The sequence below is a fragment of the Panthera uncia genome (assembly GCF_023721935.1).
Source record: "Panthera uncia isolate 11264 chromosome A1 unlocalized genomic scaffold, Puncia_PCG_1.0 HiC_scaffold_17, whole genome shotgun sequence".
In the NCBI taxonomy this organism is placed as follows: domain Eukaryota; kingdom Metazoa; phylum Chordata; class Mammalia; order Carnivora; family Felidae; genus Panthera; species Panthera uncia.
The window spans coordinates 74,025,936-74,170,114 of NW_026057577.1; positions in this window are offsets into that span (position 1 = coordinate 74,025,936).

The following is a 144,179-nucleotide window of genomic DNA, read 5'->3' on the forward strand; positions in this document are numbered from 1 at the left end:
CAGGCTCTGAGCAGTCAGCACAGAGCCTGACGCGGGGCTTGAATCCATGGACCGCGAGATGATGACCTGAGCCGTAGTCGGATGCTTAACGACTGAGCCGCCCAGGCGCCCCTAAGCTACTTGATATTAATGGAGATTACTAAACTATTCTAAGATAAAACATTTCTTTAGGGAAAAAAGACAAACATACCAACATAGCTTTTGGATAATACAACCTTTCTCTAACAGTTTCCTTTTAATTGGAGGCAAACCTAGTAAAGATTGATTAGCTCTGGGAATGTTTGATATTGATGCTTTACTTCAGGGTTACACATCATGTATTTTGTGGAATATGTATGAATAATAATTGATGACCTAGAAAGAAAAATGTATTTTAATTTATATTTTTCTTTTACGTATACTTTTGCTAATAATCCTATAGGGTTTATCATATTCTTTTCATGTATTAATTTGCTACCAATCTCATGGCTGTGATGATGTACTCATTTTCTCTCAGCATTTTCAAGCTAAGCAAATTCCAAGGTCATTCAAAATAAGGTTCAGTGAATTTGGGATCATTGGGGCATAGTTTTAATACTTTTTGATTAGTATGAGTGATCTGCTATAAAAGGATACTATGAGATATGAATTGGAAGGATAGAAGATCAAAGTCAAGGGGGATCAATAATGTGGCTTTATAATGGTCCAGGCAAGAGACAGCAATGACCTAATTTTCTTCCAGGGTGGACCATAGTTAGTCATAATCCTAGGTGTGGAAATGTGCTTCCTAATATTGTCTGTCTTTTGAAAGTACATCTTACCTTTGCCAGAAAAATTATTGCATAATGAATCTGTAAACAAAAATAGAAAAACAAAGCCACAAAAATAAGCAAACTACAGAGTTCTTTGTTGTAGATTTTAGGTTAACCCCCTTCTAACCTCTGTTAAGTTTAAATTGTATAAAGAAATTCTATATGCATGGGTTTAAAAGTAGGAAAACATAGCTTGGTTGCATTTTTATCCATTTTAAACTAGCTTAATTTTAAAAATGACACTAGCACCCACATGTATGTAAACTATGTCAGAAAATGACTTGTATATACTTTCAGTATTTTTCTAGTATGTATGATTTATGTAATGACTATTTTATTTTAATGAAAGAATGATCTTAATCACATAACAGTATTCAGATTTCACCTTAAATTTTGTTTATCCCCCTTGGATCTCCTCTGTGGAATGCTTCCTTTACAGCAGGCTCCTATCAACCTTTCCTTCCATGTGTTCAGCCTACTTTGCTCAGGTGAATTAGGCATATGTGTATCTGCCAGCTAAATAATATAATTACACAGAGCTAGTGTTTTATTATTCTCCTTATGTTTGCAAATTGGAAGTTTCTTGCATATCTAAAGACCACGGTGGGGGAGAGTTATTTTAAGACTGCCTATGTCCTTGTTCCCTCTTGCCATTGGATTTGGGTATAGGTCAATGAAGTAAATGAATGAGGAAAAAAATACACAATATCATGTGAAACTCTCTTCTCCTTCCTACACTCTGTGGAAATATTTTGATACTGAAATAGTAGAATAATTCAAATTCCCTTGATACATATTATTCATTACCATTATTTTATGATTAGCAATTATAAAAGAAACGATATTGATCATTTTATGCTAGAATAATTAAATATGTTAAAATACCTGCTCAAGTCTGAAATCTGAATTTGAAAGTTAAAATAAGGAAGAAATTAAAAAAAATCATTAATTGATTTTTTTACTCTCTTGTTTCTGTATTTAAAGACTTTTAGTTTCTTTCTTTCTTTCTTTCTTTCTTTCTTTCTTTCTTTCTTTCTAAGATTTCTTTCTTTCTTTCTAAGATTTCTTTCTTTCTTTCTTTCTTTCTTTCTTTCTTTCTTTCTAAGATTTAAATTTTAATTTCAGTATAGTTAACAAACAGTGTTATATTAGTTTCAGGTGTATAATATAGTGAAATCCCCAATACCTATTTCACCCATCCACTCCACCTACCTCCCCTTTGGTAACCATCAGTTTGTTCTCTATAGTTAAGAGTTTGTTTCTTGGTTTGTCTCTCTTTTTTTCCCCTTTGTTTGTTTTGTTTTCTAACTTCCACATGTGAATGAAATCATATGGCATTTGTCTTCTCTAACTAATTTACCTTGGTTAGCATTGTACTCTAGCTCCATCCATGTTGTTGCAATTGGCAGGATTTCATTCTTTTTATGACTGAATAATATACCATTGTATATTTTTTGTATATATACACAAATACCATGTCTTCTTTATCTATCCATCTATCAGTGGACATTTGAGCTGCTTCCATAATTTGGCTACTGTAAATAATGCTGCAATAAAAATAAGGGTGTATATATCCTTTTGAATTAGGATTTGTGTATTCTTTGGAGTAGATACTCAGTAGTGGGAATACTGGATCATAGTGTTGTTTTATTTTTAAGTTTTTGAACAACCTCCATACTGCACCAGTTTGCATTCTCACCAACAAAGCATGAGGGCTCATTATTCTCCACATCTTTGCCAATATTTGTTGTTTCTTTTTTAAATTTTTTATTTATTTTTTATTTTAGCCATTCTGACAGATGTGAGGTGATATCTGACTGTAGTTTTGATTTGCAATTCCCTGATGATCAGTGATGTTGAGCATTTTTACATGTGTCTGCTAGCCATCTGAATGTCTTCTTTGGAAAAATGTCTAGGCATGTCTTCTGCCCATTTTGTAATTGGATTATTAGTTTTTTCGGGTATTGAGTTGTATAAATTCTTTGTATATTTTGGATACTAACCCTTTATCAGATATTTTATTTGTAAATATCTTCTCCCATTCTGTAGATTTTTTTTTTTTTTAGTTTTGTTGGTTGTTTCCTTCACTTTTCAGAAGCTTTTTATTTTGATGTAATCTGATGGTTTATTTTTGCTTTTGTTTCCCTTACCTCAGGAGACCTATGAAATTGAATCAGTAATCAAAAAACTCTAAACAAACAAAATTCTAAGGCTTGATGGCTACACAGGTGAATTCTACCAAACATTATTTTTTTTCAGTTTATTTATTTATTCATTTTAATAGTGTGTGAGAGAGAGAGGAAGAGAGCACAGGAGGGGCAGAGAGAGAGGGAGAGAGAGAATCCCAAGCAGGCTCTATACTATCAGCTCAGAGCCAGATGCAGGGCTTGAATCCACGAACTATAAGATCATGACCCCAGCTGAAACCAAGAGTTAGACACTTAACCAACTTAGCCACCCAGGTGCCCGTCTACCAAACATTCAAAGAAGATTTAAGACCTATTCTTCTCGAATTATTCCAAAAAGATAGAAGAGGAAGGAAAACTTCCAAATTCATTTTATGAGGCCTATATTACCCTGATACCAAAACCAGATAAAGACAATATGAAAAGAGAGAACACAGGCCAATGTCTCTGGTAAACATAGATGCCAAAATCTGCAACAAAATATTAGCAAACTGAATCCAACAATACATTAAAAAATCATTCACCACAAAGATGTGGGATTTATTAACAGTGATGTAGGCATGGTTCAGTATTCACAAATCAATCAACATAATACATAACATCAATAAGAGAAAGGACATAAATCATATGATCATTTCAGTAGATGCAGAAAAAGCATTCGACAAAGTAAGACATCCATTTATGATAAAAACCCTCAACAAAGTAGGTTTAGAAGAAATATACCTCAACATAATAAAGGCCATATATGAAAAACCCACAGATAACATCATACTCAATGGTGAAATATTCAGAGCTTCTGCGTAACATCAGGAACAAGACAAGAATGTCCACTCTTACCACTTTTATTCAACATAGTACTTAAACTCCTAGTCAGAGCAATCACACAAGGTAAAGGAATTAAAAGGCACATAAATTGGTAAGGAAGAAACAAAACTTTCACTATTTTCAGGTAACATGATACTCTACAAGAAAACCCTAAAGACTCTACCCAAAAACTACTAAAACTGAGAAGTGAATTCAGTAAGTTTACAGTATACAAAACCAATATACAAAAACCTGTTGCATCTCTACACTAATAATGAAGCAACAGAAAGTGAAATTAAGAAAGCAATCCTGTTTACAATTGCACCAGAAAGAATAAGTTATCTAGGAATAGGGACATCTGGGTGGCTCAGTCTGTTGAGCATCCGACTCTTGATCTTGACTCAGGTCACAATCTCACAGTCTGAGGAGTCAAGCCCTTGTCAGGCTCTGCACTGACAACGTGGAGACTGCTGAGATTCTGTCTCTTCCTCTTTCTGCCCCTCCCCAAACTTAAATAAATAAACTTAAAAGAAAAATCTCTTAAAATATCTAGGAATGAACTTAACCAAGGAGGTGACAGATCTGTACTCTGTAAACTATAAAACATTGGCAAAAGAAATTGAAGATGACAGAAATGAAAAGATATTGCACGCTCATGGATTAGTAAAAGAACAAATATTGTTACAATGTCCAAACTACCCCAAACAATTTATGGACTTAATGCAATCCCTATCAAAAAAGCACCAGCATTTTCCACAGAATTAGAACAAATAATCCTAAAATTTGTTTGGAACCACAAAAGACCCCAAATAGCTAAAACAATCTTGAAAAAGAAAAACAAATCTGGAGGTGTCAAAATTCAAGATTTCAAGTTATGCTACAAAGCTTTAGTAATCAAAGCAGTATGGCACAAAAATAGACACATAGATCAATAGAATAAGATAGAAACCCATGATTATATGGTCAATTAACCTTTGACAAAAGAGGTAAGAATATGCAATGGGAAGAAGATATTCTCTTCAACAAATGGTTTTGGGAAACTGGACAGCTACATGCAAAAGAATGAAACTGGACCACTTTCTTGCACCACACACACACACACACACACACACACACACAACCCCAAATGGGTTAAAGACTTAAATGTGAGACCTGAAACCATAAAAATCCTAGAAGATAGTATAGGCAGTGATTTCTCTGACATTTGCAATAGCAACATTAAAGACTTTTTTTAAGACAAGCTTTTGTAAAAGGTGGGATAATTTAAGTTTTTAAATAGTTTCCCATATTGGAATTTTATTTTTAAAATTTCTTTAATGCTTATTTATTTTTGAGACAGAGAGGAAGAGTGAGAGTGAGTACGAGCAGGGGAGGGATGGAGAGAGGGGACATGGAATCTGAAGCAGGCTCCAGGCTCTGAGCTGTCAGTACAGAGCCCAATGTGGGGCTCAAACTCATGAACCGTGAGCTCATGACGTGAGCCAGTTGGACGCTTAACCGACTGAGCCACCCAGGCGCCCCTGGGATTTTATTTTTAAATAAAATAAATATTAGGATTGACTTGTAAAGCAGCCTTAAGGTAAATGTATATTTACTCATTCCTTTTGAGGCAGTAGATTCATGAATTGTTATTATGAAATAAAATGTAATGTACTTTGTCTATTTCCCACATTTTCAGCTTCTTTAAAGCTTGGAAAGCTTGGAAATTTTATGATCATTTCATTAAATAGGTATTTTTTCCTGCTTAAACAGAATATGGCATATAAGCATGGAATATACCACTAATATAAGTATCAGAAAACATTTTGTAATCAGTAACTAATAAGAATTACATGTGCCCCATTTTTAGCTGTATCTATCTGGAATTCATTTGCTTTCTGGTGAGAAACATACAGATGATTGTAGCTGAGGTCACATGCTCATTTACAATGAGCAATGGCCAAATGCAAGTATTAATGTTGTAGGCTCATCATTATTATTAAGCATGGTTAAAGACATGGTATAATATTAAATACCAATAAAGCAACTACTCACATTTGTTATGCCAAAGCTTTTGTCAGCATAATTTCTAAATGATGTTTTGGTTTTATGCATGTAATTCTGCTGCTTATTTAGTAATGACTTTCAAACTGCATCTTCCTGCTTCAATTCCAGGCTTCTTAAAATTTTTTTAATGTTTATTCATTTTTGGGAGGCAAAGAGAGACAGAGTATGAGTAGAGGAGGGGCAGAGAGAGAGGGAGACACAGAATCTGAAGCAGGCTCCAGGCTCTGAGCTGTCAGCACAGAGCCCTACACGGGGCTCCAACCCACAGACCATAATACCATGACCTGAGCTGAAATCAGACGCCCAACTGACTGAGCCACCTAGGTGCCCCCAATTCCAGGCTTCTTATAATCTTATTTCTATAAAGAAGTAAGTGTAATCTATTAAAAACTTAGATCAGCTCATGGCATGCCCATATTTAAAATACTTCAATGATTTCCCATTATGTTTAGAATAAAAATTCAAAATTCCTTGTTATTTTAGTTTGTAGATAAGATAATGTAGTAAAGAAATTGGTTTAATAGGAGATGAGAAGATAATGTATTACTGAATGCATAATTCAACAAATAAATTTTGAGTGTTTATTATGTGTCAAGCACTTATAGATACTTGAGTTAACAAAAAAGCATAAAAATACCTGCCTGCATACAGCTTACTTTCTGGTAGTGCAAGACAGGCAATCAACATAATTGCATATAGCAAAATGAAAGTGATAAATGCTATAGAAAAAATGATAAAAAAGGTAGAGTGAAGGAATAGGGCGTGTATGGCAATTTTAAAAGGTTTATTTAGGATAGACCTCATTAAGAGCTGTCATTTAGCAAATATTTGAGAGATGAGAATTAATCATGCTGTTGTTTGGTGAAGGAGCTTTCCAGGCAGAGGAAATAGAGCACAAACAGTCCAAGGTGAAAGCAGAGCTGCCATATGTCAGGAACACTGAGGAGCCTAATGTGGGGAGAGGAGGAGGTTTTTGAGCAAAGGAGTGACATTATCTGACTTAAGTTTTAACTGGTCTGTATCTTCTGTAAGACAGAGGGGAGCAATGGTAGTGAAAGAGGGTACCTTGAAATTAGGAGGTAGGAGTGGAGGTGGTAAGAAGTAGTTTAATTCTGGATTTGTCTTAAAGGTAGAAAAAAAATAGGATTTTCTAACAAATTGGATATAGGAGTTTCGGTGGGGAGGTGAGTGCCACAGAGAGAGGGGGTAGCATCAAGGATACCAAAGTTTTTCCAATGGATGGATGGAGTTTCACATTTACAAGTGAAGATCAGATACTTGTATTTGTCAAATCAGGGATGTCTACTAGATAACAAGTGAAAATGTTAAGTAGGTAGTTAGGTATATTGATCTGGAATACAAACATAACTCTAGGCTTGAAGTATAAATTTTGGAGTCACAAGACTGAAGAAGTAAACCATGAAGTGAGTATGGATAGAAAAAAAAAAAACAGATCTAAGAACTGCATTGTGTCGTACTGCAATCTTAAGAACAAAATCCATGTATGTGAAAGGAGGTGACAAGATCCCATTCACAACTGTTTATTTACATATTGCTTGATTAACACTCCCACTGAAGTGAGAGAGAGGCCTCTTGTCTATCTAGAATATTTTTGTCACAGAATAATTGCTCAGTAAATATTTGTTAAATAAATAAGAGCCAAATAAATGAGAATGTTATGGATTTATGAAAACAATTTTGATAATGTTTTTCATGCAGAATTGAAAACTGAGTCCATAAGGTACCTATTTGAGATCGATATTGAGAAGCATACACCTTCTTTATTGGCATAAGGTTACTTATGGTTGCTTAGGTATTAAGTCCTGGTCTTAGTATTTGACCTATTTCCCTTTCACCAGATAATATAGATTGACTTTTTTTCCTTATAGTTATGCTGAAAGCAAAAATAAAACTCTTAATCACCTGTCATCTAAAAAGGTGACTCACATACACATACTCTTCAGACTGGACAAAGAGAGTCCAAGTTATAACCCTGCGACCTAGCCTACTCATTCTTTCTCTCTTGTCTCTGTAGTATTATCATCATGGAATAGGTATTTAACTCAATAAAAGGAAATGAGAGGGGTGACTGGTGGCTCAGTTGGTTGAGCTATTGACTCTTGATTTTGGCTCAAGTCATGATTCCAGGATTGTGGGTCCAGGGGTCCATATTGAGCTCTGTGCTGAGCATGGAGACTGCTTGAGATTCTCCTCCTCCTCCTCTCTCTCTCCCCCTCCCTCTGCCCTCTCCCCTGCTCATAGTCTTTCTCCAAAATGAAATTTAAAAAATAAAAAAATAAAAAATAAAAGGATGCCCTGGGTGACTCAGTTGGTTGAGTGTCTGACTTCAGCTCAGGTCATGATCTCACAGCTTGTGAGTTTGAGCCCTGCACCATGATCTCTGCTGTCAACGCAGAGCCCTCTTCAGATCCTCTGCCCCTCTCTCTCTGCCTCTCTCCCTGTCATGCTATCTCTCTTTCAACAATGAATAAACATTTATTAAAAAAATAAATAAAAGGAGATTAGAGACTGATTCCTGGTTGGTGAGGTCATATACAGATTTAGTTTTTGAACTGTTGATTCCAACCAGTTTCTTTTTGAGGGCCATTTTAATGATTTCCACAGAATTGAGTGATGCCTCCCATCCCCCACCCCCTCCATGGCCCTCATAGTCATTGACAAGGGAGTTACAAGAAGTAAAGTATATAGAATTCTTGGCTAAAGTAACGGTGAATGCTTGGATTTGACAGTACCATCACGATTCTGTCAGTTTCATAGTGGACTTGGGAGATAAACAAAAATTTTCTGCTGAAGGCCCTTCCTGATTAGTTCCTGTAAGTGTTTGGAACCAGTTTCCCTGTTTATGGAAGTTTATTTATTCAGATGGTAGGCCAACATGTGTATTTAGACTGGCAATGCCATGCTGGTGTGTGTGTGTGTGTGTGTGTGTGTGTGTGTGTGTGTGTGTTGTATGTCTGTGTGCTTTGCAAATATGTATCTGTGTGACATGTAGGACACAGGTCTGTGAGTTCAGGCTTGGATCAAGGAAGATATTTTTATCTTCTCTGTTTGGATTTTTTCTACAATTGGTGTTTTTCTAAATACCATTTACTAGGACTATAACTCATTTCTTAATAATTAGGTGGTTGGTAAAGATTAGAGAGACCTACCCAGAGAAAAATTTTCTTTCATTAGAAAAGCAATATATGTTCATTTAAATGTTTCAAATACTACACCAAGTGTAGAAATTTGAAACTATTGTCTATCACTCTTAACAGCTTGGATACTATCCTTCAAGACTTTATTTATATATAAATGCTTTTAAGCATATACTTAAGAAACAAATGCAATGTTACTATGGATATCATTTGCTTCTTATGTTTTTTCATTTCAGAAAAGTTCAAGGCAGTCTTCTATGCATACATATGTGAATTAGACATATTCTTTTTAATAGCTATCTAATATTCCATTACACAAATACTTATTTACTAAGTCCCACATCTTAAGTAATAAGGTTAATTCTGTTATTTTAAAATCACAAATAATATTTTAGTAAAAATCTGTGTATTTACACACATGTACAATTATATTTGAATAATGAATTCCTAAGTTAGAATGTTTGGTGTGTTGGTGGGAGAATACAAAGTACAGAAAATGAGATTTAATTGAAATTTATTGGGGAAATAAATATCTTGCTGAGGCACTCACTGAGTATAATATGCAATGGATATTTTTGCCTGCCTTTTCCTCATTTTTTGCTATCTTCTAAGACAAAACCTTAGGGAGTTTACTTTCCAGAGCTCTACTTTCATAGTAATAGCTGGCTTTAAATATACTCATGTTCTTTTTTTGCCTAGAAAATAGTGAATGATACGTTGACTCATCTGGTCATAGATTGAAGGTCACATGTTTATGCTCTCTAATGTATTTCAGGCATCACCTGTCTTATTTATTGTATTTCCACCATGTGTCTAGCAAAGTGTAGGTTGTCACTAAATACAGTAAAACCTTGGATTGTGAGTAACTTGTTGTGCAATTTTTCTGCAAGACAAGCAAACGTTTCTAATAAATTTTAACTTGATAAACAAGTGATGTCTTGCAATGTGAGTAGTACATGATGCCGAGTATCACATGATCACAACTGAGCCAATGGTTCTTCTCTCTCGCTGTGGGATTGTGGGTGGTTGTCTCCTATGCTCAGATGCTTGGTCTCGGGCTACAGTGTTTGGCAGAAATCAGTAATTTTTCAGAACGTTGGAAGACACACACACTTGGCACTAGGGTATTGTTTGTCACTTCAAAGCACCTATGGACAGTCTTTTGCTTTTCCATAAAAGAGTAAGCTTAGGAATGCTTTGCTTCATTCTAGGTCAGGCTGCCGGCAGATACAAACCCTTTTCTCTGCTGCTTTATGGCCAGTTAAGTACAGTATATGACAAGAGTTTATTAATACTGTACTGTAGTCAACATCTGTTAGTGATAGTGAAAGTCGTCCTACACAGTAACCCTCCTCTCTTATCCCCCTCACACCAGCCACGAAGGTTTTCAAGGTAAGTGCAGGTTAATTTGTTTATTTTCTTTATATTTTGTATTTTTCTTGTTATTTTGTATTATATTACAGTATTGTAGTCATTTTTATATGAATATTTTTGGGTTGTACGAATCATCTGAGTTTCCATTATTTCTTATGGGGAAAAATTGGCTTTGATATACAGGTGCTTTGGATGACAAGCATGTTTCCAGAATGAATTATGCTGGCAAACCAAGACTTTACTGTATCTGTTTCTTAATTGAAAGATATAACAAAACTGGAAAATTTCTATATGTTGTACCTAAATATTTTGTGCACAGTGAAGTAAGAGTTCTAGAGGCAAGAGAAGTCTAAGTTTTTCCTAGGCTAGGATGTGGAGCAACAAGAAAATTTAATAAATATCTAAGGACTTAATTAACAATAGAACCATGCTATTTGTACACATCATTGCTTAGTGATTCTTCCTCTTTAGTTGACTTGCTTCCAGCTTGAATTTTCAAACCAGTTAAGATTAATTTTAATGTCTGTGGTCCCATTATGGTGATCTGTGCTCCAAGGCTGCTTATCTTGACCGTAAGAGCAGTGCCTATTGAGTTACATATGGATGGACCGAGTAGAGCTTATGAACTCCAATTGCTACAATGATTTTGTCTCTTGTGTCACTGTTCAATGTGGATAGCTATGGTTATCAGCCATGACAGCAGGAGCCAAAGCTCTTTTTTGCACCACTTACTTTAGATATTTCTACCAAAAATTGACAAATAAAAACGTGGTTCAGGCATCATCACTTTCCTTTCTAGATGATGGCAACAAGCAACCTTCTTACCCTCCAGAGGTTGGAGAAGTTAGTATCCCCTTACTTGTTTTTCTTTTATTTCTTCCCATTCAGGCACCCATGATAGTGTAAACATTCTTTTCTATTCCTTTAACTTGTGGTAAAGCTGTCAATAGTGGTTATCATTGATAGCAATGAATTGTAAACTTTTTAAGCATATATGTTGAGCACACATAGCATTGCAGCACCTTTTTAAAAACAGAAGTACGCTATTTGTTGCTTTATATCTCTTCATGGCTATGGAGAAATTATGTCTGGAGGCCATTTTAGAAATTTGCTTCAAACTACACATGATCATTTCCATATACAGTAAAACCTTGGTTTGCAAGCATAATTCGTTCCAGAAACATGCTTTTCATCCAAAGCACTTGTGCATCAAAGCAAATTTCAAGAACCATTGGCTCAGTTGTGATCATGTGATGTTTGGTATCACATACTACTCATATTGCAGGACATCACTCATTTATCAAATTAAAATTTATTAGAAATCTTTGTTCATCTTGCAGGAGACTCACAGAAGAAGTTATTTGCAGTCTAAGGTTTTACTGTAATTTCTAACCATTTCATAAAATTTTGGAATTGTAATATTCAAATATAGTGATATAGTTTTTATCATCCCCACCTACACCATTGAACAGTACAAAGTTCAGTAATTCTACTGGTTCCTTGGTATAAAAATTGTAGGCTTCTAAATTTTGAATTTTTATTCACACTTTGACCATTAGTGTCTAGTAGAAAAAATGGAAAGAAGTTTACATGCAGATGTAAAATAATGTAGCAGTCAAGCATAAAATCTTACCAGGTGATTGAATTACTTGTTTCCTTGGTCCTGTAAACCAGAGGCTAGCTTCAACCCTCAAGCTTTAACCCTGTGTCCCTAAAATCTGTTTAAAACCTTTCCACAAACCTAGAGTCTCTTCACCAGTTAAGAAGTAGATTGTATATTTATACCCTTTAAGGTTTCAGGAAATGATTTAAACTGCTCTTGAAAATGATTCAGTGAGAAAGAAAATTTCCATACCAATTCTGGCATTAGATTTCTTACAGACTTTAGTTTATAGAATGGAATCACAGATATGATTAAACAATTTCGAATGTTTTCAGACTCACAACCCATTGGGTAGCTTTCAGAGCCAGTGATAATATTGTCAGATATGCTAGAATCAAGGGAGAAATTTTGAAGCCATTCGACATTTTCTAGAGTTTGGGATGCCCATTAATTTATCCATTAATAAACATTTATTGAGCACCTATAATGTGTCAAGCATTATTACAGAGGCTTGGGATACATAAGTGAACAAAAATAGACAAAAGCTCTTCCCTTCATAAAGTGTTTAAACTTTATTTACCTCTATTTGTATAAAATATGTACATAATAAAATATATTGGAAGTTGCTAACTACTTTGTGAAGAAAGAGAAAGCAGAGCAAGGTAAAAGGGAGTGGAAATGCTGAGATGGCAGAAGTTTGTGGTGGATATATAGGGCATCGCAAGTTGAAATAGTATGATCAGGACCAGGCTTATTAAGAAGGTGACATCTGAACAAAGGCTTGAAGGAAGTGAAAGAAGTAGCTGTAAAGATATTAGGGGCAAAGCATTCTAACCATTTATACAGTTCATGCAATGGCACTGAGGTGGGAGTTCTGGCATATCCAAGAAGCCAATGTCACTGTAGTAGAGAGAGTGAGAGAGGAAGGTGCTAAAATCATGTTCGGGTTCACCAGATCAATGGGCCACTGCAGAGACTTTGGCTTTACTGTGAGTAAGACGGGGAATGATGGCAGAGTTTTGAGCAAAGAAGTGATGTGAATGGCATGTCCCTGGAGCTGCTGTTCTGAGTGTAGACAATGGGGGTTAGAATGGCAGTAATTAAGAACTGGAAGGAGAAAGGGAGAACTGTTAATGGCTTGATTCAGGGTAGTAACAGTGACAGTGTGGGAAGTAGTTGAATTCTAGATATATTTTGAAAGTAGCACCTACTGAATTTCTTGATAGATAAGATAAGGGGCATGAGATAAAGAGAGAGATGGTTCCAAAGTTTTCTTGCCATATAACCTAGAAGTTTGGAGATTCCATTATAGCAGTGCTTTCAACAATACCCACATTATGGCAAGAGTCCGAGTGTCCATCAACTGATGAATGGGTAAAGAAGATGTGATATATATCTATATATCTAGATATCTAGATATCTAGATATCTAGATATCGATAGATATGTATAGATATATATATAATGGAATACTACTCAGCAGTGAGAAAGACTGAAATCCTGACATTTGCAACAACGTGTTTGGAACTGGAGGGTATTATGCTAAGTGAAATAAGTCAGCCAGAGAAAGGCAGGTATCATATGTTTTCACTCATATGTGGAACTTGAGAAACTTAACAGAGGACTGTGGAGGAAGGGAAGGGAAAATAATGGTTTCAAATAGAGAGGGAAGAAAACCGTAAGAGACTCTTAAATACAGAGAATAAAGTGAGGATTCTTGGGGGGGGGGGGCAGAGGAGAGGGGACAATGGGTGATAGACATTGAGGAGGGCATGAGTTGGGATGAGCACTGGATGTTGTATGTAAGCGAGGAATCACATGAATCTACCCCTGAAACTAAGAGCACACTGTATACACTGTATGTTAGGTAACTTGACAATAAATTATATTACACAATAAAAATGGAAAAAGTAATAATAAAAAATAAAAAAATAAAATAGTATAGTGGGTAAGAGCAGCAGCCATGGGAAGAGAAAGATAAACCACAAAACACGGTTTCAATATAGGGCCTGCTTCATAGTATCATCATTTTATTAACATTTTATTTTTTAAATGAGTTATAGATGGATGACCTGGGTAGAGCTTGTGGGCTTCAGTTGCTACAGTAATTCTATTTCTTACTTTTTAAAACATATTATGAACATTTGGTATCACATTGTATAATTTGTTTCAGCATTTTAATAAGAGCCATCCAGGCAGGTCTCACCATGGCCTAATTGAAGTTACCAATATGATGTCACTGGAAGTGGAGATGGGAAGACATGTGTGTAGTAGCCTCTTGTGAGACAGTATGAGCCAGCTTGAGCCTACTGTGTCTGAACTATGTAAATTAGAGCTAATTTTTACAATATTAACAATTCTAGGACTTCCTGAGACTTAGGGCAGGTTATTTTGTTTCATGGGCATTAAACCATATGTCTAAATATGTGCTTCGAACAAAGACAGTAATTCAGCTATTACATTTTGTATGACTGGGATTTTTTAAAGCTAAATGTGGTCTTGATAGGAAATTTACTGTGGGATAATCCAAGAGACAGAACCATTTCCTTTTCATTTTTTTGTGTGAATATTTGGAATAAACTGACATTTTACTTTAAGTTGGATACTTACTGACTGCTAACAATTACTGATGACTCTGTTTTTTTCTTCTAAGATATTTTGGTCTAAAATAATGACATGTGGATTCTGTATATTCTCTTTAATTTTAATTCATTGAAATATTTATTTAGTGGTGCTTAGGTGGCTCTGTCGGTTGAATGGCTGATTTCAGCTCAGGTAATGATCTCAGGGTTTGTAGTTTTGAGCCCCAAGTAGTGCCTGCTGTGGTCAGCCTGGAGCCCACTTTGGATCCTCTGTCCCCCCCTCTCTCTGTCCCTCCTGTGCTCATGCTCTTTCAAAAATAAACATTAAAAAAATAAAAATAAATGAACTACTTATTCAGAAAGCTCATTTTAGAGTCCAATTAATAGTGTCTTGTGGTAAAGTCTGATTGCTTGACTTAAAAAAAATGTTGATATATTTAACTTAACAGAAGGTAAGTTCAGTAATTTGGATGCTTTTCACCAATTGTGTTGTGTCAAATCCTATCTTGAATATTAAGTATTTAGTCCACGTATTGCTGCAATATACCCTGGTCCTTTAATCCTTTACAGAAAAATTGGGTGAAATGAATGTCTTACAAATCTGACCACTCCTGGGGATATTAATTATATTTCACAATGAAGTCAAGCTCAGATATACATTTCCAAATTGCCCTTTTCATGGAAAGTGATTACTCAATATTGGTAATCATTTGAAATGCTATAGTTCATTAGATTTGTTATATTATGAAAACTGAGAAAAGAAAGTAAGAAAGTTGATTTTTTTCCATGTTTCATTAGACAGAACACATTTCTATCATTGAACTTTAAACCTTATTCTTAAATAACAAAACTATTTTTACTAGTTTTAAATTTTTTTAATTGAAGGTGAACTTGACATATAGTTAGATGCACAGATATTAAGTGTATAGTTCATTAAGCTTTGCAAATTGTAAGAACTTAAATAATCACCACCCAACCACAGACTAGCACTGTCCAATAGAACTTCATGTGATGGTGGTAGTTTTCTGTATCAGTATTGCTAATGTAGTAGCCACTACCCACAGGTAAGATTTGAACATTTGAGATATAGCTAGTATGACTGAGGAGCTGAATTTTAAATTTAATTTGTTTTTAAATAATTTAAATTTAATTCATATGAACATACGTACTAGTGGCTACAGTATAGGACAGTACAGCCCTACATAGTTCTTCTCAACTGGGGCTCTAGGAGAGAATTATACCCTAATGCTGATGGCATTTACTATTTCTAATGAATTAACTTACCTGTTGTACATCGAGGATGGTACTAACTGTATCTCATTATTAGGATAATTAGGAAAATAGTCACTCAGATCATTTTTGGTAAGGCTTAATTCTTTCACAGCACTCAGTTGAGAAAGACTGTCCTGGAAAGTTTCACCACTTCTCTTTCGAGTCTATGTGACACCCTTAATAAAAATTTAAAAAAGTAAAAAAAAAATACTACCCCCCTAATGACAACCAAAATTCTTTTATTTATTTCCATTAATTACTTTTGTCTATTCATAGACTTCATATAAATTGAAATATACAATGCATTTTCTTTTGTGACTGTCTTCTGTCATTCAAAATAATGTTGTATGTATAAATAGTACATTCCTTTATATTGCTACATATCATGTAATATATCAGTTATGTCAACTTATCAAAATTTATTTACCCATTCTCCAGATGTTTCCATTTCATTTTTTCAAATTAATTGCCATAAAATTTTTCATAACATCTTATTATTCTTCTAAAATCTGTAGTATCTGTAATGATGTTTTTGTTTCACTTTTGATGTTGATAATATACTTAATTGGTCTTGCTAGGACTTTATCAACTTTATTAGAGAAACAACTTTGATGTTCTTGATTTTCTCTATCTTTTTATATCTTATTTATTTCCTCTTTTATCTTTGTTATGTTTTACTTTTGCTTAAATTTAACTAAATCTAGTTTTTCTCCTACCCTTTCATTTACTATATAAATTCTTAGCTATGCTTGAAATACCAGTTTCTTGCATTTTTTAATTGATTCTTCAGACATTCATCAAACACCTTGCCATTCCATGGAGGGTACTAGAATAAGCAGCATTGAACAAGATAGACATAATACTTGCCCTTTTGCATTCACAATCTTGTGGAACAGGTGGATATTGGAAAAGAAATAGCAAGGATGGTAAGTAGCATGATGGAGAACCATAGAAAAATCTGAGAGTTTGCAACAGGGGACTTACATAGATTGGGGGCTTGGGAAAAGCATCCTGAGGTAATGCAGCTTAAACTCAGACTTAAGTATGACTAGGAGTTACTTAGATGAAGGAGGAGGAGACAGGAGAACACTCCAGGCAGGAGGAAGAGATGTGCAAGACCCTGGAATGAGAAGGAGCATGGAGGAGGAGTTTAGGAAGGCCAACATGGATAAGATGTGGAAATGAGATGGTGTGCAGCTTGGGATGAAGCTTTAGAAAGAGATGGGGCAAGATCACATGATCTTACAGAAATGTGGATAATTTTAGATTTATTTTAACTGAGGTTAATGGGAAATCACTGAAAACTTTTAAGCTGAGGAAGGACATCTGTTTTGCATTTTGCAAATATCATTCTGGTTACTGTCGATAAGTGTGGAATATAGACAGAGGCAAATATTTATGAATAAAGGCTAAATGGGAAGCACTTGCAGGTGAGACATGATGTGATATGGATCAGAGTATGTTCAAAATTCCTTCCTGTCATTCCAACTTTGCCCTAATAACTAGTTCCTGTTAAAATGAAACACAAAGTGATATAATACCGTGATTTTTATAAAAGGTTTCCTTTGAGTTGACACTTCTTTTGAGCTAGATATACTAGGCAGTCTATTTCTTTCATCTTATAAATGTTGAATGTAAAGTGCTCAGATAATGAGAATAGCCCTTATATTCTGTATTGTGACAAGTTAGACTGGGGTGACTGCAGAATGTAGGTCACCTATAAAATTCAGCTTCCTAAGAAGACTTATGAAATACAAAGTAGAAGAAAAATTCCATTCTGTGTTGACAGTCTCTAATTGAATAATTTGTCTGGCAGCTTCACTTTTACAGGGAATTTTTGAATATTTAAAGTTGAAAAGGAAAGTTTGTCAGTGTCTCAAATCTTTAATAAAAGTAGCTTTTTCAAATAAATTTTGAATATGAATTTAAGCATTAATCTAATTTTTAAACCACCAAAATTCAGTATTTATATTAGCACAAAATTCAGTTTTCCACACATGTACCTTAGGTGTCTGTTCCTTTCTTTTTTTTCTTTCTTTCTTTCTAAAGTTTTTTCTTTGAGAGAGGGAGAGAGAGTATGAGCCTGGGAGGGGGAGAGAGAGAGGGAGACACAGAATCCAAAGCAGGCTCCAGGCTCTGAGCTGTCAGCAAAGAGCACACTGCGGGGCCTGAACTCACTAACAGTCAGATCATGACCTGAGCTGAAGTGGGATGCTCAACCTACTGAGCCACACAGGGGCCCCTATATGCATGTATTCTTAATGTAAGTAGTATTATCTTATATTTTTTATTCTATTTCTTTTAAAACTGAGTCCTCCTTTTGAGACTGTTCATGTTTCCTTATACATCTAATGTAGCTTCTAACTGCTGCATACAATTCCATAGTGTATGTGAAGAACTCAGAAGGATTTCTTAAACTTAAAAACTAGGAATGATAACATTATCTGAAATTAAATATTTTGTTCAGTGAGGGACTCCTTGGACAACTTAGCTGACTGGAAATAGACATTTGAAAAATGCAAGAATAACAAGGGTTTAATATCTAAAAGATATGAATTACTCTTGCAAATCAACTAGAAAAATACACCCTAGGAAAAAGGTAAAAACAGATTAACACAAAATTTAAAAAGAAAATTTAGAAAATTAAGAGGCCTGTGGCAAGCTGGTCAAAATAATGAGCAATACAAGAAATGCTAATTGAAGCAACATTGAACTGTGACTTTAAATCACCAGACTAGCAAACTTTAGAAAAATGGGCACTAGCAACTGAGACAAGAAGGCATAAGAACCCTATTGCACTCCTGGTGTTAGTGGAGAGCGATGTAGTGTGACTTCTTCAAAGGATGTGTAAGTGCAAATTTACCATTCTACTTCTGAGTATATATCTCAGGGGAATTGAGGGTGCATCCATGGGGATTTTCTTTGTAGAAATGTTCATGGAAGTGAGATGGAAGCAGCCTGGATGTCTGTTGCCTGGTCATGGATATAAGACTACATGCCCTTTACTGGGACATGTGGAGCATATGGATGTTCAAATGCCAGCCATCATAAAGAAATTCTGTGATATTTAAAATAGTTTATAATTTTCTGATTTTTTTAATTTTAATTTTTTTTTTTTTAATTTTTGAGAGAGAGAGAGAGAGAGAGCAAGTGGGGAAGAGAGGCATAGGGAGAGAGTGAGTGGGGTGGGGGGGAATCCCAAGCAGGCTCCATGTTCAGCACCAAGCCTGATGGGGGTTCAATCCCTGGAATCATGACCTGAGCAAAAATCAAGAGTTGGATGCTCAACAGACCGAGCCACCCAGGCACCCCATGTAGTGTTCTTATTTTATTTTTTTATTTTTTTATTTTTTTCAATATATGAAGTTTACTGTCAAATTGGTTTCCATACAACACCCAGTGCTCATCCCAAAAGGTGCCCTCCTCAATACCCATCACCCACCCTGCCCTCCCTCCCACCCCCCATCAACCCTCAGTTTGTTCTCAGTTTTTAACAGTCTCTTATGCTTTGGCTCTCTCCCACTCTAACCTCTTTTTTTTTTTTTTTTCCTTCCCCTCCCCCATGGGTTTCTGTCATGTTTCTCAGGATCCACATAAGAGTGAAACCATATGGTATCTGTCTTTCTCTGTATGGCTTATTTCACTTAGCATCACACTCTCCAGTTCCATCCACGTTGCTACAAAAGGCCATATTTCATTCTTTCTCCTTGCCACATAGTATTCTATTGTATATATAAACCACAATTTCTTTATCCATTCATCAGTTGATGGACATTTAGGCTCTTTCCATAATTTGGTTATTGTTGAGAGTGCTGCTATAAACATTGGGGTACAAGTGCCCCTATGCATCACTACTCCTGTATCCCTTGGATAAATTCCTAGCAGTGCTATTGCTGGGTCATAGGGTAGGTCTATTTTTAATTTTCTGAGGAACCTCCACACTGTTTTCCAGAGCGGCTGCACCAATTTGCATTCCCACCAACAGTGCAAGAGGGTTCCCGTTTCTCCACATCCTCTCCAGCATCTATAGTCTCCTGATTTATTCATGTTGGCCACTCTGACTGGCGTGAGGTGATATCTGAGTGTGGTTTTGATTTGTATTTCCCTGATAAGGAGTGACGTTGAACATCTTTTCATGTGCCTGTTGGCCATCCGGATGTCTTCTTTAGAGAAGTGTCTATTCATGTTTTCTGCCCATTTCTTCACTGGGTTATTTGTTTTTCGGGTGTGGAGTTTGGTGAGCTCTTTATAGATGTTGGATACTAGCCCTTTGTCCGATATGTCATTTGCAAATATCTTTTCCCATTCCGTTGGTTTCCTTTTAGTTTTGTTGGTTGTTTCCTTTGCTGTGCAGAAGCTTTTTATCTTCATAAGGTCCCAGTAATTCATTTTTGCTTTTAATTACCTTGCCTTTGGGGATGTGTCGAGTAAGAAGTGTTCTTATTTTAAATGTGAAGTCACTTAAAGTGCTTATAGGCCACTGAAGACCATGGGGGTGCTATATGTGAGATTTAAACAAAACAACAAAAACAAAAACCAAGCTCATAGGTACAGAGAACAAACTGGTGGCTGACAGAGTCGGGAGGGTTGGAGGTGGGTGAAATGCATAAAAGAGATCAACAAGTATAAATTCTAGTTATAAAATAAATAAGTCATGAGGATATAATGTACAGCATGTGGCTATAGTTAATAATACTATACTATATTGTATATTTGAAAGTTGCTAAGAGGGTAGATCTTAAAAGTCCTTATCACATGCAAAAAAATTTTTTTTGTAAATATGTATCTTGATGGATGTTAACTAGACTTATTGTGGTGATCATTTCTCAATATGTATAGATATCAAATCATTATGTTGTACCTCTGAAAATACTAGAATGTCATATGTTAATTATACCTCAGTTGAAAAAAAAGAAAATGAAAGTGCACTCTACCAAATTTTTAATATCTTAGGCTAGAGAGGTTAAGGACTCCTGTGATCTGCCCCTTATCTTCCAATACTTACTAAATAAAAAAAAATAGATGCAGAATACTTAATAAAGTCTAGTAATGTTAAAAGGATTACCACTATAGGGGCATCTGGGTGACTCAGTCACTTGAGCCTCCGACTTTAGCTCAGGTCATGATCTTATAGTCCGTGGGTTTGAGTCCTGCGTCAGGCTCTGTGCTGATGGCTCAGAGCCTGGACCCTGCTTCAGATTCTGTGTCTACCTCTCTCTCTGCTCCCCCCCCCCGCCCACTCCCTCTCCCTCTCTCTCTCTCAAAAATAAATAAATAAACATTAAACATTTTTTTAAGGATTACAACTACAAATGCTGTCTCCTGCGCACCTCTCTCTTTTTTAATGTTTATTTATTTTTGAGAGACATAGAGGGCACGAGTTGGCGAGGAGCAGAGAGAGAAAGGGAGACACAGAATCTGAAGCAGGCTCCAGGCTCCAACCTGTCAGCATAGAGCCGGAAGCGGGGCTTGAACCCACGAGGTACAAGATCATGACCTGAACAGATGTCCAATGTTCAACTGACTAAGCCGCCCAGGCCCCCACCCCTGCATGTCTTTTTATCATTAAAACATCTCTCCCTGTTGGTACCACTTTCAACTCTTAGCTATTTTAAAATATTTACCACCATATTTTAAAATTATGTACTTATACTGTTCTCAGTTGATTAATTTGAGACATTTATTTCAACTTGAATATGCATTCAGTTTTCTGTTTTGAGGGTTTTGCTATATTGCAACCCCCATATTCCCCATATTTCACTCCCTGCCCCCCATCCTCCCGCCTCCTTGCCCTGCCATCCACATGGTGCCTGGTGTCTCTTAATACATTGCCTCTCTGTTTCAATAGGTAAAGAAAAGGCTGGTTCCTCTGGATGGTCAGTGGTGGTGGTTAGTTATTCACTTAGAGATATGGGGGTAATGGTAGGGGCCTCAATATTTAATTGTTCCATATTAGACTTTCCACCAGTCTTCCTGTTTTCATTCACCCCTCCCCAACTTATTTAATTCTGTCATCTCTGAGTGTTGAACTATGAGCATCATCATGAATCTATGGGGCAAACTGTCTTCCAATTATTATTTTTGGAAATTTCTGAATTATAACAGCCACCAGTTTGCTAAATGCATTACTGGTCTGTCTACTTTCTTTTTATATTGTGTTTTGTGTTTGAAGACATCTTCTAGTTTTCTTAAATATTGTGTTTTTATTTTTTCCTACTTGTGGGTTTTGGGAGATTATCTATATCTATCTATCTATCTATCTATCTATCTATCATCTCTATACAGGATAGAACAGTTTATGTAGAAATTAAACATAATGTTTTTCAAGCATTAATCTATAAGACTATAGAACTTTTTTTGGTCATAGCAATTTTCCAGCACTAGCATTCCTTAGAGAGCACTCTGTGTAAATGCTGTCATAGGACATTATTATTTCACACATACTTCCTTAGTTCCCCTTCACAACATCTCTGTGTATTATATGCTGTTACTTCCCCAGTTTAACAGTTGAAGAAGTAGAGACTTTTAAAAAACATTTATTAATTTATTTTGAGAGAGAAAGAACAGTGTGAGTGGGGGAGGGGCAGAGAGAGAGGGAGAAAGAGAATTCAAAACAGGTTCCATGCTGCCAGTGCAGAGCCCCATGTGGGGCTCAAACCCTTGAAGGCATAAAATCATGACCTGAGCCAAAACCAAGTTGGACACTTAATCAATTGAGTCACCCAGGCACCCCTAGAAATGGAGACTTAAAAAGAGGCTTTATCATCTGCCTCAGATCACAAAGCCTCAAAGGGGCAGCACTAGCATTTGAACTTCTAGCTCCATAGCCCAGCCTTAGTCTCATGTGCTAGCAAGAGCAAGGATTATTGGTGACTTCTTCTTGCAAAACCAGGACTGCTGGGTGGATTCAATGAGATACCAGATGTAAATTATATAGCTCTCAAAAAAGTTAATATTCTTGTGATTGAACGTGGTATTTTCTTTTATTTTTTTAAAACATGCGTTTCTTGTTTTCTTAAATAGATAACCTTGTTTGAAGAGATGTTTTTATGCTCATTTTCTAGACTTTATAAAACTAAACCCAGTGCTTTTTAGCTGAAGATAGAATTTCAACCTTAATAATTACTTTTATAATAAGTGAATATTTGGAGATTGTCTTTTTATATATATAAGGTGTTTCTATTAATATGGGTTATTACCTAGATATTGTTAATATGTTTAAAAATATCAGTTTTATAAAATTTTTTACATAGCCTGTATTTATTGGTTATTATTACAGGGTAAAACAGGTTTGAGGATCATTGTGAAAATTCTGAGATAAATTAGATTTTACAAAACTTTCTTCATAATTCTAAAGCATTAATGAAAGTAATATTTTTTTATAATTTGAAGTAAGTAAATAATAAAGTACACTTGACTGGTCTCTTAAGTTTTGGAGGTGGGGTAATCATTACCTCACAAAGGTGCCCGATTGTGACTTATTATTAAAACAGACATCTAGATCCAGATTACATGCTGAATCTCTCGTTTAATTTCTAGGGAGATTAAAAGTATAGAGTGAGGAATATAGTTGATTAATATTGTAATAATATTACAGTAATGTATAGAATTGTTGAATCAATATGTTGTATACCTGAAACTAATATAACATTGTATATTAATTATACTTCATTAAAAATATTCAGTCTTTCACCACAGCATTCTTTGTCCTTCAAAATGTGGTTCAGTGTGCCTTTTAAATTATATTTTTACATTTCCCCTACTTGCTACTATTATCTTGGCTCAATGCTCTACAAACATGTCTTTCTTTCTGGCTCTCCTCATGTTGATCCTTCTGTCTGTTGAAATCATGTGCTTCTTCTCAGGTATTTCTCAAATTTCATCTTCTCAATGAAAACTTTCTTTTTTTTTTTTTTAATTTTTTTTTTTTAACGTTTATTTATTTTTGAGACAGAGAGAGACAGAGCATGAACAGGGGAGGGGCAGAGGGAGAGGGAGACACAGAATCGGAAGCAGGCTCCAGGCTCTGAGCCATCAGCCCAGAGCCCGACACGGGGCTCGAACTCACGGAGTCACAGACCGTGAGATCGTGACCTGAGCTGAAGTCGGACGCTTAACCGACTGAGCCACCCAGGCGCCCCCTCAATGAAAACTTTCTTAACTTTTTCACCTGTTATTTTGAGTTGTAACAATTAAGGTTGAGCTTATATAATAATTTTTGTGTCAGCGTTCCAATATTATTCTGCTGTATATTATAGCGGTATTATTCTGTGATTCATGATCTATTTCTTCCTCCCATCTCCCACTCTACAAGTATTCTCACACTCTGTGCTCCCAGACTCTTGAAGCAGGAGGTGAAAATAATAAATGAATCATATTGGTCTTTGTATAATAATAATAGTAACTTTGTGTAACAACAACAATAACAACAATAATGATACCTGAAACTGTTGAGTATTTGCTAGAGGTAGATGCCATAGTATATGCTGCAATATCATATTTTTTTAGTCTATGCAAGTTACAATGGCATAGGCAATATTTTTACCCAATCTTACAGATGAGGAAACTCAGACATAGAGAAGTGACTTGTCCCAAGACCACATAGCTAGTGAGTGATGGGGCCAGCATTTGACTCTAAGCATTAGGATTCCAGAGCATATATTCTGAATCACTGTACAGTAATCTTTACAGCTCTGTTGCCAAGGGTAGAAACCCAGTAATTTTTTTAAGTTGAATTTAAATTTGAAAGAAGTATACTTTTATATATCAAAATTTGATGCAATATGGTTAGTCTATTTCACACATGTGCTTTCTTCAGAAACATGCATTGTAAAGGGTATTCATGGTATATTACTTTTTATGGACTATTAGTTTTATAAGAATGCACATAAGCACTCTATGTAGTTTAGAAGATGAGATAATATGGTTTGAAAAAAAAAGGGATTGAAATAACTTGACTCTCATACCACTTGAAAAAATGATTTTGTAAATCTAAGTTAATAACTTTTCCCAGTATAAAGCATTATTCTTAGAAATTATCAGTGATGCATAGTCTTATTGTTTATTACTGGCCATTGTGTTTTCTTATCTTTTGCCAAATAATACAAGCTTATTTTCTTGCCTATTTACTCCAGGCCAAGGAGGGCATATAGGTTTTATCTCAAGGATCACCTGTGTTTGTTCAATTAATAATGGCTACGTGGAACACTGAAGTTAAAAAAAGAATCTGACTCTTTGCCCAGCTCTTTATATGATCAGTTAGAAATATCTGATATAAACATAGGGCTGGTACAAATAGCACCGTGCCTGCCACACACTTGCCATTCCCACTGTAGGCTGGTCTTTTAGTGCTCTGTAGAGCTATGTTGGAGTGTAAATGAATTTTGATATTAAGTAAAATATAACTGAATAAGGAAATTCTTGGAATACAAAGAGTGATTTGTTTTAAGCTAGGTATTTTTGAAGAGGTCACTCTTGATATTACTTCATAATGTATGTATAGATTTTTAGCATTATCTCTGCTAACATCTTTGTCATCATGATATTACAACCTATAAATACCTATTATATATCTTGGCGCTATGTTCTGATCTTTTTATTAGGTACTGTTACTGGAGAGCTTTCCACCACTCTGGTTGATGCCAAAGATACATTTCACTAAAATTGTAATTACAATTCTGTACCTTTGCCAGGTAAAATGGAAAACATAGAAAATATACGGTAAGTTTATTAAATTATTATCCATTTTTTCTCAGTTTTTTTCTTTGGTATTTACAGAATAAAGTTGTCAGTAAAGGTACTGGGTTAGAATGATGACAGTCAATATTTGTAAACAATCTTACTTGCTGTTTCCTGGCTCTCTCTTTAAGTAATTCTGAATCTAGATTGGTCTTTCCTACATTACATCTAATAGGTTACACTTAAAGTCACTTCATACTTACAGATTTTGGTTTTTGTTAAGGATATCTATGTTTGAGTCTTTTGTTTTGGGTTTTATTTAAATTGTATGAGCATTTTGACCTGAATGTAAAGATAAATGATTACCCTCTAATGTGGGAGAGTATCATGTACATTGTTTATGCTTATTAAAGATTAAATCATATTTTTTTTTCAAATTGTACAGCTAATGTGGGTTTTGTTAGAAATATTACAAACCTAAGTTCTGCCACAAGTCTCTCAGTACATGTTTCTCTGCATGGAGATGTTCGTTCACATGAACACACATCTTTGCCTATTATAATCCGATTGACAGAGATTTCTCTGTGGAGCTCTAATAAGTGATAAACACCTTTAGAAATATTTGCCAACTTCATGTCTACATGACTTTAAGAAACTAAGCCGAAACTTCCTCATTGTATGGATTTGTTTTTTTTTGTCTAGAGTAATAAAAATTTCATAAGCATTCTCTCGCAGAAAACTTGTATCTTCATCCTACATTTGACTTTACACACATATAAAATTAAATATGTGAAATTTTCTTTGTAATAAAAGTGTTATTCCCATTTTATAATCAGGGTTCTTAGCTACAGGCACTTGGATTCACTCTAGCTACTTTAAATAGAGTCTTAGGAACGTCATGGGATCCCTGAGGGAGCTGAAGGAATAGACTTGGAAGAACTAAACTGCTAAGGGAAACTGCAGGGATATTCTTTTTTTTTTTTTTTTTTGGTTATTAATGAATTGATTAATTTAAATTATTGTAATCTCAGAGCTACTAATTAAATTTCCTGCATGGATATTCTACAGATCAAATGCCCCAGGTTTTTTAACAGATAAATTATTATGGGCAGAAAGGGGTGAAGGAGAAACCTATAGATTAAAAGAGACTTAAAAGAAACAGCAAATTTTCAAAAGGGGGCCAAGATTGAACTATGGTATGCAGGGATGCATGCTGTTGAAAGATAAATTGAGACATATTAAGATTTTTAAGAGTTTATTTGATCAAAAATCCATTCCAATTGGGCAGTGCCAAAGTGGAAGTGGTTAGGAGCAATCCTTCTATAAGTGGTGGCGTGAGACAGAGAAAAGCTGGAAGCAAAGTAAGGAAATTATTGAATGGCTGTAGCTTAAAGCCTAGCTGGTTGTTTGTGATTGGTTGTCCTGAGGTTTCGATTTCATAACTGTGAGGCCTTTACAGGCTTAGGCATTTTGGTTTGCTTACTTTCATAGGCCATGACATTAGAATCATTTTGATTTGATGGTCTCCTTGTTTAATAAATTTAACAATACTTAGGTGATAAAACTACAATGTAACATAAAGAAGTAGTTGTTATAAATGTCAGGATCATGGTTAAATTTGGGGGAAAGAGGGACTTGTTATGGTGATGAGTTACATAGAGGGGCTACTGAGTGGCTTGCAAAATTCTATTTTATGATCTGGGCAGTAGTGATAAGTGAGTTTACCTTAAAATGTTACTCATTTGTTTTCCTCTTTTTTCATATCTGTGTATGATTTTAAAGCAAAAAAGTTGAAAATATAATTCAAAATAAATAACATGTCAGCAGTATCAACTCATTATTGGAGAAAGATACTTTTTAGAACATGCTATGTTTGCATATACTGTGTTTTTATTGGAAAAGTTATATTGAATAACTTTTAAATTTGAATCATAACTAAAAACTATTTTTTCTAGTTAAAAAAATAAGTAATCTCTACACCAAACATTAAACTTATGACCTTGAGATCAAGAGTGACATGCTCCTCCAACTGTGCCAGCCAGGCACCCAGACCTAAAAATTATTTTAACATTAATTTACAACACCAATGTACTCAGACTACTATAAAGTAAAACTTTATTCAGGTAAAAAACAAATACATATAGTCTAGTCAAGTTTGAAACCTTAAATAACAAGGTACTGAAAGTTCGAATATATAATTAGTAAGAATGACTATAAAGAGTATTAATTTTCAAGAGCAGTATAGTGGCCTGAACTCAGATGTTGGTTTCTTTGTACCTTTTAGGTTTGGCTAGATAACTCACATAATAATTGATTTAGATTTAAAATTAGACATTATAGGAGCACCTGGGTGGCTCAGTTGGTTAAGCATCAGACTCTATTTCAGCTCAGGTCATGATCTCAAGGTTTGTGAGTTTAAGCCCCACATGTGGCTCCATGCTGACAGTGCGGAATCCTTGGGACTCTCTCTCTCTCTCTCTCTCTCTCTCTTTCTCTCTGCCCCTACCCCATCTCAAAATAAATAAAAACTTAAAAAAAATAAAATTAGACCTTATAGTGAAACCATTTTTTCAGTCTGTCCTACCACTCTTTCCTTCCTTTTCTGGTAACCACAGTAACCACCTGCTTTCCTTTAGGGTACTGGCCCTCCTCTATTCCCATTCTCGTGAGTTTGTGATGGCAGTACACTGCTTCTTGTTCAAGGATATGCCCAGCAGATAGTGGCCAAGATGGGCCAGTCAGAGGCCTTCTCTGGAACTTTATATTTTGACTATCAAAAGGCAGAGATCTCCCTTTGCTTGTGGTCATTTGCTGGGTTGGTATGTGCCTACAGAAAGTTTGCTAACACTCTCAGAGAAGTAGTTCAGAGGCCCAAAGAAAGAGGGAAGCTGGAGGGTCTGCTGTTATTTGAGGTCCCATTACATCTGAATTCAGGTCCACTCTTAAATTTCCCAGTTATATGAACTAATACATTCCTGGTTGCATTTATTATACTAGTGTCAAGTGAGCTTCTGTCATTTGTGAATTAATGAGTTTCAACTACTTTGGGAAGCAATTTGGTTTTAAATTCCTTAATATTAATTGAAAATTGTCACAGATGCCACCTTTATACATCAAAATAGGACAGAGAAAAATTAGATTAATCAAACATCTGAGTTCTAATCTACCAGCTAACCCGAATTTTTTGTCAGTCTTTTGGATGCAAATGAACATTTAATAAAGATCCTTGTCAAAATTAATCAATGAACCTGGTTATTGTTAACTAAGCTATCCTAATCCTTCTCTTTAGAACTTCTTATACATTCACTGCATATATAATATATATGTATGTATACATAATATATATATAATAATAATAGATAGATAGATAGATAGATAGATGATAGAAGATGCAAGACTTGCTAATGACAGAAAGGGGGGTTTTACCTTAAAGTTAATGATTTATTTTCAACTTTTAGATTTAGAAATTAAGCATCTTTAATTTCCAAAACAAAAAATAAAATAGTTACTGCATGTGAGGAGCTCCATCCACATGTACTTTATTTTGATGAAGAGATTCTGGACGGTGAGCTGATTTTGTGAAGTGATGAGAATTTGATGGATTCTAGGAAGGGATGAGTGTGTTTTGCATGTGGGAGGGATGAGACTCAGTGAGGGTCTGAGGGCAAACTTTGGTAAGCAGTTTATAAAAAAGGCTCCCGAATGATCTCTGTCTCATGGTATTCAGGCCCTTGTGTAAATGCTTCTTTTTGAGTATGGGCTGGACCCAGTGGCTCTCTTGTAAGGAACAAAATATAACAAAAATGATGGAAATCACTTCCTAGGTTACTTTACAAAACTATAACTTCTGTCTTGCTTCCTCTGTCTTCAAATTTTTTTTCAAGTTTCCGTGATGGTAATTGTTTTTTATATATCAGTCTCATGCTAATATTTAGTGAAAGATGAAGTTTATCACTTGCTTTGGGCTACATTCTCAAGCAATCTAACCTGAAGGAGACTGGCATCACCTTTTCAGTGTGCTTTGGGCCACAATAAGCCTGAACGGGCCTTGGGTTCTCTCTTATGGCCCACCCTCACCAGAAACATACATGAAGGGATACCCTGGAAATGTGATTCAGCCTAGCCAAGTTGACACATTAAGAGCCACCCAAATTACTCAGGGTACAATTCATTTATAAATGACAGGGTAAATGAATGATTCTTTGCATTAATTCACCAGCTGTCAAGATAATGAATTGTTTCCTTATTATCCCCTGAAATTAATTAATTGATTTTTAATTATTTTTTTTTTATTTTAGAACAGTTTTAGAGTTACAGAAAATCTGTGAACTTACTACAGAGAGTTTTCACATAATTACATATATCTTGTTTCCCTTACTATTAACATTTTACACAGTGTGGTACATTTGTTATAAGTGAGTCTATATTGATATGTTATTAAATAAGGTACATACTTTATTCATATTTACTTTTTTATTTTTCTACTTGGGATGTCATTCAGGATGTACCTTGTATTTAGTTATATTGTCTCCTTAGGCACTTCTTGGTTTGATGGTTTCTAAGACTTTCCTTGTTTTTAATGTCTTTGACTGTTCTGAAAAGTCCTAGGCAAGTATTCTGTGAAACGTTCATTGGTTGGGATTTGTAGTATGATTTTCTTATGATTAGACTGAGATTATGTGTTTTGTGGAGGAAGATAATAAAGGTAAAGTGCCATTTTTATCAAATCCTATTCAGGTATATGTTATCAATGTAACATACTGACGCATGTCTTCTGTCAATATGGACCTTGATCACCTGGCTGAAGTAGTGTTTGTCAGGTTTTTCCACTGTAAGGCTACTCTTTCCTCCTCTTTCCATACTATATTCCTGGGTGGGAAATCACTTTGTGCAGTCCACACTTAAGGAGGGGGAAGTTATGGGACACCTGGGTGGCTCAGTTGATTAAGCATCTGATTCTTGATTTCAGCTGGGGTCATGATCTCACAGTTTGTGAGTTTGAGCCCCACATTGAGCTCCATGCTGGCGGTGTGGAGCCTGCTTGGGATTCTCTCTGTCCCTCTCTCTCTGTCCCTTCTCTGCTCTCTCTCTCTATCTTTCAAAAATAAATAAATAAACTTAAAAAAAATTTTTTTAAAAAGAGGGGCAAGTTATGCTCTACCTCCTGAGGGTGGAGTATCTATATAATTTATTTGGAATTCTGCATTGGCAATTGTCTATTCTTCCCCATTTATTTATTAATCATTTGCTGAGATGAGTATAAAATAATGAATATTTATTTTATGCTTTGGTTATAATGCAATACTACTTTATTTTGTTGCTCAAATTATTCTAACTTTGGTTACTGAGAGCTCTTCAAGTTGACTCCTGTGTCTCTTTGACATAGCTACATTGTGTGTGTGTGTATGTGTGCACTTCTTTACTTTCTGGCACTACAAGACCCTCCAGGCTCATCTTGTATAGTTCTTGCCCCAATCCTAGAAGCAGCCATTACTCCCAAGATACTTGGTTCCTTTTATTGGAGAATGGTATTGGAAAGCAAGATTTGGGGCTAGGTCTACCATTGTGAATGGGATATCATTGCTTTTAAGCCCTCTCAGCTGACAAAGCAAGAATAGATATGTGTGTATACTAAACTGTGTAGGTACACATATTATAAAATATTTCTTTGTGTAGCCATCTATACCTATATTAAACCAAACACTAGTTCATGCTGTTGTCTCAGAATCTACTGCATTACCATATGGATATTCTAGACTTCTCCCTTCACTTATCTACATCCTACCATTCTAAAAATGGGAAACCTGGCTCCACTCATTTCCAAAGCTACTTAGGTTAACACCTTTTCCCCCCCTCCCCCTTTAGTGAGGTTGTTTCACACATTTGTAATATAATTAGGTTCTTTCATCACAATCTGCATTGTATTCTGAGACCATGTGACACCTTAAATGATTTTTCAGAAAAAATTGTGTATATGAAGTTTCACTTTGTATGCTAAATAGTTCAGTTAGATTTAACAAATGCTTAACATCTTGTATTTGCCATTACAATTTCATACAGAGTAGTTTCACCTAATTAATCCTCCTCACCCACTTGAGCTTCTGGCAACCACTGATAAGGTTATCATCTTTATAGTTTTGTCTTTTCCATGTTGTCACATAAATAAAATCATGAAGTATGCAGCCTTTTCAGACTGGCTTCTTTCAAATAGCAATACACATGTAAGATTCATTCATAACTTTTCAATGGCGTTTTAGATCTTCTTTTTTTTAATCGTTCAATAACCATCATTGTATGTATGGACCAGAGTTTTTTCTTACACTCATTTATTGAAAAACATCTTGGTTGCCTACAGGTTTTAGTAATTATGAATTAAACTGATATAAACATTTGTGTGCACTTTTTTGTGTAGATGCGTTTTCAAATCAGTTATGTAAAAAATACACAGTAATGTAATTGCTGGATTCTGTAGTAATACTGTATTCAGCTTTAAGATTTATTATTTAGCTATAATTGACATAGAGCTTTATATTTGTTTCAGGTCTACAACATAATGATATCTGTATATATTGTGAAATGATCACCACAGTAAGCCTAGCTAACATCCATCATCATATATAGTTACAAATTTTTTTTCTTGTGATGAAACTTTTAGGAACTACTCTTTTAGCAAGATTCAAATATATAATATTATTACCTATAGTCACCATGTTTTATATTATATTCCCATAACTTATTTCTTTTGTAGCTGGACATTTGCATTTTAACCCCCTTTACTCATTTTACCCAACCCCCTCTGCCTCTGGTGACCACTGATCTGTTCTCTGTATCTATGCACTCATTTTTTGAGGGGGGTGGTGGGAATTGTACATATTAGTGAAATCATATGGTATTTGTCTTTCTTTGTTTGACTTATTTCACTTAGCATAATGCCCTAAAGGTCCATCCATATTGTCACAAATGGCAAGCTTTCCTTCTTTCTTACGGCTGAATGATAGTCCAGTGTATGTGTGTGTGTGTGTATGTGTGTGTGTGTGTGTTTCCTATTTTCTCTTTCCATCAATGGATACTAGGCTGTTGCTTCCCTTTTTTGGCCCTGGTAAACAATGAACATGGGGGTGCATACATCTTTTCAAGTTAATGTTTTCATTTTCTTTGGAAAAATTGCTTGATCATACAGTGGTTCCATTTTTCATTTTTTGAGGAAGTTCCATACTGTTTCTCCTAGTGGCTGCACCAATCTACATTTCTCACCACCAGTGCATGAGGGTTCTCTTTTCTTCATATTCTCAAACAACATTTGTTATTTCTTGTCTTTTTGATTCTTGCCATTCTAACAGGTGTGAGGTGATATCGCATTGTGGTTTTGGTTTGCATTTCCCTGATATTTAGTGATGTTTAACACCTTTTCATGTACATGTTTGGTTATCTATATGTCTTCTTTGGAAAAGATCCTCTGCCCATGTTTCAATCAGATTGTTTTCTTTGGTATAGAGTTCCTATGTTCAGCTTTGTCAGAAATTGCCAAACTATCTTCCAAAGAGGCTGTACCATTTTTCAATCCCACCAGTAACAGATGAAAATTCATGTTGCTCTTCATCCTTGACAACATTTGGTGTGGTCACATTTTTGGATTTTAGTTTCTAATAGGGTATACTGGTGTATTATTGTGTTTTTAGTTTGCAGTTCTTTAGTGACAAATGTTGTTGATCATCTTTCCATATTCCTATTAGCTATCTGTATATATTCTCTGGTGAGATCTTTTGCTTATTTTTTAAATGGTTTGTTTATTTTCTTATTGTTGAGTTTTAAGTCTTTTGCTCAGCTTAAAAATCTTTTTTTTTTTACATTTATTTATTTTTGAGAGACAGAGAGAGAGACAGAGCACAAGTTGGGGAGGGGCAGAGAGAGAAGGAGACACAGAATACAAAGCAGGCTCCAGGCTCGGAGCTGTCAGCACAGAGCCGGACGTGGGGCTCGAACCCACAAACTGCGAGATCATGACCTGAGCCAAAGTCAAATGTTCAACCGACTGAGCCACCCTGGCGCCCCCTTTTTAAAATTTTTTTTTTTTTACATTTAGACTTTTGCTCAGTTTTAAAGATTTGTTAACAAGAAACCTGAATACAGGAAGGGTAAAAAGAGAAGTAAATGGAGAAGTTGAGGATCTAACAAACATTTCTTTGGTTGGTTTATTTGCTTGTATGTGTCTTAAGAATCAAACATATGAGGGTTGCCTAGGTGGCTCAGTCGATTGAGCACCTGACTCTTGATTTTGGCTCAGGTCATGATGTCATTGATGGTGAGATGGAACCCCACCCCATGTTGGTCTCCATGCTGGGTGTAAAGTCTGCTAAAGATTCTCTTGAAAGAAAGAAAAAGAAAGAAAGAAAGAAAGAAAGAAAGAAAGAAAGAAAGAAAGAAAGAAAAGAAAAGAAAGAAAATAGAATCAAACATAGGAGAAAGTACCCTGAAGCAGAAGTAGATGTTAGAAAACAAGAAGTCGGGGCAGCTCTAGATCCTGGTTCCAAATCATAGTTTATTTATGGCCCTTTCATGGTGCCTCAGAAGTGAGTTAGGGAGTTTGGGAGTCAGTATTGGAAGAGCACCCCCTCTTTCTGAGAAGAGAAATGAATGATAAAGCAGAGTAGTCAAATAGAGAACCTGACATTAAAGGTGTGACCAAACCAACACGAGCTCGCTTTTTGGTGAGTCTATAGATACACCAGGTGGATCTAACACAAGGTCAACTATATTTGCAGCAAATGAGGAGATCACTGGGGATAGCTTCCAACCCTTGAGTCCTCCAGAGAACGTGAATGGGTACCTTTTGTTTAGGGTTAGGATGAAAGTTCCAGAGGGAAGCCTTGTCACTGTAGGTAGAGGAGGGCATAAGGTCTTATATGCACCTTAAAGAAACAGGCCTAGATGTACATTGTATGTTATGTAAAGGAGGTTGAGGCTCCCTCCCTGGGCAGAGATTTTAGTATCACAATGAGGTATAGGTAATTGCAGACCATTTCAGTGGTGACTCCATGGTCCATCTGCGGAGGCATGAGATGGGGGTTTAGTTCAAATGATCAGAGTGGCCTGGACCAGAGGCAGGTCTTGTCAAGGCACTCACTTTCACCTAACGGGTGGTTTCACCTTTCACTTGTCTGAGTTAAGAGGTAAACTGGAAAGAAGAGATTAAGAAAAAAAAGAAATAAGACAAAGGTTAGTAAGTACAAGCAGGTGGGCAGTAAAGGTCAGGTCTTGGGGTCTGGCTGATGACAAAGGTGGAGAAGGAAATGCTTTTTGGAGGACATAGATAACCACTATGATGTGAGGTTACTGATGACAAGAAATTAAATCAGAACTTGGGCTAAAACATCTGGGCTTGATCCCTGCTGCTTCTACTGGTATCAGTGTCAGCAACCACTTCAACCTCCCAACCCCTAGAACAGCAGAGCTTTTGAAAACATTTCCGAGTCATAGGAATATCTTGCCTTCATCGAGCCAGTCAGGTAAAATTTTAGGGGCCATTATGATCTGGACTTGTTCTACCAGTTTACTTCTTTTATTTATTTACTTATATTCTGAACAAAAACAAAGGTTGTTTTCTCTCTCTCTTAAAAACCTAAAAAGGGATTGAAAACCTTTTTGGATCTCTGACCTATACTAACTGTTATGTTTAGCCAAAAATCATTAGGGCTTAGATAATTTTTTAAATGTTGCTTTTAAGTAATGGTAGAGATAAAAAGTACTGATATAAAGTATTTTTTTTTTTAGAAAGTAGTCCTATGTTAGATAAGTATAATATTCATAGATAAAGAATATATTCTATCCAAGTTTTATTTTTTAGGGTGTTCTCTTCATACAAAGCCTATTTGAGTTATAGGTAACAGGTCCTGTACTGTATGCTATATGCAGTAAGGGATACAGTCAAAATTTTATTTTGGGGGGATAAACAATTCAGAATATATATACTCATAACATGTCTTATATTTTGATTTATTTTGTCCCTTAAACCTAAAATTTGAGAGGCTATTTTCCTTATTCCACATAGCATATATCATGATATCTATTACCTATAATTCAAATGTGCATTTTATGAAGAAAAAATGTCCACAGGAATAGTATTTTTATAGTATTTTTATTGTCCTGGGCAATAATAGCAGTTAACAAAGGTGTTTTATTCCTGAATCTTGGTCTTATCTCTCTTAGTTTTACGACTTTTAACCTTTTATGCTATTAATTTTTCATCTCAAAAATGAAGTTACTATCTACCTGTCTGCCATATACAATAATCTTGGATATAAAATAGTATTATGTAAGTAAAAATCCCTATGGAAGGCTTTTATATCTCTTTGAGAGATAAAAATGACATTTTAAAATATGTTTATTTATTTTGAGAGAGAGAGAGAGAGAGAGAGTGTGTGTGTAAGTAGGGGAGGGGCAGAGAGAGGGAGAGAGAGAATCCCAAGCAGGCTCCATGCTGTCAGCACAGAGCCGGAAGCAGGGCTTGATCCCATGAACCATGAGATCATGACCTGAGCTAAAATCAAGAGTCAGACACTTAACTGACTGAGCCACCCAGATGCCCCCAAAACAACATTTTGGGTTTTTTTTTTTTTTTGACACAGAGAGAGAGAGAGAGAGAGAGCATGCACAAGTCGGGGAGAGACCAAGAGGGAGGGAGACAGAATCCCAAGCAGACTTCATGCTGCCAGAACAGAACCTGATGTGGGACTGGAACTCACAAACTGTGAGATCATGACCTGAGCCAAAATCAAGAGTTAGACGCTTAACTGATTTAGCCACCCAGGCATCCCCCCAAAATGACATTTTTAATGACAGTCTATATAAGGCCATGATTTGAGTCACAGACTTTCAGGTCCATGGAAGAGTAAGATGTCAGTTTAACATAAATTCTCCCAGATATTTTACAGCAGGGGATCCTAAGGTTGATTTCTACCTAGTTAGAGAATGCTTTTGAAATTAATTTATTGGGAATTAACATAAAATTTTATTTTTTATAAGTAATTTTTATTGGGTAGTATAAAATTAATTACTTTTCAGGTCTCAAAAATATTTTAGATAGAAATTATGAAGTATACCATGTTGAAATAAAAAAATCCAAAAGGGCATTTCTAGTTTCCATTGTGTCAAGTGGGTGACCTTTTGAATCTGAACTAAAACAAATTGACAATGACAGCTTCAGATTTTCACTGATCTCTCTTGAAAAACATTATTGCCGATTGTATCTTAGCAGAAGTGCTTCTTAAAAATATTATGAATTATTCATGAAAAATCACTTCATCTCATAGTGCACCTGCTGAGAAGGTTTTGCATTGCCTATTAAGTATATGCAAAAGCTGTGCAATTAAACCTTCAATATCAGATTTATTTTGCTTTGCTAATACCCTGTAATGCATCATAGGAAGGGCAATGACAAACATGTATTTGAATTCATAGATCATTAAAAAAATAATTAGTGCTTGAAAAGGTCACAGAAAAGATCAAAGGAACACTTGCTGTGGCATTTAAACAGAGATTTAAGTGGTGAGGGATATACTTTTTTCTTTTGATACATACTCTTGTCCATTGCATTTGTATTCTTAATAATATTTAGAACTGTTCATACCTCTGCACCCAAGTTGTACAGCACTCGCACTGATGATAGCCTACAGAAGCAATCACAGCAGACAGGGCCCCACATTGTCTATTCATGAAATGTCTGGCACTAGTGGGTATCTCATTAGTTGATCAAAAAGGCAGAAGAAAGATCTCATGAGCAGAAGTTTAAAAACTCAATGATTTTATACAGAAGGCGTGAGCATCCTTAAAAGACCTTTTAGTTTAAAGATCAAAGTAGATAAAATGAAGGTGAGGTTTTTACTACAAAACATATTCCTACAAAAAATTCTCATCCATAAATATATTTTATTTTGCGGTATGTAATACATAGACTCAAAACTTAGCATATTTCTTTTAGCAATTAGACTTGTGTAACAAAAATCATTTCTCTGGTGCCAGTCTCTGTAAGTATATTTTAAGATATGGGCTTCTGTTTTATTTGCCTTATAGATATTCCTTCACTTATGCATTCTTTCATTTACTCGGTTTTAATCATTTCTTTTATTCAACGAGTTTATTGTGTACAAATTATCTTTTAATTATTGTGCTAGGTTCTAGTGGATCTAGGGATGAAAGTGGGTCCCTACCTTTAAGAAGTTCAAGGTTACTGGAAGAGATAGACTTATAAATTTACAGTTATATTGCAGTTTGGTAAATGCTATGATTGATATGTGTCCGGAATGTTTTGGGAACTTAAAAGTGAGGCACCTACACCTCCAGGTGCTGGAGCAATGCCACTGAAGACTACCCAGAGAAAGCTGAACTTGAGGATATCTTGAAAGGTGAGAATGAGTTAGCTACATGGTAAGGAGGAAGAGGATATTCTAAGGAGAAATACAACATGCATAGAGGCAAGACACAGCATTTCACCTTCAGGAAACTGCTTGTAGGGTGAAAGTGGGGTTATGGTGGGAGATATGATTGGGGTCTGGATCATGTAGTATCTGGTACTCTTGGACTTTGTCTTGTGGCAGCAGTAGGCCATTGGAGGACTTTATGTATGTATGTATGTATGTATGTATGTATGTATGTATGTTTATTTATTATGAGAGAGAAAGTGTGTGAAAGGGGGAAGGGCAGAGAGATGGAGACTGAGTGAGGATCCAAAGCAGGATCTGTGATGATAGCAAAGAGCCTTATGCAGGGCTCAAATCCATGACTGTGAGATCACGACCTGAGCTGAGGTAAGACACTTAACCGACTGAGCCACCCAGGCACCCTGTCCATTGGAGGACTTTAAACTGGCAGACAGTGATCAGAATTGCCATCTTAAAAGTTCATTCTAGAGCAAATAGGAGGTTAGATTGGAGGAGGAACTGAAGGTAGGAAAATAATTATAGTAATCAATTACTGACTGCTTCGATTAGATCAACAGCAGGAAGGATAATAAGGAAGGAACATATTTGAAACATATTTCAAAGTGTAACTAACAGGACTTGGTGAAAAATTGTAGGACAATTGTAGGACTGAGGATCTTAGAATGACTTACAAATATTTGGCAATGGAGGCAATAATTTTCTTCAACATGGGATCTACAGAAAGAGGAACAGACAATAGCTGAGACCTGCTAACTTCTGCTCAACAGTTGTACCATAAAACAACAGCTAATTTTATCAGCAAATTACAAAAGTGGAAAGAAAATTGTATTTTGAGGAGCCTGGATTATATTTCTAGTTCTTGAAGAAGCTTAATGCATAAACTTGTAAGCCACTTAAATGTTATGAGCCTCAATTTACCTTCAGATGCAAAAATAGGGAGGTTGGGTTACATGGTCTCTAGAAATGTTTCAACACCAGGATTTTAATGATGGAAAATTTCCATATCAACAGTCTCAAGCAAATACATTTTTCCTCCTAAATAACCATCCAGAAAACAATGGCCCATGATAAATTTTAGGAACCAAGAAGACAGTGCTGAGGAGTATTTGGGTCTCTGTCTGGTAATCTTTTCTTTTACTCTTTTTAAGGAAAATTTTAATTTACTAATGTATTATAGAAAAGGATGATGTTTTCATCTTTATCCTTTGAGAATACAATGTTATAATAGTGTTTAGTTTTACCAAATTTTAATTAAACAACACATTTGGAAATTTAGAAATAAAAACTAGATGTATTTCTTACTATAACATTAAAAGAAAAATTAAAATATTTTTAGCTATACACCTATATTAAACTTTTAGATAAAACAGCTCAAGCTATTAGCATAAGAAATATAAATCCATTCAAGTGTGAGTATATTTTATTATTCTTTAATTATCACTCCTCATTCATTAGGACTTAGATATTCCTTTTTCTGGACGAACTTTTCTGACCATCCCGTCCCTTCCTCCCTTTTCTGACATCCAGGTCCACTGCCTCAATGTGCCCTATATTCTGTCATAACATGTTACCCAGTTGCTTTAACCTTTCTTTACCATTGCCCTTATGAGACTAGGAGCTCCCTTGAAGGCAGCAACTTTGTCTCCTTTTGTCTCTGTTTACCCCAAACCAAATATTCTCTCTGACACCTAGTGAACGTTCACGAAATATGGGCCGAGTGAGTGAATGAATAAGTGAATGAATGGATCTTCTTAGGAAGATGAGGTGCATATGCTCTCATTTGTCAACGAAAGATGCTTCAACAGTCCTGGGAAGGCTACTTGGATGGTATGACACAGAAGTACCATCTTTATATTGACCACATTTAGTTCTTCCTGGTCCTCAGTTCCGGGTAACTAGAAATTTAATTGTTTCAGTAACTTTCTCAATTAAGAGAGAGAATCAAATCAATGTGATTAAAGTATAACTCTATGAACCAGGTAATATTACAGATCTGCTGCATAATTTTACTCATAATCACAGAAGTAAAACTTCTGAGGTTGAGTAATAAATGGATTTTATAAAATATGTACATTATCAAATTTATTTATTTTTTGTTTTACTTTTTTAAATGTATTTATTTATTCTGAGAGAGCATGAGCATATCAGGGGAGGGGCAGAGAGAGGGAGAGAGAGAGAATTTAAGCAGACTCTGTACTGTCAGTGCAAAGCCTGATACAGGGATTGAACCCATGAATGATGAGATCATGACCCCAGCTGAAATCAAGAGTCAGACACTTAACTGAGGTAGTCATCCAGGCACCTCTCATATTATTTTATATTGATACTATCTTCTAGTTCGTTGTAGCCAGTCTTCAATGTTGTAATTAATATCAGGATTTGAGTGCACAAGGCACATAAAGTAAAACAATTGAGTTATTAACTAGATTTAATAATGGCCTATATCTTGCCTTCTTTTTATTGTATTGCCACTCTGCTGATTCAGGTCCTTATTAACTCTCATCTCAATCATTACAATAGCTTCACCACTGAACACACTGCTTTCTGTCTTGTCCATACAAAATCTGTTCTTCCTACTGACTGCTAGAGTGATCTTTGCATAGACAAACCCAGCAAGTAGTAGCTCTGCTCAAACATATTTCTCTTCCAGGTACTTAAAAATAAAAAGCCCACAATCCTTACCTTGGTATACAAAGAAAACCAGGTCTGGACTAGGGTTCAAAGCAACTTATCTTTAGAGCCTCTTCTGTTACGTATCATAAAATCAGTTAACTTGACATCTCTGAATTACTTAAGCATAGACAACACCTCACTCATGGTTCTTTTTATTTTAGCCTGGCATTTCCATTCCTTCTACTCTGTCAAAATTCAAAGCTCAGTTCTATCCTACATTACCTGAAAAATATTCTTTGATTGACTACCAGATTCCTTTATCAAGATTCTTTTATTCCTTCAGTAAAATGTATCTTCTCCTTGTTGGTATTTTCATAGTGCTTGAATATCCAGGATAAGCTAATTCTTCTGTTCCAATACAAAAAACTATACACATTTAAGTCCTCTAATAGGGCTTGAGCTCACTGAGAGGTGACCTCTGTCTTAATGACTTTTGGATGCATGATGGCATCAAGAGATGATAGGAAAACAAAAATCCTAGGGTGGAGGCAGGGCCTTTTGGGCTACCTGTCATGATATGAGATTTCAAATTCATAAAATGAGGAAATAAAATTTTGTTTTTCCATGGACATAATTGAATCAGTCAATTCATACTACCTGAACTCATCAGAGAAGATTTTATAAGTTGCAAGTATAACATTAACTTGTTATGGGGATATATTCTGTAACTGGATCATCGCTTTCCTTCTATGTGAAGGAAACTGGAAAACAATATTAGTAATCAGAAGGATGCTCTAAAAAATAGTAGCAAAAGGTTTATGACGGTTTAGGGAGATGTTTCATTCATCCTAGGGGAGAACTTGAAAGAAGTAATTTACAGGTATAGAATATAGCTATTTAGTAGCTGAACAGCTTTTCTGCCAAAAGCAAGGTCTGGATATATGGATCATGATAGACACAAACTTTGTTCCCTTAGCTCATTTTTATTTCTAGATTCTGCAGCTTTTCTATTTTAACAAGACAATAATTATCTGACACATTATACTCATATTGGTAGCTGCTTAATTCCCTCTTTGCATTAATCAATTAAGTTGAAGTTGAGAGGCATATTTGTTATGGTGACTGAATCCTGGAGTCAGCCTGGCCTTCTCCCTAGAGGCCTTGGGTCACTGTGGTCTCATTGGTAAACATGTTTACAGGAAATCTTTAAAGTTTCCTACTTTTGAAGGTGACTGTATTTATCTATTTCCTATTGGGTCTTCTTTTGCATCTCAGAAGGTGATCCTTGATTCTTGGTTGTACCCTTTCTAAAGCTTTTAGACCATGTTTTTTGTTTATTTGTTTGTTTGTTTGTTTTTTGCATACCCCCATGGCCCATGACCCATGAGTTTTATCTTATACCCCATGGATGCTTAAGAACCTGATCAATAAAATACTTCTGGTATTTTATTTTGAAGGTGGTTTATATTTTGAAGCAATGAAATAATTACATATAGATAAAAATAAGTATATAAAACAGAAATATGCTAGTATTTAAACTAACTTTATATGATTTTTCTTAAAAGTGAAGGAATTCTAGCGTAGACTCAGGAATACTTTTCAACACATTCCCTTATGCCATACATGTCAAAGTTATTTTACAATTTAGTAGAAAGCTCCAGACTATTGGAAAGGTTTTCTTAACCTTCCCTTACTAAATCCGAATGAATTTGTTTACTCTTATTTGTAACAACCTCATTGCATGTACTTATCATATTATCTTGAGCTTTTTCAGACTCTGTTAAAGGATTTTTGAAGTGGAGGTAGAAGACAGCTTTTCTCTTTTGTGACTTCAAAAGGGTATAAATATTGCTGATTGCTAAAAACTACTTAACATGTAATAAATTGGACTTTGTTTTTACTTATAACTTTATCAGGAATATTAGTAGTAACTCATAAAATAAAATGAAGAAAACCCCTTGAGGCATTTAATAATGTGTCTCTATTGTAAAACACAGCCTAATGAAATAAAAACAAGCAAACAAACAAAAAAGCCTTACATTCCCATCTGCTAAAACATCGTGTAATGTTCATATATAATGAAACAAAATCATCCTATTGTGCCTGACATATGTCAAAGCTGTATGTTGATTCATTTGGAATGAACAACATTTTTGAGGCTTAGGCTCTTGATAGAAAATGCCCTTCTTTCCCGCTTAACCACAGGATGCAGTTCTGAAGGCTTCAGAATTGTCATGACAGGGTATGGAACAACAGATGGTCCCTTAGGCAGACTAATCTTATGTTATTTAATACCAAAAGCAAAACTGTCAACTGTTTCAGGGAAAACATAGAGCTCAGAACTGAAGAATTGATGAGTAAACATGAAAGAAATTGATTTTGAAATATTTAGTTTGAAATATATTTTAATTTTTCAGTCTAAACACACATTGTTACTGATTTGAAATTCTAAACCACTGTTTGGATTTTAAAAATAAGTCCTTTGGAAATTGCTGGGAAGAAAACTCTCTCAGGCTTTTCACTAACAATTTTTAAATGACCCCCTCTCCCCCGCCCCGCCAAAAAAAAAAAAAAAAGAATTATAACATTAGTTTGAGTTATTGTTTGAGTGTTAGTGTGTTTGAGCATTGGGTCAAAAGAAGTAACCTTTACAGAAATTTAATAAATGCATTTGAAGCCTATGACATTTTCACAGAATTTGACATACAGTAGGTTCATTTTGGACCTCTCTAAGCAAGTTTAATTGCTTATTTAAGGATAGAATTTCATTATACTCATAATTTATGGTGAGATTCCACTATGAAATACTTTTTCTCTTTACAAATACGCATTCTGCTTTTCATTAAAATTTCTTTTTTAATATAAAAGTAATCATAAAATTTAAAATATGTCTGCCTTATGGAAAGCACAAATGGTATAAATATTTATAATGCAGGAAATAAACTTCTTCTAATCCTACTTCTCAGACATTATTACCATTGCCAATTAGATGAATTGCCGTTCACCTTTCTCTCCTACACATGCAATATATGTGTGTTTACATACACATAGTTTTTTAAACTAAAATATAGTGGTGTTGGAAATACTGTTTTGAAGTTTGGCATATCAAAAGTTTTAAGTCAATCAAATTGAAAGATTTCAATCTATGGCCAAAACAAACAAACAAAACTTATATTATTTTCTAAGAGTTTGTCATATGGAGGAAAATGAAAAAGAGAGCTATTTTGGTTGTCTTTCACATTACAATAAAATTTCTTGTAGAGATCAGTGAAATGATGAGAAAAATATTATCATAAATATTTTTAAACCCATTTATTCAACTAATAAAATTAAATCATATTATATGTGAAGCACTGTGTCATGTTTCAGGTGTTCAGGAATAAAAGGCATGATCTGGGTCATAAGCAACTAATAATCTAGTAAGATGGACAGAAGAGAAAAAAACAATTACAGAAGAGTGCTAAGTAGAGAGCCATGGAAACACAGAAGCCGGGCATCCAAACCAGTAGACATAAATAAGGAAGGGTTCCTAAAGTTGAAATATTTTCAGCTTTGAGTATTTGCAGGACCTCTAGAAAATTTAGTACAATAGTTAAGATTGCTTTCCCTTCTATAAGCTCTGTGTCCTTGGGTGAACACTCTTAGTCTCAGTTTTCTCATCTATAAAGCAGAGATAATGATAGTACTTGCTTACGATTATTGTGAAGAATAGATGAATTCATATATTTAAAAATTTAGAACTGTGCCTATTCTAGGCCGCATATGCATGATGAGTACTTAATAGATATTATGCACTATTTGAAGCTCAGTTAGCCATTAGGCAGTAGCATATATGAGTCTGTTGCTTAAGAAGGAGATGGGGATTGGGGTGCCTGGGTGGCTCAGTCAGTTGTGCGTCCAACTTCTGCTCAGGTCATGATCTTGCAGTTCATGAGTTCAAGCCCTGTATTGGGCTCTGTGCTGACAGCTCAGAGCCTGGAGCCTGCTTCCAATTCTGTGTCTACTTCTCTCTCTGCCCGACCTCTGCTATGCTCTCTCTCTCAGAAATAAACATTAAAAAAATTTTTAAAAAGAGGGAGATGGGGATCTAAAATGGTTTGGGGGTCATTGGCATTTATGTGCCAGATGAAACCAAGAATGTGATTGCAATCAACAATATGAAATATCTAGCATAAGAAGAGTGGAAAGGGCCAAAGGGAGCACAAACTTACAGAGATGTGAATGAAGGAGATGGACCTAGAAGGACTCTGTTGAAGAGTGGCCTGAAAGGAAGGATGAAAAATTGGAAAATAGTTGAGTTCAAAACATCAGGGAAGAAGAAAATTTCAAGCGGTGGTTGCTAATGTCAGGTATGACAGAAGTATCAAAGTGTGTACTGACAGAACATTTCACTTTAACTTGGGAACTAAGAGGCCATTAGTAAGCAGTGCCTTTGGAGATAGGTTGGAAGCAAGTGCTTAGCGGTTGAGAATGGAAATGATAGGGAAAACTACTAGTACAATGATCTAAGAATCTTGACTATAGAAAGTAAGAGGAAAAAAGTCAGCTATAAGTCAAGGAAAAGTTTTGTAAAATGGGATTTGATATGAGATATTATTATTTTTTAAAATGGTGGTAGTAGGTGATAAGGACCTTCTGTTATGGCATTTAAATACATTTATGCATATCTTAATGTGAGGAAACTGACAGAGATATATGATCAGGGACAGTTACAACAAAATTTTTATACCTGGTTGATGATTCAGATGACTTTGAAGATGCTGACTTCTTGTGAAACAAATCAATAGGGTAGTGTGATTTTGCTGTGCAGTACCCAGGAGCCTAGCTATAGGGAATGGAAAATACAAACCTTTGAGTTTATTCAAGTTAAATTGAAGTGGAAGGTAGAAATGGGAAAATGATCTATCATGGTCTGCTAGCTCTTCAAGGAAAGAAATTTAAAAAGCAGGATGTAAAAAATACAGATATTAAAGGAATGGAGGATTTTGATAATGTGAAATGACAACTTGTAATAAAAGGAAAGTAGTGAGAGAATGAAATAATGGGATATTTGGGCCAGAAAAAAATTTAGATTATTATTCCAGAAATGTGAAAGTTTTGGATGTGGTAATATGAGTGAAGGCTACTGGAATGGAATAAAGTCAAAGTTTGGTAAATTGGCATGAACTTTAATTTCTAGTAGGAAGAGTCCCATGAAAGTTGAAAGAAGATTTACTTGCAAGACTTTGTGTTATATATTGACTCTTGTGTATTTCAAGTTACATAGGGTACCTCCTTGAAAGGAAAGGAGGATAAATTCAGCAGCTGGCCTTCCTTAAGAGACAGTACTTCTTTACTTGTGTGTTTTGTGTTGTGGGTGCCTAGTCCATGGGCTGCCAAGAGAAGAAACTTAATAAACATTTTTTGAATAAATAAACAAATGAACGAGTAAAAAAAGGCTAGAATTAAAACTAATATCAATTCATGATATTCTAAGAATTCTTCTTCTTAAAAGATTGAATTATATTGCTAATATTTCTTTTTGGTTTGTTATCATAGTAGGGCGTATGGTAAATTCAGAGGCCATTGGAATTGTAAACTATTTTTCATTTAAGCTCAAATTCTGTGAAGTGTTAGACTTACCGAAACCAATAATCATTTTGTGTTAATGTGGTTTAAAAATGAAATTACCTGTAATCCTGTGTGTGTGTGTTTGAATTATATAGCACAGTCTCCTAAAATACACACATGTACCATATAAGTGTCCCACCCCACTCCAAAGTAATAAACATGCTCATAATGTTTGACATCACTGCGTTGAATCCAAACAGAAGGTTTCAGGAGTGCAGAGTAATTAAAACATTATTTACAAAAGTTTGCAAATGTTGCACCCAATTGCTTATTTTACTTGAGACAGAATTTACAAATGCAGAATACAAATGAGATAGAAGTCATTTTATGGATGTTTCAGAATGTGCCACAGCTTATATGGCTATAAAATAGGAAAGTCTTTAAAATGTAATTCAGTTGCAAATATACGATTAACTTTCATTTCCTCTCTCTCTTTCTCTCCTTTTCTTTCTTTTTTCAAAAAATTTATTCTTTCCAAGATATATTATTAAACATGCCAGAAGTCTGATAGATAAATCCCAGGCTTCAAATACTATCATGAGTAATTATGCTTTTTCTTCTATTGGAAGATAACCCAAATTAACGTTTTCCAGATATTTCTAAACATCTAGTGTTTTTGGCTTAAAATTCTGTTTGGTCATCTTTGTTCAGTGAGAAAGGCAGGTATTTTGTGTGTTTGTTCATTTTTTATTTTTGTTTTTGTTTTGCTTTGTTTTAGAGAAATCAGGGCTGACATATTTACTGAGGTTGGTGAGGAAAAAGTCACTCAATATAAATTCTACACACACACTCCTCTGAGTAAATGTTGAGCTAAGATAATTTCCAGTTACATATTAAATTTTTCTGTAAAAAATTAAAAAATCATTTAATGTGAATTTTTGCCCAGGAATCATTAAGAACCACAATAGTCACTTTGCATTATTTTAAATAAAAATTGAATCGACACTAATTTTCTACTGAGCTTTTCAGCAAAATTGTTGATGTTCTTTTATATCATCAGGATGATTTCCCATTTGTTCTAACACATATCAGCTCTTGATAATATTTGTAGAACATTTTGCTTAATGAAATATTGTATCCCAATACTTTAAAGTATTCTCCTTTTGTGGAGATTGATCAGCTGGGCTGGCCTAATGCTTGTAGTATAATATGGGAATGCTAGGTGCGTTTGCACTGTAGACATTGGAACCCTAATTTTAAAGTTTGAGATTCTCCCTGCTTCCAAAAGAGGTTGGAAGCAAATTGTAAAATTTGGAGGAATGAAAAATATCACTCAAATATACAGTGACCAGGGTTTTTATTGCAACTAAAAACAAAAAATCTGTTTCAAACTTTTAGAAAATTTTCATGGATAAACTCCACAAAGGCATGTATTTATTTATTTGTGTTTAATGTTTTTTTTTTAATTTATTAAGTTACAATTTTTAGAGTTAAAGATCCATTAATATTTCTAATAATGACATATACTTACACATTTAGAACTTTTCTAGCATTTCATAATAAAATTTAGTATTTTTCTTTAGTTTGGCACTAGAATGCTTTTATCATCAATGTTTAAAAACAACAAGTCATTTAATGCATTGTTTTTAGTAGTTATTCTTATAGTAATGTATAAATGAAGGTATTATTTAGATTTCACAAATTTGGCTTAAATATAAGTTTCTTTTTAAAAGTAGGCAAAGATGGAGCCTGCTTCAGATTCTGTCTCCATGTCTCTCTGCCCCTCCCCCCTCTCAAAAATAAATAAACATTATAAAAAAAGAGTCTCTTAAAAGTAGGCACAGAAATAATAAAATATGTCCATTTTAATCAACATTTTGACTCTAAAAATAAATCTAAATAGACATACTAATGCTGGAAAAGCCAGTTTAGTTCTTCTAAGATCTTTTTATTAAGTATTTGAATTTTCTTGAAAAACACCTCCATTTAAATGCCTGTTCTGGACCTCCTTAACTGTATGGCCCAAATTCTTTGACTTAAATTCTATGAATTAAATCTCTGAGCATGCTTTTTCTGTAAAATTATTCTTAAAATAGCTTCCTTTTAGTGCTATGAAGATTAAATAAAGTGGAAATTTTATAGTGATTAATGTGTTGGTGGCCTTCAGGCAATGTTAGCGTAGCTAGCCATTAAGGAACAACTTGGTAATAATGTAAGGAACATAAACTCTCATTCCGTGTTTATTGCATACCATGCCACAGAGACAATAGGATTGTAGATTTCAGCTTTCTGAGTATTTGGCAAGGACCTCAACTTCTAACTACTAGTGTCTGTGTTTCTTTGGCTGAGAATTTTTTTTCCAAAAGGGAAAGCCACCATACCACTAAAGCTGGCCAAAAGCACAGAGGAATTACCACTTCCAGGCACACCCTTTAGGCATTGCCTTTGGTTGCTAGGGAAACTTAGCTGCCCCATGGTTTGGGACAACGCAGTCTAAGTTCTAGTTCCTCCAGCGTTATCTGGCTCCATGATGTAAACTTTCTTTGCTGTTTTCTTTTTCTTTCCCTGTTTCACTTCTCCACTATGTATTGATTATTTCTGCACTTTTCAAATGAGCTGTTTGCACACAAACTCTCCTCTCAGGTATGCTTCTGAGCAAATCCAAACTAAGAGTAAATTAACGTAAATTGAACAATCACTTCTGCAATTCAGCTAAGCTCAATATGTATTATACTAATTTGATAAATGCTGTAAGAAAGTTAGACATAAAATTTAATCAGGACACAGATGAGAATAAAATTAATTATTAAATGTGCCTGAGGCTCAAAGAGGTCTTTAATATCTGTGCGGACATTTGAACGGTGTTGGGAGGATGAGAAAGAGCTCATAAGCATGAGAAGTGGAGAAAGGCATCCCAGGTAAGAAGAAATAGCTAGAGAAAAGTGTAAGAAGAGAAAAGGCATGCATATTCTGAGAATGATGAGGAGCCCAGTGTGATCAAAAAGAAAGGCAAGGTGGGACCAGGAAGGAATGGCTGCTGATAAGGCTGAGGCCATATTGAAAAACAAAAAAACAAAAAACAAAAAAACCCAAAACTGAAAAATGCTAACTGAACTCATGTGTTAGCTTTATTCTTTCAGCATTGTGCAGGCATGAAAGCTTTTAAAGATAACAATGATGACTATAATTGTGTTTTAAAAAGAGCAGGAAGGGGCACTGGGTGGCTCAGTTGATTAAGCGTCCAGCTTTGGCTCAGGTCATGATCTCAAGGTTCATGGGTTCAAGCCCTATGTTGGTCTCTGTGCTGACAGCTTAGAGCCTGGAGCCTGCTTGGGATTCTGTGTCTCCCTCTCTGTCTGCTCATGCTTTGTCTCTCTGACTCTGTCTCTGTTTCTGTCTCAAAACTAAATAAAACATTAAAAAAAAAAAAAGAAAGAGCAAGGGATGAATTGGGCTAAGACATGATATAGGCAGAAAACCATTTAAGAGGCTATTGCTATAATGCAGAAAAACAATGAAGTTTTAATCTGGTACAATGGCAATTTAAATGGAAAAGAGCTTATTGATGCTAAAGGTGTTTTAGCTAGAAAACAGATGATTGGAACAAGGTGGTTAAAGAAGAGTTTAAGATGACCCTAAAGTTTCTAGTTTAAACAAATATTTATATTGTAATACTTTTATTGTCATGTTAGGGAATTCAGAAGAAAGTGAATATGTAGTCATGATTTAATAATGAATGCACTTTTGCATATGACACTTAAAAGTAGAGTGAATTAAATGTGGCAATGGGCAGGAAAATCCAATATCACTGATAGACCAGGGCAAAGAGGTTCTCTACCCTGGGTCCTGTGCTTGTGGGGTGCCCCCCTTGGATTGTCTTCCACCTGTGATCCATCCATTGGACAAAGGGTAGGGTCCACCTACAGCCTATATAACCTTGCCCCTGGGTGCCTGGAATCCCAAATTCTCTGTTCAGATGGCCCTGAGCACATTTTAATGTCTGTAAAGGCCTTTAAGTCATGTCTTTCTTTACAAGAGTGGACCATATTGCTTTGTTCACATACTTATGCCTAAGGGGTGACCAATAGATAGCTATTTGCTGTAGACATGAGGGGCCCGAACTAGGACATATAGGGTGAAGTGTCTACGCAGGGCACCTTATGTTGCAGGTTGGAGCTGCTGGTGGGAGGAAAAGGAGGGTAGGTTGCAGGGTGAGGCTGTGTGCCAGAGACCAGGGGTTAAGAACAGGCTCTTACTCTGCTATCAAGTTCTGGTGCAGAACTTTGAGGAATCCAAGAATTCTAAATTCAAACTTGGCTTATCTGATCATAATGAAATATATTTTTCAAGGTAGCAGGAAAGTACACATCTTATTTAATAGTCTGTTTAGATTGATGTATGACTATTAAATATTTAGACTAATGGTATATGGGTTTCTATTTGTATTCTTGGTTCAGGCTTCACAAATGTTAGCAACAAACCTAATAAAATCAACAGATTTGTGTGATGATATAAGCCCAAGTTGGATTGTAGCAGTTAAAATGGAAAAGAAAAGAACCTAAAAGGTACTTTTTTAGGATGCCTTTAACTATCAGTCTCAGATTTATTTAAAGATGACCTTGGGCTTCAAAAGTATCCTTTGTTCATGGCCAGCAACAACATCAACAGAAAAACCAATGGTCACGAAGTTTAAAGCAATTTATTAAATTCAATTTACTTTTCTGTTCTTAAATCACATATTGTATGTTTTCTGTTTTAAGTTTTCTTTTTACTAATCAATATGAAACAGTAATGAGCACTCTGGTTAATATGATAAAGGTACTATGTTATTCACTTTGGGCTTATTTCTCTGGATACCAACTAATCTTTCAAAGCTTCTATTATAGAATTGATGGGAAGAGGCTTTCTCAAGCTGGATTAATAAATTTTATCTAGGAATATAGGATAAAAATATTACCTTTTACTTTTAGAGGATAGTGCAAAAAAACTGGAAAATTAGATGTTTTCACATTTGGTTAAGTACAAGTGAGAACCCTAGTTTGCTACTCAATAACATATGTTTCTTCTCTGGTATACATTTAGCTCATGGAAGAAAATGTCCAGCAACAGCATAAGAGTATCTTTAAACAGTGAAGTTTTTCTCTTTAAAGATTAAAAGTCATTTATCAACATTAGGATCTATATTGCTTGGAAAAAATTTTTTTGGTATCCCATGGAATTCATTTTCATCATATTGTACATCTAGTTTTTCCAGATTTACACATTTACACATTAAGTTTGTTTTCTTGGATTTGACTTCATAAAAAGTACCACCAGATCTTCACAATAATCTCTCATTCTGAGTAAATTAAAGCAGGCTGCCCAGCATAGTGTGTGTCCAGCTGGCTAAGGGCTTAAACAGGAAAGAGACTCAAGGAGATTCTGTGGTAGGTATAAGATAAACATGCTCTTGTTTATGTTTTGCTGATACTCTGGTTGTTTAGATGTTGGGGAATTTTTTTTCCTTGCTTTGGGCTGTTCTTTTAAAAAACCAAACAGTCATCCAGTGCGCCTTGTGGCTTTGATCTTTGTTTTTATATTTTGTTATACAAGGTTCAAAGTCTTACAGTTTGTTGTGTTTCATACTTTGCCAGATCATCCCCTTTCTCTGTATATATATTGCCCGCAGATGGCTGGAAGTAAAAAATAAAGGAAAGGTAGAGTGTCTTAAAAACTGACATCTCCCATAAATCCTAGGAGAATGTTGTATAAATATTGGCATACTTTTGCAGGTGCTAAAATAGAATTCTGTGGCCTTTCACCTGGCATAATTAACTTCCTTTTATTACCCGGTGTTTACCATATCTTTTCCTAACCTTTGTTTTTCACAGGAGTGCCCTTAGGACCAAACCTAGTAAGTTGTAGAGACACCTGCATGCCACAAGGCAAACACCAAACCTCATTCTAGCCCCAGAACAAAGGTCCTACAAGCCGACTCCACAGATTCCCTCATATGCTAGCAAGATGAATTATGTGAGGATATGTAATTAGTCTCAAAAGGAATGTTACAGTAATTTGATAATTTTGACATTCACAGAAACATTAGTACCTTCAGTGACTTAATGCAAGCTTCTGCTTTTAAATTCAGGTAGGAAACACTGTGTGTATGTGTTTGTCTATAGCACATATTTTAGTTGTCTCTAGAATCTGGTAGCTCTTTAACAGAATATGAGATGACATGAATTATGACAATTCTTTTGAAGTTTTCTATCAGGAAGACAAATAATGTTTATAGTCAAAGTATGGAAAACCAGTGATACTGGTTTATTTCATGAACACACACTTATGCACAGCATAACAGCATAAAATATCTGGGTTTAGAATATTTAATATTACATTTTAATTTACTATCTTCTCATTATGAAATATTATAAATTGCCTTCTGGCTTATAATATTTTATTATAGTATGCTCTTGGGGCCATTGATGAAGGAGTAACATTGAATCCAAACTTTGAATTAAAATTTCACTCGAAAGTATTTTTCCATCCTAAATGACATTATATAAATGTATGAACTTAAGACTCAGTATTTTCCTCCTACAGCCTCCTATTGAGATAACTTAATAGGAAACCTGCTGACAAAGAAATCTGGGAAACATAGTTTGCAGAGTCATAGCTCAAGTATCACACAGTTGGAGTAAGAGAGGGTCAGATTCTTTTCCTGTCTTCAGAAAGGGAGCTACAGATTCCTACTGATTACATGATCTATCTCAGGACAACAGTCATAAAATTCATCTCATAAGAGGAGGAGTCATGTACAGAAAATGATATAGGTTTGCTCTAAAAATCTTGGTTCTTTTCAGGCTTGTCAGAATCTCTATACAGTATCTTTATTTGCCACTCCCAAGTACAGTAAATCTTCTGAGTCGTAGGGCCCAAGTGGCAGAGCATCTTGTACAGGGGCCTAGATCTTCTATAGAATCTTCCCTTTCTCTGAACCTCATTTCAGTTTGACAGCCTTATGGGTTATGTGGCATGTGGATTGGAGCAGCATACTCTAATATGTTACTTGATTCTAAAATCAAATGAGTACTGTAGATACTGGTTGACTCTGTTGTAGCAATAATCAGCACAAGGTGCAACAATTGGTCTTTTACTTGACTTCTAGGTATGCTTCAGACCAGTAGACCCAACTTTATGGGCTTATTTTACATCTTATGCCATATTCTTGTCTTACAACAATACTTGCTGCTTTTTGCTTATCTGTTCCAATTAACAAAATGTCTTCAATATAATGGACCAAATTTTCAGTGAGATGTCAATATGATTAAGATCTCCGAAGACTAAATTAGTTCAGAGAGAATGAGAATTGAGATAGCCCTGAGATGAGACAATGCAGGTGTATTTATTATTTTTTAAAATATTTTTTTTAACATTTATTCATTTTTGAGAGACAGAGAGAGACAGAGTGAGCAGGGGAGTGGCAGAGAGAGAGGGAGACACAATCCGAAGCAGGCTCCAGGCTCTGAGCTGTTTGCACGAAGCCTGATGCAGCGCTCAAACTCATGAACTGTGAGATCATAACCTGAGCTGAAATTGGATGCTCAACCAACTAAGCCACCCAGGCATCTCAATGCAGGTGTATTTAAAAAAATTTTTTTAATTGAAGTATAGTTGACAGATAGTATTACATTAGTCTCAGGTGTACAACATAGGGATTCAACAAGTCTATACCTTAAGCTATGCTCACCACAGTGTGGCTACCATCAATTACCATGCAATGCTATTATAATACCATTGGCTGTATTCCCTCTGGTACGCCTCTAATCCCCATGACTTAACTTATTCCATAACTGGAAGCCCGAACCTCCCACTCCGTTTCATCCATTTTGCCTGTGTCCCCACCCCCACCTCTCTGGCAGCCATCAGTTTGTTCTCTGTTTTCATAGGTCTGTTTCAGTGAAATTGTATTTTTGCCCATTTTGGAAGAATGAACTGTGTCTAATCATGCTTTAAAATTAGTATGGGGAAAAAAATTGTCAAATCAATAGCTGTGTACCGGGTCCCAGGATTTGTTTTGGTTTGCTGCAGTAAGAAATCCCACTAGTATCTTACAGCTGCAACTGGAGTCACCACCTGATCAGGTTTTATTCTCCAAGATCTGTTCACCATCTGCACAGACAAAATAGCAAGTTAAGTGTGGATGTAATAAAAATAACCACTCTCCATTTTTCAAGTCTTTTATGGTGGCACTAATATAATCAGCTTACTCAGGTATGGGGTGTTGTGTTTAGTTCTCACACCTGATGGAGAGAGGAAGTTCCAGGAACTTCCATTTCACTTTTTCTATCACAAATAACTCTCTTTCCAATATGTATGATTATGGTGATTTTAGCCAGTTGATGAGTATGTATATTTCAATGATATATTCAGGAACAGAAAAAAGCTATATTATGCTAGGAATATCTGGCATCTTGACTTAATTAGGCCATGATTAATTTTTAATTATCGTCATCAGCTAACCAAGAAAATTGTTAAAGCCATTTCTCAGCTATTTGAGCTAACACATTAAAATCCAGAATCTCTGGTAAGTGGATCCATATCAATAAATCGAACCCATTCCAATTTTTTAAAAATAACTTTATTGAGTTATAATTTACAAAAAAAATTCACTTGTTTTAACCTACAGATAAATGACCTTTGACAAAAAATCTATGGGTGTGCAACTGGCCTAGTCAGGAGATTTCCCTTGTTCCCTTTGTTGTTAATCTCCCCAACTCCCTGCCCTAGGCAGCTACTACAATTACTATTACTACAGGTGAGATTTCCTGTTCTAGGATTTGATTTAAATGGGATTATATAGTATGGTGGTGGTTTTGGTTTTGGCTTTATTGTTGTTGGTTTGTTTTTTTTTTGTTTGTTTGTTTGTTTTTTGTTTGTTTTTTTTTTGTTTGTTTGTTTTGTTTTTTTTTGTTTTTTTTTTGGTTAGGCTTCTCTTACAGCATAATTTTATGTTTTTAATTTGTTCCTTCTTATGGTTGAGTAGTATTCCACTGCATGGTACCACTCAACCATAAGAAGGAACAAATTAAAAACATAAAATTATCCTAAGTGAGAGAAGCCTAACCAAACCAAAACAAAGCAAAACAAAAAAACAAAAACAAAAACAACAGCAAAACAACCAGAGCTAGTGTAGCCGTTCACTATTTGGTGGACATTCAGGTTATTTCCAGCTTTTGGATTTTCTAAATAATGTTGTAAACATTCATTTATAAGTATTCCGAGACATATGCTTTTATTTCTTTTGAGTAAATACCTAGATGTGGAACTGCTAGGTTATGTTCATGCTATCTTCATTGCATGTTTAAAAATATAAGACACTAAATTTAATCCAGTGTTCTATTCTATTCACCTTAGTCTAAAACATTTAGAATGCATATTCAAACATATTCTTTGGGTTTTCACCCAAATATACTAGCAAAATCTTGCAAGTCGTTTGGAATATATGCAACCTTCTCCTGGATCAGACTTTTTCTGAAGTTTGCTGGAACCCACTCTAATTGTAAGTATAAATAGTAAGAGATTATAATAATTAATAAGAGAATGGATATCTTCTTAGAAGGCAACTTACCAATGTGAGGGAATTTATTGTGGAGTGTTTAACAATCAAAAACCAGTCTCCTCAGATTCAGGAGGTGCTGGTAAGAGAGACTTAGGGAGACTAAGCTCATTCCATGCCCATAGCTGGGCCACTATGACGCCCTTCAGTAGGTAATCAACCCTGTAGACTCTCTCATGACAAATTCTACTACATAACTTGAATTGTTTCTTTTATGATTTTCATTTTATTTTTAAAGTTTATTTACATAACTCAACATTAGACAATAAAAAAAAGTCAGTGAATTCCTTTTAATGCTTGTGTCAAGTGGTGTCCCAGGGGATAAAGCAGTGAATAGATCAGTCCCTGACCCTCCCTAAAGAATTTATAATCTAGTGAGGAAGTTAGTCATAAAACACATGAACATCCAAATAAATGCACAGATATGAATCATGGTAAGTCCCATAAAGGAAAATTAAAACATATCAGGAGAGATTATTACTGGGGGAATTTACATTGAAGAGTAAATTGGGGCAGAGCCAGTTCTTTTGAAGAAGTGGTGATTAATCCTGAGTGGTAAATTAAGGTTAGATGAAGAGTGGAGAGGAACATCCAGGCAAGATAAACGGCAAGTGAGAAGGTGCTGAGGCAGAAGAGATCTTGTCTTTTCAAAGGAACTGAGAGAAGTCCCATTTTGCTAGAATAAAGGAAAAAAGTAAAGAGAAGAGGTAGGCAGGGGGTCAAATCTTGCATGGCTCATAGGCTTTGTTAAAGCATTTGGATTTTATCCCAAGTGCAGTGAAGAGTTATTAAAGGGTTTGATGCAAAGGAATTATTTTATTTTTATTTTTTATTAAAAATTTTTTTAAGTTTATTTATTTATTTTGAGAGAGACAAGACAGTGTGAACAGGGAAGGGGCAGAGATAAATGGAAAGAGAGAGAATCCCAAGCAGTCTCCACACCATCAGTGCAGAGCCTGACATGGGACTCAAACCCATGAAACTTTGAGATCATGACCTGAGCTGAAACTGAGAGACAGTGGCTTAACCGACTGAGCAAACCAGGTGCCCCCAGAGGAATAATTTTAAATTCAATACTTTAAAATATCATCTGACTGTGGTGTAGAAAAAGGACTGAAGAGAGCCCAGGAGGGAAGTGGATAATGTGGTAAGTAGTTCAGGGTAAGTTAGAGAGTGACAGAGATGGGATGGAGATGGGTGGATTTGAGTTACACCTTGGAGGTAGAATTCATTGTAATTGATAATCGATTGGATGGGGGAGTGATGGAAGGGCAGTTTTGAGTATCACTCTGGGTTTCTGGTGTGAAAAGTTAGAAGGATGGGGATACCAGTTACTGCCATGGAGAGGGCTGGAAAGAAAGCAGTTCTGAAAGGAAAGTCAAAATTTAGTTTATGAGTTTTTTTCCAGAACAGATGTATAGGTTGGAAATGGAAATTTGTGAGTGGATGAAAATCACCTAGGTCACAAAGAAAAGCACAGAGGGAATAGATGACCAAGGACTGAGTATATGAACCATCAAATGCTGCTATAGATACATCAACAATAGACCCCATCTAGTTTGCGCCTATCAACTCAACTCTCAAAGATGACCTAGTCTTCTACTTCCCCAAGGAATGATCTTATATCACATCTTCTCAGTCTTCACCCTAATCCATTTGGACTCAAAAGACTCTCAATGTTTTCCCCCCAAATCTCTATCCACTCTTTTTTTTAAATTTTTTAACTTTTTTCTTTTATTATTTATTTTTGAGAGACAGAGAGGCAGAGCATGAGTGGGAGAGGGACAGAGAGAGAGGGAAACACAAAATCCAAAGCAGGCTCCAGCTCCAAGCTGTCAGTACAGAGCCTGATGTGGGGCTCGAAACCATGAAACCGTGAGATCATGACCTGAGCCAAAGTTGGACGCTTAACTGACTGAGCCACCCAGGTGCCCCAATCTCTTTCCCTTCTTCATTCATGGAATGAATCCCTCCTGTTCCTTTTACCTTTGACTACTTTCTTTTGCCATTTGATCCTGAAAAGTTGATTTCCTGCCGAGTTGCATCCTGTAACTTCTTATTTCTTACTTTTTGTACATTTATGCCCAGCCTTCATAAGCATGTAAACATGATACAGGTTATTAAAATAAAATTTCTCCTGTCTCATTTTTTACTGAGGTTACAGATTTCAAGAGAAAAACAAGCTGCCAAATATTTAAATAATTCAAATGAGGTGCTAGACTGCCTATTCTGGATATATTAAAAAATATGAATTTTTTTCCTGTTTTTAGTGATCACATTTTTTCCAGCCTCCAAGAGAGTAAAGTTTGAGACATTCAAAGAGAATTTTCTGAAAGATGGTTGAAGAATCACCATTGTGGTGCTAAGAAGTGGTATTTTCTCTTCTTTATACCTCAAACCGAATGAGGTGTCTTGCCATGTGCCCAATAGACTGGAATCTTACAATACAATATATTTAAAAACAATAGATAGAATATTTTTTACAGTAATATAACATTAAAAGTAGGAAAGTATTGTAAATGCAGGAAGTTGCTATGTCAGGGAGTGAGTGAAATGGTTTTGCTGTGTCATAAACAACCTTTTTGTTTACAGGTTAGAGGCTAAAATAGCTTGCCCCTCCCCCCCCCACGCTTTTTTTTAGAGCAAGGCCTTTTCTCTGGTGATATGTGAAATCGTTGGTATAATTCAATAGATTGGTATCTAAAATTGACTGACACACGTGCCATTTTCAGTAACTCATAGGTTACAGATGTGCTCTTGACTCTTATTTAGTATGTGAAATAACATTAAAGTTAAGGGATGGTTTTTGTATTTTCCTATTTGTCACTCCCTTTGAATGAAGATTTGTAGCTTCATTTCACCACTGTAAATGGCACTATTAACATTTCCTCTCTGGAAATAGTTTTTTGTTTTTTTTTTAATGTTTGTGTGTGTGTGTGTTTGTTTGTTTATTAATTTATTTAAGATAACTCTGCTGTCAGCACAGAGCCTGATGTGGGGCTTGATCTCACAAACCGCAAGATCATGACCTGAGCTGAAATCAGGAGCTGGACACTTAACTGACTGAGCCACCCAGGTGCCCCTCTCTGGAAATACTTTCTACAACAATTAAGATTTTTAGAAAAGTATAGTTGTTTAAACACAGAAACATCTGTGGTAAGCCCCAAAGTCTCCTTTCCTCTAAGAATCTATGAACATTTTTTTGAGGTGCCACATTTTCAAAATAGTGACATATAGTTTCTTTTCTTTTTTTTGTGACTTGGAAATCATTTTAGTGTTTTATATCACACAGTATTTTAGATTGATTGATATGGGATCACATTAACCTACAATCACATAGTGATTATAGTGAAGGTAACATTTGTTGTTTAGGGATCAAACTTAATGTTCAGGAAAGCATTAGAAGCCAAGGTTTGTCTTGAACACTACTCAATTAGAAAAATTAAATGTGCAACGAAATCGATGGAACTAGAGTATTATGGCAAGTGAAATAAGTCAGTCAGAGAAAAACAAAGGTCATATGATTTCACTCATATGTAGAATTTAAGCAAAAAAAAGATTAACATAAAGGAAGACAAGGAAAAATATATAGAAACAGAGAGGGAGACAAACCTTAGAGACTCTTAACTACAGAGAACAAACTGAAGGTTGCTGGGTGGGTTGTTGAATGGGGGGGGCATGAGCTAAACGGGTGATGGGAATTAAGGAGGGCACTTGTCACGGTTAGCACTAGGTGTTATATGTAAGTGATGAATTATTAGATTCTACTGAAACCATTAATACACTATATGTTAACTAACTTGGATTTAAAATAAAAAAAAAAAAGCAAAAGGAACACCATATAACACTTCCTATAAGACTAAAAACAAAAAAGAAAAATTAACGGCCAACTTTTAATAATCAGGTGATTTCACAGACCATTAAATTTTTTCTCTTTCTTAATGTAGCAGATCCTACAACACTGAGTCTGCTTTATCATATATAGGCAAGTTGGTAGAAGCGGCTTGTTTTGTTCAAAGTCTGCTCTCTTTGGGTTGCTATAGTCCTCACATGATGCAGCCTCTTCTTTAGCATCTGCCTAGAACCTGTAGGCATTTGATATTTTGGTGCCTATAATGCCTAACCCTGAATATGACATATATGTGTCTTAAACAAAAGACCTAGTGGTAGTAGGAATTTTTTAGAGCCATTTTTCCCCTTAGCAATTTGCATATCTGTTTGCTTCTAATGGAAAGTTCATTTAGACTTTAATTGAAAGTTTAGTGTCCATTTTTCTTTTAATGTAATTCATTTATGGATTCAAAGTGTTTAGTTCTGAAAAATAATATATGAAATTCCAGAGATGGTTAATTTTTCTCAGTTAAAGTATTTTAATTATAATGAGTGAGAAAGGCATGCATTTTTAATTAGTGCAAAATGAATGCAAAGAAAAATGGCAAGAACCATGGAGGGCATATATTCAAGATACATGCTATTTGCAATGATACCTGTTTGGGGTTGATCTTACAATTCTAAGTCTTTTGAAGAATATTATTTGGATAAACCTGATTCTTATTCAAAGTATTTGTATATATAATTTAAATGTTATGAATATATATTGGATTTGTAATGTCATAGCTGGATTGAATTGTGTTAGCATGTGTTATATGCATAGTAATTGTTTCAAATATTTAAATCTGAAATTGGATAGATTGATTTTTATAATCTTACTGAAAATGCAGATGGTTTTCTACTCATATTCAAGCCTCAGTGAATTTTTCCCTGATTTAAAAAAAAATACCATTTTGTTCCTTTAATATTTATGATGCTTAAACTACTCCTTTCCTTTCTGGAAGCAGTGATGATTTGTTTAAGCATGATATCTATGCCAGTTTTTAAACAAGTACACTATATCATAAAATTATTTTTAAGCATATGCATTTTCTGGGAGCGGAAATCATATCTCTCTAAATCATACAAATTGATTCATTGAATAGTGTCAGACAGAAAGCATTAAATCATGTTTGGTTTCTTTCTCTCAGAGTATAATGTGAGGACGTTTCCTTTAGATAGAGTGAGTGAAGAGGAGACAGAGCTGTGCCCTGCAGTCCAAAGGAGAAAATTCCACTGAATAGCCTGTTGTTTGGTCATATCTTCTTTTATAGTAAACTCTCACCTCATCTCTTACCCCTAACTTTTTAGCGTAAAGGCTGAAAACAACTAAATTTATTTAGTAATGTTATAGTGAATTTCAGCCACTGTATATATATTAGAATACTCAATACCTAATAACCTTTGGAAGAGACTGCAGAGTAACTGGATGTTGCCTCACGAAAAATGAGAGAAATTTAATTTTTGTCTTTGGCATTCTCTTCTTCCTTATCTCTTTCTTTATTCCAGATCCATTTTCTGTTCTTGGAAATTTTTCTCCTTGCTTTTATGTGTAAACATTTTAGGTTCTGGAGCTAGGCTCTGCATTGACTACTTACTGACTATAAGATAAAGTCAGCACTATGATTAACTGCTATAGAAAGTCACTGGGAGGTGTAGATTCAGAAAACTCCCTGAATTCGGTGATTACTTACATAGAACCAGAGTGTCAGTGTTGTAAGGAAAATTATGATAACCTAATACAAAGACTAGAGAATTTCAAAGGATTTGGTCTATCCCCACTCCCTTTCATCCCTCATTTGTACTCCAAAGCTTTTATTTCTCACTGAATTAATTTTATTTAAATTAAATTATGTGCTTCTATATTGATGAGGTTTTTGGGAGTGACAGTGGGGTTTGTGGGAGCCGATGGCCAAGAAAGAGTTCTTGAAGATGTCTTTGGTGAAAAAGGTGATTTTATTGAAGCACTAGGACAGGACCCGTGGGCTGGAAGAGCTGCCATGGGACCCTGTGGAGAGACTGGTTTTATATTATAGAGTTGGGGGAGGTAAAGTCCAGGGAAAGTTTCCAGTGAGCTTTTTATATGCTGAAGACTTACAGGATATTGGAGGCCTAGCTATTGTCAAGCTAAGGTTGTTTTTCCCTCTAGCAAGGCATTAACATTAAGACAGTAAGGAGTTCCTGGAGAAACATTTTACTCTGCCAGCCTCAAGTATTTGTCAGTGGGCTGTAGGTTATAAGGAAATTTAGTTCTATCTGCCATTTCCTTCTGCCTTTGTTTCCCATATCACTATGGAGGGAAGATGGAGACTTATGTCCTACAGAACTATGATCTCTATCAGTTAACCATTTATTTTCCCCCTTTCCTTTGTTCTTGGGCAGCCAGGAGTGCCTGAGGAATATCATACATATCCCATCTGGGGGTGGAGGGGGCTTGTTTGTGGCCTGTCAGCTCGCCTTATGTTCCCTCATCACATATTATGGACTCTAAGCTTTCTTAGAACAGGAACCATGTTTGAATAGGCAACATAGTATAGTAGTCAAGAGCCTGTCCAGAGACAGACTGCTTGGGTTTGTATCCTAGTCTACACTACCTCACTTGGTGACCTTAGACAAATTACTTAATCACTCTGTCTCTCAATCTCAAAGTGTGGTTGTGAAAACTATATGGATTAGTATGTGTAGGATTCTTATAGGAGTTCCTAGCTAATAGTAAATGTGTGAATATTTACAATAGTATCATTAGTCTTTGTCACCTCTGAGTCCAGCATGGTCCCTAGCATTGAGTAGGTGCTATAAAAAGATTATTGAAATAAATGGAAGAATTGAACCCAGATCTCCTGTGTGAGAAGCAAGAATTGTACCACCAAGTCAAGAGACTACAAAAGTGAGAGCCTTCCATTTCTCTTGTTTCCATTTCTGGCTCTGCTAGGGAAAAATCTGTTATAAAATGGCTGACAGGACTGATAAGGGAATTCCAGTCCCTTCCCCAAGACTCCCCTTCCAGGTTTTCCTTCCTACCCCGCTTGCTGCACTCAAACAGATTATAAATGGTCCCTACTGGTGATGCTCTGGGCTCAGACCTCTGGAGAATGATCTCCTCTGAGCCCACTGGTGTAAAATAAACCTCCTGCCTTCCGAAATCTCTGAGTGCCATTTGGTTCTTCTGCCGGGTGATCCAGGCCAGTTTCTGTAACAGCTCCTCAGTCTTGTTTTTGTCTTATAGTCACTTTTCAAAGCCAGGCCTTGGCGCCTCACAAAATTTCATTGTATAACCTCTTCCCTGGAAATGTTATCCTTCCCATGACATTCCCTGAAGCAGATGATACTGAAATTGGAACCAATTGTTTTGGGCTGAAATATTTGCTTTCATATCAGTTTCAAAAGCTAAAATAGAGGTGATGAAAGGTACTAGCTAATTTCTAATTGTAAAACTTCTTTGAATCTTTATATCTTCTGATATGCAGACCCATATTCTCTACAGCCTATTGAGAATTTTATATACCATATCTAAATGGAATCCATCGTTTCACCACTCAGATGAATGTCTTTGCTGTTTCCTCTTTCCTTCTATTATTGCTTTACTTCAGCCCATATTATCCTCATATGGACACTTGTAATGGCCTCCTAACTGATTTACCTGCCACATTTCTTTCCCTAGGTCTTTGTCTTCCACAGCAGGCATTGTCAGATGTTCACTGCCAGAATTACTCTCGAAACAGAAATGATCATGTCAAAATTTTAATCAGTTCCCAATGCTCAAAAGTATAAACTTTCAATCCTATTCTTTCCTTATATATTGTACTATATACCATTTATTTACTCATTTAATCAGAAAATGTATATTAATATCTAGAATATATCATAAATTGCACTAAGGATAAAAAATAAGTGAATGGGATGGGGTGTCTGGATGGCTCAGTCGGTTAAGCGTCAGACTCTTGACTTTGGCTCAGGTCATGGTCTCACATATGTGAGATCAAGCCCTGCACCAGGCTCTGTGCTAACAGCACTGAGCCTGCTTGGGATTCTCTCTCTCCCTCTCCCTCTGCCCCTTCTCTGCTTGCACTCTATCTCTTTCTCAAAATAAATAAATAAACATTAAAAAAATAATGAATGAAAGGAAGACACGGTTCTATTCTTTAAAGAGCACACAATCCAGTGAAGGACCCCAGTAATCCCCTGAGTACAGTACTGTGATGAGCCCTGTGCAAGAGTGAGCTAAGAGTGCATCAGAGGCATCTGCAGGGACACAGAGAATCAGACATAAGCCGGAGGATGTCTGGATTGCACAAGCAGTGGTTAACTTGAATGTAGGCATGTTCTAGGTAAATAACTTAAAGGGTATGAAAAAGCATACCAAGAAGCATGGAATACTTAGGGGCACAGATCTGCTTGGGTACTGATTCTTGCCATCTCACGTTTGGAAAAGAGTAGACATATGGTTGGATTAAAATTTTGATTTCAAAGTGCAGGCAAAATAGAAAACTTAGTGTGAGATTCTTTGAGAGAGAGGGCCTGAAGTGATGCCTTGATGTTTGTGCCAGTGAGGAAGTGAAACTGAAGGGAATGGCTCAGTGAACTGGAATGAAGAACATGGTCAAGAGGTTGGAAATGTCCTTACCCTTTTCTGTGTATAACCTCGATTCTCTCCATGTCCCATGCTCCAGCCATCTATTTCCCAAATGTAACACCTGACTTTTCTGAAGTTTTGGTCGAGATGTTCCCTTTCCTGGAAAATGTTCTCCTTTGGAAACTTTGTTAAAAGTCAAGCCCTATCCCAGCTGAAAAAAATTCCACCTACTCAAATAAACCTTTGGCTTTGTCATTATTTACTTTTTCCCTTCCTTCACATGATGTATGCATTTTTTACTCATTTTTATCCAATTCCGTCATCTTAAAGGCTTATTTACTCACGTAGTTTTTTCTCCCATTACAAATTGGGTTCATGATGGGTAGAAATTCGTTTTTGTGGCTCATTTTTCTTTGTTTTTGCCATTCCTGATTCTATTCCACATAGCGTGGTAAAGAGAACAATTATGGTCTTTGCCTCATAGAACTTATATTCTAGTGGAGAAAAGAGACAATAACTGAGTAAACAAATAAGTAAATAAGATAACTTTCTATTGTGATAACTGTATGCTAGGAGGGAGAGAGGGGGGCACTTTTAATTAGGCTGGTCTGGCAAGGTGTCTCTGAGGAGAAATAACTAAACTGAGAAGGAGCCTTAGAAAGAGCCCAGAGCAGGAACAAGAATGGGGGAGCTAAGGTCCAAACTGAAAAAGAATGTGGCAGGTTGCATCTTCCAGCTGGGTGTGGGCAGAACACTGCCCCAGAAAGAATTTACTTGGTTAAGGATTCCAGCATAGTGACAGTGAGTCAAGATAACACTGGACAGGAACTTTGGTGACCTCAGACACATTGCTTTTCACTTTTTAGCTTAAATATTCTTCCCTACTATGAAACAGTTAGTCTTTATGTCTAACAGTAAGGCCCTTTGGTATCTGATTCCTCTTTGTTTTGGTAGGTAGAGTAAACTTAGGATTTCTGAGAAGGGTGTGGGCTGGACGGGAGATTAGATTTTTCTCATTTCCTGTTCATAGTAACTTTGAATCCTTGATGTTTGAACATGTTGGCACCTGTGTGTCTACAGAGTACAGCTAGGGACAGAGGGAAGGGGAAGCCACAAGTACTTTCCTTTGTGTCAAATAAAGCTTCCTTTTGGCCCATAGAGAAGAGTCTGGCTGCCATGAAAAGGTACAGATTTATTGAGAAAAACGGAGAAACTTCACTTCAAAGAATTTGAGGGTAAAGAAGAAAGAGAATGAATGATCTTCACCTCCATGTTACTGTAGACACGTTGCTGTCTGAGATGATCAACTGGGAGGAGAAAATAAGGAGTTACTTGTTTAAATTTTCAAGTCTCCCATATTATTTTTTTCCTTGACAGAGCAGACAGGGCATTCCTCATAAATACAATTACCATTGCATTGGCAAAATGCTACCATAGCCTTACCTCTAATGAAAAAAGCCTGATAGATAGATAAATAGTCCCAGGACAGATAATAACATATTTAGTTGCTTCTCACAGGTTTCCAGAGAATTAGATCTGGAATGGTGCACTTGCTCAAGAGGATAAAGATGAGTGATTGCAATGGTGTGTGTTTTTGAAGTCAGTGTTGGATATTTTTTACCTTAACTTCTTAAATTCGAATTGCAAGGTGCCAAAAAGGCTAAGTTCTGATTAAAGATTAATATAAATTCTACCATAGACTGAATTTGGACTTTTTTTTTTCAGAAAATGGTTAGTTTGCTCAGCTAGTATTTTAACTGTTGTTTGTACTAAAGATGAATAAATGATGATATATATTGTGTGAAAATGATTTATGAGATGTGAATGCAAATTGACTTTATTTTCAGACATAAAGAAAAACACTTTGTGTTTGGAGTAAGATGATAAATTGGAATTTTTATACTGTTCTATTTATCAGAATGTTCCTTTGATGATTAAAAAGATGAGCTATAAAATGATTTTATTTAAAATAGCTTTAATTTTCATAATGAGCCTAATACTCGAGATTATAAATTATCATAGTAATTATAGATCTTTTATTTGTGCATCATTTTCATGCAAACTGGTTAGCTACGGGATAACAAGAGGGTGCCTTGAATATAATTCAGTGTTAAGGAAGGTATGTTTCAGGAGAAATTTTTTTCATTCATTTGTGCATTATTCTTGTGAGAAGTCAGATATTGAAACATTTTTATCATTTTTGTTCAACAAATAAAATTTTCCCCTCACCCTTTTATCTTAAGATAATAGAAATTCAAATATATTGCACTAAATTCTTTATATGGTTATTATTACATTTTTTGGAAAAGTGATTTACAAGGAGATTTAAAATTTCCACCACTTCAACCCTAATACGTTAGTTATCCAGCATGTTCATGTTGTTATCTGATTTTTTTTTTAATTTTCTAATTTAAGCATTGAAATTGCTCAGATATTATAACCTTTTTGGCTTATGTCTCCAATGGGTAATTTTCAGAAAGAGATGTGAGTCAGAAATAAACAAGCAATGATGGTGTCAGTGTAGTTTTACAAAGACTTCCTAGACACACATGATGTGAGCTAAACAAGCAAACAAAATCTATAAAGAAAGAATGTCATTCCTCAAATACTGAACCCTGAACGCTTGACCACACTATAAAAAACACATTAAAAAATTTTAAAAACAAACATAATACTTAAAATCAAAGAAAAAATAAAAACTTCTGAATAATACAAAGGTCTCTGTATTACTCAGGAAGTAGAATAACATTTATTTTCACTCTGAAATAGAAAGTTGACAGGCCACGGAATTAAATAAAATGTGTGGCTACCTTACTCTGAACAGTCAGAAATGAATGATTTTAATAAATTTGCCTACCCTCCAATAGTTTCCACTTCTGTGTCACCTTCCCTTATGACTCTTTAACACATATAGCCTCTGTCAAAAGTGGTATATCTAAGGCTTCAGAAAAGCAACTTGAGAAGATAGAATTATCCTTTCTGTATCTAGAATGAACTGGGTTCAGCAACAATGGTTGCATTATGACACCATTTAATTAGCTTGTTATGGAACTTGTAACCTAATATAAAAGTCAAACATGGCACTATTGCATCATGTATTGATTTTCAAAACTTTTTTCTAATGTTTATTATTTATATTTGAGAGACACAGAGAGAGAGAGCGCGCGTGTGCGAGAGAGCGCGAGAGCGTGAGCGAGAGAGCGAGCGAGCGAGAGAGAGAGAGAGAGAGAGAGAGAGAACGTTAGCAGGGAAGGTTTAGAGAGAGAGGGAGACACAGAATCTAAAGCAGGCTCCAGGTTCCGAGCTGTCAGTACAAAGCCCAATGTGGGGCTTGATTGAACTCACGAACTGTGAGATCATGACCTGAGCCAAAGTTGAACACTTAACTTACTGAGCCACCCAGACACCCCTCATCTTGTACCCATTTTTAATTGAGGCTAATATTGATGAGGGATGCCTCTATTTATTTTAAAAAATCTGTTTTAGGGTCACCTGGTGGCTCAGTTGGTCAACTGTCCAACTCTTGATTTCAGCTCAGGTTATGATTTCAATGTTTGTGAGATTGAACCCTCTGTCAGACTCTGTGCTAACAGCAAGGAGCCTACTTGGGATGCTCTCTTCCTGTGTCTCTGCCCCTCCTCTCTTTGTGTGCGTGCCTGTGCACGTGCTCTCTCTCTCAAAATAAACGTTGAAAGAAATCTGTTTAGGTTATATGACTTCCTAGATTGTTATATTAAATATTTAATGAGTTTGGAAATTTGGTTCTACTAAACCGAATTTATTAAATATATACTTTTCCATTTTAATAATACGGTTATTAGAGCTTTGTATAATTTGACTCTTTAAACATTGTTTCTCTTGGAGCTCTCATTCATATTTATGATGGCAAATAGGATCTCTGTCTCAACTTTTAGAACAGTATATTTGGCTAACTCTCAAATATCCTGTCACCTAAACTAAAATGTCTAAAATCTAATTTGTCATTTATTTTTCAAATTCACTTTAATAATTCTGTCACAAATTTTTAAGCCCTTGATCAGAAACCTATACACATCTTAAATTTTTCTTTGTACTTCCTATGTATGACCATAACTATACTTAATTAGCAATAAAGCTGTATTATTCTGTCCCTTGTTATGTATTTTGCATCTTCCTTTCTTTTTCATTACTGTCTTGAAGCTCTTACTACCTACACCTACCACAGCCTGGTTCCCATGGCTTCACTTTCTCTCCTTTCCAAACCTCTGGATATTTTGTTGCCTAATTAAACTCCTCCAAGCACCACAATTAATTGATTTTCTGTTCTTTCTTTTACCCTTTAGTGAACAATCATGGGGCTCCCTCAATAAACTGTTTATGGTAAACTCACTGCTTCCCCCATGCAAAGAAAAACAAATTTAGACTGAACCACATTCCTAATATCATCTTCCAAAATTATCTCAGGAGTTTCTGCACTTCATTCCTACAAGAGGATGTTCGTACTTAGCCTGGTATTCAAATCTGCCTGCTGTTTCATTTTTTTTCTAGCTTTACTAAGATATAATTTGGTTTCATCATTAAACATAGAGACTTGCACATAGAAGACATCCAATGAATATTTATTAATTCTGTTTGGCATGTGGAAGTTAATATGTGTCAATTTGGGATTCCATTTTTATTAGGTTGACACAGAAATTTCAAATCTCTGTGTTTGAGAATTTATTATGGATAGACCAATGTACTTCTTTCCTCAGCCCTGGGGCAGCCTACAGTGATTGCAATTGTGGAGTCAATTATCTCATTGGGTTACCTCCCTCTGCTGTATAAATAGCATCATTTTCTCTGTGTGCCGTGATGTGACAAAAATTGAGCAGCACTGGGTAGCAATGTTCTGATGTATTCAGTTTATAATAATTCAACTGTTAATTAATATTGTCTTCTGATTTTATTATTGAGGTAAAGCAGAATAGAATTGGTTTAATAAAGGTTGTCTTCTTGCTGTGAAATGTGCCAATTTTGATTCTTTTGCACTGCCCCCTGGAGGCATAATTTTGGCTACTTGTCCCCTTGGTGATTGTTGCTGTCACTAGATTAGCATTTTCTCACTTTTCTGACAAAATAGTTTGCATGATTTCATGCTTAGTGAGAGGATCTTGTGGAAAACGTACTCATGGATTTTATAAATGAAATAATATCAGAAACAATTTTATATATTTTCAAAAAAATATATTTTATATTTTTGTGAATTTTAGTAGTTCCATGTGCTCATACATCTGAGACTTTTTTCTTTTGAGGGCATCTAAGAAGAAAGTGTACTTCTTGAGTATTGAAAAAATATGTTGATCTGTTTATACAGTATCATGTTTTCAATATTTTGTTGGTTTAAATCCATTTGTCTACAAATTATTATTTCTAAGAGACACTGACAGCATACAAAAAGAGCTGTCAGAATTCATTCTTCCAGTGAAGCCCTAGAAACTATTATTGGTTGATAAAAGAGATTGTGATATGAGGGAAAAGTTTCATTGATTTTTACAGGCTCAGTTTTCCTTGACCTGATTGCTACAGTTTTCGAAAGCATGTATTGAAATGTATTCATTTTAGAAATCCATGTACAATTTGTTACAAAAAAACAAACACCAGGTATTTTAATCCTGTTCTTAGGTATATATAACTTGATATGTTTTAGGCTAGAATATAGTTTCCATACGATTTGAAGAAGATTTAAAATCTTCACTATTTGAGGAACTCAGAGTCTACAAATATTTCTTAATATAATGTTTTAAATTTTAGCTAAATAAACCTTAGTATAAAATGAAATAGTCACTTTAAGATGAAACAGAGTTTAATAAAACTATATTTTTTAAAGGACAAAGTTGTGTGAGATATATATATATATATATATATATATATATATATATATATATATATATATATATATATATATATATACATAAATGAATCCAAAGGAAAAGTTTTTTTCCTCCTCTTATGTTCATATATATATTCTTTATTCTTTGTCAATTTTAAACTTATATTGAGTGGTCTTTGTAAAGATCTTGGCCCAGATGGATGCATATATTAGTCATATGAATGAAACACTTTGCACACATTTTTCATGAAAATGAGCTGTAGGTGTCGTGTAAACCATTGTTCTCTGTTAAAATATGGTTAATAAGTCAGATGGCTCCTTGATAGGCAGGATGAACATTTGCATCTGAATCTCTCAAACTTCCAGGATTTATTTCTAAGCGAGTCCACACTTTATATGGGTACATATTTACAGCAGAGACCTTGGTTCAGTAACAAGACTTGTTCTTTTCTGTAAAATGCTTAGTGTCATAGGGGCGCCTGGGTGGTGCAGTCGGTTAAGCGTCCGACTTCAGCCAGGTCACGATCTCGCGGTCTGTGAGTTCGAGCCCCGCGTCAGGCTCTGGGCTGACAGCTTGGAGCCTGGAGCCTGTTTCCGATTCTGTGTCTCCCTCTCTCTCTGCCCCTCCCCCGTTCATGCTCTGTCTCTCTCTGTCCCAAAAATAAATTTAAAAAAAGTTGAAAAAAAAAAAACTAAAAAAAAAAAAAAATGCTTAGTGTCATAAAATCTCTGTTATTTACAGAATTGTCCTTGATTTTGATATTTTAATTTATATTAGTTTATCAAATGAAGGATAATATTTAAAATATATCCAATCATCATATGAAACATTTATCCATTTGTACATTTCTAATGCATGAAGTTCATACTCTTATGAAATTGTCTTAGATAATTTCTGAAACATCTCAGGTATCAAGTATAAGGTGTTTGTTCATTGCCCTCAAACTGCTTATAATAAAGACATCGAGATGAAGTTGAATTTGATGGAATGTTAGTGGTAAAATTCAGCTACAAAGAATGTTTAGAGAAAGAGTGTTTTGGAACACTGTTTTCCAGGTAGACAAAAATTAACAAAATATTTCACTTTTAGACTCTTGGATATTAAATATTCTAAAATATCACCACTTCTTGCTGTTAATAGGATATTATTCTATTATTTATTATTATTCTATTATTTATTATTCTCTTCTATTCTGTTATATATTTTGCATCTTCCTTTCTTTTTCATTACTGTCTTGGAAGCTCTTACTACCTACACCTACCACAGCCTGGTTCCCATGGCTTCACTTTCTCTCCTTTCCAAACCTCTGGATATTTTGTTGCCTAATTAAACTCCTCCAAGCACCACAATTAATTGATTTTCTGTTCTTTCTTTTACCCTTTAGTGAACAATCATGGGGCTCCCTCAATAAACTGTTTAGGTAAACTCACTGCTTCCCCCATGCAAAGAAAAACAAATTTAGACTGAACCACATTCCTAATATCATCTTCCAAAATTATCTTGGAAGTTTCTGCACTTCGCTCCTACAGGAGGACGTTCTTACTTAGCCTGGTATTCAAATCTGCCTGCACACATTTTAATCTCTTTGAAGCGATCTCTTTGAAGATTAAAAGTCCTCATTATGAGAATTTGCTCTTTGGATAATACACTCAGATTCTACTGAAATATTTTTTTCTGTTTGATTATATCTAAATTACCCCAAACTATTATAATTTTGTGTTCTTAAATTCATGTGTGTGTGTGCAAACTTGTCATTGATATCCACTTTGTAATGATGCAGTATCTTCCTACTTGCCTCCCTCCTATTTCCCTCTCTTGCATTTTGCTTCTTCTAATTTGTCTGGACTTGGGAATTTTTCTTTCCTCTCTCTCTTTCTTTCTTTTTTTCTCTTTCTCCTATCTCCCCTGCTCCCTTTATTTCTTTCATCCATTCACTTACTTGACAATTATTTATTGTTTGTCTCCCGTGAGCAAGGCAGTATACTTATTAGGATTATCTATAAAGCAGAAAAAATGAGTTTCAGACAAGATTCTAGAGAATTTTCCTATGAATATATGGGATTTGTGATTTCTCTTTGGTTTACTCATATATCTTTTATCCGTACCTAGTTTTGAGGTATGTTTCATTTGGGTGAGGTATTACAGTTATGTGATGAACTATTAGGAGTTAAGTGACAAAGGAGTTCAGTAAAAGGAGATCAATTAGGGTGGATTATAGTAATTGGAGAAAATCTCATGGAAGAAGCGAGAGTTGACTGACTCAACATGAGCTAATAAAATTACAATGATACAGAAATATTCATGATGAAAACTTACCATATTGCAAATTTTTTTTATTTGTGGTACCAGTAAAATTCCAGACAAGATGGTAAATACTTGTGATTAAATAAATGGTTGTACAGATTGTGTGTCATAATTAAAATGTAACAACCACATGTGATGGTATAAATGATTTCACTTTATAACATTAAGCTGTTTACTGTGCAGTGATTCATCATGGAAGCCTTATTGTACCAGTTACATGTGATTGGATTTTGCCCTTCTCAACTGCAATAGTCTAGGTTAGGGAATGCATATAACTAACTGGTGGCTCTGCAGAGTGCTGGTAAGGACTAGGACACAGTTTTCTCAAATGTTTATGGTCATGACTTACTTTCACAAACATGCACAAAAACAAACATAGACCCCACATATATAAAAGAAACAGAAGTTTCACAAGCTTCCTATTTGCAATGTGCTCTGATATTCCTGCTCCATTCAATTTTGCTTTTAAATAGATGGATAAGATCCACTAAACTGACTTCATGACTTATTAATGTGTTGCAGTCTTCAGTTTGAGAAAAGCTAGTCTTGGAGTTTCGGTATGAGGCAAGGGAAGAAGGCATGATAAGCACTAAATTCAGTCAAGTGCAGTGAACATTTGCTGTTTGTAGTTGCCCAACAGCTATTTGTATTTTTAATTGTGTCCTTATTTTCTTTTGGTGATTACCCCTCTTCTAATGTGGCTGTTCATGGTGGGCAGTTACTTCTAGGTGCCAGACTCTCATCCTGGTAGCCAAAGAGCAAACAGATGACCTAAGGTTGGCCCATAGGACTCTGTCTCTCTAGGCTCTTTAAGTCTTGAGAGAGTGTTTAAGGAAATGGTCAGAAATGACTGATCTCAACAGCAATGTCTGCATCATCCTGGACCAGGGTGTTCTAGTATCCTCTGTTTTCCTGTTTCTTGTGGCTCCCTGGGTTCTGACCAGTCATATCTGGTCTTCAAGACTTAGCCCCCAGTGAGTATCCTATTGATCAATGAAGTGACCCTATCCATGAAATGCTTGTAGTAACATAGTTTTTGTTTCAGTGTAATAACATATATTTTGCTTAATTTAGCTAGAATTAAGTTCTGTTGCTGGTAAACAGGAACTTTAATTGATTCATTAATTAAAAAGAAGAGCTATTAATTATCTTGGTATCTCCAACCACTAGACTGTCTTTTTGATGCATGTTATGGAGAAATAAGGGTGTTCAAGAAGAATTTGGAAACCAAACATTTGATATGACTGTGCTGCTTGACAGATGGCACCGATATATAGCACTGCTTCAGAATGCACCATGTTTTGACAGTAATCTAAATCTAAATGCCAAATGGTGAGGAAGCCAGTTGAAATTGGCTCAGTTATTCAAAGGATAAAGGGCCAAGAGATATTTGTTTCACTTATATAAACACTCCTTTCCTTATTAAATCATTGTTTCAATTAATTCAGCTGTTTTTATTTTGTCTTGTTGAGGGGAGTTGGACCAGCTTTTTATATGTGGATAAATTTTGTACTTATGGGAAATCTGTACTCAGAAGCTGACAATTTGATCATAACAAACATTAAAATGAGTTGATGCTTTTAGGTGAATGCTATTTAATAATCCCAGGGTATGTACTCCTATTACTACTATGATTGCTGTAATTATTGTCAATATATTTTAACCTCTGATTTCATATGGTGGGGATATTTTCAATGAAATATTTTAAAAACTGGTAATAATCTTTGCAAACAAAAGTGCATAAAATACTAGTGGTTGTTGTCAATAAATATCTGAGACATGTTATTAATAGATAATTTAGAAGGGAAATAAGAACAAGATAAATAGGAGAGCAAAAAATCACTTGAATGTCTACCTAAACACAATCGTCATCAAAATGTGATAAACACTATTCAGATATCTTTCTTTCTTTTTTTATTCAGATATCTTTCTATACAAATACTGAAAAGATAGCTAAAGGTGATCTTATATGAGTAGTATATAACACATGTTACTTCTTAATAAAAGTATTTTTACCTATGAGAATAATTTGATAGAATTATGAGTTGCCCAAGGTTTGTTTGTTTGTTTATTTATTTATTTATGTTTTATTTTTTTATTTTTTTGCGGGAAGAGAGAGAGAGACAGAGGGAGGAGAGAGATAATTCAAAGTAGGCTCCGTGTTTTCAGTGCAGAGCCTGATGCAGGGCTCACTCTCACAAACCATGAGATCGTGTCCTCGGCAGAAATCAAGAGTCAGATGCTTAACCCACTGAGCCACCCAGTCACCTCAAGATATTTTTAAAAAGTGACAATTCCCAGTATTTTTGAGTATGCAACCCTCTAACATAGTTTGCCATAATATATTTAAAAGCCCCCCAAATTCATACCTTTTTGGTAGAATCAAGGTAGCAAAAATTATTTGGTAACATAAAATGACCAGAGATGTGTCCAAATAGTTATTATGAGGATATTTACTACTATGTATTCATAATAGTAAAAAGTGGGGAAAATTATATTACACATACCTAAGTTGTATTACAGTAAAATAAATTATCTTATTAATCATAGTACTATGCAGCCTTGTCAAACAATGTTGAGTAAGAATCACTAAACACAAGGGTGCCTAGGTGGCTTAGTTGGTTAAGCATCAAACCTTAGTTCAGGTCATGGTCTTGTGGTTTGTGACTTCGAGCCCCACACTGGCTTCACTGCTGTCAGTGAGGAGCCCAGTTCAGATCCTCTGTCTCCCTCTCTCTGCCCCTTCCCCACTCATGCTTTCTCTTTCTCTCTCTGTCTCTCAAAAATAAACATTAAAAAAAAAAAGAATCACTAAAAACATGAAAAGTTATCATCCAATACCAAGTGACAAAACACAGGTTGCAAACATACACAGTTGACACTTGAACAGCATGGATTTGAAATATGCAGCCCAACTTATCAATAGACTTTTTTCAATAAATATTCTATACTGTATATAGCACCATAAATGTATTTTCTCTTCCTTATGATTTTCTTATTTTCTTTTCTCTATCTCACTTTTTTGCAAGAATACAGCATGTAATAAACATAACTTACAAAATATGTTTTAATCAACTGTGTATTTTATCGGTAAGTCTTCTGATTAATGGTAGGCTATTAGTAGTTAAGTTTTGGGGGAATCAGAAGCTGTATTTGGTTTTTGACTGTGCAGAGGTCAGTGCCCCCAACCCCCCCATTGTTCAAAAGTTAAATGGATGAAGGCCTTCAAAAGATACAAATTTCCAGTTTTAAAATAAATGTTATGGAGATATAATGTACAACATGGCAACTACAGTTAATGCATATTTGAAAATTGCTAACAGAATTGATCTTAAAAGTTCTCATTATAAGGAAAAATACTTTTAAACTGCAATGGTAAATATTAACTAGACTTATTGTGGTGATCATTTCACAATATATACGAGTATTGAATCGTTATGTAGTACACCTGAAACTAATTGTTAGTGCCAATTATATCTCAATTCAAAAAATCCTGTGAAAGGAGACAGCTGAATTGGCTCTGCTACTCCAGTCATCATCCCCAGGAGATATCAGCAAAAGTTAAGGGCTTTAAGGATATTCATATGGTTTTGAGTTCTTGACCTAGCAAGGAGTGCTGTGGCTTTTCTCTCCTCATAGCCAAGAAACTAAGAAACCTCCTCACAAACTAAGAAAAATGGGGTCAAAGAGAATACTTCACAGGTGCCTGGAAGAGGATAACATTGGTATCTCAATCTTAAACTAGATGTCTGTTCCTATGGCAGATTTGCAGATCTACTCTTACCATTATGTAAGCAGTGGTGGGCAAGCTGAGGACAGCTACAAGGAGATAGGGAGCAGCTGGTGAGGAGCTCATGTTTGCACTGTTTAGGGCACGAGGAGGTGGGGTTTTACATAAACCTACTGATGCAAAGGAAGCACATGTGCTTCATCAATAGTGATGACATTTGAGGCAGGATTGGAAGCCCTGAACAGAGTAGATGCTCCACTTCAGAAGGCTGTGCAGTGGGGAGGTATCATCAAAGAGATACACAATAGAATTCACCTGTGCTCTCCTTACTAAAACAGGAGTTTCAACATCCACCGTAGAGACAACGTTTTGGCTGAGGAGTACAACTGCACAAGGTAGGTAACAATGTTTTTGGCGTTTTTCTCAGCTCTACATACTGCTTCAACAAAGAAAAAAAGCTAGAACTGGAAAAGGGAGGCAGGAAGGAGAGGTACAAGGAGTCTGAGTTAGGACAGGGGAGTGTATTCAGTGAAACTGAAGTCTTAAATTTGAGTAGAATCAGAACCTTACAGATACCGGCTCAGGTTATTTTAAGGGGTGGGAAAGGGAGATTCAAAAGGGTGGTTATTTAAGACAATAAAACCATTCCATAGTTGGATTTCACTGAATTAAGATTGTTCAACTTGCCTGTCAACACTTGTATGCCATGGAATGCTGCTATAGGCATTGTGTAGGCTATTGTTTTTATTTATCCTTTGGTATGACTGATAAATTCATGATTAGAAACCATAGGAGACTTTTTAATAGTTTTCAGTTAAATCTCAGAATAGATCACAGAGTACATAATTCTTATGACACCAGGAAGCATTTAACAACTTGAGTACTAATGATTATCTTTGAAATGGGGAATATAAATTTTACTCACACTTAAGAATTATATTTATGTTGTTAAGTCAGATGAACTCAGATATTAAGCGCTCATTTTTCAAAGATATGAGAAAGTAAATACTTATCGTTTTGGCATTTTTGTCTACATACCCAGAATTTTCAAAAATCCTTTATGGTGTGCCATTATTCCCTCAGAAGCACTGCCCTGTCCCCAGCGCAGAGGTAGGTTGAGCCTCAGAGTACTTTTGGGTCCTGGTTTTGTTTAAGTAAGGAAAGACTGCTAAAATGTTGTCACGATATTTGCTTCTTCTGCAACAGGACTGGGGCCGTTTTATGCACTGTTAGGCCTGGCCATTTTTTCCTGGCTTTCCCCATTCTCCTTAGCTCTGCTGGTAGAATTGCAGAGTCTTGGTAAAAGTGAAGGGGCTGATCCATGCACCCAGTGTCTTTCTGCCTCCTGCTCTGAGACTTTACTGTATCCTCCCTTTTGGTGAAAATCTTATAGGCCTTTTTTTTTTTTTTTTTTTTTTTTTGGTAGTGAAATGGATGTTGACACTATCCACTTTTTCTTATTTATTTACCATGTGACACAAGCCATGCTTCTGGAGTCCTTGACAAAGTGAATAGTGAAGAGGGAGAAAAAGTGGAGGAAAATGTCTGACGATGAAAGTAAAATGAAAAAGAAAAAAAGTAAAGTAAAAACAAAATAAGGGGTAGAAGAGTGTCATCGGAAGTTGCTTTCAATTTCCTCTTGTGGAACCTTTATTTCTCAGCCACCCTGCTCTGTGGTTTTCTGGTTTGCATAATTAAGTGGGTGGAATTCAAAGGATGTATGAATGGCATTACTATGATTATGTAACAGTCAAAACAGTTCACTGTTGTGTGAAAGTGAATGAGGTCTACATTTCTGTAAACTGTTACCCTGCTTTGGCAGCTGTTACACTGTGATAAATGACCGCAGAATTAATTGAAGAGGTGATTATACTATCAAAATATATTTCCATGGAATAATAGTGTCCACCATTAGCTAATGGGAAATTTCTCTTGAAACATCTATGTTAGAGCACATATTAGAACTTGATTTATTTGAAGAGGTGCCAGCTTTTTCACTTACCATTGTGGGACTAGATTGTCATGAAGGACTTAAGATTTGTCCATTTCAAGCTTGGTTTCCTTTCCTTTGAGTGCTCTCATATTATCCCATTTCCTCCCTGTAGGGTGTCAACTGAATCATTGAGAGCTGAGTTGAATGTCCCAATTAATTGCAATTAAGTATATTCACATATGTACAACAATTTTTTTGTAATAAAGTCAGAAACTAATTACTATGGATAAGAAAGCCTTACCTTTCTTTCCTGTAGTTGTTGTGAAAGGAGCATTCCTATTAAATGCTGTTCCATCAGTGTGTTTTAAACATTCACATGAGCTCAACTCTATTTCAGAATATCTGAAAATTATAGTGAGAAAACTTGATAAAGTTCTTTCACATTTTAATAAGGGAGATTATGATAAGGGGAATTTCTAAGCAATGACACTGTGAACTCTGGGTAGTTTGGACAGTGAGCCATGCAACAGGAGAAGCTACACCTAAACTTACTATCCCATAGGACTGGTGGTTTCCTTTCTTTTGTCAGTAGAGGCTATAATTCTACTGACAGGTCTACAGGTGGTGGGCAGATTGGTTTCCTTCGTCAACTTCTGTAAATAGCTGGCACTCCAAAAGATTCTTCAAGTGCTCCCTCTATAGGGAAAGGGAGATAATGTGTAGGGTTCCTTCCCCTGGAAAGTGAATGCATGTTGCACATGCAGTAAAACACTCTGGTCCTTGTTCAATTCTTGTGGGATGATGGTAGGATTGGGGACAGGGGCCTTTGCTTTTCTGATCCTTGCTTTGTAAATTTCTGTGGCAAAACTTATGTGTGGTGCTGTAGAATCAAGGGATCTTCCTTCCAGGACATAATTCCCTTGTGTATTGATTATTGTGAATTCAGTACTACTTTTTTGGTTTCTCCAGGAAGGCATTTTCCCTAAATATGCTTGGTCTTTAACTGTACTCCTTCCTCTTTCCCATTGGGATTGTTTGAATTATCTGGCTGGCAGGAAACCATATTGATCAACATTTATCAGTTGTCAGAAGCTAACCTATCAATAGTCTGAAATGAATTGGGATTTTTGTTTGTTTTTTAAACTTTCTCTATTCTGGAAGAGCAGAGGCAATGACTTGTGCAAATGTTTTGCTTTGTAGACTCCAACTTGGCTTTGTGTAGTCTGTCCCTGGAGGGCTGGGGGTTTTTAGGCCTGGTCAATTTTGCACATGAAGTCTAACTTTTCCAACTCATCCTTTACCAGTGACAAGGATGGTATTGTAGACGGCAGTTTGCCTTGTACATTTGTCTTATTTCTCAGTTGGTTCAGAACTCAGGGGAAAGGGATGGCACTGATGGGGTCTCTTTGGATCCCAACTTCTCCAACATCTTTTCCAGAAGGGAGCTATTAAAGGATTGAAGTGATGTGTAGATTGCTGCTCTGTTGCCCAGGTGCTCTTTCTACTGACTGTTTCATTTACTCCTAATGAAAAGGTGGTACTGTAGGGGAAGAGAGAATTTAAAATTCCAAATGTTTGAGTTTAATCTGGTGAATTTGAAGATGGCACCCCACTGGAGAAATTTTCCTTCCAGGTTCAGTAAAAAGCCAATTAGATATTTTACAGCCAAAATGCTTTGCTCAGGCCCATTCTCGTGGGAGGAAAAGGCATCCGGCTAGAAATGGAATAATACTGTGAAGTTGGGGCACCTGGGTGCCTCAGTTGGTTAAATATTTGACTCTTGATCTCAGCTCAGGTCTTGATCTCAGGGTCATAAGTTCAAGCTTTGTGTGCTAGGCTCTGCGTGTTGGGCTCAAAGCCTACTTAAAAAAAATAATAATTGGAGATACATGGTCACAAGTATTTGAAAGTCAGCTTAACTCTGCTGGCTGTTGAGCACTTAAATAGCTTTATAAACCTCTATGGAGATAGAGCATATTTTAAAGAAGTAATCAAATGTGAAAATTGTAGCATTTTAAATTCTAAGTTAAAATTGTATGACCTTATAGACAGGATATAAATAAATGGTTTAAGTACTAAATTGGGGTTTTGGGCATAGAGAGTTTCAGTAGAAGAATTTTATAATTCCCTAGAAGAGTGAATTTTAGTTAACATAGCTTGATATTGGAAATGCAGTTGACGCTCAAACTACAAGGATCTAACTGCATGAGTCCATCTATATGGTTAAAATAGGTTACAGTACTGTAAATGTACTCTTCTGATTTTAACATTTTCTTTAGCTAACTTAATTGTAATAATATAACACATGTAGTATATAAAACATACCTCCTACAAAATACATGCTATTTAAATATTTGTTATTGATACTTCCGGTCAACAATAGGCTATTAATAATTCTTAGGGAGTTTTGGCTGGGTAGGGGGTTTGACTGTGTGCAGAGGGTTGAGTCCTTTAAAATACTTTTTTCAAAGGTAAGCTGTATATGCATGTATTTTTCTATACACATGTGTGTATATATGTTTATATACTTACATACACACATATCTATACAAGTATGTATTAGAGGGTAGAGATTAAAGTGTTTAATGTGATTTCAATTTTCTTTAATTAGTTGGAGAATTTTGCAGTATGTTACTTTCAAATTTAGAAAAAGAATTGTTAGATACATTCTTTTTATATTCTGCTATGCCCAGGATATAAAGATTATTTACATTAATTCTATTTCAAATATGCCAATTTTTTCAAAATGGAAACTTTTAATGAAAGCCCATCTGGAATTTTTAATACCTTATATTCTTCCTAAGACAATATAAACCAAGACAAAATTTATCCAGTAGTCCTTCATTTTCTAAAGCATAGAAATGAATAGGGATAGAATACCTTCTGTGTGTGTTTTTAAAATACTGTATGAAATATCATATGTAACCTGAGTGTTTATCCTGAGATAAACACTGTTAGAATTTTGGTGATTATATTCTTTAGGCATCTCTCTCTCTTTATCTCATTTTCTCTCTCTCTCTCATAAATGGAATCTCCTTCATAAATGGAATCCTATCCTACATCAAGTTTTTATCAGTAGACACTTTCTTCCTCTTTACATTTCCTAAAGCCTCTACAACCCATGTCCACTTTAGTCATGCTAATTACCTTGGGTATGTCCTTCCATTTTTTTCCAAGTCCATATATTGATACTCCACTAAACGATTTGTTTTTAAAGCATTTGTACCATATTGAAATGACTTCTGTAACTCTGTGGTCTATATCTTACAAACAATTAATTCTTGACTCTTGGTTTTCATGTTTGTCTCAGCAACTGTTGGATATTTTCCCTGTATGAATTAGAAGGTTTATCTAAATTATTCCTGGTAAGATTTTACTCATTGCACTGAATTTTTAAATGATAGTGTGGTACCTTTTAGTATCTTCATCATCGTTTAGCCATCAAGAATTTCTTCAGTTTTTTTTTTTATTAGACTATCTTCAAGAAGTTCCATGAGGACTAAGATGAGAAGAGCATTTTTACTATAGCTGATTCAAAAACTTTGACCTGTGTACACTATAATTGGCTTACTTGTAACCTAAGCACTAAGGGAAATAATTTCTAATGTCCTTTTTAGCTGTAAGTTTCTAAAATTGATAGAGAAGGATGTTAAATATAGTCTGATACAGATACCATGAAAATTTCTATTTGTTCTGGGTGTTTCAGGGTAGGGGATTTAAAGTGCTAAATCCAGGAGGGTTCTAGGTAATCCAAGATGGCTATTCATTATATCTGGTCAGCTGGTTTCTTTAAAATACTTTAATTGTTTGCAATGTTTATTCATTTTTGAGAGATAGCACAAGTTTTGAGAGATAGCACAGGGAGAAAGGGGGAGACAGAATCTGAAGCAGGTTCCAGGCTCTGAGCTGTCAACACAGAGACCAACACAGGGCTTGAAATCACAAACTGTGAGATCATGACCTGAGCTGAAGTCAGCCACCCAACTGATGGAGCCATGCAGGCACCCCTCTTTAAAGTACTTTAAAAATATCCATACTCTTATGTATAAAGAAATTGACATTTCTGCAATAGTCTTTAAGTAGACTTTAAAAATTACTTCTTTCCTTAGAAATTTTGTAAAGATTTTTGGCTCAGATATATTTTGTTTAAAACATTTTATTAGTCTAGAAATAACTATGAAAAAATGTTTCTAACATTTCACCATATGAAAATAAAATGTATAGATAATCATCTTAAAATTTTTAACTGTTAACAAGTGTGAAAATGAACAAGAGGAGAAGCCAATAATTAATAATTTTAATGGTACTCCTATATATTCTAGAGAAGTTTGAATAACTTTTTGGGTTTTCTCTCTTCTTTCTAGAGAGAGAAATCAACTACATGCTCTTTGGTATCTCTCCTGTAGGGGCACTAATCACATTATGAGGACCCTACCTCCGTGATCATAACTAAACCCAATTATCTTCCAAAGGCCCACCTCCCAATACCTTCACGTTTAAAGTTAAGACCTCAACATAGGGGTGCCTGGGTGGCTCAGTGGTTTGAGAAGTTTGCTCTTCTCAAACCACCAGTACATTGTTGTCCCCTTTGTAATAAGGTGAGGTTGCTAGGCAGTGTCACAGATTCTGGCACCAAGCCACTGATGGGTGACAATGCCAACCTCTGTACTGTATAGCCATTCTTCTTAAAGATGACTCTAAGGCTGGTAATACATTTTAAGCATACAGGGAGCCTTGAAGCCTAAATGGTGCCTTTGGGTGAAGAAAAAACTTAAACCCGATTCATATAAATATTGGCAAATACAAATAACAGAATCTTGCTTTCCTGAGATCACACAGTCTAGATCCTTGCATTTAGGTTTTCACTATTTTGAACTTGATTAAGTTTGTCAGCCTACTTTTTGTAGTCTGTCTTAATTGCTTACTTTGTATAGATCTACACTGGAGGCATTTAAAATTGTTTGGGTAATGATGGATCTATTTGTTTATTTGTAGAAATAAAGTGATTGAATCAAGAAATGGATTTTTAGGACTTAGAATGTTTTTATAGTTTGAATTATTTCTCCATGTCTGTGTGTCAACTAGTTTTGGTATACCTAAGACAGATAGTTGAATGGTGGAGATCTGAGGATGGAACTAATTAGGGGTGGAGGGAGGGCGTTATTATGGAGAGAGAGAGAATCACTAAATCGTGTGGGTAATTCTGTGAAATACAAGACTACATTAGTATGCAGATTGCATCTGATACTCTCATAAATAATATGTTTATAGAAAAACAGCCATTTGCTCTAAGTAAATGGTAGTGCCTGCAACACTTTTGTAGATGATTTGTTGAGCATGTAGTGGTAATCTTACTGCTCCTACTGAGCATATATTCCCTTAACTATGTATTCAGAAGAATGTATAAATCACAAATGCAAAGTAAGCAAAATACAACAACTCACATTTATTTTAATTACGTGGTATTGAAATGTTTGCTCTTTAATATTTTTCATGACTCGGGCTTGTAGAAGTACCACAGAAAATAAAATAAAGCATTAAATATTACATAATTGTAAGCCTTCAGCCTTGCCTGAACTTGTAAAGGAATAATGCTATATTTGTATTACATTTTGGTCTTATTTTATTTCGTTAGTAATTGTTAGCTTTTCTTCTGAAACTTGTTCTAAATTGAGTTTAGGTTGCATTCAGCAATGTCAGGAAAATTGATAATGTTTATATCTTAGCACCATGCAGTATATGATCTTACTAACTCTGTATTAATATTCCCACAGAAGGGTAAAAAAGGGGCTTTTAGCATTCACCCTTTGTTCAATAAATCAAACATAAACATGATGTGCACATGCCTTTTCAGCGAACTCTGCCATTTTATTGGTCTTTTATCTTGAAGGTTTATTGCTTTACATGGCTTAACATGATTTAGGGTCTCAACTGTTTCATCTAGGATGTTGAGGTTATGATGTCTCAGCTGGAGTGTATGAGTAAGTCGGAGCCTAAAACTCCCTGAGCATGTACAGTAGGTGCAGTGGATATGTTGGCATGATTCATTCCTTGGCACATGGACTTTGTTTTGCCCTCTAGTTTTTGAAATGCATTGCATTTCTGAATAATTAGCTAAAAATGTTGGCTCTTTTCTGTGGATTATTTTGTCTTCCTCAGCCTAAAAACTTTGAACGACATACTAGCTCTTTTTTCAGCCTTTCCAATAGCAACTCGCAGGAAAGAACTGAAGTGATAGTTAAGAATTTATTAAAATCTAGTGATTTCAAGATGATTATGCAACAGAAAATTTTATTTTTATTTTTAGAGTTTCTTTGTCATTTACTTCTGTCCCTTTTAACATGACTGTCAAATTTTGTTGTTTAAATGAGTATATAACTCTGTGAATAATGACTAAGTGCCTCCTTTTTGTTTTTCCTGCTAGAGAAAGTGCTTAGGGAAGGGAAAAACACAATGCAAGCATAAGCAGGGGGCTGGTCCCCAAAGATTAAGATGGCACTTAAGATGTGGTTGAAGATCTATGATCATGTTTTTTTTTTTTAATATATGAAATTTATTATATTTTTTGTCAGATTGGTTTCCATACAACACACAGTGCTCATCCTAAAAGGTGCCCTCCTCAATACCCATCACCCACCCTCCCCCCCCCCCCCCCCCCCCATCCACCCCCCATTTTTTCTCCGTTTTTTAGAGGTTTTTAGGCTTTGGCCCCCCCCCCCCCCAACCCCTTTTTTTTTTTTTTTCCTTCCCCTTCTCCATCGGTTTCTGTTAAGTTTCTCAGGATCCACATAATATGATCATGCTTTTAAATTGTAATGTATTATACATATACTATTCTGATAAAATTATATATAAAAAAAAGACGAAAATGATTTGTTATGGCCATGAAACAACACAGGAGTCCCTAGGAAAGAGTAGTCAGTATGAGGCTGGTCTGGGCAGCCTGAACTAAATTTGTACCTAAATGACCCAGTGATGCACCACCTTGCTCTGCTCCCAAGGCAAGCATGATTTCTCTCACCTTCCAGTCCCATCCTGCTACTCTGGTTTAAACATTTTGATGGCTTTCTACCATACTTTAAAATAATATCTAAATATCACTCTCCCCTCCCCAGTAGCACCCTAGTTAGGTGCTTCTCTAATGAATGTAGGGTTTTGTATGAGCTGTTCACACTGGATGTTACTGATTTACAGTGTAGCTTCCATTCACCTTTTAGCCTTTCCACCATAGCTTCACTTTTTTGTTCAAGTGGCCACCTTTGCCTGGTTACATTGTAGCCACATAATTTCTGGGATTGACTCCTGCCCGTGGGGTAATTCTCACTAGTCAAACCCAATACTGATACTGTCAATTTTTTGTTAGGCATTGATCTAGGTGCCCATGCTCAAGCCAGGCAATATAAATAATCCCTCAGTCATAGGGATTGAGTCAGGAATGGGCAAGTAACTTTATTCAGGTCAGTGGCACACAGGAAAAGCTTTCTAGAAGTTTCTGGGAATTGTTTCCTTCCAACAAGAGACCATCTCTTCATTGTATATTCCAGGCAAAGCCAAGGATTTTGTCAACTCTGTTGCCTCAAGCTGAGAGTTGAGGTAGTCCCATAGATGGGACTCAGCCAATATCTTCCCTTCTTTTGTTTAAACTAGTTTTTGTTTTGTTTTGTTTTGTTTGTTAGGGTAAAAGGTTCTTCTGCTTGGAATTCTTTCCTGAAGTTTTTAAATGTTTACTTCCTGCATGGTGTTGATCTCAGTTCAACTGCCGGTTTTTCAGACAGCCTTTCCTTGATACAGTCTAAGACACCCCTATCAGTCACTCTTTATCTTGATACTGTTTTGTTTTCTTAATAGCACTTAGTACTATTTTCTTATTCATTAGTGTATTTAATGTTTGATTCCTCAAATATAAGCTCCATGAGAACAGCGAGTTTGTCCTCTCAATCACTGCTATATCTTTAGCAATTTGAAAAGTGCATTCATCCATAATAGATTCTCATTATTTGTTGAATCAATGGTTAAGTGGACCTATCAGATCCCAAACTTTTAGTTCAAATTCTGTGCTATAGCCACTGTACTTTTTTCCCTGACAAGGAGGAGAATGGTAACCACATGAGAAACAGAAAGAGATTCAACCGATCTTGTTGACTGAAGGGGAAAAAATTAAATACTAAACCAATATCCAATATGTCAGTTAAAGTGTAAGAGTTTTTAATCTAAATCAAATGTATTTAAAATGTAGGACAGTAAGAATAAGGTATAGCATACACATGAAAAGAATGCAAGTGACTACACAGAGTGGGCATTTAATTCATATGTTTGTTCCATGATTGTAAATGACTTCTATCACAAAACTTTGTCTGCAATGAGTGGCTTATTACATGGCTGAGTTATAGAATTTAGGATTCTAAATATTCCAGTAGTAGATTTTAAGCCCAGAGATGGGCTTAGGAGAGACCGTTTATCTATCATGAGATTAAAGGCATGTCTTGGTACCAGAATGCCTGGGATTGAATTTCTAAAGTTAACCTGCTAACTGCCTAACTTTGCTTAACTTCTCTGTGCCTTAGTATGTTCATCTGAAGATGTGGCTAATAGCTACTTGATACAGATACTGTAAGAATTATGTTAATCATACAGAAAGGAATGCTCTTTATTCTTGTAGTCTCTTTTTTAAAAATTGTCAATCTGTTATTGACACTTGAGTAAAACAATACAATGAATTACTAAATAAAAAGGTACGTAATGGTCTCCATTCCGAAAAATGGATTGAGGGGCACCTGGGTGGCTTAGTTGGTTCAGTGTCTGACTCTTGATTTCAACTCCGGTCGTGATCCCAGGGTCATGGGATTGAGCCCCAAGTCGTGCCCTATGCTGGATATGGAGCCTGCTTGAGATTCTCTCTCCACTTTCCCTCTGCCTTTGCCCTGCACACATGCAAGGCACATGTGCAAGGCACATGTACAAGGCACATATCCATATCTGCAATTCATACTGAACTGCTAATGACCACCCTTTAACCCTAGTGTGAAAAGAAAACAGTAAGTGGCATATTATGTTTTGCATAATATTGTCCAGTATTGCAGGGCACACTTCATTTGAGAGGGTGGACCTAGAAAGATTGGTCTACTACCTTCAGACAAATACTAAAGGCACACGTGAGTGACTGAGAATGGGGAGAGGTGGTCAGAACCCTGTCATTAACTCCCTCATAGTTGGTATGTTTCCTTGTTACAACTCACTGGGTCAACAGTATTTTTAAAATACTGTAAATATATTAAACACTAAACAACTAAAATTTTAGGGTAGGGAGATGTTTCTCATGGGTATTTTTCAGGCATTATCTTCTTTCCTAATGGCAATAGGTATAACTTAAATTCAGGGCAAGGTGTACCCACCTTTCAGACTTAAATGAAAGACAACTGGCTTCAATCCCTTTCTAAGTATGGGACCAAGATAGCTCTATACTTCATTTCTGATACAGTTATAATAATAATTTTAACTCATTTGTGTTACAGTTATAATAATAATGCTTTCCCTATAAGGTTGTAATCAATGTTAAGCTAATATATCGTAGCTAATATCTATCAGAACTATACTTGTAATAAAAAAAAAACAGTTGGAGGATACTCTATCCATGAACAATAAAATTTCAAACAAAGGCCATTTATGATTAATCACTTCTTTATTGATTTTAAAAAGCAGTATATCCAAGTCTCAAGCTAATCTCACATTGTTAAACACAATCAGAAATTGTGAAATCCTTACAACAAGTAAAATGGCATCATCTTGCAATGGAGAAATTACCCTGAATGATGTGGTAGTGTGTAGTCACAGGATTCTGGAAGCAGAATAAACCAGACATACTGCAGAAAGTTAACAAACAGAGCTTAGATGCTCTGAGCACCCAGTTCTTCACAGAAATCTGTGCAGGAGACTGTGGCAGTCATTTAAAAATTGCAGGGGAGAAATAGGGCTTGACTTGAAAAAACATACAAGGTGATGGGGGGGCGGAACACAATAAATCAACACTGTTGAACTAGATTTGAGTAGCAATTCAGAGACAACCATATAGGATCGTAAACAGTTACTTACCTTTAAATAGAATACTGTTTGGAAGATGGATAATTTCAGGCTATGGTAGTTGGGATAGCTGCTGTATTCTGCTTAAACAGCCATATGTTTTTATTGTGAATAAATCCTCCAGACATACACACGTCTGTCTTTTTACATATCCCTAGAACTGAGCTGAAATCAAAAGTCAGATGTTTAACCAACTGAGCCATCCAGGCACCCCTAAACCATGGTATCTTTTTAAACCTAGAAGCTCCATAAGAAGCATCACAGTATAGTTGTCAAGCAATTTTTTAAATGCCTTTTGATGTAGAATTTGAGGCAAGTTTACTTGAACTACATGTACAATATTGAAAGGCAGTATAATTTTTCTGGGAATGTTGAAGATAGTCCAATCTTAAAGTGGCTGAATGTCAATTTAGGTGTGCAACATAACTTGATACACAGTGAAATCTTTTAAAAGTTTAAGGTTAAAAATTAGCACCTTTTCAGATTTGAAGCCCATCAGGATGTCAACATTTTATAGTTGCCAATTCTCTTTAACATAGTGTCGGAGGAGCGTGGCATTAATTAAAGCTTTGTTATTTATTTCCTCAATCCATGGACTTTGCAAGTTTGAGGCTAATTAGTCAGATTTCATGGTGGTTCTGTGAGGAGGATTAAGACCATGTTACTCAATTCAACTTGTGACTTGTTAGCACCATGTGATTAGAATGCTAGTCAGTCAGTTTATGTTAACATTTGGGGAGAAAAATGTCCTGAGCCATTTATATAAAATGTTGTTTTAAGAACTTAATTGAAAAATCTGTGGCATTTTCAAGCCAGTATTCTGAAGTAGCACATTTTGTCTTTGAGAATGATTTCTCAGTGGGACCTGATTTCCAGTGCAGCTGCATAAGGATGTTAGCCAAGTCTTCTGGCAGTAACAGATGAGATTAAACACATTTTTCATGAAGTGTATTTATCTACAGGACCAAACATACTGTGAGAAAATATATTCTTTACTCACTTAAACTTGAGCCCACTGGAGTGCTCAAAACCTTATTCTCTGTGTCCTTTGAAGAATGTGCTAATTAAAGAGGTTAGAGTCAGTATAGTCTTTTTTTTTTTTTTTTTTTTTAATAATAACCACTAACAATGTAAATGATAAAAAGTAATCCTAAATGATTTCAATTTACTTTTGGTAAGATGGATAATTATTAGTTCTGAACCAGAAGTATTTACACCTTCGCAAATGAGTTAGCAGTAAAGAATATGAAGATCTGTTGGACCCGTATGAGATGTTTCCATTCTATTTGAAGATTAATCAGAGGAATGCATATATATATATATATATATATATATCCATATACCTAGATATTTTAGCCATAATTCATACCTTGTAAATTTTTTCTTCAATGACTTATCCATTATATTTTGGAGTAGAACTATTCAAGTCAGTCCAGTAATATCATTCAACACACATAAACTGATGGGAGCTCCTTTACCAGGCTGGTGAAACAGAAGTAAAAAACAAAACAACAGACAAAAACATGGGTCTATATTCAGAGAATAGAAAGTACCACCTGTATACACTTAATTAGTTCAAATATAGGCCTAGCTTCCAAAGTAGAGAGTAGTCAGCCTCTTAATTTTCTGGCTGTTTGTGTACTGCTTGGTAATAATCTATATGTATAGTTGAGATAACAAATAGCTTGACAAGTAGATACTGGAAATAGCCTTATACAGCGACTCTCAACGGTGGCACTATTGATGCTTTGAGATGGATAATTCTTTGTTGTTGGGTGTCCTATGCATCGTAGGATATTAAGCAGCTCTCTACCCACTGGATACCAGTAGTGCCCTCCCAGTTGTGACAATTACACATTCCTCCGAGGAATGCTGTAATTATAGTGTGTGTGTGTGTGTGTGTGTGTGTGTGTGTGTGTGTGCGCGTGCATGTGTATTTTCTGCCTTGATAGGCTGGTATTCTGCCATATCAAAATGCCATTCTTACATTCATGTTTGTTAAAAGTAAAAATTGTTACTAAGGTGGGAATGATAATACACATAGTCTAGCTGTCAGGGTAAATTTTCAGGCTACCCTATTAGTGGTGAATAAAACAGTTATTCAAGAGCGACTATGGTTTTTCTTGACAGTAAATTCTATAACAGGTTTTTTCATCTGAGGCCTTCTTCTTCCCATTGGGACATGGAGAGATGCAAGCAAAGTTAAAAAGTAAAATTACATAGTTTATATCACCTGACACTTCACTCAAGCAATCTTAGCTGAAACCTGAGAGTATATGGATGATACAAAACTGAATTCATGTGTTCCCTTGAGGTATTAACTATGGTCAATTATCTCATTTATTTCAGACAGGCTTTTGGTTAGCAGTAAAAAGTTGGCTAAAAGTTAAACTCTCTGAAGAAGATTGAGTGTTTATTCTTTATTTTACTAACTGAGAAGCCATAAGTTGGGATCTATATAAGCAAGGTCAATGCAAGTAAAATCATATCTAAGGACATTATTGCAAACTGCTGAATACCAAGTAAAAAGAGAAAAATCCTCCCTCCCAGCTTTGAGATAAAATTGATGTAGAAAACCATATAAATTTAAAGTGTATAATGTGATGATTTGATACATGGGAACAGTATTAAAAGCACCCATAGGAGAAGACATGTGAATCACACACAGGATTACAATGAAAAGAATGACACATGAACAAGAGCAATGAAAGACAGAACACATTTAACATCTTTAAAGTGTTGAGAGGAAAGTAAAGAGTGTCACCTTAGAATCCTGTATCTACCAAAAATACCTTCCAAAAAGAATAGCCAATAGTTCCATTGTTAGATGAAAAGCTTAGACAATTCATTACCAGCAGACCTATAAAATAAGAAATGCTGAAAATAACTTTTCAGGATGAAAAGGAATTATACTAGATTGAAAATTTAATGTATAAGAAAAATGAGAACTAGAAATGAAAACTATATGGGTAATTACACAAGACTTTATATTGAAAAAATTTTTCTTAATAGTTATTTTTGAAGAAATGAAGCACAAATGAAGGCAATTAAATGGAAATACACTATTTTTTAAGGTTTTTATTTTACATAAAGTGATAATATTATTTTTAATTTTTTTTAAGTTTATTTATTTCGAGCAAGGGGAGGGGCAGAGAGAGAGGAGAGAGCACCTGCGCTTCAGGCCTATGTGGGGTCAATCTCATGAGCTGTGAAATCATGACCTGAGCCGAAATCAAGAGTCTCAGGCTTAACCACCTGAGCCACCTGGGTGAACTAACACTGCAACTAATATCAGATTGTCAGCATGGTTAAAAAAGGAACTTTATGTTGTCTTTTTAAACACAAAGATTCAGGCAAATAAAAAAAATAAAAGAATGGAAAATACGTGCTGTGTAAATAGTATTATGTGGTTCGATTAAACCACATAGAGTAAAGTTAATCCAGGAGTACTGCCAGAGATATAGGGAGGCACATAATACATGGGTTTTAAAATTACTGAAATAACTTAAGGGACAAATACAGGCCATATAATAAAAAGATAATCAGGAAACCTAACTGTAAATACATGTGTACTTAACAGAGTTTCAAAGTAATGAACTTACACACATACACACACACACACACACACACACACACACACACAAAAACTGACAGAAATAAAAAGAGACTTTAATACCCTTCTCTCAATCATTAAAAATAAAAAGCAGTCTATAAAATAATAGAACAACACTGTCAATGACCTTAACCTAATTCTCATTTGCAGAACACGACCATCAACAACTACAGAATACATAGTAGTATTACAAGCTCATTGGATATTCAATAATAAAGACCATATATTGAACCATAAGAATAGTGCCAATACATTCCAAAAGACTGAAATCATGCGGAGTATGTTCTTTGACTATAACAAAATGAGAAATAGAAAAACCCCAATTTTTTTTGTCAAACAAAACACTGCTAATCAGCACATGGGTCAAAGAAGACATCACAAAGGAAACTTAGAATAAATGAAACTAACTTATAATAAAGAGACAAAATATCAAAATTTGTAGAATGCTGCTATAACAGTGTTTATAGTGAAACACTATATAGCTTTAAAAGCTCAGATTCAAATAGGAAAGGTTTAAAAGCAATGGTGTAAATCTATACCTTAAGAAACTGGAGAATGAAAGTAATTTAAACCCAAGGTGAGGAAAAGAAAGAAAATAAAGGTAAGAGCATAAAGCAATGAAATAAAAAATAAACAACTGAGAAAATTAACAAAACCCATCTAGAATTTTCATAGCATGCTTTGTGCATTCACGTCCGCAGAATGAATTGATCCATGTGCAATATATTGTGAAGTTACATATGTACCCAGAATAACATGAATGATTCATTCATGCTACTTTTGAAAGATAACAGCATTATTTGATACGATGTTAACCTGACAGTTTATTGAGCCCTTATAATGTGCTGACATATTCAAACACACTTAATCTTTTTTTTTTCTTTTTAATGTTTTTATTTATTTTGAAGGGCCAGGCAGAGGGAGGGAGAGGGATAAGCCTAAGCAGGCTCCACACGGTCAGTACACAGCCTGATGCAGGGCTCTATCTCATGAATCATGAGATCATGACGTGAGCCCAAATCAAGAGGTGGATGCTTAGCCAACTGAGCCATCCATGTGCCCCAAACACACTTATTCTTAATAGCAGTGCTATAAAGCTTGTGTCCTTTTCATTTGATGTGTGAGGAAGCCAAATCTTGAAGGACTGAAGTAGTTTTGCCAAAACCACACAGTAAGTGGTAGAAACAGGATTTAAAATAAGGACTGATCTGACCTCCACACCTGCACCCCTTTTTCCACATAGCTGTCTTGATAGTTATGTAAGTTATTTATATATTTGTTGGTCTTTCTCTTTTTATTACAGTTCTTCTTACAGCTCTTTTGTTATCAGTAGGTTTAGACTCTCTTGGACACTTTATTTTTACCATATAGTTTAGTTCTTCGTTTAATTTGTTTTAAATCTGAAGTTAAATATACTTAATATGGAGTACTTTAGAACTTTATTATTGTACATTTAGTATTTACTTTATCTGTGTACTTTCAATCTGTGTACGGTCAATGTCAAAATTGACCGTAACTTTTCTGAGTCACTACAAATAAGATTTTAAATCTTTAAAAAAGAGGACTGTTTGTTAAATGATAAAAATAGTCAATTGTAGAAAAAAAAACAATATTCTACAAATGACAACGTTTTGCATGTTTTTATTTTAGTAATTTAATTATATGACCAAAGTGTCTGAACCTTGACGTTACTTGTTTTTCTACACTGAAAAAGCACCCAGGCTTACATGTCTTCCAGTTTTCTATAACAAGTCATCTCACCCTCTAAAATACATTGTCTGCCTTTGTTGATGGTTTCAAAATATTTGAATGTTTACATAGTATTTGCTGTGATAAGTGCTTTATATTCATTGTCTCCTTTAATTCTTATTATGGTCTTTAAATACGTAGAATTATCCCTATTTTATACATCAGAAACAGGCCCAGGTTATACAAATGGAAACTCAAGAACCAGTGTTTAGTTAGTTGAGATCCTCTTGATGCAAATCTTGTCCTCTTAATTTGTGTAGGTAGGTTATTCAATTTTGTGAAAGATTTTTTTGGAGCTTTGCTTCATCTCCTGCCCCAAAACATAACATAGCCTCCCCCATTATCAACATTCTCCGCTAGAGATGTAGATTTGTTACAGTTGGTGGACCTACACACTGGCTTATCATAACCACCCAAAGTCCCTAGTTTATATTATGGTTCACTGTTGGTGTTCTATATTCTGTTGGTTTGGAAAAATACATAATGATGTATATTCATCCTTATAATATCATACAGGGTTTTACTACCCTGAAAATACTGCGTTCTGCCTAGTCATCCACCTCCTTACACCCTTGCTCACTGGCAATGACTGATCATTTTATTTTCATAGTTTTGCCTTTTCCAAAATGTCACATAGTTGGAATCATAAAGTATATTGCCTTTTCAGGTTGACTTTTTCACTTAATAATAGTTATTTAAGTTTCTTCCATGTCTTCATAGCTTGATAGCTCATTTCTTTTCAGTGATGAATAATCTTCTATTTCTAGATATTCAGAGTTTATCCATTTACCTACTGAAGGACATCTTGGTCACTTCCAATTTTTGGCAATTATGAATAGTGTTGCTATAACTCATGAGCAGGTTTTTGTGTGGATTTAATTTTTCAGGTCCTTTAGGTAAATCCCAAGGAGCATGATTGTTGGATCATATGAAAAGTAAGGTTAGTTTTACAAGAAATAGTCTTCTACATTATTGGATTTTGATATACTGCACACAAAGAATGATTGACAACTTGAAGCTATTTAGATGCATCATTTTATTTTCTGGAAGTATTTAGAGGAATGAAAAGCAAGTTGCTACCCTGGCAAACACCCCAGTTAACACCCTGGTGAAAACGAAAGCAGTTTTTAAAATTAAATCCTCATGATAAGGATTTGTGATAGTATCTTATTACTGTGATTGTGACTCAAAATGTAGCTTAAGTGTAAAATACCAATAGTATTTTTCAAACACTTGAAAATAATTCAATAGTGCATAGTTTGTCACTTAGTGAGCTTACTGACTCTGAAGGACAAGGCAGCTTCATAAGGGAATTAGTAGTTGGCTGAAAGTTTTCACAACCACAGTCCTGGAAGCTTGAAATTCAGAAGTATAATTTTGCTGTAGTTGAATTTTGAACTTTGCTAAAAATCACACTATTTTCTTTGCATCTTTGCAAAATACTGTACTCATTGAAGGTAAAACAGATAAGTTTTTATTTTAAATAAGTTAGTTTTCTAGTTACATGTGAATGTGTTGTGGTCAAATGGCCAATTATCTTGCATTTATTAAGTAACTGAAATACCTTAAAATATTTTTCTTTCTTCATACAAAACTTATCAGTGTGCAATTAATCATGCAGTTATAAATGATTGGGTTGAATTCTGGACTTTCTTTTTAAATTATAAAATAGATACAGGAGATCATATAAAATTAATGCATACCTTAGTGAATTATCAAAAGTGTTCCAGGGGCACCTGGGTGGCTTAGTCGCTTGAGCCTCTGACTTCAGCTCAGGTCACGATCTCATGGTTCGTGAGTTTGAGCTCCATGTAGGGCTCTGTGCTGACAGCTCAGAGCCCAGAGCCTGCTTTGGATTCTGTGTTTCCCTCTCCGTCTGGTCCTCCCCCACTCATGTCTGTCTCTGTCTCTCTCTCTCTTTCTCACTTTTTCTCTCTCTCTTTCTCTTTCTCTTTCTCTCTCTCTCTCTCTCTCTCTCTCTCTCTCTCAAAATAAACATCATTTTTTAAAAAAGTATTCTAGTAACCACAATTGACATTAAGGAATCAATTCTTGTTCAGACAACCTATGTCTTCCATGTGCCTTACCCCATTCATATCTGCCTGTTTCCCATCAAAATTAACATATTCTGACTTTTTAGAAATCATTCCTTTGCACTTAGTTTTTTTGTTTGTTTGTTTTTGTTTTTGTTTTTGTTTTTGTTTTTTTGTGTTTTTTTTTTTTTGGTTTTTTTTTTTTTTTTTTTTTTAGTACCAATGGGTATATCCTTAGGTCCTCTACCTTAGTCTTGCTCATTAAAAAGAAAAAAACAAAAACAAATCCAAAAAAACAACTCAATACACCCTTTAAGTAATCTAAAGATTGCCCTTCTATCACTTTCTTTTCAATTTATCTTAGAAAATCCTAGCCTGTTTGATTTGTACAGTTTCTCACATTTGATACATGTTCCTGATTGCATACTTACAGTATAGTTCAATTTGTTTCTCTATTTTGTTTTCTTTTTCTCCTCTGTATTACCATACGGGGACCTGATCCTCAGGTTTGATCAGACACAGGTTGAGTCCCTTTGGCAAGGTTTTGTTTTAAATCAAGAGGCATGAATTGATTGGCTGTCTATGATTGTAGTGGTCATTGATGCTCAATTTAGATTTAATGTTGCAAAATGCTGATAGTCCAATTTTATCATTTCTTTTAAAGTGAATATAATACCTTAATATAAACCTAAACAGCTTCACCTATTTGGTTATCTAGTGGTATAGTTCATTTAAAAAAAAAAGGTAGGATAATGCTTTTTTTTTCCTTCTAACCGTTTTTAAGATAATGACTTTTATTTTATTATTTTTTAATTATTTAAAAAAATGTTTACTTTTAAGACCCAGAGAGAGAGGGAGACACAGAATCTGAAGCAAGCTCCAGGCTCTAAGCTGTCAGCACAGAGCCCAATGTGGGGCTGGAACTCAGAAACTGTGAGATCATGACCTGAGCCAAAGTCTGACGCTCAACCGACTGAGCCACCCAGGCACTCTTATAGTGACTTTTAAAACGATACACTGGTTTCCTATTGTCCTCTTAAAGTGATAGTTTATTAAGAGTGTCATTATGAATTGTAATACATTTTACTAGTTTAAATCTTAACCTTATTGCAACTAAAATTTTGTGCAATGGAAGTCTCTTTAAGTTGTTTGTTGAGTTCTTTGCACATGTTTTTGACTGTTTCTTGCTACAGGACTGAACAAGATGTTCCAGGACTATCTTGGATATTTCTTACCCCAGACCTGGAAAGATTGTGATTCAAGGCTATATTCTGGGCACTAGGAATTCTCATTCCTGCTGGGTTGGTCATTGTGTTATACCTTTTTAGGGAAAAGAGGTTATCCAGTAAAAATAACATAATTGAGAAGGTTCATATCAAATACTCTCAGTTAAAATTCAAGTGTTTGTACTTAAATTTTTCTGTTGCTTCTGTATTTTCCACTGAGAATACTGGTTCTCAAGGACAAGAATAAAGATACAATATCTCTAAATAACTCATTTGCTTTATCCCATATTACACATAAAGCATACTCAGAATTATTAATACAACTACTATCAATTGTATTTTTGCCTTTGTTCTCCCCATATTCTTCCCTCCTTTTATTTTATTATATATATACATACACACACACACACACACACACACACACACAGAGAGAGAGAGAGAGAGAGAGAGAGAGAGAGAGAGAGAGAACCAAGCAGGGGAGGGGTAAAGAGAGTGAGAGAGGGAATCTCAAGCAGGCTCTGTGCCATCAGAGCAGACCCTGACATGGGACTCGAACTCATGAACTGTGAGATCATGACCTGAGCCAAAATCAAGAGTTGGATGCTTAACCGACTGACCTACCCAGGTGCCCCCTTCCCTCCTTTAAAAAAAAAAAAGTTTTTAAACAGTCATTATTATTATTATTCCCTCCCTCTTAAACCCCAGTGAGCATTAGTTCTATAGGTAACCATGAGAATTTATTTTGAGCGCTATTGAATCACTTTGGCTGACTGAGTTTTATTCTGTAAGAGTCCTCAGAAAAAGTTCATGGAAGCAATAGTATCTGAATCTTGTGCTCGTTCATAAGATTTTTTTCTATGTTCTTTGTAATTGAAATTCAATTTCTCTGATTATCAAATCTTTGTATATTCCTTATTTATCTTAAATATGTTACTCTAGTTTCTTAGGACATGGAAACATTGATGTTGAAAGATGATTATTTTTCTTTCCCTTATAAATTACTTTGCATTTTAGTCTTTTTTTGTATTTTACTGTAGCTTTCCTCTTTAGAAACTCTTATTTATATATTGCCTATTTTTTGTCTATCTTTAATGTTTGTCACTTTTTTCATATCCTTTATCTCCTTTCTCTCTTTGGTTGAAAATTTTTCTTCCTTTTCACCTTCTATTTATCTTAAGACTATATATGTTATGTTCATTTTTGTCTCTCTAGTTTAATCCAAATTTCTTTAATTAAAAAATTTTAAACGTTTGTCTTTCTGTCTCTCTCTCTCTCAAAAACAGAGTGTGAGCAGGGGAGGGGCAGAGAGAGAGAGGGAAACACAGAGTCTGGAGCAGGCTCCAGGCTCTGAGCTGTCAGCACAGAGCCCAATGTGGGGCTCCGAACCACAAACTGTGAGATCATGACCTGAACCAATTCTAATTTATGTTGTTGTTTCATGTCTTACTTTATTTACTTGATACTTTTAGCTTGTTTTGAAATAGAGGTTTGATTGTTTTGTGTACTTTTATTTCTGACATGTTTTTGTTCTCTGGAAGGATGTCTTTTGCTCCTTATTTAATCGTTATTTTAATTTTTACAGGATTTGACCATGAGCTTGTTCAATTGCTCATGTTGATGCAAAATTGATTTCCATGAACTTTAAGAAAGTGTATGTAATTCAAGATAGTTTTTATAACTTCACTGAGCTCTACCTCTGTTGTGTTTGTGTAATGTTTTAAAATTTGGTGATTTGCTTTCTGACATTTCCTGGCTGTTTCTCTTCACTACCTTACTCTTTTTCTTTTTTTTGTTCTTATCTAATTAATTTCTCAATTTACTCCCTATTCTTACTCCTGCAGGATCTTGTTTGGAAGAGAGTTCGTGGCTGGTTAGTGGTGAGAGTTCAGAAGTGCTTCTACTGCTTTAGCCATTTATAGACTGAACTTTGGCGCTTGTGTTCATCTGTTACTGGTTTGGAGATAATTACCCCCCTTTTCAGCTGTTCTTACATTAACCACTGAGGTTTCCAGCAGATTCCAACCTGGTGGACATTATGGTGTTCTCCTGTTAATAGGTCATTCCCAGGCTCTTTTATTTGACTTTTTTTTTTCCATCCCGTATAGCCAATGATACCGTGTAGGTTTTGGTTAGTAGTTTCTTAGTTCTATTTTGGAGGTAGAGATACTTTGTTACCAACTGTAAATTTATCCATGAGTTTGAGTTTTGCTATCTTGTTGTGTGTCTATTTTTTAAAATATATTTTCAGAGATTATTCAGAGATTTAAAAAAAAAACTGTGCTGCTACTGCTACAATAGATTTGGGTTAAAATATTTACAGACATCCATGAAGCTTGAAATGACTTGATATTTTTCCAAGTGCATGTGGTAAAAAATTCCCTTTACATAATTTTCAGTTTTAAAGATTGGAATTGGGTGTGTGGACCATGCTCAACTGCATAACAGGGAAATACTCTTCCTTTGAGTACTTTAAGAACGATGAGGACTTTACTCAGTGCCTTCTTCCTAAATATTCCCTGTGATAGCACATGCTATTCTTAAGCTATGGTTCAACCAGAAATGGAAACACCTTCTGTATTTTTTATTTGTTCAGATACAAGTGTAGAACATTTAAAATAATATCTTAGATTTCTAAAGTATTTAAGGCTTTTCAAACTGCTTTATCATCCATGCTCCTAAGGGAACTTCATAACAAAGCTATGAAGAAGTTGATGCCAGTGCTGTATGTATTTTCATTATTTTATAGCTGAAGAAGCTAACCCTCAGAGATCAAGGACTTTACCAATTTCACATATCTGGCATGTAGCAAAAATATAACTAGAACCAATATTACCTAATTCTCAAACCAGCAGTTTTTCCACAAGGAGTTCTGGGGCCTCCTACATTGTAGCAGATACTTATTTGCAACATGGTATCTGGATACATTTGCCATGAAAGCCATTTATCCAGAGGTGCCTGGGTAGCTTAGTCTGTTGAGCCTCAGTCAGACTCTTGATTTCAGTTCAGGCCATCATCTCACGGTTATTAGATCGAGCCCACACAGGTTACTCTCTCTCTAAATAAATAAAACATTAAAAATTTTTTTAATCCAATTATTACATATGCTGATTAAGCACCAAAACCATGTAATAGCAAATGGATTAAATTTGCCAATATAATTTCACACCTCATTGCCTGATTTTTTTCCTTTCTCAACTTAAAGCCAGTATTCAGCCTAACTCTGGAAGTAATTTATAAGACAATGCTATGAAAACAACAATAAAAATAGACTAATCTATATTCTTTGTTTCCTTACCACCATGGCTAAGGTAGAAGTGTATTTGTGCATTTGGTTAGGAGGAGGACCTCACATGGATAAAGAATGTTGATTGCTATGTTTGAAAATTTGATTTGACATGTCTGTGAAGGGCTCATTCAGTAATCAGGTTCTTGTCCTTATAGGGATATTTCTGCTTCATAGATTGGTTTTATTGCCAGATTTTACTGATGCTTGGATTCACAGTGTCAGAGCTGATAGTGTTCCTAGAGATCATTGACTCAAATTCCCACTGTCTGCTCACCATATAATAAGTGAGGTGATGGAGCTCCAGAGGGTGTGGTTTTCTGACACATCTTACCTCTGTTGAAGGCTTTTTCTACTCTTCTCTTTCCTTATTAGATACTGAACCTCAACAGACACAAGATCCTCAGGACCTGGCCCTACTTACCTTTACATGGTTACACTTTCATTTTTAGTTCTACCAACTCTCTAAAATCTAGGCTCTGTTCAGGCTAAAATATGTTGAAATCCAAGAAACTACCATGTTCTTATATCCTAGGACCTTGACATGCTCTGTTTCCTCAGCCTCAAAAACCATCCTTAATTGCTTTTTGCCTGATTTCTATGTGAACTTTAGTGATGAGTTCCACTGAACTTCCCCAAGAAGTTTTACTTGGGCATCCCAAGCCCAGTTTTGTTGCCTTTCCCAATTGCTGCCATAGGATCCAAACACAGCACATCATAGAACCTATCAGGTGATGCTGAAGTAATTTTTTTTTTTTTTTTTTTTTGTCAGTATTCCCCATTGGACTGAAATCTTCAAGAAGTCAGGAAACTTGTCTATTGCATTACGTGTTCCACAGCTGGTACTTATCTAGCATAGTGTGTATTATGAAAAGAGGGTTCCACTAAATGATTATTAGATGAATGACTGAATTGGGGGCACTTGGGTTGCTCAGTCAGTTAAGCATATGACTCCTGGTTTCAGCTCAAGTCATGATCTCAGTTTCTTGTGGTTTCTGCCTGAATCTGTTTCTGAGCTGATAGCATGGAACTTGCCTGGGATTCTGTCTCTCAATCTCTGTCTCGCCCTTCCCCACTCATTCTGTCTGTCTGTGTGTGTCTCTCTCTCCCTCTCTAAATAAGTAAATATACTCTAAAACTTTTTCATTTTTTTAAATTTCTAAAAACATTTTTAATGGTTATTTACTTTTGAGGGAGAGACAGAGTGCGAGTGGGGGAGGGGCAGAGACAGAAGGAGATGCAGAATCTGAAGCAGGTTCCAGGCTCTGACCTGTCAGCACAGAGCCGGACGCAGGGGCTTGAACTCATGGACTGTGAGTTCATGACTTGATCCGAAGTCAGATGCTTAACTAACTGAGCCACTCAGGTGCCCCTAGTTAAAAAAAAAAAAAAAAAAAAAAAAAAGACTAATTGGCTGTTCATCTTTATTACCTTGTACCTAGAAGTATGTGTATTTCTAGGTACATATGTGTACACAGTACAAGTCTCTAACTTTAAGTATTTTCTATGACTCTTTACTTTATACACAATATCTTTAATTTCTGAATCAAATATTTTTTTTCTATTATTCAAGATCTTGTACTAAAGGACCCCTCTCTACTTCACCTTCCTAATTCCTCAGTAAGCAATGTTGCGTGACAAATCATTTATTAGATTATTAAAACTATGGCTATTCACTTTCTGGAAATAATTTTAATGTCCAGATGCATAAGGGATTTCAAATATCAGAAATAATAGCAGTTATTCTAAAAAGAGTATATTTGGTTGACATTTCCTTTCAAGTGCATTTAATTCTCAGATTAGTTTAATTCAAGAGGACAGCAAGGCTCTGAAGTGGGTTTCTGTGGTGAAAGCTATTGGTTATAGAAAGGTTATGATATTATTAGAATAACACATACTAGCATATATTTTTTGAGGGAGAGTATACTCTGAATTAGCAATTCATAAAATTAATGTAGAACTCAAGGTCCTGTGAAGGTCTGCCCTCCATTATTCTGATCTTAGAATCTTAAGAGCACTTAGCTGAAAGGCTTGTGATAGACAATAAATCAATAGCACTATTGAAAATTGTTCATATTTCTCTGTCCAGATAACTTTAGGTGTCAACATCCAAAGGGCAAAATAGGGAAACATTGAGTCTTAGTGCTTATCTTCTTGTTATCTGCTCAAATGTGTGGAAGGAATAACAAAAGAAAGAGGATGATTCTCTGAGAATTTGAGATTCATTTTATTGATCCTCTGTAGTATAAACTTATTGTTATAATTCATTTTAGTTACCAGAATTCTATTTCATTTGCTTTTTTCCTTTTGTCTTAAAGTGAGGTTGAAACTAAAATATTTTCATATGTCATCCTCCTTGTAATGAGCAAGACTAGATATGATTTACAGGCTATTTCTGAGAACTGGACAGTGGCCTCCTTAAATTAATTGCATTTTGAGAAAATGGAACAGATTATTGCTTACATTATTTTAACCTATAAAGTACTCAAGCCATATGCTTTATGTCTTCATATGGAGCTTTATTTAACGTTTGTTTTATTTACATTTTTTGTAAATATTTTATTACTGAATATAACTAAAGATGTACATGAGTAGATTAAACTTTTTAAAAACTTTTTAATATGTATTTATTTTTGAGAGAAAGAAAGACAGAATGTGTGTGGGGGAGGGGCAGAGAAGGAGAGGGAGAGGGAGAGAGAGAAACAGAGTCTGAAGCAGGTCCCAGGCTCTGAGCTGTCAGCAGAGCCCAGCGTAGGGCTCAAACTTAAGAACTGTGAGATTGGGGCGCCTGGGTGGCTCAGTTGGTTAAGCTTCCGACTTCGGCTCAGGTCATGATCTCACGGTCCGTGAGTTCGAGCCCCGCGTCAGGCTCTGTGCTGACAGCTCAGAGCCTGGAGCCTGCTTCCGATTCTGTGTCTCCTCTCTCTCTCTGACCCTCCCCCGTTCATGCTCTGTCTCTCTCTGTCTCAAAAATAAATAAACATTAAAAAAAATTTAAAAAAAAAAAAAAATTAAAAAAAAAAAAAAAAAAAAGAACTGTGAGATCATGACCTGAGCCGAAGTTGGATGCTTAACCAACTGAGCCAGTCAGGTGCCCCTAGATTAAACATTTTTTAATGATTAATTTTTGTTTTGTTGCTGTTTTATTGTTATAAGCTAACAAACATCATTAAAATGTGTAAATTTTAATCTTTTAAATTTTATGTATATGTGATGTTTATGGAAATATAAATCAAATTTTAATGTTTTCTTGTGCCTTCCTATTAGTAAATTAATTAGTAAATTTGTGTTACATCAGTGTCTTTTCTGGTCTTTTTTCTCTAGTTTTTCTAGTTGGTGATTGATAATTTTGTTACTTAGGAAATACTGTAACTGTTTAAACAGAAACAATGTTTAGAATTAAGCTAAAGTATTCTGTTGGTACAAAAATGGGTGCTATAAATTGGATGTATATGAATTCGTGTAGGCAGATAACATAGTAAATTCAAGTGGATTTTAAAAATTTGGTGATGGAATGATTTATCCATTAATTTGTTACAAAAGTTGCTACATTGTACATTATTTGTCTTCTTTTAGACAAGAAGTTATGGAAGAAGGGACCCCATCTCATTCATCTTTGTAACACTGATAGTATTTTTTCTTTTATGCATTAGTCAAGAAATAGTTGAAAATGGGTGACATTAATTGGGATGAGTTATGAATTATTACAGTATATTTATATGGAAGAACAGTTATGTGTGTTGTTGTCATAAATTTCATTGGGAATTTTTTTTCGTTGTGCTATACTGGATGTCTTTTTGCTCCACTAATCTACTCTCTACCTTTCATCCTACTCCTCTAGAAGGTTGAACTGAAGGGATGCATCATCAGGGCATTTAGCTCTCTGTCTTCTGGTTGAATTTGTTTGATGGGGTGGCAGGAGATCAAACTGAGGTGAATAGTGAGGTTGGGGTATTTATTTATTCCCTTGGCTTCTTATTAGAATTTCCCTAGGAACTTGCCTTGTCATGGATCTGCAAGTTACTGTTTTTTTTGCCAAATGTAATGTTCTATGTGACTCTGAAAACCTCTCTCCTCTGGTCATCCCTTCTGGCCTAGAGGTGGTTGACATCTTGGCTGCTTGGCCCTACATTTCTCCTCTGTTCTCTTAGTGAATATAGTCCTTTTGAAATAAACTCTCCTTGAGTTATACTAATTTGATTAATTTGATTGTGCCATCTGGTTGCCATTGCAACTTTGAATGATGTGTGCATCTTACTGTGATTGTTTTAAAATTATATTCTCTTGCTAAATACTCTATTAGCAGAACTTAATTTCCATAAGAGCTATCACAATCTATAAAGTTGGTATAACTGAAGGACTTTTTGAAGGCATAAGGCAAATTGATCAATCCTTTGAAGATAATTGTATCTTTAATCTGTGTACTCCACCATGAAGGGAATGTTAAACCACTTAAAATTAATGCATTTATTAATTTAACAAATAACTGAGTACACAGTGTGCCAGGAACTATAGATACTTTGTTGTGATGGAGGTTTAGTAGATCAGGTGCTTCTTCTGAGAGTATGGGCTGAGATTATTCCCCTGTACCAGTAATATAACTATTACAGGGTAAGCAAGCCTGCTGTTGCTGTTGACCTAAACGACTTGACTAGAATGAGTTTTATCAGGAATAAGTATATTTGTTCACCTTTCTGGCTATTGTATCTATCTCTCAAATGGTTTCCCAATTAGGACAGAGGAATAAGATAGGTGGTGAATTTACCTTCTCAAACCTCTATAGCTGACAAGTTAGAAAGGGCATTCTAGGCACAGCTTTGAAATGTCTTGGCACACTTGTATGTTAAGCCAGATTTTGGTCTGTTCATTCCTTAGCAGTGACGACAGGTTGAGGATCCAACTGAGATGGAATTTGTATTTTTAATCTCAGTCTTGTATTTTGCAATAGTTATTATTATTATTTTTTTGTAATACTTATTTTATAAACTCAATCTGTAGGGAGTCACTGGTAGGAGATTTTAGGAGAAAATACTAGAGAAGAAATTTTTGAAAAATAAGTGGAATATAATATTAAATGTAGAAGAGGAGTCAAATAAGAAAGTGAGTCAAATGCATTAGTTGGTACTGGCAGTAGGGAGATATTTATTGTATTCTTAAATACTGTTTCAGGGATGGAAACCTAAATATAATAGTTTGAGCAGTAAAGAAGAGGCAAGAGAGAACAGATGGAGGGTAGACTTCTTTCAGGAGATCTAGAAGTGAAGGAAAGGAGAGAAAAATTTAAGGAGCTACAGCGATACACAGTAACTAGGGATTTTTGTGTTTTGTTTTTTTGTTTTTTTTTTAAGATGAAAGATACTTGAAAATAATTTTAATCTGTAAAGAAATCCAGCAGCAACCTTAAATATTAAGAAAGGAAAAAGAAGAACTGAACATCGGATTAGCTGAGGAGGTTGAGTCTTGGGCTGGGGAGGACCTTTTACCCTGTGGTCTTGGGAGAGCACATGCCGATACATGCCTGCTGCCATTACTCAGTAGTCATTAACTTGCCAGACTCTTCCAGCAGGGCTCACCAGTTGAAAACACTACATGCTTTTAAATGTTGGGAGGGAATATGGGGCACCTGGGTGGCTCAGTCAGTTGAGCAGCCGACTCCGGCTCAGGTCATGATCTCACAATTTGTGAGTTCGAGCCCCATTTCGGGCTCTGCTGACAGCTCAGAGCATGAAGCCTGCTTCAGATTCTGTGTCCCACTCTCTCTCCACCCCACCCCACTTGTGCTCTCTCTCTGTATTTCAAAAATGAATAAACATAAGAAAAACAAAAATATATATATATAAAATAAATGTTGGGAGGGAATTTGAATCCCTGCTCAAAGAATATGTACTAAGTAGTATTCCTCACATTGTTGTGAATCTGTACTTGTTCACTGACCAGGATTTTTTAAGGGACTTTTTTTTTTTTTCTTGATGTTTTCTTCCCCCTCTTATTATAATTGTTTTGGATAATAGCTCTGAAAGTGAACATGAAAAGGTAGGCAAACGGGGAGAGGGATCATCACTGTGTGCCCTTTGAAACTTGTTCCCAATGGCTTCCAAAATGGAGAACTTTGATTTAGAGCTTGCCCAAATTAAGATATCTTTATTCTCCACAGTAGGTCTAATTGTATTGTATTCCCTATCCAAAGCAATGTTAAGCACCATTTGGATATTATACATGATGCTTTCAACTCTGTCAAAGTGAAGTTCCTTGGAAGGCTCTTGCATGATTCATTTGATTTTTATGGGTAGATGAAAGGACTTCCTATATCCCACTGCAAAGCCTTGAGGCAACTGCTTTTTAGGGTACCATGTTAGAACCACATTTTTAGAACTTCTGAATTGGTGAGGCAATGGTGACATCATGAAACTCAGAGTCTGGTTTCATATGAAATGGAGTCATTATCTTTTTGCCTCAGTTACAGCCTAAGTGGCAGGGTATTATCTCATGGAAACATAGAGAGCCAGTTGTTAGAATATCCCAACAAGACTCTGATCAAAGGATTTTTTTTTTGTTTTTTTTTTTTTTTTTTAGGAGTTTCATTTTCTCTTAACTCTGTATATGTTATCTTTGAGGAAAGAGACACACATGGTTATGCAGCTTAAGCACAGTAGAAAATAGTTGGAGACTGTTAATTCCATCTGCTTCCCAGAAGGGTTACCTAGTGATATTGAAGAGGCCCAAGGGGCTTTCACATCACCTGGTTCTTAAATGTGTTCACAGACCTTTACTGAACAGTTTTTCTTGCTGCTCCATTTAGCATACCATTTCTTGGTCACACCCTTTGAGCTTGCCCATATGTATGTTACATACAAACACATATAATAGGAAAATCCAGTCCATGCCGCCTGGCCCCAGTCCAAGAGGAGGGGCTCTGTGTCTAACTGGTCTCCTTTCCTGAACATTTACTACTTGGTCATTGGTCTTTACTCTTGTGTTTTGTTTCTGTTGAAGAAGCAGTTTTTTGACCAAAATACTGTTGACTTATTTTAACACTAGGTTTGTTTCTTCATCTGAAAATCAGTGTGGCTAAGTCCCCTATTTTCTTAAACTTTCTTGCCTCTGACTGACTTTTTCTTCTATAATTTCCATCCAAGCTGCCAGTATCCCAGAGGCAAAGATGGTAGGTAGATACATTACACCTGGTTTACTTTTTACATGTATCTTTATTTTACTCATGTTATTACATGATTTCTGTTACGTCAGGCTTCAGTCTTAAGAATTTGATCTTGAGTTCTTTTACAATCTTCTAAAATGGGACTGGAATATCAGTTCTCTCTAGAGAGTTCTAATTCTTCAGTGATGGAAGTATGTGATGATACTATATTTGAACAATTAGGACTTAAAAAAAACTGGCACATCTGAGGACCATATTTAAATTGAGAGAAAATAAATAAAAGCCACATAATTTTTATGGTAACATATTTTCTTGAATTTTGAAGACTTAGTGCTTATTATGTACAGACATTTTACTTAGAATTGCCAAATTAAGATATTCAAATATCAAGTTAAATATTGGTAGTATATTAATTTAGAAAACAGTAATTAATATTTCCCAAAGGCGTGCCTCATTACTTATATACAGAGACATTGCAAACTCATTTATATCTGAGCTCTCTTAAAGAAAGTCTCACAAAAAAGCTAAAAATTTTCTATTTTTGGTAGTGCTCTGCTGTCAGTCACAGTCTTGTTCTCCAGAGAATGAATGTTCTTTGCCTCCTGCAGATGTTCTTTCCTCATATATAAACCTTAAAGTGCCACCTTCAGATGGTCCTTGTAAGAATATTCTTATTGTTTTAAAAATCAATGTTGTACACATTGAAGATGCGTTTGACACTTGGGCTCCACCAGAGAATCAACAGCACAAGGGTACCAATTTACTTGTTTAATCCAAAATGCTGCAACATGAAAAATTGCCTTTCTAGCTCCTCTGATTCTTTGAACATGAAGTACCCGTCAGAAGAGGAAAACTGTTCCTCACTTACAAACTGTTGTTTCAGGAATATATAAATATGTGTTTTTGCTGGAAATCAATTTTCAAATTATCTCTGTAGTAGGAAGTCAGAGAAATTGTGCTTTATTATCCTTTCTCCTTAGTTAAAAGAAGAAATACTTAATGATTTCACCATACCAAGAGCCCATGAATAAAATGATTATAGACACATTTTCTTAAATTTTGTTTACTTTAGCAGTAATGTATTTAAGAATTTCCATTCTTTTCCATTTTTGTTCATAGACCACTCTTTGCTAAGTACACATTTCTACTCCTTGTTTCCAAATCATGCTGCCTGAGTCTTGAAATGATACAAAGGGATAAGAAATCTACAAAAGCCCTTCCAGCTCCATAATTTGGGTTTTGTGAATGCCATAATGAAAAATTCTTAAAACAAGTATTTAGCATTCCCTCACTTGGTATCAAAATAGCTAACTTTCATGGCTTGAACATTTTGCCTTTATTTATTGAAAAGAATAAAAATGTCTTTTCCTAATCAAGAAGCAAACTTTCGTTGTTATTCCACTAACATTTCAATGATTATTTTAGTTTAGTGACTTGCAAATATTGTTTTTTTGTGGTTGTTGTTGATTTTGTGATATTAAATAAGTTAATATGTTAAATAAGTTAAACACATTATTCAGTGTGATAATGAAAGATTGCAAACAACCTAATTGTTCATAAGCTATGGACTGCTTTAAATAATATCTGATACTGCCATATCATGTAGAATATTGTACAAAGTAAAAGAAAAAGGTAAAATAGTAAAGTAAAAACAATTTTTATGTACTATTATGGAAAGATCACCAAGATACATTACTTAAAAAGAGCGAAGTGAAGAATAGTACTGTAGTATATAAACACTGTGATAATAAATCTGTGTGTGTTTATTATGTGCATGCATGCCTAAATATGCATAAAATTTCTGGAATGATTTCACTAGTTGGAACCTAAATAGGTAGTTGCATGTAATAATGGGAGCTGAGTAGACTGAAAGTCAAGAAAAGAAAGGAAAAAAATTTGAATTGTAAATATACACACAAACCCACACCCAGATGCACATTCCCAGAAATAGACAAACTCATGAATTCATTTCTCAAAACTCTTCTGTATGATTCTAGTTCTATGTTTGTAACAGAGGAGTCTTGATTTTAAGACAACTATGAAGTTTACAAAATCCTGTGAAGATAGTTAATCATTCATCAAAAATAAACAGAGTGTACTGGAAAAAGTCTTTGTATGTTCTTACATATGCTCAAACACTTGTAATAAGTACTGTTGCATTCACTTAAGAGAAAATTTTAAGCTAGACTCTTCTCAGTGAAACAAAGCTAAGGTGGATTTTAGAAAGGCTTATGAACAAGGAGCTAGATATTAGGGTCTAAAATGGCATTTGGAGAAGGGTTATATGTTCAGGTGTATCCCAGGCTTCAGATGAGTGAGACATAATAGGATTGGGAAAAAAAGAAATCCATTGTTGGCTTTGTCTTTAATTAACCATCTTACCTTGGATATTTCATATCACCTTTTGGACCTCAGTGGAGGACAGGATTATGGGAGATGATCTTGAAGATGTTCTCAAGAATTTGATACTCTGTTACTCTGACATAAATGATAGTTTTATCACTGTATACAATGTGTTAGGATTCCAGGAAGCATGTTTATATTGTGATGAATTGGACAAGGTACAGTAAACACCATAAAAATTAATCGAGCTTTATTTCCGTCATCTTAATGGTGTATGTAATTAACTCTAATGACAGCCTAATGATAATACTTTTTTTTTCCAATTGAAATACAAGACTTCTATATTTAGCATATAAATGCTATATGTGATCTAGTATTTAGCACATATAGGAAGTTTTTTGGATTATAAAGGCCATAAATACTGTTTCACTTTTTTGGAAGACCCTTCAATCTTCCAGGATTTGCTAAAGAGAGTATCAGAGAAATTGTGACACATTTATGGACTTTGAAGCATCTATAGAAACATTCAAAAGTAGTTTTCCAGGAAGAATTATGGCCAAGTATTGGGTAGGCATGGCTAACAATGTTAAGAGGCATGAAAAGATGATCAAACATGTGGAGACTTAGGAAATTTTAAGTATTACCAAGGAATGGTAGGAAATGAAGCTAGAGAAGTTAAGGAAGGGAAGATAGTGAAAAACATGGCATTGCATGGAAAAGGCTTGGACTTGTTTTGGCAGTGAAAATTCATTTAAGTTTTTAAAGTAAATGAGTAGTAACCATTTTAGACAGATCATCTGAGTATTACAATGTATGGACTGGGAAAATGGGAGATGGGAGGCAGCTAGACCGATTAGGAAACTTTCTAATAGTAGGTAGACCAAGAATGATACACGCATGAACTAAGATAAGATCATACTCTTAAAATTGCATGATAGCATGAGTTTATTTTAACTAGATCTTGGGGATTAGAGAGAAGCCAATGATACCTCAGAACAGCAGCATTTTCTTTATTTCTTGGTTTCTTTCTGGCTGTGCCAAAATTGAAACAATGTATGCAGATATTTCTTTCAAGTTTTGTGATATCCCTTCGAATTTTTTGTCAATGTGTTTGGCCATATTATTTGGTTATTTTCTGCCAGTTACTTGATAGAAAAAATATAACATTTCACATTATAGTCTGTAAAACTAGGTGTAGACTGTGTTCTCCCTAACTTCATATGGTTGAAAAAAAAAAAAAAACACTGACAGGAGAATCAAGCTGAAATGGAGCTGTTGAGACTGGGGATCCCGGTTAAGTAATAAATTCAGTCAGCCTTGATAAGTCCCCCCTTGCCTAGACAACAGTATTGCTCTTCTAGCTTTCTCTTGCCCGTCCTGAATGACATACATGAGCAAAGCTGCTCCAAAAGAAGCAAAAGGAGTACTTTTAATCCAAATTAAAAGGATACATTTTAGGTGATACTTTGAATTCTTACAACTTTATTTGGTAGCCTTTATTTTTTTCAGTGAAGTCCCCATTTAAACAAGTCCCCAGCAAAAAGAGTATTGAACAAGTTATTCTCCTGGACCTGAAAGACCTGTTGAATTATGTTCAAAATATTTCTTCAATTAGAAGGTGGTTCTTTAGCTTGATTTCAGGTGCAAGCAACATTCCTACAAGTGGAACCATAAAAATAGTTGAAGCATTCAAAATTATTACCATCAGTTGTATTTTAGGGTACATATTCATCACATTATTTCTTTTTAAGGGGGTTATTGAATGAGGTTGTGAATTTGAACTTTACCTAAATAAACTTTTTTGGGCATCAAGTGCCAAAAAAAAGTGTTCTGGAATCTTTTTCCTTCGTGTTCATTCCAGCTACTCGTGAAGGGTCACTGTGTTTGTGAGTTGAACATTTGCTTCTCAACATTGATGCTTCCATGAGTAAGAAGGAAAAACAATATTTGAATACCAGAGACCGTTTTGTTTCCTGTTTCCCACCCTCTCTCTCCTTCTGTGCAATGATACTAAAACATACACATGTGTGAGTGCAGAATTAAAGATCTTTCTCTGTTGCTTTGATATTTTAGCTAGGAGCAAATGAATGATTCAGTAGTGGCCTGTCCCTCCTAAACTAAGGTAGCTTTTTGCCCCTGAAGATCGCTAACCCACTGACACCATCAGAGCTAAACATTTGTTTAGAATATCAAGCATTATTTTCTTTTAATACCAAGCATTATTTCAAAATTAAATTTTAGAACCTACCGGTTAAAGAAAAGAATGCAATGAAATTACACTCTGCAAAAAAATGAATTTGCCTTGATTATTTCAGAATTTGTTACATATCAGTGTCACTGTGGATATCATTGGTTACACTGTGACTAGGTGATTGAGTGGAGATAGCACTAGACCTTTTTGATAGCCTGTAAGAACACCATTATTGCTCCTTCTAGACCCTATTGTTTGTTGATCATTCATATATTTGAGGTTGAAAGTAAGTAAAAACTGCAGCTCAAAGTGGTTAAAAATAAGGACTTTTTTCCCATTTAACTGAAAGTCCAGGAGTTGGGAAGGCTCCACACATGATGTGACTAATAGTTAAAATAAATCATTTCAAGTATCCAGGTTAATCCTTTCTCTTTACTCTGTCATCCTCAAGGTCAACTTCCTATTAGAATGGATACTCCTTTTGGTTGCAAGATGGCTACCAGTGGCTATTGTGTCTAGATGCTTCCTTATTAGTGTCCAGCAAGAGAGAGAGAGACAGAGTAGCTTTTCTTTCCCAGAAGGTCTGTTAAATCCTCTTCATGCATGCCACTCACTGAAACTGATTTAAAACTGATCATTTTTGAGTCAGCAGAATGGATGCTGGTAAGTCCCATTGTTTACCACAGTGGGACAGTCTTCATGTAAGAAGAGTAGCAAGAACATTTTATTTGGAGTTCATTAAAGGTCTAGGAATAACAGGGGAAATAAATAAAGCCAATGAGATATTCTGGTTGTATAATTGGCTTTAATTAGCTTGGCATGCCTGTGAACATTGTTTCCTGAATATATCCCACTTCTGTCATTACATACAAGGAAATCTGTACCTTTTGAGTGAAATCAAACTCCTACCCTTTAGGATTATAAGTAATCTCAGCAGACAAAAGCTTCAACTATAAACTATTGGTATTCCTCTTTATGTGGTATTGGATTTTATTTCATTAAGGGAGCCAACAAATATTCTTTCTAAGTCCAGGAATATCTAGATACTGGTATATATGAGTAACCATGTATAACTCTGTGTGTGTGTGTGTGTGTGTGTGTGTGTGTGTGTGTGTGTACACAGAGAAAGAATTGAGAGAGAGAAAGGAAAATCATTGACATCCTGTAATTTGTCATTAGTCGAACTGACTTTGAAATGTATATTTTGGGCATTACATGGTCTCATTTCACAACTCTGAAAAACATCAGGGTATATTAGAGACATAATAACTATGGTTCCAAAACATTTTATCATAATAAATATCCCAGAGTAAATTGATTACATATAATGTTTTTCAACCAGGTAGAAATCTCAGATTGAATCATAGCCATGAAACACTGCATTTGTTTATACCAATAAACATACAGTACTTTAGGTCCAATGAAAAAGTCCTATAAGAAAAAAAATATTTAAAATGACTCCATGGTAAAGCCACATAAAAACTTCCCAAAATAATTTTAGCCCTTGCAGAACTTTAATGTAGGAATGTACTTAAAATGAGGTTGTGAACTAGTCCCAACTGAACAATTGCTATTATCCAAATAAAAGTAAAATGTTTTATCAATAGTAATTGCTTTTAGAAATATAAAGATATCTAGTCACAAAATTAACCAGTAGTTGTCATAGATCATTCACACATTCAAAATCTTAAAATATATTTATAAATGCTTTGACTCAGTGAAAATACTTTGTCTCATCTTCATTGGTTTTAGTCCGTTTGGCCCACTGTAACAAAGTATCATAGATGGGATGGCTTTATAAACAACAAAAATTTATTTCTCACAGTTCTGGAGGCTGGGAGATCCAAGATCTAAGTGCCAACATATTCAGTGTCTGGTGAGGACCTGTTTCCTGGTTCATGTAAGACACTCGGTGGAATTTCTTTCAGAAAGAACACCAATCCCATTCATGAGGGAACAAACATTCAGATTATAGCAGTATGTTACCTTTTTATAGAATTCCCCAGAACTGGTGTATTTGAGTAGTATTATCAGAAGGAATTCAGGAAAACAAAACAAAAGCTTAGGAATATTCTCCTGGAGAAATATGTATAACATATGAAAGAAGATCATTAAAATAATCTTGGTAATTATGATTAAAAGTAAATTTTTTCCCAAAGAGATGACAAGTTTTATTCACTCAATAAAAATAACTTAAATATTTTTAAAGTACCACTCACTATTACCTATCTAAGAGATGAGATAAGGTCTTCTCCTGGAAGTGAAATTGTGGTGTAGAAGGGGGACACAGATTAAAAAAAAAAAAAATGCTTGTTAGTGGTCAAGGTGATTTCACACAGTGATAAATGCAATGAAAGAAATAAAACAATGTAACCAAAGAGAGTGATAAGGAGTGGTTGGCCAGTTAGACCAGTAGCAGGGCTTTTTCACCCCATAGTGCTATTCCTGTGGTTATATTATGTTACATGGCAAAAGAGGTTTTGAAGATATGGTAGAGGTTATGAATCAGATGATTTTAAAATTGGGAAATTAATCCTGGATTCTCCATCTGGATCCAATATCCTTTAAAATGTTTTAAAATCCATGCTCATTAAAAGTAGAAGAGGAAGGCAGAAAGGTTCAAAGCATGAGAAGGACTCCACATACTGTTGCTGGCTTTAAAGATGGAAGGGGCCACAAACTGGAGAATGGTGTAGACTGTAGAAGCTGAGAACAACTCTCAGCTGACATGCTAACAAGGAAGCATGGACCTCTGTCATAAAATTGTGTGGAATTGAATTTTGCCAACAACGTGAATGAATATGGAAGCTTCTTGTACCCCAAAGTCTCCAGATAAAAGCCGTCTGGCCACATCCTTGACTTGGGCCTTGGGAGACTCTAAGCGGAGAACTCAGTAGAGGTACGTTGGGTCCAGACTTCTCACCCAAGGAAACCATGAGACAATAAATGGTTATTTTTTATGTTGGTGGGTTTGTGATAATTTGTCAAGACAGTGATAGAGTCTCTCCTTCAATGCCAAACAAATAAGGATGCTTTCTACCTCCTGGGTCAGCCTGCTATAGGCAGGAGACTCTGCCTTGGTCTTTATTTAATGTGATAATCTATATATATCTAAGTTATCCAATTATTTATTACCTATATTGCTGCAGCCATAATATTGATTAGTGTCACTTCACAAAAATTACAACTGATAAACCAAGCACTTGAAACCTTAACCACCTCTCTCCTCAAAACACTAGCTAGTATCTAGCACTAGCTAGCACCAGACCATCTATTCTTGCTGTCTGTCAATATGATATGAATGTAGGGCAAATTGATTGCCCAGTAAAATGGAAAATATTAAAAAAGACATAAGGGGTCATAAAAGTGGTAAAAATAGCACTTACCAAATGATAATCTTGCAGAATTATACCATTTAACAATTGAGGAAGGAAGAAATCAAGGATGATGATAGGACAGTAGGTTGACTCGAAGTGAACTTTTTTCACTGGTACTAATGACTAATTAGAAGTGCATTTAACCAGCACTTTCTGTAGCGAACCCAGTTCCCTTGGATTAAATTTTGTCTTGTTCCCCATTCAGTCATCATCCTGCCTTTCTCGGGATATCCTAGTCCTTTGGATTTCTACTACCATTTTAACTTCCAGGAGTGTCTACCACTATGTTCTACTAGTAACTACTGTGATCCAGCTGCTAAATTGGACCTCCACATAGTAATGATCACCTGAATGAGGCATGATTTTGCCATACCTGTTAATACTGCTGCAGACCCCACTGGTTCTTCTTTTCAGGCCAGCTTCTGCTGGTTGAATAAAGGCGCACACACACCCTCCCTAGTGAGATCTGGGAAGCAGATCTCTGCACATTTCCAGATTCCTCTCTTCTTTCCAACTATCCCTAAGTTAGTAAGATCCTAGAATGTCTCATCCAAGAGCTAAGTTTTTGTCAATGTGGTATTTTGAAATTTTTTTTTTTTTAGTTTGTCCTGTCCTACATTTTCTTGTAGATAATTTTTGCTTTGAGGTACTTATGGTGCCTTCTGAAGATAAAAATAATTCTTTTGTGGTAAAGACTCTGTTCTCTTCCTGTCTTTATGAAATAGAGCTATCCCATCTTCAATGGTAGCTGGCCACATGGCTACCATGAAGACAGATGGCTAACTTCCCTTAGAACATGGTGGGTCCAGACTAAAGTCTAGCCAAGGGGAAATAATCTTGCAGAAAGTGTTCTTAATGGGATAGGGCACCTTTCTCTCTGTCCTTTTCATCGTATTGAGTGGAATATGGACATGATGACTAACCTAGATCAACCATCCTGGACCACAAGATAGAAGCAATAGGATAGAAGGAACCTGGAGTTCCCTGTGATTTTGGAACAGCTAATTGAGCTCTGGACTACCTAAGTTTTCATGAGACGGAAATAAATTTTCCATCTTCTTTATCATGTGGATATTTTGGGTTTTTTGTCACTCATAGTGAAATCTAGTCCCAAACTGATACACTCTATATTACTAATTTGCTTAGTGTCTAAATGACTCTGAATTAACAACTAAGGTATATTAACATTTCTATTTTACAAGGAAAAACCTCCCAAGAATCTTATTCTTTCTGACATCTCTATTTTCTAATAGTGTTAATGTTGTGTTAAGGATGTATTTTTTTGAGTTTAAGTTAAAAAATATTCTAGTTTTGTAATTACAGTGGCTATTTTTCATTGTTCTATAACTTATTTTGAGCTTCTAAATTCTAATATCTTTTTAATTTACCTACAGATTTCTTATTTTCTTCCATTCTGCTGCTGGTGCTTCTCTCCTTTTTGTCTTATTCCTTCTCCTTCTCCATTTACTTAAGAAAATATTTTGTCAATTTTAAGAGAATCCCTTTTAAAACAGGTAAATAAAACAGTCTGGGCAAATACCTGGGGTGCTAGCATTTCAGCGTTTTCATACACACCTTTGAGGACTCCCATTCTGTCCTGGCAGTGATCATGGTGACAAGCATACAGAGCAGGCTCTTTTTGTTTTTTGTTTTGTTTTTGTTTTTTTTTAATTTTTTTTTAACGTTTATTTATTTTTGAGACAGAGCATGAGCGGGGGAGGGTCAGAGAGAGAGGGAGACACAGAATCTGAAACAGGTTCCAGGCTCTGAGCAGTCAGCACAGAGCCCGACGCGGGGCTCGAACCCACAAGCTGTGAGATCATGACCTGAGCCGAAGTCGGATGCTCAACCGACTGAGCCACCCAGGCGCCCCAAGAGCAGGCTCTTTTTAATTGAAGAGTGGCTGTTACCCATTCACTCTATTCCTAAGGATTAAGTCCTGAGTACTTTAATGGATACTCCCTTTGGGTACAATTATTTATTAAACACTTTCATGTGTTTTAGCAATGCTAGATGCGCCTTGAACAAAGACCTCTGCCCTCTGTGTTTTTGAACACCTCAAAAAACAGTTCATTTGTTATTCAAGAACAGAAAGGCAGAGAAAAGTAGTCTCTGAGCCTGAGCCAAACTCTGCCCTGTTGTATTTCCTCATCTTTTAACTTCAAAGGCCTAGAGAAGGGTGGTTCCACATGGTGGACATTGTGCTTGGGTCAGTTTTAGTGCCATGTCTGAGACTTACTAGGGAAAGCCAAGAGCAGGATAACTAGTACTTCTCTTGGGAACAGCTATTACTCAGTATGTCATGTGTGTGACCTTATATGAAAAACACCAGTCAGAACAATGGACAATGTTTTCCAACAACAATTGTAGAAATTACAAAATGTTGTTTATTTGGATGAGTACTGCTAATAGCAACATTTGATTAAAAAAATGAAGACAGTGAGGTTTAAACTATTATTGAAAGAATGTTTAAACTACCTTTGTGAGAAACAGGCTTATAACTTTCTGGTCATCTACCTTGATCCAGGAAGGAAATTTTAGAATATCTTGTACAGCTATGGATCATGTGTCCTGGACTACCCACTCTCACTGATGTTTGCTAGACCTACCAGGACAAGTTAAATACTCATGTGAGATCCCTAAACACTAGCAACTTTTGTAGTTGTGTGGTTTGACTGCTTGATAAAATGCTGAAAACTTTTACAACAGAATGAGGAAATTGTTCAATGGGAATAAAAAGTATCTCTGACAAAAGGAGAAGAAATTCAGATTTAGTTGTCTACTGGTCTGCCCTCAACTTCACCTCTAGTTTCTAGTATAAGAAGTGGAAGAAGTGAGTTGAGACTAGTGTTTGTGGTTAATCTTTCCTTTAAAAAAAAAATTAACATTTATTTGGTTTTGAGAGAGAGGCAGAGCATGAGCAGGGGAGGGGGAGACAGAGAGAGAGAGAGATACAGAATCTGAAGCAGGCTCCAGGTTCTGAGCTGTTTGTTAGTACAGAGCCCGATGTGAGGCTTGGACTCTGGAACTGGGAGACCATGACCCTATCCGGACAGTCAACTGAGTGAGCCACCCAGGTGCCCCAAATCTTTCCTTTTTTCAAAATAGGTTTTATCTTCCTTATTCTTTTATCCAATCATTTCATTTATTTGTTTTTTAATTTTTTTAACGTTTATTCATTTTTGAGACAGAGAGCATGAATGGGGGAAGGTCAGAGAGAGAGGGAGACACAGAATCTGAAACAGGCTCAAGGCTCTGAGCTGTCAGCACAGAGCCCGACACGGGTTCGAACTCAGGGATGGCCAGATCATGACCTGAGTCGAAGTTGGACACCCAACCAACTGAGCCACCCAGGTGCCCCCAATCATTTCATTTAGTTTCCTTTCTTTTTTATTGTGGTAAGAACATTGAACATGAGCTCTATCCTTGGAACAATTTTTGTTATTGTTGTTTATTTTTGAGAGAGAATACACGTGTGCCTGTTTGGGGAGGGACAGGGAGAGAAGGAGGGAGGGAGGGAGGGAGAGAGAGAAAAAGAGAGAGAGTGTGTTCCAAGCAGGCTCCGTACTTTCAGCTCAGCGGCCAATGCAGGTCTTCATCCCATGAACCTTGAGATCGTGACCTGAACTGAAATCAAGAGTCAGAAGATTAACTGACTGAACCACCCAGGCAACACTCAACACATTTTTAAGTGCATAATTCAGTATTGTTAACTGTAGGCACAATATTGCACAGCAAATATATAGAACCTATTCATCAACTGTATGTCCATAGTATATAGGTATATAGTTACATACTACATAGCAACTCCTTGTTTCCCTGTCCCCCAGCTCCTGGCAACCAGGATTCTATTCCATGTTTCTAAAAGTTTGACTCTTTTAGATAACTCACATAAATGGAATCATGCAGTATTTGTCCTTCTGTGACTCACTTATTTCCCTTAGCATGATGTCCTTTTGGCCCATCCATATTGTCATAAATGATAGGATTTCTTTATTTTTTGAGGTGAATAATGTATGATTGTATGTATATGCCATGTTTTATTTATCCATTCATCTGTTGAGGAATACTTAGGTTGTTGCTATAACTTGGCTACACTGAACATGGGAGTGCAGATATCTTTTGGAGATTCTAATTTCAATTTGACATGGTTGATCTTTCATTTCTTAAATTCTGCTACTCATCAGACAAAACTGTTTCCCAATGTACTGTTTTCTTCTGCTTTTCTGTAGGTAGTAAGCTAGGGTGGGAAGAGAGAATTGCAATTTTTGTCACTTATCTTCAATCTCACATTTACCATGTCCTGAGATGCCTCACTGCTGTCACTTGAGCCCACTGATCTCATTCTCAGGAAAAGAAATGATATTAAATGTATCTTTAGAACAGATATAACAGTCCCCCAGCCCTTATATTTCTCATATGAGGAAAAAAAAATAAAAACAACTGTGTCTCTACACTTGTCTTAGGGGCTTTAGGCTGAATAAGACTTTACTGCACTGAAGAATCTTAGTCCTACCTGGCATCCTTTACCAAGAAATAGTCATCTACATGTGGGGATACTCAAGTACCTTACATACCCAAAGGTAGCTTTTCATGTTACGTCTCTTTCACTTGGAGGGTCCTTGCTAGTTCTATGGTTCCAGAGGGACTTCTGAGTAGTGATTTCAGTGCTGACTGTTGGGGACAGGCATGGACCAGGGTCATGCCATCTGGGAGAATTGCCCTAGTAATATGTTTATTTAAATGATGCCTACCTTCCCTGAGGACTGTACATTCCCTGAAGTCAGGAATTGTGTCTGCCTTACTCACATTGTCTCTCTTAATGCCTAGCACTGTTCTGACATACAAATAGGTGCTGAATCAATTTCATTTTTGAATGAATGGATTATTTTAATGGCAAACTGTAGAAGGGCCCTTTAACTCTCTAGAACAGCAATTTCCAATAAAGCATCAGACAGCAATGTAGGGATAAAGGGCAGCCGTAGCATATAAGCAGTTGTCCTTTGTTATAAAAATATTTTTTCCTTTCCAGTTTATGTATAAATTAAGTTTTTTCTATAAGAAATGACCAACTGAAGGAAATCATATTAGTAGTATTTAGAAGAATGAGACATACTATACATAGATGGATTTCTTTTAACCGTATGTATTAAACTCGATCAAGCATCTGGTAAGGTATATCAGAGTAAAGCATTCTTAGCATACCCCAATTCTTGTTTACTTATTACTGTTTACTTTAAGTTTATATGGCCCCCATATAAAGCATCAAGATTTTTTGAAATTCAGTCATTTTATGCGACATCATTGGGTTTTAGCTACTACACATGTTAGCTATGCTAATCTTTTTCAACCTGAAAAAGGAAACAAGACAAAGCAAAATCTGCCTTTATAGGCAGCTTCATCTGAAAAAAGCTCCAGATTACTAAGATTACCTAGCAACTACATCTATGAACAGGATCTGTTAGATTTTCAAAGTCTTTGCTGAAAACGTTGAATTATTTTTCCATTTCTCACAGTGTAATAATTACTTTTGTCCCCAATATCAAGATCGCTTAATAAAAAATTCCAATGACTGGCAGCAATTAATTTGCTCAGTTGATATTATCAAAGTGAGAAAATTTCCCTCTTAATCTTGCCCCATATCACATCCACATCTTATAAATAATCATTCAAAAAATTCTAAATAAAACTGTTTTTAAAAACCAGTTGTACTGCACAGTGGTTTCCATCTTTAGTGCTATGTCAATATTCCACTATCAGCTTTCATTTAATAAGAACAGGACCAGTGCTTCCTACTTAGGAGTGATAAGCAGTCATTAAAGAATTGAACATGAAAAAGGGTAAAACCCAGAATATCTCTAGAGATATTTCCTTTTATGACGAGCACTGCTTCCTTCGCTCAGTTGTAATTTTATCCACTTAGGCTCAACTTAATAAGGCCCTGATGTTACATATGAAAGATCAAATTATATAACCACCTTTATTAGGCCAAGTTCTCAGGACAAGCCTTCTAGCTGAGAAATGAGAGACATAGGCTCCTTTTGCCCTTAATGCTGGGGGCAAATATAAACCACAGTGGAAAGGGCAGCAACTTGAAATTTGCAAGATTTTTTTATGGCAGAATTAAGCATTTTATTACTCATGAAAACTGAATTAAGTAGCTTTTGAGGGAGAAAAAACAGTATAATTAAAAACAAATAAACAAACAAAAAAACCGCCTAAGCCTACCAACATATTTGTCCGTGGATGCTTGATAGGAACCCATGATCCTTTGTGTGGTGTTTCTGAAGGAGCCACTAGCAAAGCTTATTAGAACATCAAGTCCTGACATAATGACAGGACCTTATCACTGGTTCCTGATAGGTAGGTATGTGACCTTGGCCTTTATTCCCAACCTGCTATGGAACTCAACTGCCACTGGCATGTGCAAAAGGAAATTTGCATAGCATGTTTAAAAAAAATATTTTTAGATCTCACCTAATTAGGAAAAAAAGATCATGTAAATTCTATTGGTTAGCTCTGAGTAATTTATAGGGTTTATTCAGTATATTCATTCATTGCTTTCACATGTTAGTGGTTATCCACCCACTGTTCCCTCTGAATTGCATCTTAACAAGATTATGCTCCTTTTTCTAATTTATTGAACTAGCATGGAATATATTTATATAAAAATTAGCTGCTTAAATACTTCCTTGATGAAAAACATAGCTGTTGTAACTTTATTATGAGTTTTAATCAGGGAAAAAAATGACCTTTGAAATTTTCTTCTATCATTTTATATTTTGTGTGTGTGTGCTTCTCTCTCTTTATATGATTAGAAATCTTTGTGATTTAATTAAATTTTAAATAGAAAACATGTGACAGGACAGTAAAAGTTTATTTTGAAAGAAAAATCTTAAGGAACCAGTTCATAAATTAATGTGACTAACAGAAGACCTGTTTTCTCTGAAAATACTAATTCTTCCAGCACATTATATCTACTTCATAATACAATACATTGTGATTTTCTTTTGATTTATAAAAAAAAATCCTCTGAAGTGATTCCAAAAATGCCCTGCACTTAGTTTCTTTTGATGCAAGTTTCCAAGCCTTTTGGGGATCCACTGTAATTGTTGACAGTCAAACAAGTACCTCTTCCTACCCTGCCCCAAATACAGACTTATGAAGGAAGATGTGTCTCTGATAAGAGAAACCACTTTTTTACTTGTGGCAGTTTTAAGATTATAAGAACCTGTGCGCTAGAAGGAAGGTTTCAAGAAACTGGTACCTCTCAAAATTTATAAAAATATAAGGGAGCTGTAAAAAAAAAATTTCCTTGATCCTAGTAGGGTCCCTGGCTGGGTCTGAAAATTAAGTTGACAAAGACAGATTAACAGGAAAAAAGCATATAAATATATTTAATGTAAGTTGTACGTGACATACAAGCTTTTTTAAGTAAATGAAGAAATGATTAAATGTGATTATTTTGATACTACGTTTGATGAACAGTGGACAGTTGTGGAGAAATATGATAGGGAAAAGAGTATGAGGTAAATGTAGTAAACTGGGAGGAAGTTAAGAGGGTCTGTGCATTCATATTGTTCTTTCTGTCCTTTTGTCTTGGAGATAAGGATGAGGATCTTATGATCTACTTCAGGGAAAGGTCAAAGAATCCTTCCTGAATGCCAACGTGCCATGTTTGGGGATACTGGGTCTTGAACGTCATCAAAAATGGTCACTTGTGAATGTTGCTAAATGAGTATTTTCAAGCCCCAGCAGCAAAGATGCTGATCCAGCAGATGTGGATGAGAGTATGAGAATATTAAGTACCCCCAAGAGATCATGCTGTCCCAGGAACCACACTGAGAATGTAGAGAATGCTTATTCAATTACTAATGAAATTATTCATTTCTTTGACAACATGGTAACCAGTTAAAGTTAGGTCTATTTAAAGAAAGAAATTACAGTATAGTATGCTTGCTTGTGATTGTTTCAACTTAGAGCTGGCACCAAGCCAAAATTTGAGGTTAAAAGAGAAGGAAGACACGGAACATAAAAGGGATAATTTTGAAATAGAGATACTTTTTCTTTTTTTCTTTTCTTTTTTTTTTCTTTTTTTTTTTTTTTTAATTAAGCTCTGTACCCAACATGGGGCTTGAACTTAAAATCCTGAGATCAAGAGTTACCTGCTCTACTGAACCAGCCAGGTGTCCCTGGCTGGCATTTTTTGTTCTTGTTGATATATCAAAAATGGTTGGCATTAGAGGTATTGTGTTTGAGAAGTATAGATAATTGAAGAGATTAATTGTCATAAACATTGCCAATTTGCACCATTTCATCATGCAGTTATTCCCTCCAAACCCTAAACGTGACACATGGTTTTCTCCTTGCATGGTTTTTCAGAGCCAGCTGGGCATGCAACAAGCAGGGGTGGAATTACACGGTTTTTTTTCTCCAAAGAAATAACTATTGAACCTTAGAAGGAAATGGAAATCATGTATTACAGTTGTCTTGTTTAACATAAGAATCAGATTTGTAGAGTGATTGTTTCTCCAACTTCCCCAGAAAGCATAGAGCCAGGGGCAAATGTTTATGTGATACTAATTTATTGTGGAGGAGTACAATCCCAGGGAAGCCAAATGTGGGAGAAGAGCAGAGCAGGAGGGAATGTATTACCCAGATAGCCATCTCGTGGTACCAAGTTAAACTGATTGCTTGATTTAGCAGGACCATATTCTGAGAGGACATATGAACAAATGTTTCTGAAAACAGTCTGCCCAGGGGTAGAAGAGATGAAATTTTCCCCTGGCTTTTACCTCTCAGTGGTCAAAACTTTGTCCTATAGGTGTCAATCCTCCTGTATTTCTAGGCTGCATACTTTACCAGCAATAGAGAAACTCTGGGGCAGGAAACCAGAGTCCTGTGATACAAAGGAGACTAGCAACTTTGTTTTCCTCTGAAGTTGGTGGCTCTTTGGAGCTCATGCAATATTTGTTGCCTTGGCAATGACTAGAGTAAAACATGTGGCCTGGGACCTTAGAGGCAAGTGATGCAAGAGGATTTTAGGAGACACAAAAAAATCTGATCCAGGAACCTTCTCTGTAGTTATGAGACATATTTAAAAAACTCTGATCATAATTTTTTGGCCATGGCACCTACGAAAAGGGAAAGTAGGTGACTTATATATTGATAATTTGTCTCCAGAAAAATTGGTTTATGTTCTTAAAAAAGGAAACAAATAGCAGATGGCAGGTAACTGAAAAATCCTTCTGATTAAAAAAAAAAATTAAAAAAAAAAAACTGAATAAAAAGCCAACATGCCTTTACATATACCACTAAACATGTGAGAAAGGAAGGACACATCAAACATAAGTAGGAACTTTGGGTTACCAGAAGACATCATTAAGAGATTGAAAAGGCAAGACAATGAAGAAGATAAAATATTTTACAACATAAATAACCAAAAAAGTAGTTATATCCAGAATATATTTAAAAAAAAAAGGTCATACAAAACAAGTTCTAAAAAAAAAAGATGAAAAATAAAATGGGCAAGTCTTGATTTTTTTTTTCCCCAAAGATAATGCCCAGGTATCCAATGAGAATATACAAATGTGTTTTGTAAACAGGGCTATGTAAGTTAAACTGGAAATGAGATGTCAGCATACACTTGTGAGAATAGTTAAAATTTAAATAAGATTGATAATGGTGACGCTATGAAATAGCTGGAATTTGTACACGACTGATTTGCTGATGGTGTGCATTAACATGATTACTCTAGAACACTGTATGTCTATATTTCCTGACCCTGAATAAATAAAATATATATATATATGTATATATATGTATATATATGTATGTATATATGTATATATATGTATGTATATATATGTATATATATGTATGTATATATGTATGTATGTATATAGGTATGTATATATGTATGTATGTATATAGGTATGTATATATGTATGTATGTATATATACATATATATACACACCTGCATGCATACACACGCATACACATAAGCATGGGAAGACATACACAAGAACATTCAGAGAAGCTTTATTCATTTAAATTTAATGGATAAATAAATTGTGCTGTAGCCTTGTGAGGGAGAAAAACTTACTTTATACCCTTTTATTTCAGTATTTGCAGGACTGTGGATTAAACTAAAAAAAGACAGATCAGCAAGAGAAAAGACAATTATTATTTACATATGTAACTGGGAGTTCATAGAAAAATGTGGCTCAGGTGGTTAGATTGGTGGCTTAACTATTATCTTAATAGAGAAAGTGAAGGGAGGAGAAAGAGTGTTTATAAGAAAATAAATGGTTTTAAGAAAGACAAATAGGACTTTTAGAGAATAGACGGTAAATATAATAGTTTTGTGACAATGTCTACTTAGGTGTTTTCTTATCCTGAGTTGTTTCTGGTGATAGAAGACTGTTTTCCCTGATTGTGACTCTCTGGGAGAGGATTTATGATGGTTGAATTCTTCAAGGAGACTCTGTTTTTAGGCAGATAAGGAAAGTAAAGGAAAAATAAAAACTCTTCACTGTTATATTCTGTATCTCTTCTGTATTCATGCAATTAAAATGAATAAACTATTCCTACCGTGACAACGTAGTTAAATCTCACAAACATAATGTGGAATGAAAAAAGCTAGATAAAAATGAATGTATATAGTGTGATGAGTACACATTGTATAAAAAATTGTATCAAAAAATTAACAATATATTATGTGAGAATTCAGTATAGTAGTGGTTTCCATTTGAGAATTTAGTAATAGGAAAGAGCAAGTGGGAGTTCCTCTGGGGTGCTAGTAATATTCTTTATTTTGATACTGGTTATCTGTATGTGTCCATTTTCAGAAGTTCACTGAGCTATACACATAATTTATGCACTATTCTATCTATATTTTACAGTGCAAAAATAAGTACCAAAAACGGAATATGTAGAATTATTAATTTGTTACTTGTGATAATGTTGTTAGGCATGAAATAAATGTTTTTTTATTTTCAGAGTAGAATACTTAGATTTTTAGGAATGGATGTCAAGATGCTTTTAATTTAACATTCAATACTATAAAAACAACGAAGTATATTTTTAAAAGTTATGAGTAAGTATTAAATACCTATCTTTGGTGAATAAGAAAAAAGGGAAAACAAATTATTGAGCATTTGTACAAAATGAGCATTGTCTAGCAAAATAGTGGATATCAAACTGATGAAAGAGGAAATATTGAAATCATCCTATAATCACTTAACAACTTTATCAGTGGTTAAATATTAATGTATCAAGTTTCTAATCACCAGATTTTTTTTTACCACCAGATTATTTTTAAAGAGAGTTTTACAAATTGTTTCAGAGAAAATTCTAATCTTAGACAAACCCTTCCACAGAATAAAACAAGGGAATATTCCTGGAATCACTTGATCGGGCTAATATAATCTTGATACCAAAACCAGATAAAATAATTTAAAATTAAAAATTTAGGGGACATCATGAAGATGGATGAAAAATCATGAAAGCAAAATAAGCTGACAAAATCTAACAAGACATATACATACATGTATACATTAAGGCCCATTCAGGTGTATCCAAGAACTTGAAGAGGGTTTAACAAAGCATCTTTGAATGTGGTCATCTTCATAGAAGCATTTAATAAAATTTAATACTTATGCTTAAAAACAGATTGGACAACAATAAATCTTAATATCATACTACAAATAGAAGGAAAATTTCTTACACATCTTAAAAATTACCTAGGTTATCTTTGAAACTACAGCAAAACACGTAATTAAGAATGAAATGATTGAATCTTTTTTTTTTTTTTCAAAACAGAAACGAAGCTACAGTGCTTTCTGTCACTGCTTCCATTCATTTTTGGAGGTCTTAGGACATGAAGACAAAAAAATATATAAAAAATATATAATTAGAATAGTAGAAACATGGGGAGAATATTGTTTGCAAAGAAAAAAATCAAGAGAATCTACCAAATAAAATTGGTAAGAGAGTTTATCAGAATGCTGTTTTAGGATTAATGTAAAAAAAATTCTAAAACCAGTAGCAAATATTTAAAAGTATATTTAAATAGGCCGGCTCAGTCAGTAGAGCATGTGACTATTGATCTTGGGGGTGTGAGTTTGAGCCCCATGCTGGGTGTGGAGATTACTTAAAAATAAAATCTTAAAAAAATATATATATTAAAATACATTGTTTAAAATGGTGACTAAAATGATAAGATAACCAGATTTATCTATTTATTTTTTAAATGTTTATTTTTTTATTTTTATTTATTTTTTATTTTTTTTTAATGTTTATTTATTTTTGAGACAGAGAGAGACAGAGCATGAATGGGGGAGGGTCAGAGAGCGAGGGAGACACAGAATCGAAGCAGGCTCCAGACTCTGAGTTGTCACCACAGAGCCTCACGCGGGGCTCGAACCCACAGACTGCGAGATCATGACCTGAGCTGAAGTCGGACGCTTAACCAACTGAGCCACCCAGGCGCCCCTAAATGTTTGTTTATTTTTGAGAGAGAGAGAGTGGAGGGGTGGGCAGAGAGAGAGAGAGAGACAGAGTATCTGAAGTAGGCTTTGCACTGACAGCAGAGCCCCCTAAGCAGGGCTCCAACTCACTAATTGTGAGATCATGACTTGGGCAAAGTCAGATACTTAACCAATTGAGCCACCCAGGTGCCTCTTTATTTATTTTTAAAGTTTATTTATTTAGAGAATAAAATAGGGGGATGGGAAGAGAGAGAGAGTCCCAAGCAGGTTCCACTCTATCAGAGCAGAGCCCAAGCCATCCATACTGGGGGCTCAATCTCACAAACCATGAGATCATTATCTGAGCCAAAATCCAGAGGCAAGTACTTAAATGACTGAGACACCCAGTCTCCCCAAGATATCTAGATTTAAATCAAAGGTGTGTGAATCTTGTGTAAAGAAGATAATATATTTTCTGAAATATGTTAGAGATACAGCATTTATTATCCTAAAGATGTCAATTATCCCCCCATTTAATGTTACTTTTATTTCAATTTCAATAAAAATACCAAAAGGTGTTTTTTGTGTAAAACAGGTTGATTTTAAAACCTATTTGGATTAAAAAAGAAAAAAAATGAAAAAAGTCAATTTTTAAGAATAACAGGGAGACTTAGCTTAGAAGACAATAATAATTGTGACAGAACTGTAGTAATTATAGCACCCAGGTGGCTCAGTTGGTTAAGTACTCAGCTGGTTAAGTGTTCAACTCTTAATTTTAGCTCAGGTCATGGTCTTGAGCTTCATGAGTTTGAAATCCTGTGTTGGGCTTTGTGCTTCTTGGGACTCTCTCTCTCTCCCTCTCTCTCTGCTCCTCCACTCAATATGCACACTTTTTTTCTCTCTCTCTCTAAATAAACTTAAAAAAAAAAAAACCTATAGTAATTACATTAGGATGATATTAGTACCATAGAATATTCAGTTCATTATCAGACTTCCGTATACATGGAAAGTTACTAAATGACAGAAATGAAATCATACTTAATGGAGAAAGAATAAATTATTCAACAAATGGACACACATATTAGAAAAATTATTTTATCATCTCACCTGATATATAAGTTCTAAGTACATTAAATTTGAAACGTAAAGAATTATACTTTCTGCAAGTGGTACATTGAAAGAATATGTTATAGAATGTTCTCAGTAATTGCATTTTTCCTTAAAGCTGTCCCTACAAATATACTTGATAGGATCTTTTCTCCTTGTTTTCTTAAGTTAGCAACTTGTCTAAATGCTATAATATTACTAGTTACTTTTTGGAAGAAGAATATAATCTGTTTAGTCAGGTATATATGTGTATATATTATCTGTGTGTGTGTGTGTGTGTGTGTGTGTGTGTGTGTGTGTGTGTATAAAGTCTCTAGCCTTTCAATGGTGGGGATGATAACAATACGTAATAGCATTCAAAGTTAAAGCCTGTCCTCCCTCCAAGCTTATGTAAACTGATGGAAAGAAACTTTAAGTAAGAAACAGGAACATGGTTGGTTTCTTTTATTTTAGGTACTCTCTAAGGTGACCAACCATCCCAAAATGTCTGGAAGGGGGTGTGAGGTGGCTGCTGGGACATGGGAGTTTTTGTTTTAAAATGGGTCACCTATCTCCTCCCACCTGTCCAGTTACTTGTTGTGGCTTCTGATTCTTCAGAGTACAAATGGGAGTTGAGAGGAGTAAAGGATTACAGGGAGAGATGAAAGGTCTACCTTCACCTTTTAAATTCTGACATTGAATTTCCATTGGACATGACATATATTTAAATACTGCGCTTATCATAATTGTTGAGTGAGATTCTCATTCCACATTGTTGCAAATTTCTCATCTCTAGTACTTCTTGTTTGTTGTGAGTGCCATTTATGACTCCCAACTTAGCCTCTAGTTCCTTGTTACCTATTCAGTCAGACTGTCTATTGAAATCCCATCGTCTCCCTTTTTCTGGTAAAATTCCTTTAAGATGATTCAGATCAACTTTGCCTCTTGCCCACTACAATGGCCCCCAATTGTAATTAGTCTTTCTTTTTGGAAGTAGTATTTTTTTTAAAAAGTAAAAAAATTTTTAATAAGATTGGTCACAAGAATGCTAAGTACATGAATGTTTTGTTTTTTACAAAAATGGAAAATTTGTCCTTTTGAGAAAGATGCACCTAAGAATAATACTTAACAGTCAAAATATATAATTTCTACTTTTCCCCCAAGAGAATGGAAAACATATTCTTAAAGGTATGGTGAATATTAAGGTTACTTTAGTTTTACAAAAGAATTTAAATGGTCAAAAGTCTTCTGGAACATATGTCTACCTCATGGGGTTGTAAGAATTAGAAACAAGAATAGTGAAGTACTTGGCACATAGTATATGCTCAGTCTTCTATTATTAATTCCAAAGTCTTTCCTCCTTGAAACTTTCCCACCAACTTCAATATTTATGACTGAGAGATGTATTAATTTGAAAGACAATTTTAGTTTCTTAAAAACTTCAGCCTTTAATTTACATTGTTAAATTTTCATAATTGTGAAAGCAGTTGAGTATGAATACAAAATAATTTTGACTGAAAGAAAATGATCTCTTACATTAGATATATAACTGTACTACACTTTGTCCAGAATTACTCCATGATTTTAGCAGTCTCACTATGTGGGTCAGAGTGTTCTGACTTGGAGTACTGAAATTTTAGATTGCACTGTGTCTCATGATAAGATCTATATATGAATGATGTCTTTGTTTAAAACAAAAGTATAACTTTGCTCAAGGTAAGCACCCATTGACTGAATCCAGAAACACTAACTTGGAAAGCAAACAATTTTTTTCTCTCCCCTCTTCCCTCCAAGTGGTGGGAAACACTCTGAACTGACATGTGTGATGACTGAGTCTGAGATTCACTCTTGTGAAGAGGGAGGAGTGAGTAGAGAGAAATGACATTGAAGGGAAGTTGAATGATGTAATAGCACTCTGAGGAATAAGGAGTGAGTTTATGGACATGGGTTTCATACAGTTTTGCAGCAAACCCTTGTCACACAGACCACTACTCTCTTTAGTTTGAGCTCTGTCTCATATCAGAGACCTACTATGTAGTCATACCTGCACCCAGAAAAAAAAAAAGTAGAAATACAAATCTATGAGTGTGCGTGAGGTATAGGGCGTAGACCCATAGGCTTTGAGATCAGTCTGATCTGGGTTTGATTCCTGACTTTGCCACTCCCTAACTGGAGATGATAAATATGGATTACTGTTTTCAAAAGCTTGGTGGTGGAAGCCTAACAAAACTTAAGGTTGAGAGTTGTAGAAGGAGGATTCATAGAAGATAGCTTGAGCATGTTTATAACCTGAGGGTCAGGAGATTTGAAGAGGTATCAGAGGAAGTTATTACTTAAGTTACTGTGAAAAATAAGTGTTACACAGTTCTCTTTAAGATTGACATTAGGATTAAATGAGATTATTTAATTTTTTTAATGTTTATTTCCCAGACACACACACACACACACACACACACACACACACACACAGAGTGAGAGAGTGAGTGGTAGAGTGACAGACAGAGAGGGAGACACAGAATCTGGAGCAGGCTCCAGGCTCTGAGCTGTCAGCACAAAGCCAGATGTGGGGCTTGAGCTCACAGACCATGAGATCATGACCTAAGCCAGAGTTGGAAGCTTAACAAACTGAGCCACCCAGTCACCCCTAACTGAGATTTTACATGTGTATTATATAGATGTGTAAATCTATGCATAAATACATATACATGTATGTATATTTATGTACATATTAATATGCATATGTAATGTATATGGTGTGCATGTTTTTATATAGAGACAAAACATCAATTTCCTTATAGGCTGGATAGTCAGTATATCAAATCTCTACTCAGTAAATCATATCTGGAAGCAAAACTGAAAGTATTTCCAGGGTTACAAGATAAAATTGGGTGTTGAAGTACAGTAAAAATGAGACTGCTACCAACCTTTTTCAACTAGGATTACTCTTTTGAGCTACAGATGGTTATTTAAATGACTATTTTCTCAATTCTAACGAGGCTGTTAGATAACTAGTATGAAGGGAGTTTCATGAGAGATGTTCATTCATCACATTCAGTGGTTGGTTACTTTAGGACATTAGGGTTTAATCATGTTATAAAACCAGCTGAGAAAATTCAGTTGATTCATCCAATCAGAACATGTGTAGGTCTAGAATATTAACTTTTGTTCCATCATATGGTACTTAAGCTCAGACTCAGAAATTTTATGAGGATCCAAGCTATGAAATGATCTAAAAACTTTACCCAGGCAGCAATGTCTACTTAGTTATTTTTGAAATGAAGTCTTTTTATTTACCGAGATACAAGTATATGCATTGTGTTAAAAAACAAAAAACAAAACAAAAAACTCTCAGGAAGCTTCATAGCATTTAAAGGAAAGGCATTGACCTCAGCAAGATAATAGCACTACCATTTAACTATGTGTATGGACTGGACATCGGAATTAAATGACCTGATTCTCATTTCCCTCATGCATAAAGTTGAAATACTCATTGTAGCATTGTTAATATTAAGTTAGATAATAGATGTAAAGTGTTTTGAATAATGGTTGGAACAAAAGTAACATATTTCAAACATTAATTTTAGTAATTGAGCATATGACCCATTTTATTTTATTTTATTTTTTAATTTTTTTTTTAACATTTATTTATTTTTGAGACAGAGAGAGACAGAGCATGAATGGGGGAGGGTCAGAGAGAGGGAGACACAGAATCTGAAACAGGCTCCAGGCTCCAGGCTCCGAGCTGTCAGCACAGAGCCCGACGCGGGGCTTGAACTCATGGACTGCGAGATCATGACCTGGGCCGAAGTTGGCCGCTTAACCGACTGAGCCACCCAGGCGCCCCCTTATGACCCATTTTAAAGACAAACATGCATAATGATTTCCTCAAAATTATTATTTAATGAATACTGTCACTATTTCCAAAATGACCAAAAAGAATCTTATTTTAGGTGTTTTGTATAAGGATAGATTTTACTGCAGTAAACAACAGCTTCAAGCAACAAAGTTTTGTTCTTTAATTCATACCAAGTGTCTGTTGCATGCCAATAATAACAAGGCAGTGGGAAGTTTTATTTTATATTATCCTCTCTGTGACTGAAACTGGTCGAAATTTCATTGTTGGGAAAGTTGTGGGTTACAGTGGCAAAAGGAGTAGTGGCCTGTTTAAGCATTATTGCTCAAATGCTCCCACGTGGTTATTACCTCTACCCATGTCCCTTGGGCCAAAGAAACTCACATGGCCATACCACAGCATCTCTGCAAATTTTAAGAATGGAGAACAACCAAACATTTGAAGAGCGTGCATGTGGTGGGCATACATAATGTAGGGTAAGGCAAATGGACTGAGATAAATGGGTCTCAGAATTCTCTAATTTACACTTACTGAAACAAATAAATGATAAACCAAGCATTTCATTTCTATATAATAGTTTCCTTATTTTATATAATTGACTAGATTTTATCTTCATTAAAGCTTAAAATAAAACACATTTGTGATCCTTGCGTATATTGGAAGTAATGGTCCAATTGATAAAATTTGTAATGTCCTATCAAGTCTATATTTTAATTAATTTTCCCTCAGACTCCATTGAAATGATGTGTACATTTATTTTATATAGTCAATTGCCATTATTCACAGGTTCAGTATTTACAAATTTCCTAAAATTTATTTGTGACCCACAAATCAATACTCTACATTTTTAGTGCTTTTGTAGTCATTCACAAACATGTACAGAGCCATAAAAAAAAAAAAAAAAAATGAAGTCCCAGATGCTTATGTTCTCAGAGTTTGAACAAGGCACTGCTCTGCCTTCTTGTTTTAGTTCTCTTAGAGCAAATAAGTATCCTTTTGGGGGCGGTTCTATGTAGTGCCATTCTCTCTTTACTTTCTCTTTTGCTTTTTTTGTTGGTGATACTTTTGAAAGAGTACACAGTGCTAAAATGTATTGTGATGCTCCTAAGCACAAAAAGATTCTGATGTGTCTTGTGGAGAAAAAATATGTTAGATAAGCTTTGTTCAGACAGTAGTTATTGTGAGTTGAATGTTTTTAATTAATAGTATATATTAAGGTGTCTTATACAGAAACACATAAAACAGGGTTATATGTTAATTAATACATGTGTTAATTTCTTGTTTTCTGTGTGTTTCTATTTAAAGATGAGATGCTGGCAAACATAACATGACCAGAGGCTTGTAGGAACATAACCCTATGTTTCCCCTAGGAACCATGTTTCACTGTGACTAATTCAGTGTTTGTGGTGACTTTATAGACCATAACTGTTAGAAGAAATGAGACTTGTAAACTAAACATTAATATTAAAATAGAACAGAATTTTCTGTCACCTGAAACAAAACAAGGTTAAAATCTGAACAATGGGAAATTATGTCATTTACAAGAAAAAAATCAGTAATTATTAACAGTAATTATTACCTGAAAAAGCTTCATTCTTTGTAGGTAATGTATTATTATTATTATAAAAAGTTATCCTCTACAAGGTTAAAAACCAAAATTGCTGTGTTCAAAATTTTTTCTTAAAGGTAGATGCCACTGAGAAAAAAATGTATGGGTTTTCAGATTTCTAAGGTTTAGTTACCATGAATGGTTTTTGCCATCTCAAATAAACTAACAGCATGCTTTTGTACACCAGGGAAGAACATTTTTCTTACCATTGCTTTAAATAAGGGACTGGCCTTTAGGGAAGAGGCCTTGTTACACTGCCGGTTTATTTCTTTGCAATCCATGTTTGAAAGCAATATTATATAATATCCTGATTCCTTCCACTTAAACTTGGCTAAGTAAAACTTGAAATGTAATAGAAACACCAATTTATATGACAAAAACCTGTTGTATTTGAAAGAACTATCTCTAAATTCTTTATCACCAACTGTGCTCAAGTTACTCTGTTCTCAGACAAATTAATCCAGGTAATTATAATGCTTTAAAATTTGATGAATTACCATCCTCCATGGTTACATCATGAAAGATGTTAGGTAGTGCAACTAGCTCTCACTTACCAATAGGATTGCAGAATCCTCACTTTATCTTCATTTCATACTCACAGCAATTCCATTTCATGGTTAATGGAGCATTCCTACAGTTTCTCAGTCTCTAAACAAGGGAAGATTAGTCATGACATGCCAGTTACTTGTGACAAAAAGATACGGTGTCTCTTTCTCTATTTTCCTGTCTCTCATCTATCTCTTATTATAGACATGTGCCTTAAAGAAACCATATGATCATTATTTCAGGTTACAAAATGTGCAACAATCCTCCTTGTCATGCAAGTTACAGTGCAAATTTCTATTACATCATTCTCAGATAATAATTTAGAGGGAAGTTGGCCAGAACTTTAAAATGGATTTCCATTTTTTTTTTTTTTTAAACTTTTTTTTTTTTAACGTTTATTTATTTTTGAGACAGAGAGAGACAGAGCATGAATGGGGGAGGGTCAGAGAGAGGGAGACACAGAATCTGAAACAGGCTCCAGGCTCCGAGCTGTCAGCACAGAGCCCGACGCGGGGCTTGAACTCACGGACGGTGAGATCATGACCTGAGCCGAAGTCGGCCGCTCAACCGACTGAGCCACCCAGGCGCCCCAAAATGGATTTCCATTTTTAACTATACCCTGCTTTATGTGAATTCCTAGCTCTGAGGACATAGGTAGGCTTTGTGCTTATCAGTCCTTGGCTCCTATTGTGCTACATCCGTAGTTAGGTAATAAGTCTCTGCCCAGGTGTAGAGTGAAGAGATGATCAGATCTGGGGATGAGGACACTAGAAGAGGAGTCAAATTGCTTCTGTGTCAGAATCTTATGGCAAGATAAAAAAAAAAAAAAAAGATGGGCCACTGGTTATTATCTGGGACACTAGTTGCTGACTTCTAAATTGGACAGTAAATCCCTATTTATTACTTTAAAATGTATGATTAATTTTAATGTTGACTGAGGGTATACTGCTTTTTATCACTTTTAGTTAGAAATGTCATTTAAGAATTGGCACATAGATATTGATATAATAGATAGCAAAAATGTGGAGTTTCTGAGTACCTTTTTAAAAAAGCTGGGCCCACCATGGGGTTAACTCTAAGATTTCTAACAGAGCTGTGCTGAGGGGATTTTACTCCTTGATTCCAGTAATGATGAACCTAGTTTTTCACCCTGAGGAGAATGAGTGGGGAAAAAAGGATGAAAGAGTAGAGCTGGTATGTCCTGATCAGTTAAGTTAATTAAAATTGACTGTTGGCATCAGCACAAAGTAGGAAATACACAGAAAAGCCTGATGAACCTCTAATTTGGAACTTGGAGGGCCTAGAAACAGATCTGAAAGATGTAGTAAGAATGAAGAGGTGAGGATCCCTAAGTGCGCCTCAGGGCACAGGATGAATCCAAGAAATCTGTTTACTTATCAACTACTGGAAAGGGTATGGAAGCCATTTAAAATGATGGAATTTCCTAAAATAAGTTTCAATTAGCAATCTACAGACAAAAAAAAAATTCTGTTACGTTGTTGTGAGCTCATTAAACTTCATTCTAGCCTTATCTTGAGGGGTTTTTAAAAAGAGAAGCGTCAGTTTTCTAATAAGAGTTTAAAGGAAGTAAGGCTTGCTGATCCAGCCTCTCCCTAACTCCCCATTCAAGCTCATTAAAGTAAGTATCTATATAAGGGTTACAACAGTGACAAAATCTTAAAGAGGAAGTATTGTGTTGTGGTAGGCTTGGATGTGGTATCAATAGGAGCTAGGTTGAATTCTGGTTCTGTCACTTACAAGTTACTCTTTGAGTTTCAGAGTCCTTATGGCTGAAATGGCACTAACAACACCTACTTCATGCTAGTATAGTGAAGATTAAATATTAAATGAGACTACCTCCAGGCAACTGGATGGATTAGTCGGTTAATCATCCAACTCTTCATTATGCCTCGGGTCATGATCTCATGGTTCACAAGGTCAAGTCCCATGTCTGGCTGTGCACTGGCAGAGCTTTCTTTGGATTCTCTCTCCTGCTTTCTCTGCCCCTCCCCCACTTGTGTGTGTTCTCTCCTCTCTTTCAAAATAAAGGAACATTAAAATAAATAAGACTACACATATAAAACACTGAGTAAAGTACTTAACATAGAGCAGGTACTCAATAAGAGGTGGCGATTATTATTTACTTCATCTGTGTAGTTATAGCTGGAACCAAGGTTTTCATCCATGGTTTTTCAAATAATAGAAGTGTAATTCAAAATCTGGAGTGGGGACCAGGAATTTGTATTTTGATTCTGAAGATTTTGATGTACTAAAGTCTTAAGAACATTTGTAACTTGTGACATCTCTTTGAACCTCGGCCATACTCTGCTGTGAAGATACTGTGAGGGCTGCTTACAGGCCCTCAGAATGCTTCAGTGGGTGATGGCCAGCCTCCTTACCACATGCATAGCTTGTCTGTAGTCATGAAGGTAAGAGGAAAATCTGGGTTCTATCCTTTAAAAAAGAGATTCTTGAAACACAGAATAAAGCTTTTCTTACTGGAAACAGATATCTGTTTTCCAAAGGCTTTCCCTAATGTTTATCTGAAAGTTATATCTTCTGTAAAACTATTGTTGCTTGTTAGGTACATGGGACTAAGTGTCATCCTCTCTGCTGTCATCTCTCCCCATCCCTGGTCCCATACTCCCTATAGCAACCCTGTCTTCATCTTTCCCAACATATAATCCCTGAGTACTCGAGGGGTTAATCTATTAAGCCAGTTCAGCACAATAACTGAATCTAAAATTTCTAAAAATGGGCTGTTAGAATTTAATGCCTTTACTGTATCACAGGCATTGGATGTTACATAATTCATGCCTATGAGTGATGGTTTGTGTCCTCATTTACAAATGTCAACAAAACCGCCCATCCTCAAAAAGCTTTCATCTTCTTTACCTGGACAGAAATACATTAAGATTGCTGCAGTGGCATAAACTGGGTTTCTTTCCCCAGAGAAGAATGGAAAGGAAGGGATGGAATCATGATCTATTTAGAGGCTAGAATGGACAGGAGTTGACTGAGAAAGGGAGAGAGATTATTGAGATTAACATTCAAGTTTCAAGATGAATCCATAGGCTAGATTTAGTGGCTATAAAATATGATGTAATTTTAGAATACAGCTCTGTCCCCCTCACTTAGACTACCCAAATATCCTACCAAATATAATGGTACTGTGATTGAGCATCCTGAGTATGGAGAGGTTATTCAGCTTCAAAGTGACCAAAGAAAAAACATTTGCCAGTTTCTCCTGGAGGTTGGCATTGTCAAGGAGGAACAGCTTAAGGTTCATGGATTCTAAAACGAACCCGAAGACGTGGAGAATTTCTTGAATGATTTTGTCCTCTAAACCCAGTGTGGCTGCCTCGTGAAATGACTCTCTGCAGTAAACGGACTTTTCATGTATTTAATCGTTCAAACTCCCATTCACACCTGCATGATTACAGAAAACATGGGGTATGTAGGCTGGTAACACACAAGAAAATTGCAGTAAGATGGTAATGAAACCCAAATATCCTTTCTATCCACACTGATGTGTGCAGCTCATGGTAAAAAGGACAAAACTTCTTTCACAGACCAGTATTGTATTCCCAGCCATTCTGCCTGATTGGACATGATAGTCTCCAGGTGAAGGATGGTCATATATCCGAAGGAGTCAGGCAGATAAAATATTTCAGTTCCATCTGTTTGGTCCCAGAAGTGACGCTAATCTTAAGACTTTAAGAACACAATCAAGCTGTTTTTTAGTTGGTTAATTGCTCAATTCTACCATAAAAAAATAGTAGGTATTGGAGAGCCTCACCATGTTACTATAGATGCACATTTGCAAATAGGCAGTTTTCTAGTAAGGAATGCCAATTTGTGAATTCTAGATCACTGTACTGACCCTAACTTCAACTAAACAATAAAATCGCAATTGAATTTTATTCCCACTCAATTAAAGTAGCAAAACAAAACATGTAATTTTCAAAAACAAGCACAGGCATGAAATCTGGAAATTTAGCAAATATCAGAACCTGTTAGAAAATATCTTTTTCAGAATGTATAAGTAATAACATACTCTGCCAAATCTATGCCCTTTATACTTTTCTTTAATTCATTTATTCTCCAGAGTAGAACACTTGAAAGGTCAGAATATATAAGAATTTATTTACTAGATGCATCTACAAAGCAAAGTCATATAGTGCCTCCTTTCATTCCTAACAAATGCTAATGGTACTGACATTCAGTTTGTATGACTTTGCTTTTCTTAGTGTTATCTTCTTCCTTAGGCAATTTGCTGTGTCATCTCATTATAGTCATGGCTTGAAAGAGGAACCTAATTCTAAAGCTTGAAGTGGTTTATTGATCCTAAAACATGAGGTAATCCACTGTCAGACAAATTCAAACCTCCAAAAAACAAAACTCGAAACTATGCTTTTGTTATGAAACAATTTGTAATGGAAGTATCAAAATTCTGTCCCTTGCTTAGCATCTTCAAAATAACTTGTTCAGATTAAAATCTAATCCTTAAAATTCATTCTGAATCATTCTCCTCACCTATCTCCTTAAGCAATGGTAAGATCCTTCCATTTGTATAACAGTGGTAATTACTGCTAATTGTCCTCATAATGTTAACTAAACCTAATTCATTCCTGTCATTGTACCTCCTATCATGTGATTAATGTCAGGAGTTGGGGATGTTGTATATGTTAAATATCTTCTTAAAGGTTATACTGTGGAAATGTGAGGGAAAGCTGTGTGGCAGTGAGATAGCACCTAATTATAGGACTGACACAGAATGACAAAACAGTAAAAGGACTTATACATAATCTAAATCACCCAGAGTGAATGAAATTATCATTTTGTTTCAGGAACATGTGGATGAATATTTATAGTTGAGATAGGTAGCACTTGAATGGAATCTTGAATCTCTTTATTCTAGTTGGAAGATAACATCAGAAAAGATGTGATCAGTTTTTCTTTATGTGATCTCAGTCTTGAATTATTTTCTCCACAAATACTCCTTTGGGTAGAGTTTTGTGCTGTTGAAACTAACAAAAAACAGCTTTCTGAGCACTTGGTACCTGCCAGCCACTGTTTTAGGAAATATGTAAGTATTATTTCATTTTATTCTTATAGAAGATCCATTTATTATCCTATGTTATTGGTAAGAAAACTGACAGAGAGGTTCAGTAATTTGCCCAACATCATGCAGGTAAGAAGTGCCAAAACAATTGAACTTTTACAAAGGGGACCAAACAATCTTTCTTGACAACTGTACTATACTGATTCATCTTACAACAAAATCCAGTTTGGATTGTAGTCAGACTGAATAAGATTTTGACAGAAGGAGATGGCAGGGCAAAAATAAGAGGCGTTTTGAGCTAATGAAATAGCATGAGAAAATATAAGAAAATAGAAAAATATAGAGCATATTCAGGAAAAAATGAGAAGTGTGGGGGGGAGGGAGAGAGAAAAATGTTTATGAATTACATAAAGCAAACACACAGGCTCTGTAATGAAATGGAAGTGGACAGCCAAGGCAATTGGAGAATAGCAGCAGCAGCTAAGAACCAATGGGCAATAGAGCCCATTTTAGCATGATATGCATGACATGGGGTTTTTGGTCTTGACTGAAAGAGGTCACAGTGGCATGTTCAAGTTTTCATACTGGTCATCTTGGCCACCCAACATTTGATCTCTTGTTTATTATTTAAGTTGATCACCCTAAGCCCTCTCAAATACATTTTTTCCTGTCTAGGAAAGGATTCTTAAGAATATGCCAATGCATTCTCCACTCAGACTAACAACAGATGTTAGAAAGTAGCTCAGGCCTGGAGAAAGAACCCATAACCAGCTGTTTCATAGCTGTAATTACAACCTTAATAAATGAATCATTTCCTTCAGTTGGCACTAGTTGGGGTCTGAGCATGGCATTCTGTGGGTTAGCAGTTCTGGAAGCATTTCCCTGTCTACTGATGGTGCTTTAACATGGAGCTTTGAGAAATAAGGCACATAACAAAAATGGCCCTGACTGTGTATAAATAGAAGTTTAGCGATTGTTGGTGAGCTCATATGAGAAGGAAGAAGTCATCAAGTCCTTGGTAATATAATTGGCTTGACTTATTAGGTTGTAGCTTTGAATTTAAAAATCAAACTATAAAACATAATCTGCTGTACAGTGTGCTAATTAACCAGCTGGACCAGCTTTTATAGACTTAATTTTACAGATTTCCTTGAGGACCTAATCTAGTTTGGTGACTCAGAGCTGTGTCTCCCTCCTGCTAAGTCTTAGTAATCATGGCTCCTGTTTTTTTTCCTTGGGATGTCAGAAACCTCATCTTTGTGTCTTTTGTTAGATGATATCCTTTCCACATAGAAATCCCTTTGTCGATATTGATATTAGACAATGCATTATAAAATCATAGATTTTGCTACTTTGACCTACATAACTCTTTCTCTGTTGTGATTAATGCTCATATTTCAGAATAATGAATCATATTAGAAAGAAACCCATGCTAGGTTGTAATAGAAGAGATAGAAACAAATAATAATAGGGGCTGGATTGAAGAAAAGAATGTGGGCTTGTTAGAAAAGCAAAGATTAAGTGGGAAATCAATTAGTTGCAAGCTTTTTAACAATTGTAGCAGTGGGTGATATAAAAGAAAAAAAAGGGAGCAAACAATAAAAATCTTGTTATCTTCTCAACTTTCAGTTTACAAACCAACGCAGCTAGGGAGACTACTATAACAATAGCAACAACATAAAGCCTTAAAATGACATTTTAAAAATTGAACTCTAGTTGACAATGCTACGTTAGGTTCAAGTGTACAACATAGTGACTCATACCTTTATATATATATAATGCCATGTTCACCTAAGTGTAGCTGCCATCTATCACCATGCAATACTATTAAAATACCTTTGACTATATTCCCTGTGTTGTGCCTTTTATCCCCATGATGTATCCATTCCATAACTAGAAACCTGTACTTTCTACTCCTCTTCACCCATTTTGTCCATCTCCCTAGCCCTCTTCCCTTCAGGCAACCAACAATTTGTTCTCTGTATTTACATGTCTGTTTGTGCAAATTTTTGTTTATTCATTTGTTTTGTTTTAGATTCCACATATAAGTGAAATCATGGTGAAGTAAGTCAGAAAAGGATAAACACAATAACTTTTTTAATGAAGATAATATATGCTTTTTATAGGAAATTTATAAACAAAGAAAAAAGTAACCAAGAGATTACTATTGTGACTATTTAAATGTATTATAGCCCTTTTCTGCTCAAAATTTTCTTCTTTGTAGTCATCCTGTGTATAAAATTTTGTATTCTCCTTATTTTCCTATCATTATCCCACATTTTCTTAAGTCAACATAAATCTGAAAACAACATCTGTGTAACTTTTATTGATGTTTTTTCTATCAACAAAATTAATACTTACAGAAAAATTTAGAGCATAAAGACAATAAAAGCTACTGATGCTGTTGGTAGTGTCTGCATGTATAAATTTATACTAATTCTATAATCTGTTTATGTATATCATATATGGGATCACATTGTCATTATTTTTGCAATATGCTTTTTATAATTTAGCAATACACTATGAATATTTTTACATATATGTGTATATACATATTATTTTAGTAAATATATAGGATTCCATTTACAGGTATTCTATAATTGATTTGACCAATCCTCTACTATTGGCCCTTCATATGGCTTCCAAATGTTTATGTTTATATATAATGCTGTAATAAAAATCCCTATGACTATTTTTTCATTTCTTATTTTTTAAAAATTAATCTGTAGAATCTGTAAGTTCATACCAATTAATAGAATTTACTCCAACCCCATGTTGCATATGATAGTAGTAGGGTGATTCTTTTGATCTTATCCAATTTAACAGGTGGACATTATTGCCTTATATTCATTTCATATTGTGATATTTTTCATATAATTATTACATATTTATATATTAGTATTTCTTTTGTAAATGGTCTATTTTTATTTTTACATTGAAGGATAAATCATGTTTTAAAAAATGTTTATGTATTTTGAGAGAGACGGAGGGAGACAGAGAATCCTAAGCAGCCTCTGCACTGTCAGCATAGTGACCAACATGGGGCTTGATCTCATGTACCTTGAGATCATGACCTGAGCCGAAATCAAGAGTCAGATGCTTAACTGACTGAGCCACTGAGATGCCTCAGGATAAGCCACTTTGTAAATTTAATCAATTTAAATTAATGAATTAAAATTTTCAATTTATAATTGTTATTTTATTCTTTACATGATATCATATATATTTCCCATAATCCAGGAAAGGACTTTTGTTATTGCCTCCAAATTTTTGTTCAAGCTTCAAAGCTGATGTCATATGGAAAAGCACCACTATGTTTTGAACAGAGGGAATAGATACACCCAATACATCTTTAGGGTTGAGTTTTTCAGAGGCTTTTCTCTATCAAGAGAACCCAGAAATTCATTTTTGATTTATGAGCAGAAAATACTTTGAAAGGGCTTTGGAAAGAGTAGAGAAAAATATGTTGCTTCTCCTCTTGTTCCAGTTTTCATGCTGAATGAAGGCAATACCAAGAGGGCTTGAATGCATCCTTAGAGTTTGTGGGACATAGATAATGGAAAATCTGGAACAGATCTGTATTTTCATGATGAGAATAACTGGTAGATGTAGAGCCCTTGGATATATTTCAGGTGTATTTATTAATCATGACATAATGCTTTGCTTAATACCCTAACATGTAATATGGTTTTATATCCTACAATTTATTATTGCAATTTGATAAAGCTGACTTGTGAAGAAGTGTCTTATTTTGTGTTTCTGTGGTAATAACTTACCATAAATGTACTGCCTTAAAACAATGTAATTTTCTAAAAATGTTTATTGATTTATTTTGAGAGAGAAAGAGAGTGTGTGAACAGAGGGAGGGGTAGAGAGAGAAGTGAGAGAGAATCCTGAGCAGGCTCCCAGTGCAGAGCCTGACACAGGGCTCGAACTTATTAACAGTGAGATCCTGACCTCAGCTGAAAACAAGAGTCAATGCTTAACAGACTTAGCCACTCAGGTACACCTAAAACAATCCAAATTTATTATCTTAGTTTTGGAGGTCAGATGTCCAACACAGGCCTCACTGGGCTAATATGCTGTTAGCAGGATTGATTCCTCCTGAAGCCCTTAAAGTCCAAGATTCTGTTTCCATGCCTTTTCACTCAAGTGATTACCTGCCTTCCTTGGTTCATGGCCCCATTCCTCCATCTTCAAAACCAGCAATGTAGCATTTCTGACTTAGCCTGGAAAAGTTCTCCACTTATGAGGATTCATGTGATTAGATAGGGTCTATCCAGATAATCTTCCCATTCCTAGCTCCTTGATGGCCGTTTTCACATCTCCAGAGTTCGTTTTGCCATAAAAGGTAACATATTCACATGTTCTGTGGCTTAGGATGTTGTTATCTTGGGAAGGGAGGCCTACCACAGAAGGAAAGAAAACATTGCTATCTTTAAAGCTTGTATGACCTCTAAGACTAACACCTTATTTTTCTCTTTTGTTTCAAAACAACTTTCTTAAAAGAATTATCACTATTTGTTTCCTCTATTTTTCGTTTCACTC